The sequence below is a fragment of the Stenella coeruleoalba genome (assembly GCF_951394435.1).
Source record: "Stenella coeruleoalba genome assembly, chromosome: 6".
Classification (NCBI taxonomy): domain Eukaryota; kingdom Metazoa; phylum Chordata; class Mammalia; order Artiodactyla; family Delphinidae; genus Stenella; species Stenella coeruleoalba.
In genome coordinates, this window is record NC_137151.1 from 69,845,399 (window position 1) to 69,958,027 (window position 112,629).

The window sequence follows — 112,629 nt, forward strand, 5'->3', positions numbered from 1 at the left end:
GTGGCTTCTCTTGTTGTGGAACACGGGCTCTAGGTGTGCGGGCTTCAGTAGTTGTGGCACATGGGCTCAGTAGTTGTGGCTCACGGGCTCTAGAGCGCAGGTTCAGTAGTTGTGGCACATGGGCTTAGTTGCTCCGTGGCATGCGGGATCTTCCTAGACCGGGGCTCAAACCCATGTCCCCTGCATTGGCAGGCGGATTCTTAACCACTGCGCCACCAGCGAAGCCCTATTTTTTTTTTTTAATATTTATTTATTTAGGCTGTGCCGGGTCTCAGTTGCAGCATGCGGGGTCTTAGTTGCAGCATGCGGACTCTTAGTTGCGGCATGCGGGATCTAGTTCCCTGACCAGGGATCAAACCAGGGCCCCCTGCATTGGGAGCATGGAGTCTTACCCACTGGACCACCAGGGAAGTCCCAGAAAGACTTTAATTTTCAACTGCCACAGACAGTGAAAAATAGCTCTCAGATGTTAACTCTCTGCACTCTGTTAGGAAGCTCCCTTTACATGTATATACATATATTATTGCAGACAGTATTTTCCAAAAGGGACTGAAACAGTATCTTATATCCTGAGTGCTCTTTTTACAATGTGATCTTAACACTCCTCCCATGGAGAGGTGGAGTTTATGTCCTTTCCCCTCAAACCTGGGCAAATACTTGTGACTGTCCCAATCAAGAGATCACAAAGATACCATGCTATTTCATCTTGCTCTCTTGGACACTGGTTCTAGGAATTCACATGCATGCTGTGAGGAAGTCCAAACTAGCCCATGCAGAGAGACCATGTGGAGAGACCATGTATAGATGTCCCGACCAGCATCCACTGACAGATGCGTGAATGAAGAAGACTCATCCAGATGAGTCTAGTCCCTGCTCTTTGAGTTTTCCCAGCTGAGGCTTCAAATATGGTGGAGCAGAGACAAGCCATCTATACCCACTGTACTCAATCTGAATTCCGGACTGGCTGTGGGGAGGAGAAACAAGGAGATGTTGGTCAAAAGGTACAAACTTCCAAGTCATAGGATGAATAATTTCTGGGGATCTAATGATGTATAGCATGGTGACTATAGTTAACAGTATTGTATTGTGTACTTGAAAGTTGCTAAAAAAGTAGATCTCAGGGCTTCCCTGATGGTGCAGTGGTTAAGAACCTGCCTGCCAATACAGGGGACACGGGTTCGAGCCCTGGTCTGGGAAGATCCCACATGCCATGGAGCAAATAAGCCCGTGCGCCACAACTGAGTTGCGCTCTAGAGCCCGCAAGCCACAACTACTGAGCCTGCGTGCCACAACTACTGAAGCCCGCTCTCCTAGAGCCCGTGCTCCGCAACAAGAGAAGCCACCGCAATGAGAAGACCATGCACCGCAACGAAGAGTAGCCCCCGCTCACCGCATCTAGAGAAAGCCCACGTACAGCAACAAAGACCCAATGCAGCCAAAAACAAATAATTAATTTATTTTAAAAGAAAGTGGATCTCAAATGTTCTTACCATCACCACTACCAAAAAAAAAAAAAAAAAGGTAATTATGTGAGGTGATGAATGTGTTAACTAACCCTATTGTGGTAATCATTACACAATATACATTTGTATCATATCTACATGTTGTATACCTTACATTTACCCAACGTTATGTGTCAGTTATAGCTCAAAAAAGCTGGGTGGGGGGGCTGGGGGGAAAGAAGCAGTAGATTCCTTTAATGATTCAAGTGGTTAAGAAAAAGCCCTAGCTGATATTTCTGTTTCTGCTTTTTTTTTTTTTTCCCCTATTTTGACCTAGAGAGGAATGTGCATATGTTTGCAAAAAATTTTGTTGCTGTTCAGGGTAAGTTTACTGTACAGAAATTACATTTTCTGCAAATGGAAGCAACATTCTCTCTTTCCTCTCTTTCTTTAGTTCTTACCCTGGCTCAAAATGTAATTCCTCAAGTCAAAATATTTTACATAGGTAGGGCCATCTAAAATAAAAAGGAAGGACTGGAACCTTCATTTTGTCGAGCCATTACATTACAAGGGAGGACTTCCTGGCCCAGGAGACTCATAAGAGGAGGCATCTTACCAACAGGAGCAGAACTGCCCAGCACTTCTTTTGCTACCTTTTGGCTTACTCACACCATAGCCCCAGGTCTTGAAACCAATCTTCCTTCTAGTCAAGAGAAAAGGATTTGGATATTTGTAATTTATAAAGTCAGTTTGTTTGTTTTGTAAAGAAAAAGGAATCTAGAGTTGTGTGCATTAGAAGCATGATTACTAGGGGAATTTTATTCTGAAGCAAATGCATGAATATTCTTACAAATGCTCATAGTCTAGTTGCTCCAAAAAGCCCTAATGTAGAGCTTTTTTCCTTGCTGATTCTTCTCTACTTCACCTCCTTGAAATACTAACACATGTTTTATCAAATCTATAAAACTCAACGCTATGTGCATCACCCCCTCTCTTATTCCATCATCTCACTAACTAGTATCATTGCCCACTTTGGCAACTGCTCACCTACCAAGGTGTTTCCAGAAAGATTCCATAGTAGATTCCATATTGGCATAGCCAATTCCATATTGGCTCTTCTACTCACTTTTTTTTTTTTTTCCCTCTCGCTAAGTCTCAAGGGACTGATCTAATGCCCTCTAACCGTCCTCCCTCTTTTTTTTTAAATAAATGAAGCCTTTAGGTTTGTTTTAGTGTTTCCTCTCACCTAGAAGCTCCACTGGCAGGTTGAGGCCCTTGTATGGTATCCAGTGATAGATGCTGAATCCCATCCTTACTGGTATTTGCTCCTCGGAGGTAAAAAAATAAATGTTTTATAAAGCTCAAATTGGCCTTATCAAACAAAACATCTGCTAGATCAGTGAATGACGGGTGACAGCAGGAGACAGCAGTGCTGGCCTCTCCAATAGAAGTCACTGCAGTTAATGGAGGCTATTACAGGAAAATTCTGGCAATAAGTTTTCTTTTTCTTTTTTTTCTCCTCCAGACAGCTAAAAAATTTTTTAAAGAAAAAAATGTATTCAGTTGCTAGGGTAACTGTGGTTTCAAAACTACCGTAACAAAAGCCAGATATCACATATCAAACTACCAAATTGTTAATTTGACTGGTATTTTAAAATAACTACTTAAAAGAGATGTTTTTTTCCTTATCTAGCTATGGAGAACAGAGAAAAGGGGAATATAGGAGGAAAATAAGGAGGAAAGAAAGAAAAAGGAAACTGGTAGATTCGTTTAAGAAATGTTTTTGCTTTGCTAAATATTTGTTGGAAATAAAAATCCTTTCACCATGTTACAGATACATATGAATGCAGGAATTATTTAGTCAGATTCAAAACAGAAGGAGGATACTGGGTTATCCTGTTTTCAATTTCTCTTCCCACATTCAAACCCTGCCTGGGTTTGAAATGAACAGATTTCTGTGGACGCTTAGTAAAGGAACTAGTCACTTAGGGGAGTTAGACATGTTCCGAAATCTTTTATGGGTGATTGTGTTTTTCCTGTGTCTTGCTTTTCATCATTTGATTTAAAGGGACTATAATAAAGCCATTAAGCACTTGGACTCTGGAGTCAGACATGGCTGGGTCTGAATACCTTTTCTATCTCTTACTAAATTCCTTTAACCTCTATGAGCCTGTGTCTTCATTTACAAAAAGGATAAATGACTAGGTTACTTCAATAAACAAATTGCAAGGAAAGAAAAAGAGGGAGAGGGACCTATGATTAAAAGAGACATGAGAGACTAAATGTGTGGATATTGCTTAGATCTGGTTTTGAAAAAAAAAAAAGCAATTGTAAAAATCATTTATGAGATAATTGGGGGGACTTGAACACTGATCAGATGTCTGATAATATTAAGGAATTATTTCAAATATGTTTATGTATGATTATAACATGGTATTGTGATTTGGGTTTTCTTTTTTAGTTGTCTTTTGATATTTTGATAGTAATGGAATATTTACGAGTAAAATGATACGATGTCTGAGATTTGCTTTAAAATAAGGGAGGAGGAAATGGATGGTGTAGGGGTTAAAGAAGTCTGGCTATGAGCTGACAATTATTGATGCTGGGTGATCAACATAGAGGGGTTCATTATAATATACTCTCTAGTTTTAAATACATATTTGAGATTTTCCATAATAAAAGTTTAAAAAGAGAGATATCAATAATCCTCATAATACTTACCTGATAAGATTATTGTGTTCATTAAATCACATGCTGTGTGTAAAGCACTTGGCAGAATGCTTGGCATATAATAGGTGCTCAATAAATGTCAGCTATTATTGTTAGAGACAACATCTCCTGTTTCCCATGTGCAGACCTGTGAAAACCAGACCATAAAATGTGTTGCTGACTGGAGCAGCTAACCTCACTCCTTCCCGAACAGGCAGCTGCTAGCTGTTGTTGCATTCGTCCTCCTCCAGCCTGATTTTGTACTAGGCCCCGTACTTTCCACACGCACTAAAATTCTGTATTATAGTTGCTGTTGATTTTGCTTTTAGTTCCACAGTAAGTTTTAGTTGGGAATTTCAATGGAAAATGGGAGGCAACTATTAATAAGTATTGAGCAGTTGCTAGGAATTTCCCTACACAGTTTTATTTAACCTTTCTAAAAAATCCTTCGAAGTCGAAATTGTTAGCTTCATTTTCGAGAGGAAGAAACTGAGAAGCTTCCTGGCCCACCCAAGGTCACAGCATTAAGTGGTGGACCTTAACTCACACTCAGCTCCTGAGAGCCCCAAAGGGCTTGTGCTTATCCAGGAGCCCTGGCCATCAGCCTCCTTGCCTTTCTTTCCTTGTCCTCGCTTAAAAACAACCACAATCCAGAAAAAGTTAAGTTGTCCCCAGTCAAAGGAGTCCGATACCGTATTTATCTGTCCTGTGGACTTCCTGGCAGGCTGGTTTGCCGCAGGGTGGTAAAAGAACTGCACATCTGATAAGGAGAGTCACAGGCTTGGGTGGGAGCTTGAGGCTGGCAGAGGGGGTTCTCAGGAAGAAGTATTAGAAAGAAAAAGGACTTCAGGATTGCCCTGACATTTGTGTTTAATTTTCCTCTTGTTCTAAATGCTATTCAACTTTTATGGGAAGGAGAAAGCAGAGAGAGATACCTTATACGAGAGCATGCAATTCCAAAAATTAAAACCAGGCAGCTACCATCCAAAACCGTGGGCCCCAATTCAAGCCCCAGCTGTCATTTAGTTCCGTGGTTACGCCGACACCCTAAACTTGCAAATCATCAGTTGACTTTAGAATCCAGCTTATTGAAAGCGGGTCAATTCCGTGCTAGGAGAGTATCTGATTACAACCGGAGTTATTGGTTGTTTATATCGAACATTCCCGGGAATGGAGCGGAGAAAGAGACACCAGAAGAAACAAACTCCAGCGACCAAGTGCCCAAGGAGATAGTGCCTCAAACTAGAGGCTCAGCCTCTTGGGCCCCGCTCCAGGGCGTCAGGAGGGGTTGGGTTCTTCCAAACGCCGCCGGGAAGTGGCCTAGCTAATTAACCCTTTCCCTGCAAAGCCCAGAGGCCCTCACTCTCAAGGCCACTCCCGCAGCCGGGCTGCAGGAAGGAGTCGACACCACCCCTCGCCAGAGAGGACCGCCCACCTCCCCAGGCCTGCCTATTCCCTGCTGCGAATCCGGGTCTCTCCGCCTAGCGCTGGGCTAAGGTCCTCTTAATTAGGAAACAATAGCTGTTTAGGAAGAAGCGCAAATACCCCGAGCTCTGCGCGCCCAAGCCTGGCATTCTCGAGAGCTCCCGCGGGGCGAGGAACCCGGCAACTCAGAGCAGAGGGAGATGAAGAGACGGAGCCCGCTTGCGGAGGCCTGGGCGTCAGGAATAGCCCGACCCGTCTCCCGGGGCCCTGCCCTCAGCCTTTCCGTGTGGCGGGGACCTGCCGGGTGGGGAACCACCCTCTTCACTGCTGCAGATTTGGAGGGGAGGGGCCAGAAGCCCTGGGGGAGAAGGCGCGGAACGCGGGATTTAGCCCCTCGGATGTAAGGGCGGTCCCCAGTCCAGCCTCAGGCCCCCGCGCCCGGCGCGCGGGGTCACAGCCACGAAGTCCTTTTCCTCCCCGAAGGGAGCCGGCCCTCGATCCCTCGGAGGGTGGAGATTCCTCACGTTCCCTCCGCTCGCTCCCCGGGGTGGGAGAAGAGATGTGGGATTAGGCTGGAGTGAATATTCCGTGTGCTCTGTAATCACACACACAGTGAAATCTTCACCGTTGACTTAAGTTACTTGGCGCTGCGAGGGCTGGGGCCCCGCGTATTGATTAAACGCAGCCTCTATTTACCTAAACAACAAATGTAGAGATTAGCAACGTTCACTTGATCACAATAATGGGGTTGACAATTAAGGGGCAATGCATCCCAGATGTAACCGAGCCTTGGAGGAGGGCGGGCGGGCGGGCGGCAGGCTTCTTGGAGACGGGCGCTCGGGGGCTGCGGCGGTGAAGGTGCGGAGCCGGACGCAGAGCAGGGAGCGGCGCGGGGAGCGCGGCAAGAGGCGGAGGGGAGGACCAGCAGCAGCGAGGCCTCCGGCCACGCGGCAGGGGAGCCCCGCAGCTGGCTTTGGGGGACCCGAACATCCCCACTCCCAGGGTGGCATCTGGAGCGCGGAGTCTGCCTCCCCGCGGCGATGTCACCTGCCTCAAGGCCGTCTCGCCTGCTGCCGCCTGGCAGGGAAGGAGGATCGACGCCGCTGACGCGTGCCCGAGTGAGTGTGTCAGTGTCATCAATGTGCATTCTGCCTGCGGCAGCGGGGGAAGTGGGAGGGGCAGGAGGAGGCGCACGTGTCTAATGTGTGCGGAGCCTCCCTCTGCCCCTCCGTGTACCCGGCTCTTGATACTTCAAGAGGCGAGTCAGGGTGGAGGTGTCAGTCTGGCCTCTCGATGGGGGTGGGTGTGACAAGAGAGGACGCTAGAGTGGCTGAAATTCAGAAAGCATGAAAGTGTCGGCCCAGGACAGGCCTGTTCTCGGAGATGTCACAGGAGTACCTGGGTGCTTGGTGGGACTCTTAACCGATCTTCTTTCTCAATCTCTCACTAAGCTGTAGAGCCCTGAGAAGTCCTGGGAAGGGAGGCAGGGTGGGGAATGAAAGGAAGCAACTCAAGGAAGAACTCAGGAGAGTAAGATATGGGGTAATAAAGGACAGATGAGAGCGGTTGTGGGGAGAGGGGTGTGTGTGTGAGGTCACCATCCGCCTAGAAGAGTTTCCGTATCCTGGGGTCCCATCGCAGGTTGGCTGCAAAAGACACAGGTGGCAACTCTCCCAATGCATGTAGTTTCTCTGTTTTTCCCCTCTTCCCTCTGTGCCCCATTATCAACCCGGAATGCTTCCCATTCCACATATAGACACAAATAAAATGATTTGTCCCAGACACCCATGGACAAGCCAGGACGAAGCCCTTTCCCGCCAAACCACTAAGGCCGGGAAATAAACTGCGCCTGCCCAGGCTCTAGGCGCTGGAGCCCGCGAGAAGACTTGAGTGGTAAGAGGATATAGAGAATTGGAAAAAGGGAGGGAGAAAGGAAAAGAGAAGGTTAGGAAAGAGAAGAAGAGAGAGGAGAAAAGGGGGAGGGGATCTACAGGGACAGAGTTGGACGTGGGGTTCGGTTACTATCGCCCCCTCCGCGCCCAGGGTCTTTAGGCCCGCTGCCTGTCCCCCATTTCAGAGCTGAGGGCGGACTGGGGGAGGGGGAGATAAGACAAAGGGAATTCTCCCCTGGGAAGTGTGAAGTGCGTCTGTCCTCTCCTTTCAGGCTCTGGAAAAACTGGCTGGAATTTCCTTGTCGTGAGAAGACCGACGAGTCTGCAGTTCAGGAGACAACTACAAACAGACTTTGGGGCGGGAAGGAGGGCGGGAGGAGGGGGCTGGCAGGGGCCTGCTTTGATCGCTTTGGCTCTGTTGTAATTTTGTCTTCGCCAGTTAGATTAGCTGAAATAGTCAGCCCGAGCGAGGAGGTCGGTTCCGAGGAGTTCTCTCCCTCCCCACCGCCCCCTCCCCCGCGTCGTGTGCAAGCGGGGAGCTGGGTCGCGGCTCCTCCCCGAGTCGCGCCTGAAACTTCAAGGGCTAATGGTTGTGTGTTCCTGCCGTAATTAGGAGGCCACACCGCACTCGAACACTCCGTTAAAACAAATCTGTAAGTCATCCTCCCCCTCTCCGGGGACAGACCCGGGGAAAGGAGGCAGCTGGGACTGCTCGCGGCAGTGTCCTCCGCTGGGGGAGTGGCGTCGCTGTGAACCCCGGCCTCGGTCCTTCTAAGCTCTTCCTTAAAAAGAAGAGAAAAGGGGCAAAGAATGGGCACCTCGCCATCCATCGAACGAGCCAGGGGAGCCTGTGTCTTTGCTTGAAAAGTTTTCAGAATAAATCGCTCTGGTGGGTCTAAGCAGTGATGAAGAGAGGCTGGACCCGTGTTTTCTCCAGAACATTGCGATAATGTGAAGGATATGGAGTCGTCCTCCCCCCCGCACCCCTTTTCTTTTTCCTCTCCATATAAATCAGCCATATAAATCATTTGCATTGTTTAAGGTACATTGATCAATCTAATGGCTTGTAATAGGCTCCTAATTGCCACTTGCAGAGTTCTGAAGGCTCCGGTTTGAACGGGGAAGGTTCTCGATTCCAGACCAAGGAAGAGCACCACGGTGACCAGGTCATCTGCAGTCTCAGAGCCTCAGGGGAGGGAGGAAAGGGGGCTTACTAGGGATATTTGCTATACCTTTTTTTCTTTCTTTCTTTCAAATTGCACTAATGAGCAAAGCCCAGGCTGTGATTTATTGATTAGTGTAGACAGGATGATTTTGCTTTTATCAGACAAGAAATCTTCCTTATTGGCATTCCTTGTGTCTGTATATAATACCGTAAAAAAATTCCTTGGCCACGAACCGCTCTTAGTCATACCTTTTCTTTTTATTTACTTATTTCTCACAGCGTAAGATTAGGAATTGTGATAGAAAATAATATGGGGGAGGCGGAAACTGTTAAAGGAAGGAAGAAAAAGCCAAACTTTCTCCAGTGTGGATGGAGTCCTGGACATATGCCTAAAGTCCTGTTTCACAACTTGCAGTTGTGCCTCCTTCAAACCCTGAAAGGAGGAGGGAGAGTTGGAAGTCTCTTCAAAGCCTGCCTATGAAAGAGTAAAACTGAGGAAACTGGTACCCTGGCTGGGAGAAGCTGATGAATGACCAGAATTCCCTGGCCTTTGGCTTTTTAAAAAATATTAGCTTAAGGTCTGAGTGAAAAGATTGCTTTAATATCTCCAAAGATGGTTCGATTAGAGTTGGCTGAGACACAAATGTGCTCCATTTTGGTAGAAATGCCCTAAAAGAGAAGGAGGAAGCCAACAGTGAATGGCACATTTGCTTAGGTCTAATACCCTTCTGTGGTAGTTGGTGAGGGAGGGAGGAAGGTAAAACCCCAAGCCGAATAGGCCCCCCGTAGTTTCCAAGCAAGGCAGTAAACAAATCTATGATGCTTGTCGAATAATCTTCCAATAATTGCAGTCATTAAAATCATCACACAGTCTACAGTCACCTTCCTTCCTTTGACACACCAGAGTCTTTCCTTTAATTGTTCATGCATTTTTGGCTCAGATAAACAGATCAAGGCAGGCTTAAAATATATGGCCCAGATACATCTAGCAGCAGAAAATTAGTTGTGTAGCAAATGTTTGGAGTGTACTTAATAGACTAAGCGTTTTCAGTTTCTCCAGTAGACCTTATAGACAAAACGGATTTGCATCTCCTGCCATCTCTAAATAGCAGTAACACTTCTGAGATGGAGAAAAGATGAAAGTTCCAATGGCCTGGTGATCCTTCCTGGCTCTTTTATTTGCAAGGGCTGGGATGGAATGAGGGTGTTATAGAACAAATACTAAATGAAAGCTCAATGGAAATTGTGGGAGAGTTCCTCAGTTTTCAATTTATTTTCTCCACCCAGATGATCTCAAGGCTAGTGCTTTTAAAAATATAGATATGTTAACTATAAAAGATTCCCTTGTAATCAAAAGCTGCATTTCATTTTCACCCATAACTGACAAACTCCAACTGCGGAAAAGACTCATTGGACTCAACAGGCGCTATAGTCTGTATTGGCTTCCTCAGCCCCTGTTCATGGCAGGTGACTGTGGTACACAAGGGCAGCTTTTCGTGTGTGTGGTTTTTTTGTTTTGTTTTTTAACTCATTATTAATGTATCTCCCCAAATCCCACACTGTGCTGACCTGATAATCACTGCTGTAGTGTAGATCATGCAAATGAAAAGCATAATTAATCGCGCAAATTATCCAGAAAGGGAGAGCGGTGGCTAAGCAAATAAATAAAGGCATGCGGGAGGAGGACAGGTCAGATAAATGCTTTTTACGGGCTCCTCTCCCTGCCTTCTCCTTTCCCTGCTCCCGGGCACCCAGGTCCTGGTGGCCGAGGCTTTGACAGCAGCTAGCAGAGCCCAGGTGAGAACCTTCGGTTCCTCCTCCCCTCTCGCCCACATCCTCTAGTCTCCCCAACTCTACCTCACCTCACCCCTGTGCAGTATATCCGCTGCTCAACTCTGCGACTGGCCAAAGCCCCTGGGAGACTGGGCAGCCACCTAATATTTCGAGTTATTCCGAAGATAACTGTTCCTCCCCCGTCTCCCTGTGCATCAGGGAGAAGCTTTTTTTTTTTTTTTTCCTGTGGCGTAGGAGCTCCAATCCTTCGGATCCGCGCTAATGACGGAATTGTTTCCCCGGTTTTGCCCACTAAATGCAGCAACTTGAGCAGTTGCTCAGATCAAAGCTCTCGGGAGAGGCAGGATGGGGGAAACAATATTTGTTCAAAGGAAGTGAACTCTTTCCTTTAATTACCCCATTCTTCTTTATTAGGATTCCTATTGAAATTTTTTGTAAAAAAATTATGTTGATTTAACCATAGTGTATTTACGATGTAAATATATTCCAAGATGAAAACGTCATGGATCAATTGTAAAGGACCCGGATACATAATTTTAAAAAATCAGTTTCAGTGTATATGAGGTTCTCACCCCACTTTCGCTGCTCAGTCAGATTTGTTTATGCAGAATCGACATTTAATAGTGCTAATTGCACTCCAGTTAAATTGCCCTGATTGCAGAAAGGGAAGCAATTTTCGTGCTCTCTGTCTGGGTTTGGAAGAAATTGTTTTATATTCACCTCTTTATAAAGAAGTGGAGATAAGGCACCGGGGCCTTTGCACAAATTGCACTTAGAGGCTGACTGGCAGCATTCAGGCGCTATAATAGAGCATTATTTGGCCGTTTTGAATAATGTAAAGCGTTTGCTGAAAGCTATTCTCCTGAAAATTGCTTTAACTTTTAAAAGGGTGATGATTCACTCCAAACCAGGCCTTTGTTACATTGTCATTATTTCCCCAAATGTTTTAACAGTCAGCTCAACACTTCAGCATAACACATTGATCTTTGTTTAAAAACTAGATTTTTTAGAGAATGAAAAAAACTGTCACACACACATACACACACACACACACACACACACACACACACACACAAACTGGACTTCTTCTGAAAGATTTCCATGGGGGCCCACTTTAGAGTTGAAGTGCCCGGAGCGTCTGCCTGCGATCGTTTGGAAGATTTCCTAACTTTTATTGTGATCCGGTGATGTGTATCTAAAGGAATATCCGAGTGCCCACGTAGAGAGTCTGACAGCTGGAACTACACTGAAAACGGAGGGAGGGGGAGGGGCAGGGGAAAGGAGGAAGAAGAGGAGGAGAAGAGACAGGCAACCAAGGCGCCGGGAGCCCGAGGTGCCAGCGTGAATTGTTTTAAATGGTTGACTTGAAAATGTCACGAGTGCTAAATGGCTTTTCGGATTGTCTTATTTATTACTTTGTCAGGTTTCCTTAAGGAGAGCGTGTGTTGGGGGTGAGGGAGGATGTGGATGGGGAAAACCTCCGCGCTTCTCCTCGGGGCTGCACTGGGTGAGTCGGCAACGCCTGGCTGCCACTTCACAATCCCTCTATTAGTAAATCGACGCGAAGACTCTACGCGAAGCCGAGCACCAGTCTGACCTTCCAGGGCAGAAGTCACCTGTTGGGAAGGGCTCCCGGGTCCCACTGCCGGGCTTTCTGGCTCTTCCGGGCTGCTTGGACTCCCCCTCACCCCTCCACCCCGAGTGTCCCGGGGGCTTTTCACACCTTTCCCCCCCGCTTCCCCCGCCGATTGCTACCACAACCCCCCAGGGCACAGAGTTTCATTATAGCCGCGCCGGTCTTCTCACTCTCTCCCCTTTCTCTGTCATACGTGCCTCGGTGCTTTCGCCACCTTAGATCAAAGTGCGGGGGGAGGCATTTTGAGCAAAGATATTCTAACGACTAGCAAAGAAAGCAACCCAGATAGCCTTCTCCACCTACGGAGTGCTCCGGGATACACGCAGGCTCCATCTCAGTGCCGAGAGAAGAGCCACGGTGGTCGCACTCTTGCGCCAAGAGATATTGCAAAAGAAGGAAGAAAACGCTGGGGGCATAGTTCCATGTCCTCCTCACATGCTCCCCCTCCTCAACAACTCGCCTTTTGCACCCAAGCATCTGAGGTTCGTGGTTTAAAATGTCTTTGAAAGCAGGTTGTGGGCTTTCAGGAGAATGTGGTACATTAAAACCAGTACCCAGGTCTGTCGAGGGCACTGGTATTTCTGGTTCAAAAGCTGCCCCTGGCTGCCCTGAAGAAGAAAGAGAAAGGGAGACCCAGAAAGAAGAAAAACAGCTCAGCGGGTGCCGAGGGGCTCCAGGACGCTCAGTTGTCCGTACGAGGACGTGTCTCCTCACACCGACAGGATCCGGAGAGGACTTCAGGATGCTTCCAGACTGCAAAATGTGGAGGCGCCCACGTGTGGCCTCGTCCCAGGCACTCGTGGACAGAGGTCCGGGAGAGAATCTCCCTGAGCACGTCCACGAAAGCAGGGCTAGGGGCAAGCCCACTTCTCAACCCGGCGCCCTTGCCCTGCAAAGCAGCCTCTAGGCCTAGGCGGTCTGGAGTGGGAGTGGGCTGGAGCTGGGGCAAGAAAACTCGCTTCCAGGCTGAAACGTGACATGCAAATTTTCACCGGGTTAAACAAACAGCCTAGCAAGCTTCAGCGGGGGTGGCTATGGGGGCGGACGCGGCTCGCGCGGGTCTGTGTTTCCAAAGTCGTTACATTGTGAAAATAAGCAGCTTCGTGCAGCGTGTTGTATGGGCTGATGCTTCCCACCCCCACGCCAGCCCCCAGCGAAACCCGGCAGACAGCACGTCCCACTGTTTAGTCATATTTGACAACTGGGTTAGCCTGGTATCTAGCCGCTGGCGAAACGGTACAAAGGGTGCCCGTAATTACCACTAGAAGCTTCTGGTGTGAGTGGCACTTGTATTACCCCCCGGGTCAGAGGCCAGAGCGACAATTAGGAAGTCACTTAGGCCGCTAAGGGAAATGGCGGGATGCGGGAGGCTCCGGGCCCTCCCAGCAAGTCTGTGGGTGTAGACCTGGACGGAGAGGCCTATTTCTCTCCTCTCGGAGGAGCTGTCCCTTCGCCCCCTTCTCTTCAATGTGACTCTGAGAGTAAAACTGAATCCAGTGGGAATAAGGAACTAGGTAGATAAATGACAATGATAAAATCGCAAGCGAGAATGATGGATTCCAGCTGAAGTTGTGCTCCGCGGGCGAGAGCCTGGACACACAAAGTGAGCGTTGACATTTCCGTCTCCACTTGGGTCTTGCTGGTGCGGCCTCAGCCTCGGGCCCCCTCCCCTCCTGCCTCCTTTCCCACAAGTGGAGAGTCGAGGACTGTCAGTCTTAACTTGCATCATCTCGGGGAGGTTCGGGGGGCTTGTGGCTCGGTCTCAACGATAGTTAAACCTGGCTTGGTGCGTGTGTGTAAATTTTTAATTGCGCTGTAATTTCTTCAATCTCTAGCCCGCGACCCCCCCTCCCCCCCCCCCGCCCGCCGCGGTGACTGGCACGCGCCAGGAGCCCGGGCTCGGGCCCCTCGGCGCGTCTGATTGGCTGCGGGGCAGCTCCAGTCTGCTCTGCCTGCGCCCTCATTGGGTGAGAGGCGCCGCCAGCGGCACTTCAAAGCGGGTGCTCCTAGCACTTAGGCTGAGTTTAGCCGGCGGGAGCCCGGAGTCCGCTCGGCGCGAGCGCGGGGACACGGGAGCCGTGCGGTACCCGAACAGTTCTCCCGAGCAGCCGCCAGGTTCAGCCCCGCTCCCGGCCCCGCCGCGCCGCCCAGGGACCTGCTATGGCCACGTCTATACTTGGGGTAAGTCGGAAGTGCGGCATTTGCTTGTTTTAACTGGAGTAATTTTTCGTTATGGCTTCTCCGGGTCCGCGGCTCAGGAGAAACTGTTGCTGCCCGACTGCAGCCTCAGCTTCTTTTAGCACTTTCCACATTTCCAGGACTGATTCTTCCCAAGTTATTGGAACCCAGGAGGTGTCTTTGTAAGAAAAGGATTTGTTAAGCAAGTCCTTTTAATATTCGGTTTTAGAGGTTTCTTTTCTGCCCCTCGTGATTTATACCCCATCCCCCCTTGCTTCGGGGATTGTTGCAATTACGCGACATTGGTGTTTCCAGAAAACAGCGTTAATTGTTTTGCAGTCCATGTAGTCACGTTAACAAACATTTACACTTTTGCGGATCCCCAGTTTGTCTGTGACTCTGAAATCCATCGCGGGGGTCGCTTCTACTCGGACTTCTTCTTTTCGTAATTGTGTGTATATGTGTGTGTGTGTGTGTGTGTGTGTAAACATTTAAAATGTTTTCTGTTAAAAAGTCAAGTCCTAGCCACCCTTGGGAAGAGTGCCCCAAGTTTCCCCCACCCCCGGGTCGCTATTTCGGCCGCCTCTGCCCTCACCTGGCGTTTGTTGTCGATGTGTTTACCTCCGTGCTTCACCCCGAAGGGCGATTTGGGGGCTCCTGTGAGACGAGCAGGCTTATGGCGAACGGAAGGCGAGCGACTCGAGTCCGGTTTGGGGCAGGGTTTGCAGCGACTGAGGCGGGGAGAACCGAGACAGCTTTGATTTGTAGTCCCACTGAAGAACAAATTTCCAGCGCCGGGACCCTCGCCCTTGTGATCGCCTCTGCCCCGCGCGGGGTGCGGCGCATCCTCGGCGAGCGTGCGGGGAGGAGGCGCGAGCCGGGGAGCCACGACCCCCCGGGACCAGCCGCGGGAGGACGAGGCTGCTCACGGGTGCACTCTGTGTCTTCCTCCCACTTGTTCCTGCCCTCCTCCTCCTTGCTCCCTCCCCCACCCCACCCACTCTAGGAAGAGCCGCGCTTCGGAACGACCCCGTTGGCCATGCTGGCGGCGACCTGCAACAAGATCGGCAACACGAGCCCGCTGACGACGCTGCCGGAGTCGAGCGCTTTCGCCAAGGGCGGCTTCCATCCCTGGAAGCGCTCCTCGTCCAGCTGCAACCTCGGCTCCAGCCTCTCGGGCTTCGCCGTGGCCACCGGCGGCCGCGGCTCAGGCGGCCTGGCGGGCGGCTCTGGCGCAGCCAACAGCGCCTTCTGCTTGGCCTCCACGTCCCCCACGTCGTCCGCTTTCAGCAGCGACTACGGCGGCCTCTTCTCCAACTCGGCGGCGGCCGCGGCGGCGGCGGCCGGGGTGTCCCCGCAAGAGGCGGGCGGCCAGTCGGCCTTCATCTCCAAGGTGCACACGACGGCGGCCGACGGCCTGTACCCGCGCGTGGGCATGGCGCACCCGTACGAGTCGTGGTACAAGTCAGGCTTCCACTCAACGCTGGCGGCGGGCGAGGTGACCAACGGCGCGGCGTCGTCGTGGTGGGACGTGCACAGCAGCCCAGGCTCGTGGCTGGAGGTGCAGAACCCCGCTGGGGGGCTCCAGAGCTCGCTGCACTCGGGCGCCCCCCAGGCCTCGCTGCACTCGCAGCTCGGCACCTACAATCCCGACTTCAGCTCGCTCACGCACTCGGCCTTCAGCTCCACGGGCCTCGGCTCCTCGGCCGCCGCCGCCTCGCACTTGCTCTCCACCAGCCAGCACCTGCTGGCCCAGGACGGCTTCAAGCCGGTGCTGCCCTCCTACTCGGACTCCAGCGCCGCCGTGGCGGCCGCCGCAGCCAGCGCCATGATCTCGGGCGCCGCGGCCGCCGCCGCCGGGGGGAGCTCGGCGCGCTCGGCCCGCCGCTACTCCGGCCGCGCCACCTGCGACTGCCCCAATTGCCAGGAGGCGGAGCGGCTGGGCCCGGCCGGGGCGAGTCTGCGGCGCAAGGGCCTGCACAGCTGCCACATCCCGGGCTGCGGCAAGGTGTACGGCAAGACGTCGCACCTGAAGGCGCACCTGCGCTGGCACACGGGCGAGCGGCCCTTCGTGTGCAACTGGCTTTTCTGCGGCAAGCGCTTCACGCGCTCGGACGAGCTGCAGCGGCACCTGCGGACTCACACGGGCGAGAAGCGCTTCGCCTGTCCGGTGTGCAATAAGCGCTTCATGCGCAGCGACCACCTGAGCAAACACATTAAGACGCACAACGGGGGCGGCGGGGGCAAAAAGGGCAGCGACAGTGACACGGACGCCAGCAACCTGGAGACGCCCCGCTCCGAGTCCCCCGACCTCATCCTGCACGACTCCGGCGTCAGTGCCGCCCGGGCGGCGGCGGCGGCGGCTGCAGCGGCGGCGGCGGCGGCCTCGGCAGGAGGCAAGGAAGCCGCGTCTGGCCCCAACGACTCTTAGAGGCCGGGCGAGAGGCGCGAGCGAGCGAGTAGAGACAGCGCGAGCGAGCGAGAGGTTCGGAGGGCGAGCGGGGTATGGACGGGCGGGAGCTCCACGGCCGCCCCCGGGCCGGCGCGAGGTAGAGCGGCATCCGGCTCGCGGGCCGCCGCTTGCCTGCCACGCTAGGAGCTCCCCTCTGCTGCCCGAGCCCAGACGAGAATCAAACGCGTGGTCCAGGAACAAAAGCGAAGCATCTTTCGACACAACACTTTAAAAAGCTGCACGCACAGACACACACACACACCGGAGACCTACAACCACAAGCACGCACACTCGAGCGCGCGCACACACACTTACCACTCGCACAAACTTCTCGAGCGAAGAGCAATACACAGAAACGCTCCCTCCTCCCCCACCGCCCACCCCCTTCCACCACCCTTCTCTGTCCTTTTTTCCAAAAGCAAGTCACCACCCTGCAAAGGACTGTCAGAACATTTGAAAACAAACGGGACCTATAAAAACAGACCCTTTGCGTGGATTATATTATATATAAAATGCTCCAAGTCCTGCTTGATATCTACTTACAATAAGACTTTTTTTTCTTATAAAAGGAAGCATCAAAAAAGGCCGAAGGTGAGAAATTAAACTGGAAGTCTAGTGACAGTTTCTCTGTATTTCATAACATCTGTATAAATAGGGTTCAGAAGGTTGTGTTCTCTTTTATTTTCTTGTAAATGTTCATTCGAATAGAGTTTTTTTGGTGAATTCCTGAAATTCAGGGAGTTTTTTTTTTAATTTTCTGATGCACTTTGTGAAAGTCAGTATATATGTAAAAGATATTTAAAATGTTGAGTTATCATTTCACTCACAAACACGTAAGTTAAGGTCATCTAAAGAAATTAAATGCGTTTATCTGTATGAAGAAAATCTTGACATCATATTTTCACTTTGGTATTATTAAAGGACTCTGAACAATACACTTTCTTTTTTTTTTTTGATCCTGTTACCCCCTCAATAACCTTTAAGTGGGCCGACTTTTTTTTGTTGGGAAAAAAATCCCTTAAGTTAGTTTTAGGTGATGTGAGGTTTATGTGAGTTATAAAAGCGATACGTTTTTGAGAAGTGAGAATTATTTATTTGTATATACACAAATTATTTATTTGTATATTAACAGCGTAAATTAAATTAGGTTATAAGAAGGTGTAGTTGTATTACTAAACGAGAGAGCTCTCAAAAGGTGACATTTTAAAACTCTGGAGCCCCTTCAAAAAAGCAAAGGTCCTTGGCAGCTTTAACTGGGGAGGTGCCTACCCCTCCCGGAGGGGTCTGACGAAACTCCAGTGGGTTTGTTTGTAAAGCGGTTTTAAAACAATCTTTGAAAGGAAAAAGCTTTTTAAAAGAAGTCGTAGCTCCCAAGACCCTCTACGTTGGGAGGTGACTCAGGGGAATAAATCGCTAGAGTCAATACCCCGGAAAAGACATTTCATGCCTAAATGAAAATCTTGTTAAATGTTATTAATTTTGACTTAGAGCACACAGCAGCCCCCTGTGCCTTGTATTCCCTTATTAGGGATTCATGTCTTATCAAATATCTAATTAATCTCCTAGACATCATTTGTTCTGGCCAACTTTATCTCAGCTGGTCCACGGGGAAAACTCCAAATATTCTCCGTGACAAAGCTCCCTTGAAGATCTTTTTAATTGTCTAAATTAACTGCACCAAATTTGCATGTCAAACGGTAAAGGGCAACCTGAGATAAAATGTAAACGTTTTAAAAGCCCCCAAACTAAGCACTTGATTTGATAACTAGGCTTTTTAATGTTATGGAAGACAACTGCTCCTTTCCTTTTCAAAGACGGCTGATCTATGCAAATAGTGAATTGGAAATGCCTAGGTCCCCGCGCCGTCAAATGGCCCTCGCAGGTTATTTGAATATCAGTGGCGCTGCTTCTGAAAAGGTTCAAGGATGCTCTCTGACTTCTTTGTGATTACTCAGTGCGGCGTCTTATTCTGAAGAAAAAAAACTCAGGAATAATTAAAGGCTGGGATCAGGCCTGGGAACACATTTGGGACAGGAATCTCATTTAGACAGTCTCTTTCAAAATAAGGCACAGTTAAATTGACCAGAAGGCAATTATTGAAATGAAAATTATTTTCACTCTCTTTGTCTTCTGACCACCAACTTAACAGCCCCAGTTTAAAAAAGAGGGAGAAGAGAGGGAGAGACGAAAAGAAAATTGGTAAATGAGATAATTTCCCAATTCGAAAAAATGTTAGTTTAGAAAATAAAGTACATATTTACAGAATAAAAATATTTCTAAAAAGCTCCCCACACAATAGGAAATGCAAGTAAAGTCAGCCGCAGTGGGGGGGAATTTTTTTATTATTATGACTGCCTTGGGAACTTGAATGAATGTTTTTATTTTTATGGGGGAAAAATAAATTGTTGTTATTAATAGTCAACAAAATTTTTCTCGCAAACTGCAGTGAAAAGCCAATTAGCAAAGTAGCGGTAAAACGTACAGCGAAGGTCCCCAGAGGGGCGTTTGCAGCGTGGCGCTGGGTGGCTTCTTCCCGCTCCTCCTTCTTGCTGTCCCCGCAGCCTCGGCTGCCCCTCTCTTCCTCGAGTGTTTCTTTTCTTTGGCCATTTTCGCTCCCCGCTCAAACAGTTTATCACCGGGCGCCCCAGCCCACACTCCTCGCGCCTCTGGTCCAGGTCTGGCCTGGAGCAGCTGGCCAGGGGGACGTTCACCCTGGGGGCTCGAGGCCGAGGTGCTGGAGGCCGGGAGGGTGCCCGGTGTGTTTGGGGGCTGAGGGCGGGCGGCGCGGAGGTGAGGGTGTGGTGGGGTCTCCCGAGGAATGAGGGCGCCCGGGCGTCTGTCCCAGGCAGCTTTGTTTCTCGTGGATAATAAAAGCAGATCAAAGGGCCTGGCCGTGCAGGTCCCGCTCGCCGCGCGGCTCCCTCCGCAGCCCAGTGATCAAGGCCTCTGCGCGCTGCCTCTGCCCCGCGGGTCAGCCGACGTCCATCACCGCGGCTCCCGGGAACGGCGGGCGGCGGCCGGGCCCGAGCGTCCAGTCGGGGGGTGGGCAGAGCTCGCGGAACCTGCACGCGGAGGGAGCGGGCCCCTGCCCCCAGCCGAAACCAGCAGGCAAGGCAGACCCCCGCGCTCCTACCCAACCCCCAGGCCCAGGGGCCTCTGGGGGGCGCGGGTATACCTTGTCTTGAGCGGGCAGCCACCCGCTGCGGCCGAGCAAATTGGAGAGAGCGTGCGTGGGAGGAGAGTCCACGAACCCGGGAAGAGTTCGGTCTCCACCCGAGGTGGAGCCGCGTCTCCCCTGGGCCACCTGGGGGCTACGGGGCCCGGGCCAATCTGGCTCCTGGGCCCGGGAGAAACGGGAGGCCGCGGCCAGGGGTCGGGGCGCAGACAGGGGCTGCTGCTCGGAGGCCGGTGTGGGGCGAGGGGCGCAGACAGGGGTCCTGAGTCCGCTCAGGCCCGGGTGAGGGGAAATGCGATTTCGTTTCAGCCGGTTTCTCCCAGCGTTTCCTGTGCTGTAGTTTCCTGCGTAGTAGAGGAACGAAGACCAAGTTTTCCTCGGCTCTTCGCCTAGCCAGCGCCGATCCACACCCTCCCCCGGCGATTTCCTTTTCTGGCTTTACATTTTCCCCTGCGGAGTGAATTGGATCCTACCTGATGAAGGGGGGAAAAAAGAAAGAAAAAAGAAAGAAAAAAGAAAGAAAGATTTTTCTTTCCTCAAGGAGGGAAAACAACATTAGTTTGACACGATTAGATGGTGCACCTGAGCGGCTTGTCTGGACATTCCGTCAAATCATTATAAGTCGTGTAAAATTGAATTTCTTTTTATTCAGATGGAAACTTTATTTGTTTTAACTCTAATCTTATTTGCATCTATTATCTGTATTCACCAAGGCTCTCTCCCACTACAAAAATGCAGATGAAGTAAATCTTACATAAATCCCGCCCATTTGTGTAATTGGTATACTAAGTGTTTATTTTAAGTGAGAATAATTTAGCTACAAATTTTCTTAAGGAATAACATTCTTAACACATTAAAAAAACTGAAAACTCTGATTTGCTTTTATGTTTGACAGTCGCTCTTGATTCCCTTAAGAGGAGCTTGGCGAGTGCGGCTCGCTGGCGCCATCTAGAGCTCCGGGCCGGGAAGGCCGCGCTGTCCGCCCTTGCTCGCCGCTTCGAGCGCGGGGAGTCGGCGTCTGCCGCGAGCTGCAGCAACCCAGCGACTCGAGCAAAGAAAAGCGAGTTTTTGTGCTTCGTGGGGGACAAGCCCCGCTACTGGGCGGCACTGCTTAGTAATGGCCGGTATTAAATGCTCCCAGACAAAGGAAGTCTTTTCTGGAACTTGCTAACTGAAAATCCAAACGAAACAATATAACGCCCTGCTTGGCCCTAGTCTTAGAATTGGCGCATTTAGCATTTCCTTCAAGGCAACTTTAGGGTCTTCCAACTTGGAGGTGAGCACGCTGGGCGCTGTTGGCGGCGACGTGAACCCCGGCATGGGGACCCGGCCGTGGCTGCAGCGCCCCTGCGCTCTTCCCCCAACTACCCGGATCTGAAGGCTCCCGGTCGGCGGGACCCACGTGGGTTATCTGGGACCGACCGAACCAAGCTGATTAAACCAGGCAAGCAGACCGTCCCAGGTCCCCAGGCGCCCCCTGTGAAGGGGAGGAAGCGAGGAACCTGCAGTTTTCTCCGGCCTGGACCCGGGGATGGCCGAAGCAGCCTCCTGCCTCGCCTCTGTCCTCCAGGCGCCGTCCCGCCCGAGTCGGGTGCTGGGGGCTGCTGGGCAGGCCGGGGCCCTGCGGGGAGCGCAGGGCCCCCTAGGGCTGTCAGAAGTCCCGAAACCCCTGACCCCAGACGCTTGCGAAGGGTCCGCACTCCCTGCTGGCGCAAACTGACCCCTTTGGCCCCCACCTTTTCCCTTTGAAACCCAAATCTAAAATCGGGTAACACTTGGGGGCGTTGATCAATTTTCTCTCCACTCTGCCTCGCCCTCCTCCCGCCGCCCCTTTCCCTCCTCTTCCTAGTCCACTACCCAACCCCGCGTCTTCAGACGTCGTGCAGTGGCTTCTTCCCCTCCTTTCTTGTCCCCCACCCTCCCCGCACGTTTATTGTATTTTAATCTTGAAAGCTACATCTCCAAATCCTGCGCCAGAGGCCGCAGAGGCGCCGGAGCCCGCAGCAGCTAGAGCCGGCCCAGGCGCTGGGGCTCCGGGCTCCCCGATCTCGCGCCAGGGAAACGCCGTGCATTTCCGGGAACTCGCAGCCACCTTTGCAGCCGGCAACTCGGTTGGGTTTGTATTTGCTGTTTTAATACAAACCCCGCCGCACTGCCTGTTTCAAAAAGATGTGCTAATTACTACTTGGATAGCAGGGCGCAAAGTCCTTGTCCATTTCCCAGTACAAAGTAGGTTGCTAGAAAATTTGAAATTGCCTTTCAGCCTAAAGCTGCCTTACCTGAATGTCATAATTACAGTAATTATGTACATCCAAATTACATGCTAATTAAATTAGAATCAAATCGTTCTAAATCGAAATCAAATGAGGTAGTGAAGAATTAATCAATGACAACATAAATAGAGAGCTTCCTTCAGAGATATTTATTGTAACGATCCAAGGAGGGATTTGATCTGAAAAAGTCACCTGTTTATTTACTTTCAAATTAGTAATCAGTTATTATCCCTTCTCCATAATTTTAACCGTTCGGGGTTATTTACCCCCACCCTTTCCAGATGCTGGAGTTTATAGAAATATGTATGAGGTAAATACATACAGACATGCCTACCCTATATGTTATTGATATAAATATATACAGTGTGTTTGCAACTCCAGTTAAGGGGAAGGTTTCAGTAGGTCCGTGGAAACATGTTCCGTCAGGGCCTGTTCTCAGGGACCCGGGAAAGAAAAACAAGGTTTAAGATTTTCCAAGACCCTTGCACTCATACCAGGGATTTTGCATTGTTTTGCAAACATCTAACCGTTTCAGGGTGATTCATTTATAAAAGAAATGCAAAGTGATGTGTTGTCCCCCCCGACCCCCTCCTCGGCAACCCCGATTTGTTTTCTGCTTGCAGATTGCTGGCGAGAGTCAACATTTTCACTTTTGCCCCAGGAGCGAGAGATTAGCAGCGGCGCCCTAAAGCGCCCTCTTCACCTGTGGAGCCCGAGAGACGAGAGAAATTCGCTCGCTTTCCTAACTAGTGAAGGCAAGTCCGCCCTCTGACCTGCGTAGGCGAAAGGCGCTGGAGGCCGGGAGAGCTTAGGCTGGAACTGGCAGGCGAGGGCGCGTGGCGGCCCGGGAGTGCTGGTCCCCAGGGCGCAGCTCCCGTGGTCCGCAGCCTGGAATTTCTTCTGAGTGGGCCACTGGCAGGGTCGGGGGTGGGGGGACGGAGACCCTTGCCGTGAGCTAGCCCGCATCCTTTCCCGTTACACTTTGTCGGTGGGGAGTCCAGCGGCCTCCTCGTACGGGAGGCGCCTATTCTAGGAGGGAGACGCTCCCCCTAATTCTCAGGCTTTCATATGGGTTTGAGGTATGTTCAGAAGGTTGCCAGGCACGCGTCTAGAAGGAAAGCACCACCGTACGCAGGGGTGGAGGCGCCTGTGGGGATGGGAAGGGGCACGCCAGCCCGGGACTCACTCCAGCCCCCTTCCGGCCTCCGGTCTAAGGCGAGGTCCTTGGAAGCCTCGGTCCGGTCAGCACCCAAACCGCTGGACCTCCACTTCTGACCGCCCCGTCGGGAGGACCTTCGAACCGAAAGGACTGGGTTTTTTCCGTGCCTACGAGTCGCGGAAAGGCGACTCACGGGCAATTTGGGCCAGAGTGTGCGTTTTCCATGACAAGCCGTTCCTATGTTTCACCCCACACCTCGCTTCATTATTACTGTTACATTCTGAGGGTGATGTTAAGTGTGGCGTGAAGGGAGGAGAAAGGGGGAAGGGCATGAGGATCTGCTTCCTTTTCTGTCAGCAGGAACGGGGTTTGAGGAGCTTCATCAGCTCTCAGTTGCCATGGCATTTCCCAAAACTTAAGAGTTCCCTCGGTCTTATTTGTTCCTCACAACTTTAAAAAAGCATTTCTCCTTTTGGATCCGAAAAACCCGCTCCCAAGGTCTGCAGCTATTGCATACTTTTAGCTCTTTTCAAGAAGTGGTAACTATCAAGGTTTTCTTTTCAGAAAACCGAAATAAGATTTCTTAATACCCCTCAGCTACTGAAGCTAAAATGCAGCCTTCTCCCTGATCTTAAACACAGGGTGTGGAGGACGCGGCCTTGTTGAGCGGCCTCCACCTGCGTCTTGGCCGAGTGGTCGTTAGGTAAGGAGAGTGGCATGGCTCAGGTGGATTTGGAATCTTTGCGATTCAATGCTAAAACATAGTAAATATTTGATGGAAACTGGGAAACGCCGAGCTCCCAACAGCGTGGACGGATGTGATTCACTATCAGCAAGCCATCTCTTGGAAGAACAAGGAAGGTCTCTCCAAGCCTTTCAGATAAAAAGCTTTCTTCAGATTAAAACCGTATGATACAAAGTAAGATCTCCATTTCCTACTGCAAGGTAAGCAGACCTGCCGCTGTGCTGCAGCAACCTCTGCCTATTTTGGCACATTTATTAGATGAAATTATGACTAACTTACCACATAGACGTTCAGATAAACAAGTCCTAACCTAGTAACCTGATCGTGCCTGACCATTTGTAAATCGACAGCACCTCCTACAGGAATTAATTTGCTAGTGTTAAATTATGTTAAATGTTAGGCCAGGGAAAAGGGGAGGAGGGGACCCCAATAATGTCTCCCAAGTTGGCCAGTGCAGTGCCAGGCCACTGAACAAATGTCACCAGGCACACCCAGATTTCTTTAAAAGAATTTCTCTATTAAGGGTAAGAAGAAGGACATATCACCAGACTTTTCCTGTGGTTTTTCTAAAAAAAAGTCACTCACTGTTGGGGACTCTTGTTCTTGAATCATATTCATTAAACTTGGAGGATTCTCTTTTGGCGTTAGTACTTAGGGGAACCTCTACACTTACAACTAGATATCTTTTTTATTATGAGGTTTATCTCTTTGGTTTTTACCTTGTATTTCAAAAGCAAAAGTATAATTAGATGCTTAATGTTTTATTTTAAAAATCACTTTCAATTCCTTTTACCCTTATCATTAGAGTGTGCAGAACAAGTCAGGTGAGCCTCTTTAAAGCTATTTATTACCATGTTATGATTGTATGTGAAAATGCCTCCCTTCAGTCTTTAAGTTTGCCAAGTTGGAATGCTAGCCCCTTGGGGCTGTGTAGCATCCTTTAGTGACCAAGTCTGAAAGCCAAACAGCAAACCAACATTTCCTATAATTACATGGGAATTTTTCTCACCATTGGATAGATAAGAATGTTGGGGCTATTGGTACTTTATAGTTTCTCAATCTTAACGGTGAAGGATAAGTAAACCAGAGATTTGAAAAATTCTTGCAGCCACTTATAAAGTTAAAAGGGGACCACACTTTTGTGGAAGTCAAAGTGTTAAGAAATGATAATGTATACAATTCACTTTAATTACAGGATGCTTTTCAACATTTCTCTTCATGAACACTGGTTCAGAAATCCTTTAAGGCAGTAAATATTGCATAGGTTTTGACATTATAAAAATTATAAAGTCTAAAAAGGCATAAGATAGAAAATAATCAGTGCAACACTGATGAACTCAAGGTGTAAATTAGCGGTCTTTATCAATCTCAAATGCATGCTTTTTTTAAATGAAGCGGGAAAGGGATCTTTGAGGTGCACTGTAAGTTATTGAAGAGTACCGTAGAATGAATTCAAGTTCTCCCCTCCCAACTCTCTTAAAAATATAAATAATCAAACGGTTGCTTATGCCTTTAGTTAGCTGCTTGCAAATCAGAGGACATCTCTGTGTGTGCATATACAAGACAAAGATACATATACCAGACTACACAGAGAGGTTTTACTTAATTCTTCTTTCAAACTTCTTTCCTATAAAATTTATGAAATTAGGACTTCCATTCTCAAAACAATCCAAACTAATCAATATTTGTATTGTATTAAGTAAGAGGTGTTTTTAAAATGTGGAACGCTGATAACAATACTTGTGTCCATGATGGTTAGTATATATTTTTTGGAATTCCATGTTACTTGTAATTTGAACTAAATGATTTTTTTCTATAGTTTTCCTTCACCATATGCTTTGAAACACAAGGGGAACCTTGCAGCTAAATTTAAACATACCTTATATACCTATACTTATGAAATATATCTAAACAGTTTACACTGGTTCATTTGTGACGTTATGTAAATGCTTCCCCTTTAGAAGTAAAATCTGTAATAGCTGAATGTCAGTAGTAGAAGGGCCATCTGTCCTAGGTAGAATAATGGTCCCTTAATGACATAGCAATCCCAATACCTGGAACCTGTGAAGATGTTAGGTTACATGGCACAGGGCAATTAAGGTTGCAGATAGAATTAAGGTTGCTAATCAGTTGACTTTGAAATAGGGAGATTCTCCTGGTGGGCCCAATGTAATCACAAGGGTCCCAAAGAGTGGAAAACAATGCAGAATGTGAAAGTGTCAGAGTGATTAGATGTGAGAACTTGACTTTGTTAGCTTTGAAGATGGAAGAAGGGGCCAGGAGCCACGGAGTGCAGGTGGCCTCTAGAAGCTGCAACGAGCAAACAGATTTTCCATAGAGCCTCCAGAATCAAACCTGCTGACACCGATTTTAGCCCAGCGAGACCCATTTCAGATTTCTGATCTCCAGAACTGTATTCGCGTTAAGACTGAGGTTATTTGTTATGGCAGCATAGAAAATACATCATCCAAATGTAAATAGCTTCTGACCCTAGAGCAAAACTGAAGGGAATTTAAAGTCTTAAAGAAATACTGACCAATCCATTACTTAATTCATAGCAGTGAATTTCTACAGTGATTACACTTGGCTTCAAGTAAATTCAAATCTTAAGAGTAATAAATTTGAATTGAAAAAAAATAAACTATACCCATTCAATGTACTGTCATTCTTTTAATGATGTTTCAGAACAAAGAAAATGTCACGCAGTTACATGGGGTTTTTGTTTTAGTATAGGGCACAAGAAACATTAATGAACAGAATTTTTTTTTTTTTTTTTTGCGGTACGCGGGCCTCTCACTGCTGCGGCCTCTCCCGTTGCGGAGCACAGGCTCCGGACGCGCAGGCCCAGCGGCCACGGCTCACGGGCCCAGCCGCTCCACGGCATGTGGGATCCTCCCGGACCGGGGCACGAACCCGCGTCCCCTGCATCGGCAGGCAGACTCCCAACCACTGCGCCACCAGGGAAGCCCAACAGAAAATATTTTTACAGCCCCAAAATAGATCACTTACAAATATTTGCCAAGTTCATTCTTATGGGATTCATGTAGTTTTGTACCTGATATAACAGTTTACAGAGATGAAAAATTAAAATAGAGTTTTATTAGAAAGACAATAGTACATAATTTAGCCCTTGCTAAAGGTATTCAAGAAGAAAGTGGAGATATTTTTATTTCCAGGTAACCGTCACATACAAGTCTCTGCTCTCTACGTCTCCGTTCTCTTTGTTTGCATCACTCTAGTGCGCCTGTCTCCTGATAATGCTCTGTGCATTTTCCCTCCTCTGTGTCTATCTGTGCCATGGCTTCTGGTGTCATTTCTTCTGTCCCACTCTTCACTGGGACTTGGCCGTGGCCGTCTTCTTATTTCTCCTGGCTTGTAACCACCATGACTTCTGCTTCGGCTTCTCCTACTCCTCTCATCCCTGCTCTGGCTCCTGCTGCCTCTCTCATTTCTTCCAGATCCTCTCTCCTCTGGACTCTGGTTATGGCTTCTGGGCTTTCTGTCAGAATCAGAATGCCTCCATTTGCTCTTCTCCCCAGAACTCTCTTGTTTTAAAAACCTAGGCTTTTCCTTGTTACTGTGACTGCTAGAACGTTCTTCATCAAGTTTTCTCTTCTTAGACTTGTCCGTCTCTTCAGAACCACTGTTGTAATTCCCTGAACGCTTGTTTTTCTTTCTTTTCTTCTTCTGTATTTTTTTTTCTTTGTTGTCACTCTCACTGCTGCTTTCTGAAGTGCCACCAGAGGAGGAAGAGGAAGAGGAGGAGGATTTGTTTTTATGTTTTTTGTGTTTACTTCTGCTCTTCTGAAGCTTTTTCTTTTTTCTATCTTTTCTCTTTTTCTTTTTTTTCTTCTCAAGTCGATCCAATTTCCTGTTATTGGGAAAAAACAGTGACAGGCTATGTAAAAACAGTCCTTTCGCCGACAAATATAAAATTTTGAATAGACAATATAGTTTCTTAGAAGCTATTAAAAGTGGTATTCAAATACAAATACATTCTTTACTTTTATTAAATGACAAATCATTTTCTTCCCTGTAAATTATTCAAGTCACATATACTATAAGTTTAAATTAAAAAATGCATTAACTGTCTCAGTATACTTTCCTCAATAGTAATAACTATTAAAAAAATTCTTACTGAATCAGAATTTGTAATTATATAGCACCCTAAATAAATGGTCATCCTGGCATAAAGAAAAGTTTGTAACATTAGCTGGACCAACTGCAAACTGAAATATAAAGCTCTAATCAGATGAAACATTAATTTTATGTACTATTTTAAATATGGAAATACCCAATAACATTACACTATCAAATTTCAAGGGCATTTTCTCCAGAAAGTCTGAATAAGTATAATACATTTTACATTTTTTTAATATTCTATTTTAGTTACATAAAATAAAATAATCACATATTAGTTTTCAACAATTGTTTAGACTTATAAATAAATAATTAGGACAATTCTATTATGGCATTCTGAATTTCTAAAGAGTATTTCACATTCTCAGAAGAGTAACTTGTTTATATGATACGTTTGAGTTACTCTGAAATAAAAATGTCTTCACTGGATTCTGTCCAGCCATTCTCAAAACTCCACATATTGAAACATCATGAGCTCCCTCTGTTGGACTCAGCAGACATTTCTTGGATTCTTTAATCCAGAGGTAGTCTGTTTAACACGATTCACACTGACTTTAAATTTACGCATTTTTTGGCATTCCTCATAAAATTGTACAAAATGTAAGAAGAGTAATACATGGCCCACAATTTTCTCAGAACAAACCGTCTGCAAAGATATATACAAATCTATGAAAACTAAAACCTACAAATAAATCTATTTCCAAATTAAATGTTCTGAAAAGTGCAGTGACTTTGCGGTATAAACTGAGTATATAATCTTACATTCATTTTCATATTACTGAAAGAAAGATAAAATTGTACTACTATAGCTGAAGAATAAATCAATAAATGAATGTGATACATGGTTTAAGTACCTTAAACTTAGGATCAGAGTTGAATATGACACTAAGATGAAACATAAGAAAAAATGTAGTTGAATTCATTAAACAGACACTTTTTAATCACCTGAGAAGTTTCTGTTTTTGTTTGGTTGTTAGTGACTTTAAAAATTCAACTTCTGGATCTTCTTCACCCTCACTTGCAACATATTCCTAAGTCAACAAAGACATCATTAATTTGCTAGATTATAAGACAAGTTAGTTATCAGACAGGAAAGGAAACATTTACAAATAAGAAATTTTATATTAGGGACATACTGTAAATGAGTATGACATTTTGGATTGGAAAGTGGAATTAAAAAATTTTTGTAGTCTACCTGCCAAGGAGGATCATAATGCCCTAAGAGGTTAAGATGACTGCTTTGCCACCATTAACAACCTTTATCAGGAGAGGACGATAGAGAAGCAAAGACAAAATGTTTATAGCATGGCTTCTACTCTCTCAATTTTCTTTTTAATTTAATGGAACATAAAAACCAGGAAGATCATGAACTTTAGGAGAAGGTCAAAACATCCACAATTTTCGCCTTTACAAGTTCAACAGTACATTATCAAGTATAGTAAACAGTACAAATACATGATATATACGTTATACGTACAATCCCTAGCAATGTTTGAGAAGGAATGTGACTCTTTCAGAGCAGTACAAGTTTATGCCAGTGGGAGTCTGGGTTTTAGTCTCAGCTCTGTCTCTAAAAAGCCACATGATCTCAGGGAAATCACTTAACTTCTGAGGGCTCCAGTTTCCTCATTAAATGAAATAAATGGTTTGTATTAGAACATCTGCATTTAACCCTTTAAACGCAACCATTTTCTGGATCTATGTACACTTTAATCAAGTAACTGTTTAAAATATTTTCCCTATTTTTTAGGGGTTTGCTTTTATACACTTCTTCCCATTGGTTCTGTTTAATGTCACTTCATGGGTAAGTTAGCAGGAAGGAAAAAGTAACAACCGTATCACCAGATCAGTTAGATATTTTATCCATATAAACCCAGAGGAGCAGGTTCGTTTATTAAAATATAGGTTTAAAAACATTGCTAATTTAGGTTAAAATAATAAGCAAAATCAAAATACGTTTTAGGCATTTTCTTTGCTCTACCTTGCCTTCCTATGGATATATACATATTGGAAAACATTAAGTAGCAATTCACAAGCAATCACATTTAGATTTATAGACATTTTCAGCTTACTGATAAAAAGATCATTACCTGTGATGGATCATTTGCGGTCAAGTTTCTCCCCAGTACGTTTCGTTTCAATGCAAACCCACTATTTCTCATCTCCGCTATTAGCTCTGAGGGGTGCATCGATGGTCCTGTTCACAAAAATCACAGTTTGAATGTATCATTTATAACTCTCTACCTTTTTCGGACTCCACAGTAGGAATGCAGCTGAAGCTTTGTTAAGTAAAATCACAGCTAAATCAACTCAATAATCTTCTGCTGAGCAAATAATCAGATATGATTTTCTAAAACAGCAGTCTGGAGATTCAGAATAGAAAATAATTGCATTTTTCTTACGTGCTAGGGGATTCTCTTATGTAACTTTGTCATATTGAAAAAGATACACTTAAGTGTTATCTGCTTGGCAGTTTTTAGTATAAAATCAAAGCAAAATGATAAAAGACTGCAATTAAACTTTTAATAGTTATTCTCTCAGTAAGAATTCAATTTGAAAAGAGATACTTACACATATGCTATCAGTAACAATCAAGTACTTTAGTTAATCTTGCATATATACATTTTCAGAGTTTGAAACTTCTAGTCATTAGTTTGGGGTTGGTGACAAGCAATTTTAGGCTAGCTATAGGTGTGTATGTGTTATATTTTCTACAAGCTGTTGTTTCCACTTTTACAAAATCCCCAAACTTTTTGAAAAGTGAGCTTGTTTTTGGTCACATAATATGCTCTAAAGACAAATAATATGGACTAAACATAGATATAATTAAAACTAAAAAATTTTAAACATCTGCACCCTTCCCTCAAACATTATTATGTTTACATAAGATAGGAAAGATTCTTTCCTCCTTCTTTTGTATATTCCAGTTTCATTTTGTTTTCCCTGCAAGTAGCAAATAATGACAACATTTCATGGAAGCTTTTTAGTTTCTGGCCTAAATCATTACACTGGCTTAAAAGAACTGTACTGGGCAATGTATCTGGAATACAGGTAAGAATACGACAGTTCCTGCCAACAAGGAACTCATAAGGGAGGGTGGGGGATAGAGAAATATTCAGAAACTGATACTCTAGTTTGTTGATTAAATACGTCATCTAATTTCTTTACCTTTTCCCTGATTTATTGGTCTTTTACTACTTATTTTGCATGCTCACTTACATGTTACCATAAAAAAACAAAAGGCAATAGGCAATATAATTCAAATCTGTTCTCTTGCCAATAGCATCTTTGGTAAAAAGTTTGGTCAGACAAGTTCAGGTGTAGGTTAATAACTTTTATTGGACTCTGGGCTTTACCATTCTACTCATATTACCAAAAACAATTGAAAGTTGGCTATAGGTATTAGGGAGATAATTAGAAAAAACTGCCTATTACTGGTGTATGGGAAGTATTAATAATATGATGCTTTAATTTCCTGCAGGAAAAAGCCTTATTTAATTGAAAACAAAACAAAAACATCATAAAGCACCATCTTTATTTCACTGATATTAATATTTCATTTTAAAACAACACTGGATTTTTGGTTTGTTTTTTCTTTTATACAATTAATTTAATTTCCTGTGGATTACTTTAATGACTTCTAGAAAAATTCAATTTGGTTGATAATACTGATAATAATATGTTAAGTAAAAAACTGCATTTTATAAATTCATTTATTTTATTTATTTTTGGCTGCAAAAATATTTTTGCTGCACGCGGGCTTTCTGTAGTTGTGGCAAGCGGAGGCTACTCTTCGTTGTGGTGCACGGGCTTCTCATTGCGGTGGCTTCTCATTGCGGTGGGCTCTAGGCGTGCGGGCTTCAGTAGTTGTGGCATGCGGACTCACTAGTTGTGGCTCGCAGGCTCTAGAGAGCAGGCTCAGTAGTTGTGGCACACGGGCTTAGTCACTCCACGGCATATGGGATCTTCCTGGACCAGGGATCAAACCTGTGTCCCCTGAACTGGCAAGCGGATTCTTAACCACTGCGCCACCAGGGAAGTCCCAAAAATTGAACTTTAAATATTAGTATGGAGTGCCTCTAAATGGCATTGAAGTGCTAATATAATTAATAGCTTTAAATTAATTATAGAGTGTTTCACTTTGGTGGCTTCTCAAACTTCACATGTAGTAACCTAATTTTATAAAGTAGAAAATGTCTTTCCTGAAGTGTCAAAACTACATTTCCTTGTCAACAACTTTTTTAGATGTTCAATGAATTCAGAAAGCAAACATGCTAAGAATTAGGATAAAAACCACTCCAGTAAAGGGCTAAAGAGCTTGGCCATTATGATGAAAGGGTACTGATTTCATCAGTTTTCATCAAAAGATGGGTAATTTTAATAAAATGCTTTAGAAAACATACTTTAAAATTTTTCATTACAGTACTTCCAACTACTTCAAGAAAATGATCTCTCTTTCCCCAGGCTGACAGAGATTATTCAGACTATAAAACAAACATTACTCTTCCATCATTTATATTTCTCCAAAATCTCAACTGAAATTTTGTAGTACATATGCTTAGCATATACTTCCACACTGTAAGACTCTAAACAATGTTTAGTGAAGTACCTAACAAATAGTAACTCTTATTTTTGTCAGTAGCTATAAAACTTTTGTGATTATTATATATTTTTCACAAAAAATGCTCTTAATAGTAACATTTTTCAAAATCCAGTCTTATTCACTTCTTTTTGTACTTAAACTTTCTCCTTCTATCATCAAAACTTCTAGAAAGATATGACAAGTCAGGTTTAATTAAGATATATTCAGCAAGGTATCTTTATACTTTCATGTTACTGTGGTAGTGGCTATGCAGAGTTAACCTGACAGAAATGACTCCAGCTCTCTGAGAACTCAAAATTTAATTGACATAATATCAATAGATTATATAGGTATGTTGAAGACAGATTTTACAATATGTTCAAATGCAAAATGACTACTTTTTTTGGATGCCTTTATAATTTAAATTACAGATGGAGCTGGGGTTCAGGAAGGTTTGGTTTGCTCTTAAATTTGCTATGGCAGAATGATTCTAGAGAACTCAGAAAAAGGGCATTTGTTTTAAAATGTAGATTTGTGAAGGCTCCTTTCTAGATCACTTCAGTCAGGCTGGGTTAAGCCTCCACAGCTTGAAAACCAGTGTTCCAACTTAGAAAAGTTGGTCCACTGAAGAAACTGTTTTTCAACATTCATTAATTTTGCAAACTTTCTTTGCTGTGATGTGGGTAAGCACCAAAATACTAACTGTGACTATGGTATTCAGTTCTATGCCCTGATTAGACCCAGACTATTTTCTACTAGAAAAACAACATGAAGTCAATGTCACAGAAAAAATAAATTCTCAGAAGGCAAATTATGTCGTACAAAATTATGTTTGTAAAGGGTTTAATCTATTCATTAAGAGCATTCATTTTTATAGAACGAAGCAACAGAAGGTAAAAAATGTTCTTTAGTAAGATAGGTATTTTATCAGAGAATAATATAGGAGTCAAAAGTGCTGGCCGTGAGAAAGGCCCTGTCGCCGACTTCCCAATTAGAGGACAGCAGTCCCACGTGAATCCCACAAATGGCACAGGAGGGAGACTAATGCTGAAGGAAGAGATATTCCTGTGTCTCACTGTTAGCCTGGGCCCATCTGCTCTTCTCAAGGACAGAGCTATCTTCCTTCCAAAGTTCACTGTTCCTTTCAAATGAAGCATTACCTTCTACAGTTTTATGGTATTCAGTGGGAAAAAGGACACTGAGTTACAGGTTAAGTATGGCTGTATTAGAAATACTTTCCCCTCCTTCCCCCAAATTTAATACACTAATTTAATTTATAGGATGCTACTGCTTCCTGAGACTAAAATTCTATTCCTAGAGTGAATATCATTTTGTTTGTGATGACAGTGGTGATTAATTATTTTCCTTCTCATTCTGTGTGTGTATGTTAACTTGATACAATGAAAAAATCTCAAACCTAGGGAGAATAAAGAGTTCTACAAAGAGTTCTACACAGAGTTCTACACAGCTTCAACAATTATCAATGTTTTGCCATCCTTGTTTTATTTATTACCTCCAGGGTTTTTTGTTTCTTTTTTGATAGAGTATTTTAAATAAAATTTCAGACATCACTTTGGTATATAAATCACTAATATGGGCTATTTCTTAAAAATAAAGCCCTAACACCTTTGTTACACTTATTAATACTGACAGTTATAAAATCCAGTCAACATTCAGATTTCCCCAATTATCTCAAAAAAAATTTTTTTTACAGTTAGCTTGTTCACATTAGGATCCAAACAAGTTCCACACATTGCATTTGGTTTATGTATCTCTTAAGTCTCTCTCTCCCTCTCTACTTTTGAGGTACAAATGACACATATCTTAAATCTCTTTTAATCTAAAAAAAGGTAGCCACTTTTCCTCCACTGCCCCCTTATTGCTATTCATTTGTTGAAGAAACTGGGTCATTTGTACTGTAGAATCTCCCCCATTCTGGGCAGTGATGTCATTTAATATGTTCTTCTGGCCCTTGTATTTACTGTAAATGAGCAGTTAGATCTAGAGGCTTATTATTACATTATTTTGGTATTTTATAACACATACTTTAGGGGAATAATGGAAAGTTTTCTAAAGTTTGGATTCAGGAAAATGAGACCTGAAAAGAAACACATTTTTGCTAATGAACTAGACTAAGGAAAAAAGGCTGAGACTTCAACCTGGTATGTTCTTGCTTTCATCATGTATTTATTGTAGTCACAGTAACAGTGATACAACCTTAAAAATGCGTGGGTTTGAAAATAAACCCCCAAACACATCACAAATGAATTATGATTCTTATTTCCATGAAAAGTATGACATTTATTTCTTCCTTCTTTCTTACAGTTAAACTGACTATATATTGTGAAAAAGCCACTCCCTGTCACTAAATGTAAAACGGACACTTAGAAACACTAGTAATAGTACACGATCAAGAGGGAGAATTATCACAGTTATCTTACATTTGTATTTGAATCCTAACATTACCTAACCTTTTTGCTTTAAAGAAAGCTTATAGAAAGTTACCTTAAAAAAAGACCGAAAAGGGGGGCACAGCATGCAGCACAAGTCCCAGGGAAAAAGTGAACAAAGCTATTAATAAAGTGTGTGGGTGATTTTTATTTATATAGATGAGAATGTTTTATGTATGATTTTCTAAAGGTTATGCAAGAACCAATTGTACTGAATTGTAATAAAACTGCTCCATACTGAGAATTTTCCTGACACGTTGCCAGTTCATCTTAGTGGAGGCTGGAAACAATAAGGTTTCTTATTGCCCTTATCCTGAGTTCATACTGAAGAAAGCTAATTTGATCTCTATTAAGACATACAATGTAAAAGAAAAATTAAACATTTCATTTTTGTCTGTGTGTCTGGAAAATACACAAAGGCAGGGAAAGATGAAACTGCCCTTATTGTATGCTAGTGAAAAACACTTTATAAAAAACAACCTTGCCTTACAGAATCAATAAAGTTAAAGATATTTGAGGTATATCTGATTATGTCTTCACACTTATATTTTCAACTTAATTTACATGCAGGTATTTTACTGATGATACAACTATCACTAAATACTAAAGTGAATAAAGATAATAAAGTGAATTCATAGTCCTAGAGGACTAAGAAAAATCATTTGTGTTGTGATGAACATGAAGTATTAGAAGTCAGCACTATGTTCTAAAGAAGTTATGAGAATATGAACGCTCTTGAAAAGTTGTGCATCCATGAACCTCAAAAACAGTATGTTGAGTCAAAGAAGTCAGACACAGAAGAACACATACTGTATGATTCCATTTATATGAACTTCACGAACAGGTAAAAGTAATATATGGGATTAGAAATGAGAGTAGTAGTTGTAGGTGGAGGATGCCAACTGGAAGGGGATAGAAGGGTATTTACCAGGGTGACAGCAATGCTCTATGCTCTGTATTTGTCAGAAACATTGGTTACATGGGTGCATACATTTGTCAAACTCAATCTACACTTAAGACCAGTGCATTTTACTTAAAAATAAATTAAATCAGTCAACAGTAATTACTGAATGACTGAGTTACTATAGACTCTCACTACATTTCTATACTAGATCTCTCTCAAACTATGAAGAGAGCCCTGCATAGGGAATTTCAACTTATTCTTCCCTAGTATATAACATAGAAAGTGATTTTACAAATCAATATGTATTATTGAGGGCTTATTATTTTATCTCACTAGGTACTTGAAAATAAAGAATGGAGAACTTGGTTTTTGCCTTCAAGCTTATAATCTTTTTTGGGAAAATTAGTTAATATAAAAGAATAGGAAAAATATAAATTGTAAATTTGTGTTATAAGATATATTCAGAGAATAAGATGATAAACAGTGATGTTTAGTATAGTTAGCAAAGCCTAACTCTTCAGCCACTCACTAAACTATTATTTAGTAAGCATGTGCATTGTGGAAAGCATTGGGAATACAAAGATAAATAAGATACATTACATATTTCAGAAAAGCAATACTTTCTAGGAAAGAACTAGAAACTGAGTTTGACTTTCAAACTCATAGGATTTAGAGAAAGGTAAAAAATATGGCATTATAAATGAGTGGAACATGACGAAGGTTCATGTTAACTTAAGTTTGATTTGGGTAGAATTAATATTTACTAGGTAGACTACATTTCATTCATTCTCCTTTACCCAGGTAATCAGTAGTTAATTTCCTTTACTTGAAGTTGGCAGACCTTGAGTAGATAGAATGATATTAACAGGAAGAGTCATGTAAAAGAGAGTTATGATTGGGATCTGAGAATCATAATACCCCTTTGAGATTAGGGGAGGTGTAGCCTCCACTAGCCCCACATATGCCTTTAACACAGAGCAGAGCCATTTACTGACAGAACAGGATTGCAATTAATTTGTTAATGTCAATGGAATTTCAAGGCATAGCCACTCTAACAACACATTTAATCACTGAATTGTAATAGTGTTTATAAATAGTTCAAAATAAGTAACCATCTGTAGTCACTTAAAATAGCCAAAATTTAAAGTACTAATCAAGAACATCAATTTGACCTTTGAAACACTATGAATTGACAAGTTTTACTGAATAATCTCTTTAATAGGTCAATATTTCTTTTTAGATAATTAGTTTTCTCATGCATTTAAAAACATGTATGTTCCCGACTTATCAAATTTTTTTTAAACTTCTTATTTTATGTTATATTTTTTTTAATTTAATTTTTATTTTTGGCTACATTGGGTCTTCGTTGCTGTGTGCGGGCTTTCTCTGGTTGCAGCGAGTGGGCCTCTCACTGCGGTGGCGTCTCTTGTTGCAGAGCACAGGCTCTGGGCGCGCGGGCTTCAGTAGTTGCAGCACGCGGGCTCTAGAGCGCAGGCTCAGTAGTTGTGGCGCATGGGCTTAGTTGCTCTGCGGCATGTGGGATCTTCCTGGACCAGGGCTCAAACCCACGTCCCCTGCACTGGCAAGCGGATTTTTATCCACTGCACCACCGGGGAAGTCCCTAAAACTTTTTATTTTATATTGGAGTATAGCCGATTAACAATGCTGTGATAGTTTCAGGTACACCACAGAGCGACTCAGCCATACACATACATGTATCCCTTCCCCCCCAAACTCCCCTCCCATCCAGGTTGCCACATAACAGTAAGCAGAGTTCCCTGTGCTATAACAGTAGGTCCTGGTTGGTTATGCGTTTTAAATACAGCAGTGTGTACGTGTCAATCCCAAACTCCCTAACTATCCCTTCCCTCCACCCTTCCTCCCTGGTAACCATATGTTTGTTCTCTAAGTCTGTAAGTCTGTTTCTGTTTTGTAAATAAGTTCATTTGTATCATTTCTTTTTAGTTTCTGTGTATAAGCGATATCATATGACATTTCTCTTTCTCTGACTTACTTCACTCAGTATGACAATCTCTAGGTCCATCTATGTTGCTGCAAATGGCATTATTTCATTATTTTTTATGGCTGAGTAACTACTGACAAGGGCTTAATTTTCAAAATATACAAAGAGTTCATACATCTCAATAACAAAAAACCACACAACTACATATTAAAGGAGAGGAGAAGTGGTGCCTGCCTAACTTTCCTTTTTATTTTGAGGTCGATCCTTTATTAGTTTTAATATCCACCTATTTGAAGAGTTTAGCTTTAAAGGGATTCTGGTAACACAAATACTTTTTCTGCAGTAGAATTACGTTGAAGGATTTAAAAAAAATTCTGCCATCAGATGTAGGGCTATCTCAGTAGCTATCCTGGGAGGATTCAACTTCTTCAAGGAGTTACATAAAAGAACTCCGTAACAGATAAGGGCGGGATGTGCCAGAAGGGCAACTGAGTTTATCATCTTTCTTTCTAAACAAAGTCCCTCCAGCATGCTCCTAGGTGTCCTTCTAGTACAAGCTTATGATCAGACAATTATTTTGTTAAATTTCCCAAACATATTCTCAAGCAACAAAAATTCCTCCAACATGATAGGTTGATGGAAAGATGGAGGAGCAGCATGTGGGAGTACTACTGCAGGAAACTGCTATTAGTACTACAGCTTAGTGTAATATTCTTCGACAAAAATTAAATCAAGACTTAGGGGAAATAAGGCAAGGAAAAGAGCACTGATATGTAAACAAATGTTTGCAACAAGTATAAAATAATACTTTCCTCAATTTAAGCTATTATTAATTTTCATATTGTTTAAATGCACTAAAACCTTTGGCATACACAAGACTGGTTAGAGAAACCTGAAACATTAAGTACCAATCATCATTTTAGCTGTCAGTGGTATGGCTGGATCTCATACTTAAGCGTTATAAAGAAAAAGAAATTTTGTATGTCAAGAATATGCAGTGATACCATTTTGCATTTAAAATTTACTTTGATTAAAAACGTGAAATTTACCATATTATCATATAGAGTCAGTTCCAAATATTCTTAAAATTAAGTTTAAAAAAATGGCAGGGGGCTTCCCTGGTGGCGCAGTGGTTGAGAGTCCGCCTGCCGATGCAGGGGACATGGGTTTGTGCCCCGGTCCAGGAAGATCCCACATGCCGCGGAGCGGCTGGGCCCATGAGCCATGGCCACTGAGCCTGCGTGGCCGGAGCCTGTGCTCTGAAACGGGAGAGGCCACAACAGTGAGAGGCCTGTGTACTGCCCAAAAAAAAAAAAATGGCAGGGACTTCCCTGGTGGCACAGTGGTTAAGAATCCTCCTGCCAATGCAGGGGACACAAGTTTGTGCCCTGGTCTGGGAAGATCCCACATGCCACAGAGCAACTAAGCCCATGCACCACAACTACTGAGCCCGTGCTCTAGAGCCCGTGAGCCACAACTACTGAGCCCATGTGCCACAACTACTGAAGCCTGTGCGCCTAGAGCCCGTGATCTGCAACGAGAAGCCACCACAATGAGAAGCTCGCATACTGCAACAAAGAGTAGCCCCTGCTCGCCACAACTAGAGAAAGTCCACGCACAGCAACAAAGACCCAACGCAACCAAAAATAAATAAATAAATAAATAAATTTAAAAGATCATTTTAAAAAATGGCAAAGTAACTTTAAATATATAGCAACTTAAACCTAAAAAAACAAAAGTCAAATAATTAGTACAATATGAATCTTATGTTAACAAATTTCGAATCAATGTTTCTTCACTTTTGCTTTTACAACTTTTAGGCTTCAGTCCAATACATGAAGAGCCTGAAATTCCTCCCATTCTCACAACAAGAAAAAAGCTGAAAAAAGTGAACATCAATAAATCTTATAGATCTATCGGAGAATTGAGATCACAGAGCAAATCACTGCCCCCAAATGGGAGAGACAGGTGATACAGAGACTCAGTTTACCGAGACCAGAAACCAACAGAGCCAGCAATTGGTAGAAATACTTAAAGGATAACTGACTATTCTTGGAGACTGAGCAAGGACTAGCTTGAGAGGTGAAAACTCCTGGGGGCTCAACCTTAAAGGGGCCCCAACACTTCTGTGAGTTTTACTTCCAGAAGCCCCACTAGGTTCTCACTGTGAACATCAAATAACAATCCCCTTGTACTTCCAACAGTGGGAAGGGAAAAGTAATCATCTTGAAATACGCCCAGAGCATTTTGTTGTCCTGAACAAATGCTTACCCTCAAAGGAAGCTATTTCACCAGAGCCTAACCTATGTGGGTGAAGAAAAAAAGCTGAGAAGTGGGGGAAAAAAAGCTGAGAAACACATGTGAAGGTTACAGCCCAGGGGCAGAAGCTCACTAAAAAACTGAAACCTAGTCATAGGATTATAGAATGCTTCCCCTCCCCTCATATCTTACCACTACAACAGTAGGGCTCCTGTAAAATAACATAAGATTACAACTGAAGCCAGGCTCAGCCTCTATTAACAGAGTCTGTAGGGAAACCCAAAGATAACAGAGGAGACCAAAACAATGACACCAGAGGATATTTATCCTCTAAAATCTACAGCTATAGCAAAGAGTAAATACAACCTAACTCCTAGCCAGATAAACATAAAACCTCACACTAAAGGCCTATTTATCTCAGTTCTGTCTACCTGATACACCATGTCTGGCTTTCAACAAAAAATTACAAGTATGATAAGAGGCAAAAACCACAGTCGGGAAAGCAAAGCAAGTATCAGAATCAAGCTCAGCTATAATGAAGATTCTGGAATTATCAGATTGGGAATCTAAAATAACTAAGATTCATATGCTAAGGGCTCTAATGGAAAAAGTGGACAACATGCAAAACAGATAGGTACTGTAAGCAGAGAAATGGAAACTCTGAGAAAGAATCTAATGGAAATGACAGAAATAAAAAACACTAATAGAAATGAAGAATGCTTTTGATGAGGTCATCAGTAGACTAGGCATAACTGAGGAAAGAATCAGTAAGCTTTAAGATAGGTCAACAGAAACTTCTCAAACTGAACAGAAAATTAAAAAAAAAAAAGGGAACCCAGAATATCCAAAAACTGTAGGACAATTACAAAAGGTGTAACATATGTACAACAGGAATACCAGAAGGGAAAGAGAGAAGACAGAAAAGAACAGAAAAAAATATTTGAAATAATAATGGCTGAGATTTCTCAAGACTAATGATAGACACCAAACCACAAATCCAGGAAGCTCAGAGAACATGGAGCAGGATAAATACCAAAAATCTGTACCTGGGTATATGATAGTCAAACTGCAGAAAATCAAAGATGAAGAGAAAATCTTGAAAGATGTCAGAGGGGGAAAAAAACCTTACCAAGAGAGGAACAAGGATAAGAATCATGAGACTTCTCTTAAGAAACCATGCAAGCAAGAGGAGAGTGGAGTGAAATATTTAAAGGTTGAAAGGAAAAACCTACCAACATAGAAATTATCCAGTATCCAGTAAAATTATCCTTCAAAAGTGAAGAAGAAATACTTTCTCAGGCAAACAAAAATTGAGGAACATGTTACTAGTAGACCTGCCTTTCAAGAAATATTAAAAAGAAGTTATTCAGAAAGAAGGAAATGACATAGATCAGAAATTTAGATCTACATAAAGAAAGAGCATTTGAGAAGAAATAAAAGATACTATTCAAAATAATAACAGCAAGAATAAACTGGATGCATTATAACTTATGGATAAATGAAATGTATGACAGTAATGTTATAAGAGACAGGAGAAAGGAACTGTGTTATATAACAGATATTGGTTTACTCTGTTATAAGGTACTGGCACTACTCATGAAGTGGTACAGTGTTATTTGTAAGTGGACTTAGATTAGCTGTAAATGTATACTGCAAATTCTAGGGCAACAACTAACATTTTTTAAAAATTAAGCATAATTGATATGCTAAGAGAGGAGAGAAAATGGAATCACATAAAATACTCAATTAAAACCAGAGAAAGCAGAGAGTGGAAGACAAAAACAAAGAACAAGGGGGCTTCCCTGGTGGCGCAGTGGTTGAGAGTCCGCCTGCCGATGCGGGGGACACGGGTTCGTGCCCCGGTCCGGGAAGATCCCACATGCCATGGAGCAGCCGGGCTTGTGAGCCGTGGCTGCTGGGCCTGCGTGTCCGGAGCCTGTGCTCTGTGGCGGGAGAGGCTGCGGCAGTGAGAGGCCCGCATACCGCAAAAAAAAAACAAAGAACAAAGACAACAAATAGAAAACAATTATAAATATGGCAGATTTTAATCCAATTATGTCAATAATAGATAGAAAAAGATCTGACTCTGTGTTGTCTACACAAACCCAAGTTAAATATAAAGACACAGAGAGAGAGATTAAAGGAAAGATATGGAGAAAGATATACCATGCTAACACTAATAAAATAAAGCTGGAGTATTACATTATTTTCAGATAAAGCAGATTTCAGACCAAGGAAATTTATCAAGGATAAAGAAAGACAATTACATAATGAAAAAGGGGCTTATTCTCCAAGACATAACAATGCCAAATGTATATGCACCTAACAACAGAGCATTAAAATATGTGAGGCCAAAACTAACATAAGTGTTTTTAGAAATAGACAAATCCCCAACTACAGTTGGAGACTTCAGTGCTCCTCTCTCAGAAATGGACAGATCCAGCAGGCAGAAAATCAGCAGGATATAGTTGAACAGCACCATCTATCAACCTGATCTAGTTGTTATTTATTGAGTACTTCAGCTAACAACAGCAGAATACACATACTTAAGCTCATATGGCAGCAGTCCCCAACCTTTCTGGCACCAGGGACCAGTTTCATGGAAGACAATTTTAACACGGACGGGGGGGTGGGGGGTGGGATGGTATGGTTCAGGCGGTAATGCGAGTGATGGGGAGCAATGGGGAGCGGCAGATGAAGCTTCGCTTGCTCACCTACCACTCACCTCCTGCCGTGTGGCCCAGTTCCTAACAGGCTGCGGACCGGTACTGGTCCACGGCCCAGGGGTTGGGGACCCCTGTCATATGGAACAGTCACCAAGACCACATGCTGAGCCATAACCTTAGCATATACCTTAATACTAAAAGAATAGAAATCATACAAAGAATGCTCTCAGACCAAAATGGAATTAAACTAGAAACGAATAACAGAATGATAGCCAGAAAATCCCCAAATATTTGGAGATTAAATAAACACACTCCTAAATAACACTCAGATAGAAGAAGTCTCAAGAGAAACTTAATATTTTGAACTAAATGAAAATGAAAATACAACTGTTGTATAATAAAGAACTCTGTCCCCAATTCGTGGAAGGGAGCCTCTAAATATCAGTTTTCTTGAGTGATAGGAGTGTCTTTGTTATTCATGGTGAGCCCCTAGATAGGTTTTGCCAAGGAGATGACTCAGGATGGGGCTGGCCACACCAGAAAGGCTAACCATGTGATTAAAGAGTTGGAGCTTTGAGCCACATATCAGCCTGACCTCTGGGGGAAGGGAGAGGGACGAGAGATTGAGTTCAACCACATGGCCAATTATTCAATGAATCATGCCCATGTAATTAAACCCTAATAAAAACTCTGGACAGCCTGGATGAGTTTCCCTCATTAACAATACTCTGTGCATATTGGTGTACGTCAATAGGTAAGGAAGATAACATGTCCAGACCCGTGGAGAGAGGACACTGAAGCTATGTGTTTGGGGTAGGGAGAGGCAAGGAAATTTTGTGTTAAAGTGTGAAATTTTTCATTGCCTAGGACTGGGGGAGACTGGGGACGGGATAACTGAGAGGCGTGGCGTTTCATTTTGAGGAAATGAAAATGTTCTAAAATTGACTGTGGTAATGGATGTACAACTCTGTGAATATACAAATTCAAAGCCATTGAATTGCATACTTCAAATGGATGAACTGTATTGTATGTAAATTATAACTCAATAAAGCTATTAAAAACACTTGCTCAAGGAAATGAAAAGACAAGCCACAGACTTGGAGAAAATATCTGCAGAAGACATATCTGATAAAGGACTGATACCACAAATATATAAAGAATTCTTAAAACTCAACAATAAGAAAGCAAATAGCCCAGTTTAAAAAAATGGGCCAAAGGCCTAACAGATACCTCTCCAAGAAGATATACAGATGGCAAATAAGCATATGAATAGATGTGCTGCATAACATGTCATCAGGGAAATGAAAAATAGAACAATGAGATACCACTACATACCTACCAGAATGACCAAAATTCCTAACACGGACAATGCCAAATGCAGGTGAGGCTGTGGAGCTACAGGAACTCTCATTCATTGTTGATGGGAACGTAAAATGGTGCAACTACCTTGGATCAGTTTGGCAGTTTCTTATAAAACTAAATATACTCTTACCACATGATCCAGCAATCACATTCCAAAAACCTGCACATAGATGTTTATAGCAGCTTTATTCGTAACTGCCAAAACATGGAAGCAACCAAGATGTCCTTCAGCAGGTGAATGGATCAATAAACTGGTACGTCCAGACAATGTGCTATTATTCAGCACTAAAAACAAATACACTATCAAGCCATGAAGAGACATGGAGGAACCTTAAATGCATATTACTAAGTGAAAGAAGCCAATCTGAAAAGGCCACATACTATAGATTCCAACCTTCAGGAAAAGGTGAAACTATGGAGACAGTAAAAAAGATCAGTGGTTGTTAGGGGTTAGAGGGGAGCGGGGGATGGATACTCCAAGCACAGATGATTTTTTAGGGCAGTGAAACTACTCTGTATGATACTATAATGGTGGATACATGCCATTATACATTTGTCCAAACCCATGGAATGTACAACACCAAGGGTGAGCCCTAAGGTAAACTGTGGACTTTGGGTGATAATGATGTGTCAATGTAGGTTCATCAACTATAACAAATGTACCACTCTGATGGGGGATGCTGATAATGGGGGAGGCTATGTATTTGTGGAGGCAGGCGGTATATGGGAACTCTCTGTGCTTTTCTCTCAATTTTGCTATGAACCTAAAACTGCTCTTAAAAAAAAGTCTTTTAAGAAAAAACACAAATAAGACTGAAACAAAACAAACAAAAAGATTAAGTAGTAGACATACAGATATCTGTGACCATTAAATCTACTAAAGCCAAACAAAACAAAACAAAACAAAAACACCCACTTGCCTTGTTGAAAACCCCCACTGTGGATTTAAAAAATGATGTTTAATTTCAATATACATTAAAAACATGAGTAAGTAACAGAAGGTAAGAGGCAATGCTAAGAGTAAGGGCTGGGCTTCCCTGGTGGTGCAGTGGTTGAGAATCTGCCTGCCAATGCAGGGGACACGGGTTCGAGCCCTGGTCTGGGAGGATCCCACATGCCACGGAGCAGCTAAGCCTGTGCGCCACAACTGCTGAGCCTGCGCCCTGGAACCTGCGAGCCACAACTAGAGCCCGTGTGCTGCAACTACTGAAGCCCACGCGCCTAGAGCCTGTGTTTCGCAGTGGAAGAGGCCACCACAATGAGAAGCCTGCACACCACAACAAAGAGTAGCCCCCACTCACCGCAACTGGAGAAGGCCCATGCACAGCGGTGAGGACCCAACGCAGCCAAGGATAAATGAATAAATTTATTTCAAAAAAACAAAAACAAAAAACAATAACCTAATCTTAACCTTAAGAAGCAAACTAAAACCAAAGCAAAAAGAAAGAAAGGAATAATAGATATTGGGGTGAAAATTTATGAAATAGAGAATAAAATACAATAGAGAACATCAACAACAACAACAACAACGAAGAGTAAGGGCTACAGAGTATAAACAAAAGGCTGGTGGGTCAGGCATTTAGTTATGTTGTAATATAAAAATATTTTATAAAAATTCAGTCACCACTGAAGCTTATAAGTTTTATATATAATTTTGATATATCTAGAGTGGACAAAAACTTACAAAGTTAAGATGATCTTATCAGTAGAAAAGATATTCTAAACCAGCTTAGCCAAAAGAAGCATTTTGATTGCCTAATTTAACTTTGTAAAGGAGAAGTAAATCTTATAGCTGGTCTCTGTAAACCTCACAGCTGGAATGTTCTAACAGCACCTTGCAGTTTCCAGTGATCAAAGTAAGTTACTTTATGTACTAAACTAAGAATTTCATAATAGAAATAATGTAACAGCAGGGGGTGCAGTTATCATGAAATAATTACACTCCTGGGAGATTACAGGCACAAGGCCGTACCCCAGGGGTGTGATTATCCCATGATAACCGTATCCACTGAAATTGCCTTATTGCAAAAATAATCTCTATTCACTGGCGAGACATTATTCAATAGGTGATTTTTTTAAATGAAAAGTTTTTAGCTTGAATCAGCAAGTGGATTAGGAAATTGGCCAGTTTATTATTCATTGCATTCAAATTTTGAATATAACATCATTATTTGCTTTCCTATTTGATACAGTAGAGTATTTTTGATTTGGTTTTGAGAAACCTTTAGGAGTTTCTAATAATGTTAGTTAAGTGGTATCGCTAAATTCAGGTCAAACTTTAGAAGGTATTAAGTGAGCAAAACCATTTAAAATAATTTATTTCTATGTATAAGTTTTAATTCCTCTAATATTCCTTTAAAAACTATAAATGTATAACCACTGTTAATATTTTAGTGTATCTCCTTCCAGGCATTTTTATTTTTCTAAAAGTATCTCTCTATATGTCTACCTAAACATATAAAAAGAAACATGAATGGAATCCATGTAATTACCTTGTTTTATAATGTTTATTTGACCAAATGTTGTAAACAACATCCATTCATTAAGAAATCTTCCTGTCATTTTTAATGGCTGCATAATATAGTATTCCCCTGTGGCAATATCCCATAATTATTCACTTACATCCTTTTATTAGATATTTAGGTTCTCTACCTGTCTTACTATTATACACAATGCTTTATGACAAAAATCTTGGGACGTATCGATGATTATTTCTGTAGGATAAATTTATGACTGTGTAATATTAGTAAAACATAATTTAAACAAAAAAACAAGGTCCTGTTTCCCAAATCTTCTGTTGTTCTTACATACAGCTGAAGCTGATGGTTCTCAACGCTGACAGTGCATCAGAAATAGATCAGTAACTTTCATCATCTTATGTGGTATCACAGATGGTGAAAGTTACTGATCTATTTTTACCATAATCTTATCATAGAGTTCAGTGCTTTGAGGTATTCTTAGAAAAGTAAGACACAGGATTTAAGAAATTTAAAATACTGCTTCTTAATTTTTTTTTCTTTACTTGATATATCCTGGTATACCCTCATGTGTCAATAGCTTGTCAATATAGATCAATAGCTTGATTCATATATCTATATCTAATGGCTATATGGTATTCCATTTTGGCTATATTGGTATTCCAATTAATTCCGTAATTAATTTATTTTAAAAATTAGAAAAAATTTTTTGGCCACGCTGCGCATCATGCAGGATCTTAGTTCCCTAACCAGGGATTAAACCTGTGCCCCCTGCAGTGGAAGCACGGAGTCTTAACCACTGGACCGCCAAGGAAGTCCCCATAATTAATTTTTTAAAAATACACCAATAGGGCTTCCCTGGTGGCACAGTGGCTAAGAATCCGCCTGCCAATGCAGGGGACACAGGTTCAGTCCCTGGTCCAGGAAGATCCCACATGCCATAGAGCAACTAAGCCCATGAGCCACAACTACCGAGCCTGTGCTCTAGAGCCCGCGAGCCACAACTACTGAAGCCCACGCACCTAGAGCCCATGCTCTGCACCAAGAGAAGCCACTGCAATGAGAAGCCTGCACACTGCAACAAAGAGTAGCCCCCGCTTGCCACAACTAGAGAAAGCCCGTGCGCAGCAACGAAGACCCAATGCAGCCAAAAATAAATAAATAAAATAAACTTATATATGTAAAAAAATACATCAATAAAGTGTATGTGCCCGGTGCTATTCTAAGCACTACACGTGTATTAACTCATTTAGTTCTCTTAACAACCTTATGAGGTAGGTACTAGTATAATACCTATTTTACAGACACTGCAAACTGAGGCACAGAGCAGTTAGGCAGCTTGCTTAAACTCACATGGCTACTAAGTAGAGAGCAGGGGTTCCAAATCAGGCATCTACGTACCTCCACACCTCCAGAGTCTGAACTTACGGTTCCTTCTGTGTGGGAGCTTGTTCCTTTTGCCTGAGATACCAAATGCTCTTCTCCCAGATCCTGCATGGTTGCATTTTTCTGTCTTCTAGGTCTCAGCCTAACATCACTTCCTCAGAGGGGCCCTTCCTGACCACCTCATCTAGTTATTCCCCATTTAGTTCTTATCACAGTGTCCAATGTAATTTTAATCACAGAATTTATAAATACCTAGTACTTTCTTATTTATTAGTTTAGTTTATGTCATTCCCAATAGAATGAAAGTAAGAACCTCTTCTGTCTTGCTACTGTGTTCCGAGAGCCTAGAAAAATGGCTGGCACAGAGTAAGCACTCCATACGTATTGTTGAATAAATGAGTGAGTTTATTTTACCAACACCTTATTGACAGACATTTAGGGTTATTTCTAATAATTACTACTATTAACCTTTGAGCATCTACCTTATCACTTTCTTACTATAAATTCCTGAACGTTGAATTTCCAGTAAAACGATATGCATGTTCTTAAGGCTTTTGATACATATCATCAAATAACTCTTCAGAAAGGCTGCTCCAATTTATCAATAGTGGATTAAAATGTTCATTTTATCATACTTGCTCCAACACTGTATGTGTTTTTCTTTTAAACCTTTAGCGCTCGTTCTTTTTGTTGCTGTTAGTAGACTTTCTAATACAGATTCAAGAGAAAGCAGGTCTGTTAGTTACTAAATAAAGGGCTATCCTAGTCTATGTATAGTCTACATCCTAGTCTCCTAGCATCCTGGAGTCTATCCTACTCATTCTCTCCAAGCAGAATCAAAGTAAGACAAGGCTGAGGAACAAAGACGGCAACTGCCACTGCCTGCCCCTAGCCAACACAGGGGTCATGTAGCTGGAAGAACACCACAAGGATGGAGAAAGAATGAAGAAAGATGCAACCCCTTCCAGCAAACAGAATATACCTTTCAAACATAACAACAGATCCCTGTGACTACCAAAATAACTGGTCAGAGATATTTGCGCCAGTGGGTTCTTCATCCTACTTTGCCCTCATTTTCTTTGGGGCTTTATTTCTTTGGGAGCTTCTCTCCCATCTTTCATCAGCTGAGTGAGGGCACGGGAGAGGGAGCATAGTATGTGGGTTTTAAGAGTACCTGCACTTAGGCATCAACAGGATGTTCTTTTGTCAGAGCTTGCCAGACCAAGGTCTGTATGGCTATTTTCTCACTACTGAGCAGTTTTCCCTTTACCTAAGATGTTGGTTTTTAAACTTTTTTAAAGAGCAATAAGGATTTTAAAAAAATCAGTTGCAATATTGTGTCTGTACTTCCTCTAGCCATCCTGACACTCGTAACACCATTAATGAGACAGTGTCAAACCTGATAATGGATCAAATTCCTAAACTCCTAATATGAGAACTGGCATCTTGAATCCTACAGCCTGCATCTGGCTTGCTGGAAGAAGCCCAATGTCTAGCTATAGAAGAGGGCTGAAGGTCATATGCTGATTGAGGGTGAACCCTGGGCTCAGAAGTGGCAGTGGAAGCCTCAGGGAGCCTAAAGAGGTGCATCACAGGCCTAGATTAGCTGAGAGGTTGGGGCTTCACGCCCAGAACGTTTGCTTCAATGCAGCAGCTCTGCCTTCATATGTTCTATACACTGGGATTACGTGTAGGATTTATTTTAAAAAATTAAAAAAAGGTTCTATAGCTGCTTAAAAAATTCTGAAAATCTCAAGTTATATTATCATCCTTATTTTAAAATGAAGAACTGAAACTCATAAAGGTGAAATGACTTAAGGTTACAGGGTTAAGCAGGTTATTGCTATTATGATTCACTATGAGTTACTGTTGGATTAGTGTGGCTGTCTCAACAACATACTAACAAGGCACTGATAAATGTAACTTAAAAGTTCTCAGTTTTAGTATCTTTTTATAAAAAGAACCCAAATGATCCAAACCAAATTAGACCAATTTTTCTTAAGTAGACAATAACATGCAGGAAGGTAAATAACTTTCAAGTAGAAATTAATTTTAATATATCTAACATCTTTTAAAACTCAATTTTGATTTTATCTCGGAAACAAAAAATACAATTGTTGAAGCTTTTGTCCAGCCCAGTTCTACAACTCGGAAGGACATGAATATGAGAAATAGCCATTTCATCCTTCTATTTTTAGGTTACCAACCTGATAAACTATGTTTAACACATCTGTTACTTTTCAAATCAATTTCACAGGGCCCTTGGCTAAAAAAATTAAATTCTAATATACAGCATTTCAAATTCAAAACATATGATCAGAGTTTCCTGTTGACCACCACATTTTGGGAATATAACCTAACCCCCAAAAACCAAACCAAACCAAAATCAAACCAATACCCAGAGAGACAAAAAAAAAAAAGTTATTTTAGCTTCCCTTGTTTGCCCTCTTATAAATTCTAAAACAAACAAATAAATTATGTCTAGTGCCTACCTGAGCCATCAGTGGGAACTGAACTTGCATTAATTCCAGAAAGACCAAACAAAGGACATTCTCGATCTGTATTGACATGACCCCATTTGTGACATTTAATGCACCTCACATTTCGAACCTGAGAAATAGTAAACGTTAATTATTTTGGTTACTAAAATACTAATAATCTAACCCATGTTCAACTCCCCGCTCCTTAGCAGAGTTTAAGTTAAATTAGTCTTGTTTTTAAAAGATCTCCAGGGAAAGAGACTCTACAACTATATTTGGTAATGTAATTCAAACACTAAAATCTTTTATCATAAATTATGCCTAAAAGCTAAGCTGAATCCTATTTCTTTTTTCTAAAAATATTTATTTATTTACTTATTTGGCTGCATCATGTTTTAGTTGCAGCACATAGGATCTCCCTTGCAGCATGCAGGATCTTTCATTGCGGTGTGCAGGCCCTTCTTTGCAGCACGCTGGCTTCTCTCCAGTTGTGGCGTACGGGCTCAGCAGTTGCGGCGTGTGGGCTCTCTAGTTGTGGCACGCGGGCTCTAGAGTGCACGGGCTTACTTGCCCAGCAGCATGTGGGATCTTAGTTCCCCAACCAGGGATCAAACCCCTGTCCCCTGCATTGGAAGGTGGATTCTTTTTTTTTTAACATCTTTACTGGAGTATAATTGCTTTACAGTGTTGTGTTAGTTTCTGCTGTATAACAAAGTGAATCAGCAATATGTATACATATATCCCCATATGCCCTCCCTCTTGCATCTCCCTCCCACCCTCCCTATCCCACCCCTCTAGGTGATCACAAAGCACTGAGCTGACATCCCGGTGCTATGTAGCTGCTTCCCACTAGCTATCTATTTTACATTTGGTAGTGTATATATGTCCATGCCACTCTCTCACTTCGTCCCAGTTTACCCTTCCTCCTCCCCATGTCCTCAAGTCAATTCTCTACGTCTGCGTCTTTACTCCAGTCCTGCCCCAGATTCACCAGCACCATTTTTTTTTTTAGATTCCATATATACGTGTTAGCATACGGTATCTGTTTTTCTCTTTCCGCCTTACTTCACTCTGTATGACATACTCTAGGTCCATCCGCCTCACTACAAATAACTCAATTTCGTTTCTTTTTATGGCTGAGTAATATTCCATTGTATATATGTGCCGCATCTTCTTTATCCATTCATCTGTCGATGGACACTTAGGTTGTTTCCATGTCCTGGCTATTGTAAATAGTGCCACCATGAACACTGTGGCACATGGCTCTTTTTAAATTATGGTTTTCTCAGGGTATATGCCCAGTAATGGGATTGCTGGGTCATATGGTAGTTCTAATTTTAGCTTTTTAAGGAACCTCCACACTGTTCTTCACAGTGACTGTTATTAATTTACATTCCCACCAACAGTGCAAGAGGGTTCCCTTTTCTCCACACCCTCTCCAGCATTTACTGTTTGTAGGTTTTCTGATGATGCCCATTCTAACTGGTGTTGAGGTGATACCTCATTGTAGTTTTGATTTGCATTTCTCTAATAATTACTGATGTTGAGCAGCTTTTCATGGGCTTCTTGGCCATCTATATGTCTTCTTTGGAGAAATGTCTATTTAGGTCTTCTGCCCATTTTTGGATTGGGTTGTTGGTTTTTTTTGATATTGAGCTGCATGAGCTGCTTGTATATTTTGGAGATTAATCCTTTGTCAGTTGCTTCATTTGCAAATATTTTCTCCCACTCTGAGGGTTGTCTTTTCATCTTGTTTACAGTTTCCTTTGCTGTGCAAAAGTTTGTTTCATTAGGTCCCATTTGTTTATTTTTGTTTTTATTTCCATTTCTCTAGAAGGTGGGTCAAAAAGGATCTTGCTGTGATTTATGTCATAGAGTGTTCTATGTTTTCCTCTACGAGCTTTATAGTGTCTAGCCTTACATTTAGGTCTTTAATCCATTTTGAGCTTATTTTTGTGTATGGTGTTAGGAAGTGGTTTTTTTTTTCTTTTTTAAACATCTTTATTGCAGTATAATTGCTTTACAATGGTGTGTTACTTTCTGCTTTATAACAAAGTGAATCAGTTATACATATACATATGTCCCCATATCTCTTCCCTCTGGCGTCTCCCTCCCTCCCACCCTCCCTATCTCAGCCCTCTAGGTGATCACAAACCACCGAGCTGATCTCCCTGTGCTATGTGGCTGCTTCCTACGAGCCATCTATTTTACGTTTGGTAGTGTATATATGTCCACACCACTCTCTCACTTTGTCCCAGCTTACCCTTCCCCCTCCCAGTATCCTCAAGTCCATTCTCTAGTAGGTCTGTGTCTTTATTCCCGTCTTACCCCTAGGTTCTTCGTGACATTTTTTTTTTTTTTTAGATTCCATATACATGTGTTAGCATACGGTATTTGTCTTTCTCTTTCTGACTTACTTCACTCTGTATGACAGACTCTAGGTCTATCCACCTCATTAAAAATAGTTCAATTTCGTTTCTTTTTATGGCTGAGTAATATCCATTGTATATATGTGCCACATCTTCTTTATCCATTTATCTGATGATGGACACTTAGGTTGTTTCCATCTCCGGGCTACTGTACATAGAGCTGCAATAAACATTTTGGTACATGACTCTTTTTGAATTATGGTTTTCTCAGGGTATATGCCCAGTAGTGGGATTGCTGGGTCATATGGTAGTTCTATTTGTAGTTTTTTAAGGAACCTCCATACTTTTCTCCATAGTGGCTGTACCAATTCACATTCCCACCAGCAGTGCAAGAGTGTTTCCTTTTCTCCACACCCTCTCCAGCATTTATTGTTTGTAGATTTTTTGATGATGGCCATTCTGACTGGTGTGAGATGATATCTCATTGTAGTTTTGATTTGCATTTCTCTAATGATTAATGATGTTGAGCATTCTTTCATGTGTTTGTTGGCAATCTAAATATCTTCTTTGGAGAAATGTCTGTTTAGGTCTTCTGCCCATTTTTGGATTGGGTTGTTTGTTTTTCTGATACTGAGCTGCATGACCTGCTTGTAAAGTTTGGAGATTAATCCTTTGTCAGTTGCTTCATTTGCAAATATTTTCTCCCATTCTGAGGGTTATCTTCTCGTCTTGTTTATGGTTTCCTTTGCTGTGCAAAAGCTTTTAAGTTTCATTAGGTCCCATTTGTTTATTTTTGTTTTTATTTCCATTTCTCTTGGAGGTGGGTCAAAAAGGATCTTGCTGTGATTTATGTCATAGAGTGTCCTGCCTATGTTTTCTTCTAAGAGTTTTATAGTGTCTGGCCTTACATTTAGGTCTTTAATCCATTTCGAGCTTATTTTTGTGTATGGTGTTAGGAAGTGTTCTAATTTCATTCTTTTACATGGAGCAGTCCAGTTTTCCCAGCACCACTTATTGAAGAGGCTGTCTTTTCTCCACTGTATGTTCTTGCCTCCTTTACCAAAGATAAGGTGACCATAGGTGCATGGGTTTATCTCTGGGCTTTCTATCCTGTTCCATTGATCGATATTTCTGTTTTTGTGCCAGTAGCATACTGTCTTGATTACTGTAGCTTTGTCACATAGTCTGAAGTCAGGAAGCCTGATTCCTCCAGCTCCATTTTTCTTTCTCAAGATTGCTTTGGCTATTTGGGGTCTTTTTGTTTCCATACAAATTGTGAAATTTTTTGTTCTATTTCTGTGAAAAACGCCATTGGTAGTTTGATAGGGATTGTACTGAATCTGTAGATTGCTTTGGGTAGTAGATTCATTTTCACAATGTTGATTCTTCCAATCCAAGAACATAGTATATCTCTCCATCTGTTTGTATCATCTTTAATTTCTTTCATCAGTGTCTTATAGTTTTATGCATCCAGGTCTTTTGTCTCCTTAGGTAGGTTTATTCCTAGGTATTTTATTCTTTTTATTGCAATGGTAAATGGGAGTGTTTCCTTAATTACTCTTTAAGATTTTTCATCATTAGTGTATAGGAATGCAAGAGATTTCTGTGCATTAATTTTGTATCCTGCTACTTTACCAAATTCATTGATTAGCTCTAGTAGTTTTCTGGTAGCATCTTTAGGATTCTCTATGTATAGTATCATGTCATCTGCAAACAGTGACAGTTTTATTTCTTCTTTTCCGATTTGGATTCCTTTTATTTCTTTTTCTTCTCTGATTTCTTGGCTAAAACTTCCAAAGCTATGTTGAATAACAGTGGTGAGAGTGGGCAACCTTGTCTTGTTCCTGATCTTAGTGGAAATGGTTTCAGTTTTTCACCATTGAGAACAATGTTGGCTGTGGGTTTGTCATATATGGCCTTTATTATGTTGAGGTAGATTCCCTCTATGCCTACTTTGTAGAGAGTTTTTATCATAAATTGGTGTTGAATTTTGTCTAAAGCTTTTTCTGCATCTATTGAGATTATCATATAGGTTTTATCCTTCAATTTGTTAATATGGTGTATCACACTGATTGATTTGCGTATATTGAAGAATCCTTGCGTGGAAGGCGGATTCTTAACCACTGGACCACCAGGGAAGTCCCTCCTATTTCTTTTTGTGTGTTACTTTGTGGAAATAAAACACTGTCATCCAAAAAGAAATGGTAAAATACCAAAAAAGAATGATTTCATGGCTTAATGTTAAATCCTCTCATTTAAAAAAATTAATCTTTGAGGTTTCAATTTCCTAAACCAGGGGCTGGCATACTTTTTCTGTAAAGGGCCAGATAGCAAATATTATAGGGTTTATGGGCCAAAGGTCTCTGTTGCAACTACTCAGCTCTGCCAATAGAGCAGTAATATATAAATGAATAAGTAAGGCAGTGATCAAAAAAAATGTTATTTATAACAAGGACCTGGCCCTCTGATGATAGTTTGTTCTGGTTCCAGACAGTTTTATATATTTTTTTGACCTTGAGCTAATTCTCCAAATTCCTTGAAAACCACAGAGACCATTATCATTATAACCCTTACTACAAAACTTTGAATCCTATCTTTTATCAGTTTAGTATATTTAGTATTTTCTCTCCTAGTCCTTCTATTATCTGATACAAATAGAAACCACAGAGCCCCTTTTCAGCTTAAATACCTTTTGGACAACAGTATAAAGAACTGTTTATTAAAAAAACTTATTCTTACAGTATAAATATGTGTCACTTGCCTGAATACCAAAGGGCTGATCTCTGATGTTCATGTCATCTTTGGCATATCTATTAAGGAGAGAAAATGTACAAACTCAATATTAAGAACAATTTAATAATTAAACTAAAAATAGTTTTATAGTTCTGAGTAAATTATGAAATGTACGACTTCAATAAATAAATAGAACAATAAAATCTATTTAGTATTTGCAAACACCACTTCATTATTAAGTATCCAGTCTGATGATCTGTGATTTAAAAAAATGAAAAAAATAAAAATAGAACTAAAGACTATAATCAACCAAATGAGTTGCATAAGACAAATCATTAAAAATAACTTTTCACATTAGTTGCTTTCTCTAATGAATAAAAAGGCAACATAAGATGGGATATTATCTAAATTTAATGATACACATTTTATCTTAAAAGAAAACCAGCTCTTACTTTTCTCGTGGGGCCCCTTTTTGCCATTCAAATTTGTATTCAGTCTCTCCTTCGGTTTCTTCTTTCTAAAAACATTCATTAAAGTCTTTCAATTTTTCCATAAAATTACAATCTATTGCAAATAAATCCAAACATAGAAAACAGTACTTTACCTCTTTGTTTTCTTGATTGCATATCAAAAACATGGGAGGAAAAAAAGGTAGGTCAAGTTAAAAACTTCAACATAAAAGTCTGCTATCATATACAACACTATGATATCACGGTATTTAATTGTAACTTGTAAGAATGTATTAGTTTGACTTTTTTTCTTTCATAAGATAAAATTCAAATCACTGAAGGATAAAAAACAGTGAATAAGAAATAGTGTTTAATAAGCACATTTATTTCTAGTCTTTAAACTTTTATATTTTTCATTGACAGTGAATATTATGCTTTGTATTTACAAGTATACTCAGTAAGAAGGACTAAATACACAAATTATAAAAGAATAAATGTAATTCTGGTGATGTTGAGATTATTTTCCTCCCCAAAGGACAAGTCATGAAATTATTACTAGATTAGACAAATATTTTTAGTATTTATTCTACTGTATTTTTTTTTTTTTTTGGCACTACACGGGCCTCTGACTGTTGTGGCCTCTCCCGTTACGGAGCACAGGCTCTGGATGCACAGGCTCAGTGGCCACGGCTCAGGGGCCTAGCCGTTCCGTGGCATGTGGGATCTTCCCGGACCGGGGCATGAACCCATGTCCCCTGCATCGGCAGGCGGACTCTCAACCACTATGCCACCAGGGAAGCCCTATTCTACTGTATTGATTGCAGTATTTTAAAAAATTATTTTACAAAAATAATAGCAATTTTAAAAGATGAAGAGCAACTTCTAAACAATGTCTGTCATAACAGTTCTCAATCTTTACTTGCAAACACATCAAAGACTTAAAAAAAGGAAACGACCACGTACCTTTTTTAGCCCCTGGTGGAGCCTCATACATGAAATTAAGGCCATTCTTTACACGTTCATCTCCCATAAGCAATCTAAATAAAACAAGACATAAAGTTAGCAGTTTTTTTTAGGAGGAAAATATTACAGAAAAACTGTCCCTCCATACCCCTAAATCCTAAGGGAATTAGGATAAACTATTTTTATTAGAGATAAAGTTCCAGAAGTTTACTCCACTGATTAGATGACATCTGAAATACCTGACTGGAAATTCCAACAGTGCTGCCTCTTTAGTAACTAGTTGTAAATTCTGAGACTTCCTCATTACCTGAGAGATCCCGGCACTCCCAACTGAAATGAGGGAAAAAATGCCATGCTTCCCCTCACATGCTTTTCTTAAACTTTGAAATGCTGTGGAAATAGGGACAACTTTGAAATCCTATACACCAACACAAATTTGGAATTAAGTTAAATAGTGCCAACATTTTTCATTAATTGTGAGGAATCAAACAGTTCTAGAAAAATAAGTCTCTCTGGAATTTCTTTAGGAAGGCAAATCCAATTAATTCTTAAAAGAGTCAAAGGCAATAAGAGAATCAAATTCTTTAGCGAGGCCAATGAAGAGAGAATAAAGATAATCTACAACAGGTTAATTACTATGATGGACTGCTGCATCTTAAAAATCATTTTCTTTCTTTTTTTTTAATAAATTTATTTTGTTTATTTATTTTGGCTGCATTGGGTCTTCGCTGCTGCGTGCGGGCTTTCTCCAGTTGCAGTAAGTGGGGGCTACTCTTCGTTGCGGTGCGCAGGCTTCTCGCTGCTGTGGCTTCTCTTGTTGAGGAGCACGGGCTCTAGGCACGTGGGCTTCAGCAGTTGTGGCTCACGGGCTCTAGAGTGCAGGCTCAGTAGTTGTGGTGCACGGGCTTAGTTGCTCTGTGGCATGTGGGACCTTCCCAGACCAGGGCTCGAAACCATGTCCCCTGCATTGGCAGGTGGATTCTTAACCACTGCGCCACCAGGGAAGCCCCTCATTTTCTTTTTTATCATTTCTGTTTTAACACCAAAAGTTCCCTGTTTGGGTTCTGTTTAGAGAGATATGCTGTGCTTTTTAGAAAAAAAGCTCTGCTACAAATTGAATCAACGGTCAAGTTAAAGCTTTAATTCATAAGATCCAAGTAAAGTACTGATTATAAAGAAGAAGGCTAAAGAGTGAACAGAATTTCCTCTTATTTGGAAAAGGCTATCACAAAGGATAGCCTACATGATTATAGTTCCTCACTTCTTATTCCCACTGGTGTTTACAAAGAATTGTAAAAGAAGAAGAGGGCAAAAGGATGACAGGATCTACCTCTATACAGTTGGATATTATTCAGCGATAAAAGGGAATGAACTACTGACACATGCTACAACATGGATGAACTTCAAAAACAGTGAAAAAAATGTTTTTAAAAATACATTTAAAATTTTTTAATTTTAAAATTTTAAATAATTATATTAAATGAAAGAAGCCAATCGCAAAAGACCACATATTGTATGATCCCATTTATATGACATTTCCAGAATAGGTGCATATATAGAGACAAATAAATTAGTGGTTACTTAGAGCTGAGAGGTATTAGGGGGCACAGGGTCTGGAAATGGGGAGTGACTGCTAATGGGTACAAGATTTCTTTTTCGGATGATGAAAATGTTCTGAAATGAATTATGGTGATGGCTCCAAATTCTATAAATACACTTAAAACCAACATATACTTTAAAGTATATAAATTATATTTTATATTAAATTAACACCATTTAAAAAAATGGACCACGTGAAAAGCTCAACATCACTAGTTATTAGGGAAATGTAAATTAAAACCATGAGATATCATGTTGTAGTCATTAGGATGCCTATTATCAAAAGAAAAGAAAAGAAGGAAAATAACAAATGTTGGCAAGGATGTAGAAAAACTGCATTGCTGGTGGGAATGTAAAATGGTACAGTCCCTATGGAAAACTGTTGCGTGGTTCTTCAACAGCCAAACACAGAATTACCAGATGATCCAGCAATTCTACTCCTAGGTAATACCCAAAGGAACTGAAAATAGGGAGCTGAACAATATGTGTATGCCAATGTTTATAGCAACATTATTCAAAACAGCCAAATGGTAGAAGCAATTCAAGTGTCCACTGATGGATGAATGGGTAGACCAACTGTGGTATACACATACAATGGAATGTTATTTGGCCATAAAAAGGAATGAGCTGTGATACATGCTACAATATGGATGAATCTTGAACATGTTATACTAAGTGAAGTACGCCAGACACAAAAGGACAAATACTGTGTAATTCCACTTATATGGTATACCTAGAATAGGCAAATTCATAGAGACAGAAAGAAGAATAGTGTTTACCAGGGGCTGGAGGGAGGGGGAATGGAGTTATTGTTTAATGGGTATAGAGTTTCTATTTGGGGTAATGGAAAAAATTTTGGAAATAGACAGTGGTAATGGTACCAACACTGTGAATGTAATTAACGCCACTGAACTGCACACTTAAAAATGGCAAATTTTGTTTTATATATTCCCACCCCTGAAAAAGCATTTCATTTATATTGAAACAAAAATAACAAAATCAAAACTGGAATATCAATTTCATTTTGTGCAAAACTCAACAGGTATACAAAATAAAAGGAAAAGCTATGATATTGGCATTTCTGTTTTAACTTCAACTAAAAACCTGTACAGATTCTTTTTTTTTTTTTTTGCTGTTGACTCTAAGCTGAGTGAAATGTACAGATTTTTGGGCATCCTTTTATTTGTCCAGTCAGAATAATAAATGTGATTGTCATCTTTAAAAAAATGTACATAGGGATCAATATCCACAAACATTAAGAAACATCTAGGACAGTTAAAAACTTAAAAGGGAAAAAAACAGAGTACTAAGGAACAGAACTGGCTATCAAGGACAATACTATTGAATGAGAAAAAAAAGAAAAATGTAGCAAATCACTCCAAATACTCATAAATTTGCTTTTATATACTCATAAATTCAAACAAACAAACCTAAAAGCAATGAACACACCTAGTGTCCAGATCCTGGTATGTAAATATCTTTCTTCAATAAAAAGAACCAATAAAACTGCTCCAATGCTGGAGCAGGGAAAAATAAAAGACAAATTTTTGATGATCCTGTAGTGCCAGGAAGAACTTTTTTTTTTTTTTTTAAAAAGGATGGGGCATGTTAAATGGACATAGGAGTCAAGCTGACAGAGCAGGCAAAGGCCAACTGGAACAATTTGAGCAAAAAAATAAATAAGAGTATTAGATTATAACCGATTAAATAAACATCTGAGTCCAGGCTGATAGGAATAAATGATTAAATAAATAAGTGAGGGAAAAGGAAAAATCCTCTTTCCAGAAGAATTCAAATTAAACAATGTATAGGGACTGAAATAGAAAATCACTATTAGAATACCACAGTAATAACTGATGCAGGCAAGATCTATCAATGAATACTGACATCAGTGGGCAAAGTTAAGGATATGTGCATAGCTTCAAATATTTCCACCTCCACTATCTCTTCATTGGTGTAACTCAACTGTATTGGCTGTTTCCTGAACATCCTCTCCATCTTCCCACCGTGATCATCTTTAATAAGCTTTTACTATATGTTAATCACAGTCTCTCAACGGTAGTGCTACTGACATTTTGGACTTGATCATTCTTTGAGTGCACTGTAGGCTGTTTTACAGCATCCCTAGAATCTACCCACTAGGTGCTGTTATCACCCAACCCCTGAGTTGTGACAATCAAAAAATGTGTCCAGGGACTTCCCTGGAGGTCCAGTAATTAAGAATACGCCTTCCAAAGCAGGGGACACAGGTTCTATCCCTGGTCGGGGAACTAAGATCCCACATGCCAGGTTTAGGGCAACTAAACCTGTGTGCTCTAAACCCCGCGCGCCACAACTAGAGAGCTGGCGAGCTGCAACTACCGAGTCTGCATGCTCTAGAGCCCACACGCCGGAACGAAAGATTCCACATGCTACAGTGAAGATCCTGCATGCCGCAACTAAGACCTGATGTGGCCAAAATAAATATTTTTTTTAAATTAAAAAAAAATGTGTCCAAACATTGCCACATGTCTCCTAGGGGCAATAATGGCCCTCAGTTGAGAACCAAAGATCTAAATCCTTACCATTCTTCACAGTTCAGCTTAAATGTCACCTCTTTTATGAAGTCTTGTTATGCCAAATGGAATTATTTTCTTATGCTAGCATGCCACAGTTTTTATAAAGTGTGTTTTCAATCAGTTATTACCTTCAGCCTTGAACTGTATGTATGTACATATCCCTTATTAAATTTTCTTGGGGGTAGAGAGAAACTATGCATCTCAATTTTATAGGCCACTACAATACCATTTGTTGTCATACATGAAGTAGGCACTCAATAAAAGTTAATAAGATTAAATAAATTAGTGAGAAAAGTACTTAATTAAACTAAACATTTTATTTCTTTAATTTTGCTCTTGATATACTATATTTTAAAGAGAGTATTTAGTAATAGTTTAGTATTACTTCACTTAAGTTCCATGTTTTGATGAAATATACGACTGAGTGGAAGAGAAAATATGACCTATCTAACTAAAGCACCACTATTCATTTGCTTGATTAACCAAGAGAAATCAGCTTCAGTGTTAGACCTGCAAATACAAACATAAATGACAATAGCTAAAGGGCAGGTACTGTACCGTAGTAAACCAATGAAGAACTCTAGCTCTGATCCTGCCATTAACAGAACAATGACATGCAGGTCAAGTAGAGACACTTCAATTTACTTCTTGAAGCTGTCCTGTGCACCTTTTCATTTCAGTGTATGTTGAGGAAATATCTTTGTAAGAGGCCTCAGTAGTTCAAGTATAGACATTTATTTTTCTTCTAAGTTTTGTATAAGTTGGGACTTCTCTATAAACTGTATGTGGAGTCACATCAATCAATATTTTATGTGAATTATGGGTAAGGTTGGAAAAAGTGCCCATCTATCAATATAAGAGTAAAGACAGTTCACAGGGAATACAATCCTATCATTGGGGCATTCAATTCAATAAAGCTAATTTAATATATGATTCAGGAAAGGATATTCTCATGCAATTGACTATTCTAAAAACACCAGCATAGTGGAATTTCTTACCTATTATCATATGATTCTTGTTCTTTAAGATATTGTTGCATTAATTCTTCTTGTTTCTTCTTATCATATGATATTTTCTGTTCTGCCATCCATACCTAAATTAGTAAAGTACAAAACTTAAGTAGGAAGTTTGCTCTCTTTTATAATAAAATATAAAATGCTATTGTATATAGTTTACAACATCATCTATTTTGGTCATAATGTCATTATCACAAAACAACAGTTGAAAATCTGGTTTGTGCTTTTATATAAGTCCTTAAATATAATCATTCAAAACAGCTAAACTTTCAGGCAAAAATGTCAAACTTGATAACCACGCTGAGCACTTGGGGTACAAATGCTTCTTGCATTCAATCCCTCTGTTGTTGTTTCAGAGATGAGAACAACCATCTCTCTACATGGAATATGTCTAGTCCAAAAAACATACAGGGCACAACCAGTAAGGTTAAATGGTGCCCATGGATGCCAGTGGGTGTCACTGACACCCCAAGAGAGGAGAAATGGAAGACAAATAGGAGAAAAAAAGGAAAGGAGATGAAAGGTAGTTGTAGAAAAAAGGGAAGAGACAAGAGAGGAATCAAAGAGATGCATCTGACGTCCTGCAGTTGCTCAAGGGCACCACCACCACAGGCTGAATGCGTCCCTGTGTGAAATTCTCAGAATCGTAGAAGTGGTGACGGTAAAAAGCCCACACAACTTATGCACTATATTTAATCATGTTACTTCCAGGTTTAAAAGGTATCAGTGACTTCCCACCTCCTATAAAGTAAAGGACAAAATGTTTGATAACCATTCAACATAAACAGCAAGGCAAAACTTTCTCTCCCAACAAGCTAAGTTTTAGAAGGTAAATTCAAGGAAAAATATTTACACTGATAAAATTATAATTATTAAATGTAGGTGGGGGCAGGTAAGTGCGGGGAGAAGGATGGGGGACAAGACTGCCATTATTCAATTTTAGATGCAAAACAGTAGTTATCAGTATTTAATAGTGCTCAGATAGGAAGCTTCTATGGGCACCACAATCTGAGATTAATATGGAGATAAAAGCAAAAATAGCAATGAAAAGAGAACCCTTCAGGGACAGATATACCTGAAATTTCTTTTGGTATAAGTTTCTGAAAGTTTCTTCCACTGCCTTCATAACATAATATACATGCCATAACCAACATAACATTACCAATGTAATGTTATAGTAGAAGAAAAGTCTACACTTGGGATGGGCAGTAAAAGGCACATGTTTGGAATTTTCACTGTAGCTCAAAATGCAAACAGTTGCAATAGAAAAATGCAAGGTGTCATTGCCTGGTCAAATAATACATTAATAATAACATTCTAATGATTAACATATTCTAACAATAACTACCATTTATTTAAAGCTTTAGATTTTACAAAGTTATTTTACTAGTCTCAATTGCTCAAGAGCTTAAATACATGAATATTTATGATGAACTAGAATAAAAAGTAGTAAAACATATTCTTGCTTACAAAATGCTCAGAATCTGCTAATAGAAAATCATACTAACTTTTCTGTATGTTTAAGATATTTCATAATAAAAAAGACAGGAATTGTGTAAATAAACAGTAACAATATTTGGGCCTGGGCTGAGGGCAGGGGAGGGGGGTATATGGTGACTGTGTTTTTCATAACTTATGTTTTTATATGGTTGCATTTACGCCAATAAATCCTCAGCTGGGAAAAAAAATAGTAACAATAAAAATTGATATTTGGAACAGAGTATGTTCAACATGAAGAAATAGAACAAGACAGTGTTCTAGGGGGCAAGGAAGAAGGCTGGTATAATGGAATGCTTTATAGCCAAGTTTTGGTTTTTAGAAGTTCTTTATTTTTTAAATGAAGTAACTATATTCACAGGTAGCCAATATTATTCCTGTTTTGTATATCTTTCCAAAGATGTTCACATGGACATACACATAATATACATAATATAATATACACACATGCATTTTTGGTCACTCTTTTCATAAATGGTAACATATACAGCATATATATACAATATGCTGTACACAGAGAATATGTATAAAATAAAATTCTATACCATGAAGATCATTCCCAGATCAGTAAACAAAATGCTTTCTTGTTTCCTGGGGGATGGGGTGCTGAAGAATATCATTCTTTTGTGGGGCTACACCACCATTCATTTAACCAATCTCCTGCTGTACTGATGGGCATTAAGAAATTTCCAATCTTTTACTATTACAAACTCAGCTGCAATAAATAACCCTGTTACACAAGTAGCTTCATACATGTTAAACAGGATTTTGAAGCGGATCAAAATTTTGCCAAGGGAAAAACAGGGTAAGATATTACCAGCAGAGGGAACAACTCAGACAAAGATCCAGAAGTGTAAAACAGGAATTAAGTAGCTTGATTTTACCGGAGTATAAAATCTATGGTGGGAGAATAGCAGTAAGGCATGAAGAAGGAAAAATAAACTGGAGCCTGGTTACCTGGACTTAATCCTGTAGTATTTTAATAAGGAGCTAGAAGAAATCAGAGTTGTGCTCTAAAATGACTACTCTATGGAAACACCCAAATATTCATCAAATGATGGATAAATAAAATGTGCTATATCCATATAATGGAATTATTCAGCAATAAAAAGGAATGTAATACTGATACATTCTACAACATGAACTCTGAAACATTATGCTAAGTGAAAGAAGGCAGTCACAAAAAAATAACATATTGCATGATTCCATTTATATGAAATGTCGAGAATAGGCAAATCCACAGAAACAGAAAGCAGATTAGTGGTTGGCTAGGGCTGGGGAGGGGGAAGGATTAAGGACAAATGGGGAGTGACTGTTAATAGATATGGGTTTGGGGGGGCGTGATGAAAATCTTTTAGAACTTTTGTGGTGATGATAAAATTCATAAATATACTGAAAACTACTGAATTGTACACTTTAAATGGGTGATTGTATGGTATGTGAATTACACCTCAATAAAACTGCTAAATAAAAAAATAATTATTCTGATGGCTAGATGGGTAGAGAATGGATTTGAGAGGGGTCAAGACTGGCAGCAGAAAAACCAGTTAGGAAATATAACTGTCTAGGTGAAAGATGATGAGGGTCTAAGCTAAGATACAGGCAGTAGTGACAAGGAGGAGAGATGGATTCAACAGATATCTGAGAGGTAAGACCAATAGAATTTATTAGCTGACAAGATAAAGGAGTGATGGGAAAGGACGAATCCTGAGTCTCTGGCCTGGGTGACTGGATGAAGGGTTGTGTTACTACCTGTATTTCCTACTGATATGAAAACAGGAAGTATAAAAAGAAGAGCAGATTTAGGATAAAAGGTAAGTTCCATTTCAAATATGCTGAGTTTGAGATGCCTGTAGGATATCAAGATGAAACTGTCTAGTATGTAGCTGTCTTCAGGTGCCTCCAGCTAAGGGGAAAGATCTCGCACTGTAGATTTGAGAGTCAGGAGTAAATAAGGGGCGGTTAAAACTATAAAATTGGCTGTGATTGTTTGGGAAAGCATACAGAGTAAGCAAGACATGGGCCAGGGATGAAACTCTTGTTACCACCTGTATTTTAGGAGCAGGCTAAGGATAAGGGTGTGTGTAGGGGCAATTAACATTTTATTGAGCACTCGCTCTATGTGTTGGGCAATGTGCTAGGTGGTGGTACTTATTTCAAAGTCTTTATCTACACCATCTTATTTAGTCCTCATAAAAATTTTCACAAGTCAAGGCAACTGATACTAATTATTCTTAACTTATAGATTAGGACACTGAGGATCAGGGACATTAAATATTTTGTGTAAGGTCTCAGGGCTAAAAGTGACTGTGCTGGAAAAACAGAATCTAGGTCTGGTTTCAATGCTCATACTCCTCCTACCTCACCATTCTGCTTTCCACTACTATAATACTCAACTCAGTTTTTCTGTACTGGACATAGTAGACCTGTAAGTGGTTATTTAAAAAGCCAAAGTTCAATGAGGTCACCAGACAGACGGTACATGATCAAGTGGGATAAAAAGAGTAAGCAAGGTGTGGCTTTATTTCCCTTTTAAGATCTATCTTAAATAGACAGGGAGTCTTCTTTGTACAGGACAGCAGAGCTCAGAAGCCATGATCTCTGGGATTCGAAAAGTCAACATCAGAATCTGCTGCGGGAAGTTATGAGGAAGCCGGTTATCGGTCTTCATATCTTAAAAGATTTACATTCTAGCTGACAAAACCGAAAGAGCACACAGAGCCGCCCGTCTCCTGGCTGATGTACAACAGAATAAACGAGGGCCAGCGGAGAAGGGACGAGAACGCCAGGGCTTTAGGCATGGAGAAGAGGCGACTGTCCCAGGGATCCCAGAGACTCCACCACTCTCACCTCCAGGAACCCCTGGGAACCCAGGCGCCAAGGGCCTGCTCCCCGTACTCACTTTCTTGATGTTGGATTTGGAGGCAGGATGAAAGTCCTTCTTGCACATGAAATTGGCGAAGGATTTTCCCATTTTGGCGCCTGAGCTGGGGAAGGCGGCCGCTAGAGCTGAGAGCAGCGTAAACAAACTCGGCTGCCTAACCGGAACTGCGCCTCCCGTGGCAGAGGGAACTTCCGGGGTCAAAAGGGACAGCTTCCGGCAATTAGCGCCTGCGGTGCTCCCTCTTCGCCCCTTCCTCCTTTCACTTTGGGCCCCTCGGAGGCCAGGTGAGGGGCGTGCACGGGGGTGGGGCGAGCATAGTAGTTCTTGGAAGCGGGAAGTCGGGAACTGCGGCGCGACGGCGCCGAGGGGCTCCTGGGAGCGGCTGCTGGGAGGGGCTCCTGGGGGGGGGCTGCAGGGAGGGGCTCCTGGGAGGGGTCCGGGCCGCGGCGCGGGCTGCAGTTTGGGTGCAGCCAGTTTGGGTGAGGAGTGCGGGCTGGGTGGCGGCTTTTCTGCAAGGAGGTGCTTGAAGTCCGAGCCCTTTACTCTGTGAACTCCATTTCGAGTTGCATAAACTTTTCTAAACCAACTTTTTCCATCTGTGTTACTAAAGTAGTAATTCTTGCCCTAACTGTAGCACGTTTGTGAGGATCAAACGATGTGATGTTTCTGAAACCGCTTGGTGAACTAAAACACATAAAGTAGAATGTCAACTCCAAAGGAGCGAGGACTCTATTTTGTTACCAGTACGGTGCCTGGTGCAGAAAGATATTTATGAACATTTGTTAAATGACGAATACATTTTAGGAGTTAGTAAAGGCTCTCAAGGCTTCCCCTCCTAAATGGGCTAGGTGTCTAACTAGGTGGCATGTTTCCTTAGCTTTCCTTATTACCGCAGTTAGCTTAGATCACCTAGTGAAGCTTGATGGCTCTTCACGGTTTTGAGTGGACGTGGCTGTAGGGGATCCACCAACCAAATCCTCTCGCGGGAGGGGGTGAGCGTGATGTCAAGAATAAGCCTTTTGTAAGAAATTGACTCTTCTGATGAATAATAATAAGAGCTTTAAGTGGTATGTTCTAAGAACTGAAAAACGGTTTACACACTGTCTTATTAAATTCTCCTAACAGCCCCCAAGATATTTACCGATGAGGCAGGAGACTTAGAGATTAAATAGCCTGCCAAAGTTAGGTAGTGGTGGAATTAGTTTTGGAACATAAATAGAAGGGGATCTAGGATATAAAGGTTGAAATTCACACGGAAAAGAACAGAAGCAATGGTGACCGCTCTGTTTCCATCATTGAGGAAAATAGAAAAACCCTTAGGTGTTTCAGGCTGAAGTTGTTTCTTTCTTACTTGAGTCATTTTGTTTTCTTTTGAATGAATCATTTATTACATTTAAATCTGAAACTAAAACAATGTGCCATTCTGGAAGCAAACAAATTCGACTAAATTGAGGATTTAAGATTTTCCAAATTACAAATGAAGACATGATCTTGATATTAAATTATACAATCAGGATTCACAAGTTGAATGTGAACGTCTTCCTGGAAATAACAACAATTTGGAATTTTATTGACATGTTTTTGTATTTGTCTGATTCAGTGAGTCTGTTTCAAAATTTCAGTCTTATTAGTATTGTAACCAGTTCAAAAGAGACCCCGTCTTCCCATCTTTGAGGAAACACTGGGTATATAATACTGTGACTTTTCCATAAGTGCCAGTGATGAGAATACAAAGATTAATAAGACATACTCTCAGCTCTCAAGGATCTCACTGTCCACTAAGAAGACATATATATACAAATATAGTCTTTATAACAGTAGAGCTAGGTACAGGTGTTCCCAAATATGGAAATAGTGAAAGGAGATTCAAGGAAGACTTCAGGAGAGAAAGAGCTTAGAGACTAAATTTGACCTATAGACTAGAAGAAGGTACTTGTCATTCCTATTTTCTTGCTAAATCTTGTAGTACTAGATTCATTCCCAAGTCATTTTCTTACTGATACGAAATTTGAAACTTTAATGAATATCCTATGTTAGATATGGCGGTAATATCCCCTGGTCATCAAGTAAAACTCTTTGTTTTGTATATACTAAAAATGCTTTTCTCTTTTTATTTTGAATCTTCCATATGATTTTTAGTTTTAAAAAAATGGAACCTTGTTCCTGTGACACTTTTGTGGCACTACCTCCAGCAACAGTTAATAACAGGATTATTTTTGGAAAAAATTCAGATAGACCCTGTGATGAAGTACAGGAGGTAGTTTATTTTCCTGCTGCAGTTCATGACAATCTGAAGGAACATCTTAAGGTAGGTGAAATGCATGTTTTGTTAGCAATATTTTTCTTTAAAAATATCATAAACAGGGCTTCCCTGGTGGCGCAGTGGTTGAGAGTCGGCCTGCCGATGCAGGGGACACGGGTTCGTGCCCCGGTCCGGGAAGATCCCACATGCCGCGGAGCGGCTAGGCCCATAAGCCATGGCCGCTGAGCCAGCACGTCCGGAGCCTGTGCTCTGCAACGAGAGAGGCCACGACAGTGAGAGGCCCACATAACGCAAAAAAAAAAAAAAAAAAAATATCATAAACAGGTTTTTAAAAATCATTAGCCATTTGGCAGAGGCTATAGAAGTTAAAAATTTAAATTTGAAAAATAATTTGAATTAGAACTAGACTTCTGGTCTTTAATTTCAATGATTTTGAGGAAGCTGAAATAACAATAATAAGAATTGTTAATTCTTTGATCAGATATTTGAATGCTTACCATATGCAAGCACGTCGAATAGGGCAAAGCCTGCTGTCAAGACTAGTTCTGTCTTCCAGGAGCTTAGAGTCTAGTAGAGGAATAGGATGTGTATGTAACTAACTGCATTGTAAAAAAGGATGGTTTAAATGCTAAATTTAAGTAAGGGCAACAAGTTGTGACATCAGTGGAGAATCAAGTAATTCAGACTAGGAATTAAGGAAGGCTTCACCAGGAGTTGGGGTTTCAGCTGGAGTTTGATGGGCAAAAAGGATTCTGATTGGTGTAGAATAGGAAAAATCATTCCAGACTCTGGAAGTAACAGTTTTATCTTCGAAAAAGGTTTTTGGATCCAGTGGTAACACTATCAACACTATACACTTTATGCAGTCACTTGATAGTATACAGGTCAATTAAAGGACCCTTTAAATTTTTTATTTAAAAAATCCATTTAGCATGGAACTTAAAGTAAAAATTTCATACTATGCTTTTACTCCTAAGTTATATAGTTTTTAGATTCCGTTTTATTGATATTCTAATACAAAAATATATTAAATATTAGACATTTTATGTATACAGTTGTTTCTCCACATCCGTGGGGGATTGGTTCCAGGAGCCCCTAGGATATCAAAATCCTTTGATGCTTAAGTCCCTTATATAAAATAGCATATAAATGCATATAACCTATGCACATCCTCCCATAAACTTTAAATTATCTCTAGATTATTTATAGTACAATGTGAATGGTATGTAAATAGTTGTAAATACAATGTAAATGCTGTCTAAATAGTTGCCAGCAAATGTCAAATTCAAGTTTTGCTTTTTGGAACTTTCTGGAATGTTTTTTCTTTTCCTGAATAGTTTCAATCTGTGTTTGGTTGAATCTGTGGATGTGGAACCTGTGTGTGTGGAGGGCTGACTTTACTAGGCCAGTTTTTTTCTTTTGCTGAGATTATTTATTCATCTTGGGTCCATTTCTTTTTTTTATTATTTTTTATTTATTTGGTTGCACCAGGTCTTAGTTGCGGTAGGCAGGCTCCTTAGTTGCAGCTCATCAGCTCCTTAGTTGAGGCACGTGGGCGCCTTAGTTGTGGCGTGTGAACTCTTAGTTGCGGCATGCATGTGGGATCTAGTTCCCTGACCAGGGATCAAACCCAGGCCCCCTGCACTGGGAGCATGGAGTCTTATACACTGTGCCACCAGGAAAGTCCCTTGGATCCATTTGTATTTTATCTCTTCATATTTAAGTCTCACCTATCCTCTAAGCCAGTGGTTCTTATTCTTTTCACTGCTGTGGATATACTCGGTGATTCCCACATGTGACATGGGCATCTATATATTTAAGGGCTACCATATGGAACTTACATCACCAATCAAGAAACACTGGACATTGAGTTTGAGATCTGTTTCCTTACACTTCAACTCAGATACATCTTTCTCTACAAAATGTTTCAAGATTCCACAGCTAGAAACTATCCCTTTCCTGAGCTTCCATTAGCACCCCATCTTCACTTTTCTTTATAGTCTTTATACTTTATATTTCATTGTATCTTAGGTAATGTAGAAGTCTTAGTTTCTTGACAGCAAGATCTGCATCTGATTCATCTTTGAAACCAATATATCTCTTAGCAGTGTTTTATCGTAGGAGATGCTTAGCAAATATCTGAATGAATAAATGCTCTAGGGACAATGTTTTAAGTGTAATGCCTCTATTATTGAAATTTTCAATTTAGTTATAATCTCTTTCATAATCGTCATGTCTTCTGATGGATTTTAAGATTCTAGACTTTGATAACTTTTGTTTTTTGGTTTTATTGTTATTGTTATGACTTTCTCTACAGTGTACTTACATAGAAATTGATCAAGTTCCTGAAACATATGCTATTGTCCTTAGTCGCCCAGCTTGGTTATGGGGGGCAGAAATGGGAGCCAATGAGCATGGAGTTTGCATTGGGAATGAAGCTGTATGGGGAAGAGAAGAAGTTTGTGATGAAGAGGCACTACTGGGCATGGACCTTGTCAGGTTATTTTTTTGTTATATTTTTGCAGTGTAGAACTTGTCTAAATTTAAAATTTGTTGTTAACTCTTAACATGTTTTTATCTTCCCTTTTTTTTCATTTTTTGGACTTTGATACTTTAGTTTGTGTTAAAAATGCTTCAGAATACAGGCATTCAATTTCAAGACTCAAATATCATTAATTAGGAGAAGGGAAGGAGTTGAAAATTATGATTCATTGGAAGTACCTAACTTACTTTGTCAGACTGTAACTAATTCTCACAGTCACCTTGTGGGGTATTATTATTATTATCCTAATTTTACAGATGAGATACTTAAGGTTCAGAGATAAAGTGATTTGCCATTAAACTACCAAGTTGGAATTTAAACGATGATCTTTTTGACTCCAGATCTTTGTTTTCATGATTCCAAACTGACTTCACTACTTCACAAGGAATAGCTTAGAAGTTGGATTTCAGTGTATCTGTTAACTTGAAAGGATTTTTACTTGGAATATAAACACAAAATCTCATGTGCATGAAATTATTTAAGAAACATAATGGAAATTTATTTTAATCTGAGAACTTTAATATTTTTATTTTAGACTTGGTCTGGAAAGAGCTGATACAGCTGAAAAAGCCCTCAATGTCATTGTTGATTTATTAGAAAAGTATGGCCAGGGTGGAAATTGTTCAGAGGGCAAGATGGTATTTAGCTATCACAACAGTTTCCTGATAGCTGATAGGAATGAGGCCTGGGTTCTGGAGACTGCAGGGAAGTACTGGGCAGCAGAAAAAGTACAAGGTATGGACAACTTTTCATGATTTAATTTGTTTTACAATTAATAAAAAACCTCTTAGTTGCATTTAATTGTTTTTCAAGATTTATACTCCAGTGCAATGAAGTCGAAAACTGAAGGGGAAATGAAAAAATTTGAAAGAACATACATTGAAAGAGCACTATAAAGGGCTTTCTTGAAAAAGAGGAAAAGGTGGTGTTATCTCTTTTTAATATATATGATATTAATTTCATATAACCTGTATACATTTTCTGTGCAGTAGCTCTTGGCTGTTTTATTGTACTTTTTCACTTTTTTTAAACCCCTCCCCTTTTTCACTTTTTTATGAAGTGAAACCATTTCTTTACCATTTTTTCCTGTTTTAACTTTGGGCTGAACTCCAAAATTTTATCATGTGTGGATATGGAGGTGAGGACAGGGTAGTGTTATTGGGGATTGGTGACTGTGGGTTTAGTCGTTAGAAAGAATATATTGATACAATAGTAAAGTATAAAAATTTGATGTCATTGAGTAAATAACACAGTTGATTGTTTTAGAATGCTTTGCTTTTTTTCCCCTTGATTTCTTTGTAACCATATATTCCTCTCATTTTTCAAGTGAGGAGATCCAGAGATATGAAGTGATTTACTCAAGGCAGTGAATGAGAGACTTAGAATTTAAATCTTTCTATCCTGACTCTCAGTTCAGTATTCTTTCACTAGAGTACAACCTTGTGCTTAAGCATGATCATGTACTTCTTGTGTAATTACCTCCTGCATGTCATAGTTTTACAGGGGGGATAAGATACACATGTGAAAATATTAAATGGCAAGTGAATAACACACACACACATATGCAATGAACCTTTAGAGAAAGGAAAAGTCATCGTGAGCTGGAGAAATTTGGGAAGTCTTCATGAAGATAGCCTTGAGCTTTGGAGGATTTGGATGTTATTTTTCAAAACAGGTCATTGACAGTTGTTTTGATGGACATTTTATTTTATATTTTGCATGTATGTTTATTAATACACAAAACTGAATTTAGACTCTTTTTATTATTGTGATAATTGGCCTGATTATACCATTAATTACTTTTTATTTTGTCAAGTGTGCTACATCCAAGAGAAAAACAAATTCTGTTGAAAAAGATAGCCCCACCGAGCCATCCAAAACAAACACCTTCACTGAGTCTGATTATCCAATTGTAGATTAACTTTGCCAACTTGTTTCTCTTCCTATTACTAAATTAGCCCAAGAACTAAGTAGTTTAACTATAGGGAATTATCTACTCATGGAAAATTCCTCTTCTCTTTGATTCTATCATGACTTAAGTCTATTTTTGTAGTGAGAATATCCCAAGTATGATTTCATTAGAGTAATTAAATTGATTTCTACTTGGCAGACTATCACTCTAAATCTGTTTTAAAATGTTATTAATTTTCATTTATCATGATCTACTTCATTTATTCTGATCTGTTTAGAACAGACTTTTATTGTTTCTTCTGTTTTGTATTTTAGTTGAAAATTTTGTTATAACTTAGTGCCATGATATTTTTAGAAGCCTTATATTTCTGTTCTAAACTTACTTATGACTATTTTTTAAACAGTAATTCATATAAAAGACTAATATCTAGAATATATAAAGAACTGTCAAAACTCAACAGTAAAAAGACAAATGACACGAAGAGACATTTACCCTAAAAGGATATACAGATGTCACAAAAGCACATGAAATGATGTTCACCATCATTAGCCATTAGGGAAATGCAAACTAAAACCACAATGAGATACCACTCTACCTCTATCAGAATGGCTAAAAATTTTTTAATGACATTCCCAAATGCTAGTGAGAATCTGTAGGATGGTACATTGCTAATAAGAATGTACAGTCACTCTGGAAAACAGTTTGGCAGTTAAAAAAAACCTTAATATGCAACTATTATACAGTGTAGCAATTGCAATCTTATGCATTTATCCCAGAGAAATAAAACTTAAATGCACACAAAAACCTGTACATGAATTTTTAGAGCAGCTTTTCCCATGATACCAAAAACTGGAAACAACCTAGCTGTCCTTTAACTTGTGAATGTTTAAACAAACCATAGAATGTCTATAACATGGAATACTAGTCAGCAATAAAAAGGAATGAATTGTTGATACATACAATAACCTGGAATAATCTTTAGGGAATTAAACTGAGTAAAAAAAGCCTAAAGATTGTATATTGTATGATTCCATTTATATGATTTTCTTGAAATGACAGTTATAGAAATGGATAACAGATGGTTGCCGGGGTTAATGAAGGGGTGGGCGTGGGAGATAAGTGGGTGTGGCTATAAAAGGGCAACACGAGTGATCCTTGTGATATTCTGTACCTTGACAGTATAAATACCAGTATTTTGCTTGTGATATTATGCAAGATGTTACCATTTGGGAAGATGGTGTAAAGGTGCATAGCTCTCTCTTTAATTCTTACAACTACATGTGAATCCATAGTTACCTCAAAATAAAAAGTTTAATTTTAAAAAGTAATTTATTTATTTGAGTATGTAATAAATAGATGCACATGGTACAACATTTAGAAGCCTATATTTACATTGAAATAATGATTAAAGATCATAATGTACAGAGATAGATATATTACATTAAATATGACTTTTCTTCTCCCTTCCTCTCTTCTTTGAAAATAGAGGGAGTTCGTAATATTTCTAATCAGCTTTCTATAACAACCAAGATTGATCGGGAACACCCAGACATGAGAAGCTATGCTAAGCAGAAAGGTTGGTGGGATGGTAAAAAGGAGTTTGATTTTGCTGCAACATACTCTTATCTTGACACAACCAAGATGATGACTTCTCCAGGCAGATACTGTGAAGGCTACAAACTTCTGAATAAACATAAAGGTAATTTTAAATAATATTAGAATGAAAATGGTATTTTGTGTAAATATAATGTGGGTATAATAAAGTTTGTTTTTTGAAAAAATATTCTAAGTAAGATATAGTTTTATTAAAACTGAAAACGGGGAATTCCCTGGTGGTCCAGTGGTTGGGACTCCGTGCTTCCACTACAGGGGGCACAGGTTCGATTCTTGGTCGGCGAACTAGGATCCCACAGGCCGTGTGGCACAGCCAAAGGGGAAAAAAAAGAAAAAAAAACTGAAAACATTGTGATACTGTAAGCTGTTTTTTTTTGTGGTACGCGGGCCTCTCACTGTTGTGGCCTCTCCCGTTGCGGAACACAGGCTCCGGACGCGCAGGCTCAGCGGCCATGGCTCACAGGCCTAACCGCTCCATGGCATGTGGGATCTTCCCAGACCGCGGCACGAACCTGCGTCCCCTGCATCGGCAGGCGGACTCTCAACCACTGCGCCACCAGGGAAGCCCCTGTAAGCTGTTTTTTGAGATGAGTGAAGTGCTATATAATTGTGAGATGGTAATAATTCTTTCTGAAAGACAAGTTCAGATTTGCTATCCTCAAACCCTTTTTTCAGTTCTTAGTAATATTCTTAAAGCCAAATTTGGATTACTTTTCTTCTCAGAGTTCATTGGAACATGGAGATGGTTTTCTTTGACTATTGCTGCTGCTTCTTTCATTTATCTTTTGATAGTACCCTTATTGGTTATTTTCTAATTTCAAAAGTTATATCTATAACTTGTCAAGAAGACAAACTGAGCAGATATAAGAATTCTCCCTTTCCACTCTTAAACTCTAGAAATGTTGAATAACATATTTAAACATTAAGGACATATATAGATAGGTTTAAAGACAAGAAGAGGAAATCACTAGGTACCAAAAATGAAGAGAGAACCCATAGTGTCAGCAAGATTTGAGGTGTCTCTTCTCCATACAGTCCTCCTTCTCTCTGTGTCAAAGGGGAGATTGTGGACCACATATCATTCTTAGAGGCTAGTTTTAACATCCATGAGAATGTAGGTGCCTAGCTGAAAGACCTATTTGGGGAGCAGGAAATGGACTAGTTACTAAGATTAGTACTCTGCTCCATGCCCAGAGTCCCAGCCTGGAATTGAGCTGTCTGCTGTCCCAGGCTCTGGGTCAGTACATTCTCTTGTGAGTGACTGAACTCTGAGCAACATGTATTTTGTAGACTCAGCTAAGGCTACCTGTGCTGTGTTGAGAAACAAAGTGGTTTGTAACCTGCGAACCACAGGTATGCAGAATTCCAGCATACCTGTGTCTCTATGAATATATGACAAATATTCAGATTTTACTCAAATTTCCCATCCAGATGAGAAATCTGCTATAATGAATCTTCATGTAACTGCTATTAAAAACATGGACATTCAGATAAAAGGATGTAGTTTCTACATTTATTATGGATAGTTTCTATTATTATGTCCTCAAGTTCATTGATCTTTTCTTCTGCATTATCTAATATGCTGTTAATCTCAGTAATATTTTCATTTCAGTTATTATATTTTTCATCTCTACATGTTCTAGTTGGTTCTTTTTGTATATCTCTCATTTCTCTATTCATTACCTTCATGTTTTTCTTTAAATCCTTGAGCATATTTAGCAGACAGCTGTTTTATAATAGTTGTTTTAACATCCTTGTCTTCTAACTCCATTATCTCTGTAATTTCTGAGTCTGTTTCTGTTGATTTGATTTTCTTCTGGTTTTGGGTCACATTTTCCTGCTTATTTGTATGTTTAATAATTTTTGATTAGATGATGGACATTGCAGATTTTAATCATTGAGTTCTGGATTTTGTTTTATTCCTTTAATGAGTGTTGGACTTTGTTTTATCAGTTAATTTCATTATTTAGGGAACAGTTTCATCTCTTTTAGGCCTATTTGCTTTTCTAGGGTAGCTCTAGAGTTGCTATTATACCAGGGCTAGTTTAGTCCCACTAAAGGCATATGATCCTTCTGGGATCTCTGCTGAATGCCTTGTGTATTAAATGAGATCTTGTTACTCCAGCTAGTGGGAACTCAAAAGATTCCCAGCCCTGTGTTAGCTTTATGGATTTTTTAAAAAACTCATAGTTTCCAATAATTGCTCTTTCCTTATAATTTGTTCTTTGTTTGGTCTTGTGGAGTTTCACCCTATGTGTGTGTGCAAATTGGTATTCAGCCAGAGGCTCAATGGACCCTCTGTACAGGTTGCTAGAAAGTTTTTGAGAGGTAGCTCATTCCTCTTTGGTGCTCTGCTTTGCAAATTCTACCACCCTGACCTCCCTGAACTTCCACCTCTGTTTCTTCAACTTAGAGTGATCTTTGGGCTATGTCTGGGTCCCCCTCCCTGCACTGTTGTCTGAAAATTGCCTCCAACAACACTGAGCTCCTGGAGTCAACACAATGGTAGGGCTTACCTTATTTGTTTCCTTTCTCTCAGCGATCATAATCCTACATTACCTGTTGTCCAATATCCAAAAACAGTTTTATATATTTTGTCCAGTTTTCTGTTTGTCTACAGTAGGAGGGTAATTCTAGACCCTACTGTTCCTTCATGGTTGGAAGCAGAAGTTCTATTTACATTATACTGAGTGTTTTTTGCAGTATAGAAGAGAAATGCAATTCATATCCAGTAAGATATGTTATTATTTTGAACTGCACACAAGCACAATTATTGGGCATTCATTGAGAGTTAAATAAATAGATGATTAGTGTTTACACACTTCCCATTATGCAGAAGTTCTTGGTTGATTGTTACATAGGTTTTACAAGTATTTAGTAATATTTGGGGAAATTGATTGAGTTTTTAAATATGGGCTAGGAATACATTATTATTTCTTCCATTTAAAATAATGGGTTGTAGGCTCTTGCTATTCAGTGTTTATAACAGTTTAGATTCAGGTAAGGAGGCTGTATGTATTTTATTAACCACCCATATGGAAGCCTTCATTATCCATGGTCTGCCAGGACTCTCCCAGAAATTCCCTTTGAAGATGATTTCACAGGAAAAAAATTATAAACACATGAGCAAATACAGTACTAAAAGCGAAACAATCCATAGACCCAACAAATACGGGAAATTCACACCCAAGAACAAATTAGCTGATTTAAAGTTAGCTAATGATTAAAACTATCAAAGGTATTTGTTAATATTAAGGAATTATTATTTTAAAATTCAGATGTGGTCATTGTATTTTAGCTATATTTATAAAAAAATTCCTTTTGTATAGATAAGTACTGAAATATCATGGATGAGATGATGTGACTGGTATTTTCTTCAAAATAATTTGATGGGAGGGATTTGATAACTGTTGAAACAGTAATGAATATTTGAGGATTCATTATATAATTTTTCTGAACTTTTATATATTTGAAATTTTTTGTAATAAAAAGTTAAAAAAATAAAGTTAAAATGTTCGAAGATATAAAGGAAGGAATGAAATCCATAAAGCAAGAGTAGGAGATTATGAAAAATAAACAGATAAATTTGCAAATTCTAAAATGTGCAGAAATTCTAAAAATGAAAATTATAGTCACTGAAACAAAACCAAAATTGAACGTTGTAACAAATGTTCAAAGTTAAGCATTTGGAAAATGCAGGTAAACAAAGAGGAACAAAAATTACTCATAATAAGTACTCAGCACTCACTTAACATTTAAATATTTTTAATTGCAAAAGTAAAATGTATCATTGCTAGCAGATATTCTTTGTAGCCATATTTCCCTGTATACATATACAGCTTATTTTTAAAAATAAAAATAGGTCAATACTGAATATATTCTACTTTAATCCACTTTTTAGTTGATGTTATATTTGGAATATCATTCCACATCTTTAGTTATCATTCATTTGAAATGTTTTAAAATTTCCCTCGTGATTTCTGACTTGTGGATTATTTAGAAGTGTGTTAACGAATTTCCAAATATTTGGGCATTTCCTAGATATCTTATTGTTGTTGATTTCTAATTTAATTCCACTGAACTCAGAGAACATACTCTATATGACTTCAGTCCTTTAAAATTTACTGAGACTTATTTTATGGCCTGGCATATGATCTATTTTGGTGTACAAAATATGCACCTTGCACTTGTTAGGTATAGAGTTTTATAAATATCAATTAGGTCAGTTAGGTCAAGATGGTTACTGTGATCATGTACATCTTTAATGATTTTTTTTCTTGTTGTATATATTACTAAGAGAGGAGTGTGAAAATCTCCAATTATGTTTATGGAATTGTCTGTTTCTCCCTTTAATTCTGTCAGTTTTTGCTTAATATATATTAAACGTCTGTTATTAGGTACATACACATTTATAATTGTTTTGTCTTTCTGGTGAATTGGCCCTTTTTTTTTTTTTTTTTTGTGGTACGCGGACCTCTCACTGTTGTGGCCTCTCCCGTTGCGGAGCACAGGCTCTGGACGTGCAGGCTCAGCGGCCATGGCTCACGGGCCTAGCCGCTCTGTGGCATGTGGGATCTTCCCGGACCAGGGCACGAACCCGCGTCCCCTGCATCGGCAGGCAGACTCTCAACCACTGCGCCACCAGGGAAGCCCAGGCCCTTTTCTTCATGAAATATTATTTCTCACTGTTAATACTGTTTGTCTTGAAGTCAACTTTAGCCCAGTTTTCTGTTTACTGTTTTTTTTGTTTTGTTTTGTTTGGCGGTACGCGGGCCTCTCACTGTTGTGGCCTCTCCCGTTGCGGAGCACAGGCTCCGGATGCGCAGGCTCAGCAGCCATGGCTCACGGGCCCAGCCGCTCCGTGGCATGTGGGACCTTCCCGGACCAGGGCACAAACCCGTGTCCCGTGCATCGGCAGGCGGACTCTCAACCACTGCGCCAACAGGGAAGCCCCTGTTTACTGCTTATATGACATATACTCACCTATCCATTTGCTTTCAAACTATCTGTATCTTTATATTTAAAGCACATTTCTTGTTAAAAAAAATGCGGTTTAATCTTTTTTTTTAAACCATTCTGATAAGTTTTGCCTTTTAATTAGAAACTATAGTTCATTAACATTTAATGTAGGCTGGTTCAGGTTCCAGATAAGATGCTGTAAGTAAACTCTATTCTATCTCTTTTTCTGAATATAAACAAAAACCTGGAAATATTGTATGGAACAGTTATCTGAGGGCCTTTAAATGTAAAAAGGAACAGGCAATAGGAGAAAGAAACCAGAACCCAAAGTATGAATTCATCCAGCAGTGAGTTTCATGGTTTTTTTCCTTCCATATCACCTGGCCTGGTTTCAAACAGTATGATTGCTGGAACTATGCACTGGGTGTGGACAGAAAGTGGGCCCAAAATGTCATAACATAATGTTATAATCTAAATGATACAATCCAAAATTACCCAATATATGAAAACCAGGAAAATCTCAACAACTTGGAAGGGAAAAGACAATAGATACCAACCACAAGATGATCTAGATGTTGGGATTATCAAATGAAGACTTTATTCAGTTATTTTTTTGATTGAAGTATAGTTGATTTACAATGTTGTGTTAATTTCTGCTGTACAGCAAAGTGATTCAGTTAAACGTATATATATCTCAATATATAGATATTCTTTTTAATATTCTTTTCCATTATGGGTTATCATAGGATATTGAATATAGTTCTCTGTGCTATATAGTAGGACCTAGTTGTTTATCCATTCTATGTTTAATAGCTTACATCTGCTAACCCCAACCTGCTATTCCATCTCTCCCCCAACCTTCTCCCCCTTGACAACCACAAGTCTGTTCTCTATGTCCATGAGTCTGTTTCTGTTTTGTAGATAGGTTCATTTGTGCCATTCAAATGAAGACTTTAAAGCAGCTATTTTAAGTGTGAACACTCCCAATATGAATGGGAAAGTAGAGCATCTCAGCAGAGAAGTAGAAGCTATAAAAATGAACTGAATGGAAATTTTATAATTGAAAAACACAGTAACCAAAGTAAAAAATTCCTCTGATGGGCTCAATAGCAGAATGGATATGACAGAGGAAAGTGTCAGTGAATTTGAAGATAGATCAGTAGAAATTATCTAATATGAACACAGAGAGAAAAAAATTGAAACAAAGAAACAGAACAGAGCCTTAGGGACTGTGGGATAATATCTAAACATCTAGAGTCAGTAGAGTCTCAGAAGGAGAGAAGAGTGTGATGCAGAAAAGTTTTTAAATAAATAATGGTTGAAAACTTCTCAAAATGGCAAAAGACTTAAATTTACAGATTCAGGAAAGCTAGCAAACCTCAAACAAGATAAATGAAAAGAAATCCATGCCTAAATGCACAAACTGCTGAAAACCAAAGACAAAAAGCCTTAAAAGCAGCTAAAGAAAAGTAACACTTTATGTATAGGTAAAAAATGATTCCTGTGTGTTTTTCATTATAAGCCATAGATGCCTAAAGGCAGTGAAACAACATTTTTAAAGCTCTGAAAGAAAAGAATTCTGTATCTAGACAAAATATTCTTCAGGAATGAAGGTGAAATAAAAACATCCTGACATGTGGGAAAAGTAAGAAACTTTGTTGCCAGTATTCCTGCTATAAAAGAAATGCTAAAGGAATTTTTTTAGATAGAAGGGAAGTGATAGCACAGTGAAACATGGAACTTCAGAGATGAAGGAAGAGCCACAGAAATGGTAAATATTGGGGTAAATATAATACCATGTTTCTCCTCCTAAGACCTTAATAATATGTCTAACAGTTATAAGCCAAAATTACATTTCCTATAATACACATGATAATCACAGTATAAAGAGGGGAGTACATATGGTGTTAAGGTTTGTACATTGTACTTAAAGCTGTAAAATATTGATTCTAGTAAACAGATAATTGAATTTTGTATATTATAGCCTTAGAGCAACTATTTAAAAAGCTATGTAATAAGATACAGTAAAAAAAAAACCCAACACATGAATTAAAATGGAATACTAAGAAAATATTCAAAAAGAAGGCAGGAAAGGGGAAATGGAAGAATAAAAATAGAAGCATCGAACATAAAACAATATAATGTAGATCTAAAGTTCAACATATCTATAATTACATTAATTGTTAAGTGGTCTAAACATACCAATTAAAAGATGAAGTGTGTCAGACTGAAGTAAAAAAAACAAACCATGACTCAGCTATATGCTGTGTATGAGTGACTCACTTTAAGTAGACGAAGAGTAGAAGAATGGGAGAAGTTATAGCATGTAAACACTGATCAAAAGACAGCTGGGTTGGCTATATAAATATTAGATGAAGTAGACTTTCGAGCAAGGTACATTACCAGGGAGAGACATATCACATAATCAAAAAGGGTCATTTCAGGGTTATTATTTTCTCCATGGTAAATGTATATGAACCTAACAACAAATCTTCAAAGTATATGAAGTAAGAACTAACAGAACTGAAAGGAGAAGTAGACAGTTCCACAATTATAGGTGGAGACTGCAATGCTTCTCTCTCAGTAATGGGAAGAACCAGTGGACAGAAAATCAGCAAGGATATGAAAGAATTGAACAGTATATCAACCACTGGATCTAACTGATGTTTATAGAATTCTCCACCCAACAACAGTGGAATGCACATTCTTTTCAAGTGCACATGGAACATACACTAAGTTGACCATATCCTGGATCATAAAACAAATCTTAAAAAGAGACATAACAAAGTCCAGTCTTTGACAATAATAAAATTATGTTTGAAATCAGTTACATAAGGATATCTGGAAAATCCCTAATACTTGGAAATCACACAACACACTTTATTATTTTTTTATTTTTATTTTTTGCGGTACGCGGGCCTCTCACTGCCGTGGCCTCTCCCACCGCCAAGCACAGGCTCTGGACGCGCAGGCCTAGCGGCCATGGCCCACGGGCCCAGCCGCTCCGCGGCACGTGGGATCCTCCCGGACCCGCGTCCACTGCATCGGCAGGTGGACCCTCAACCACTGCGCCACCAGGGAAGCCCACACTTTATTTTTTTTTAATTAATTTTTTTTTTTTGGATGCATTGGGTCTTCATTGCTGCGCACGGGCTTTCTCTAGTTGCGGCGAGCGGGGTCTACTCTTGGTTGCGGTGCACGGGCTTCTCATTGAGGTGGCTTCTCTTGTTGTGGAGCACGGGCTCTAGGCGCGCGGGCTTCAGTAGTTGTGGCTCGCAGGCTCTAGAGCACAGGCTCAGTAGTTGTGGCGCACAGGCTTAGTTGCTCCGCGGCATGTGGGATCTTCCCAGACCAGGGCTCGAACCCGTGTCCCCTGCATTGGCAGGCAGATTCTTAACCACTGCACCACCAGGGAAGTCCACACAACACACTTTAAATGTATGGGTCAAAAAAGAAGTCTCCAGGGAAATTAGAAAATATTTTGAGTGGAATGAAATGAAAATCAATATACCAAAATTTATAGCATGCAGCAAAAGTAGTGTTTACAGGAAAATTTAAAGCATTAAGTGCTTATATTAGAGAATAAGAAAGGTCTCAAATCAACAATGTAAACTTTCACCTTAATAAACTAAAGAAAAAAAAAATCCCAAGGAAAGAAAAGAAAGAAATAATAAAGTGCAGAAATCAATAAAATTGAAAACAACAAAACAGTGGAGAAAATGGATCAAACTAAAAGCTGGTTCTTTGAAAAGATTAATAAATTGAAACACTCAGCTCCACAAAGAAAAAAAAAAAAAGGAAGAAAACACAAGTTACATGTCCGGAAAACAGATATTATTATAGACCCCATAGACATTAGGAGGATAATAGGGAAACGCTATAAACAGCTCTAAGTGTGTTCAGTAACTTAGAGGAAATGAACCAATTCCTTGAAAGCCACCAATCACCAAAACTCACCTAGAAAGAAATATCAATAACTTTTGATTTAGCAATTGAATTGGTTGTGTTCTGTCTGCAAAGTCTGTCTCCTGGTCAGCAGCTCAAATTCCAGTTTTGTTCTTTTATCTTTAGCTGAGCTGCTATCATTCTCCCCCACATATGCTGATTCATGAAACAGATGGAGATTTGGGCACAGTTTTTTTTTTTTTACAAAGAATTTGGGGGTTCCTCTCTATAACTCTCTCCTTTCTGCGATTCTCCCTTCACCTTCTAGTACCGGTAGTTGGCCTCTGGTTCTTCAGGCCAGAAAGACCAAGGTTTTCTATAACTACCTGTGCCACATTGCACAGCATTGACCGTGGCCTTCCCTCAGGCTAAAGCCGTAACAAAAATGGGAAATTTATTCTGTGCTTCATCCCATCTTCCAAGTGTCATCTCTCCTCCAGAATTTTCCTGCTTTTGCTCACAGTAAAGAGCCTTAGTGTATTTTGTCCCAAGTTTATAGTTATCTGAGGGAGGGTTAGTATGATGGAAGCTTACTCAGCCTAAATGAAAGCAGAACTCCTTCCCATGTCATTTAATATTCTATGACATTCTTTTACTTATAAAAATAAATATATTCACATGATTCAAAATTCAGAGGTATACAAGAGTATACAGTGAAGCCTCTCCCTTCTAACATGCCCCTGTTCAGTCCTTTTTCCTACAGGCATTTCCTTGTATATGCCTTCAGAGATGATGTATGCTTAATGAAACAAATATGTATAGATATTCTTCTCCTTTTTATAGAAATGGTAGCATGCCATACACACTCTTCTGCACATAAGTTTTCTCTAGTTACCAATGTATAATGTAGATCATTCTATTTTAATATATATAGAACTTTCTCATTTTTAACAGATGCATGGTATTCTATTATTTTGGTATATTATTTATTTCCATGTGGTTGTATTTTATCATTATATAGTAAAGATTGATTGTATGAATCATACTTTAATTAACAAATTCTCTGTTATTTAGTTTGTTTTTAGTTTTCTACCACTTAAAATTATACAATATGCTTATAGCTTCTTTATTTTCACATCCATGTTTATTTTCCTAGAATAATTTCCTACAAGTAGAATGTGGGGTCAAAGCATGTGCATGTTTTAAGGCTTTTGAAACTCATTGCCAAAATGACCACCAGAAAAGTTGCATCAATTTAAATTTCCACCAGTAATATTTGAGTGCCCATTTTCTAATATATTTACCAATATAGGATATTGTTTTTATGCCATCTTGTTAAATTTTTAGGCAAAATTGGCATGTTATTACTTTAAAATATATTTCTCCTATTAGTGAGGTTAACCATATTCTTATGTTAATTTATAATTTTTAAATAACTTTCCTGTTCTTAATATATGTTTTCCCCATTTTTATATTTGGTTACTACTAACTCTTAAAAAATTACTAGTAATGTACCTTTGTCTATTCACCTCCAAATAATTCCAGAAAAATAACTTTTATTTAGAAGATTATTGGGTGGCAGATAAATGCTAAAAGGGTCTTTCCACTAATAAAAATCTGTGACTGATTTATCTTCCTTCACTTGAAGGATAAAATGGTTCTATAAATCAATCAGAAAGCAACTACTCAGAGATAGATAAGTCAGTGATTGATACTTGCTTCTCAGGTATTCATTAAACAAATTAATTATATGTATAGCAGAAAAAAGTTTGTGACAGAATGTTTTTAGAATGCCTTAACATCATTGTTTTCAAAGTATTTAATATCTTATATTTTAATTTCCAGAAGAATGTCATCATTTGAAAAGTTTCCTATAAAGTTTCTTAATATTAGTTTGCCATTTTATAAGTAGGTTGTTTAAATTATCTTTTTTCATATAGATACATATGTAGAAAATGCTAAAATATGTTATTCTAAGGATTTTGATTTTAGGCTTACCGTTGTTGTAAAAGTAGAGACAGAGTACTGGTTGCAGCAACACCTACTCCTATTTATTAAAAAAGTGTATCAGGGCTTCCCTGGTGGCGCAGTGGTTGAGAGTCCGCCTGCCGATGCAGGGGACGTGGGTTCGTGCCCTGGTCCGGGAGGATCCCACATGCCGCAGAGCGGCTGGGCCCGTGGGCCATGGCCGCTGAGCCTGCGCGTCGGGAGCCTGTGCTCCGCAGCGGGAGAGGCCACAGCAGTGAGAGGCCCGCGTACCGCAAAAAAAAAAAAAAAAAAAAAAAAAAAAGTGTATCAAAGGCTAGACACTGTGCTAAGTGATTACATTATTTTCTTTAAGCAACCATGTGAAGCAGGTATTATCTTCATTTTACAAAAGAGGAAGTTGTGTTTGTGCTCTTCATTTGTCTCCTGTATGAAACTGAAAAAAAATGGACTCTCATTTGTCCTTATATTCCTCTCAGCACCTAGTTCAGTGTCTTGCACTAGTGTGTGTGTGCTTAATAAGTTTCTTTTTTTTGTTAAATTAACAAAGGATTATTAGTTGAATTGAATTAAATTGTAATTTGCAGGTAGTTTAACAAAGATCATTGTTGTATCCTTTTTTTCTGGCAATAAACCTAAAGGCTTAAGACATAAAATTAGCAGGTATTCTTAAAAAATGAAGAATAACAACACATAATTAAGGCGGAGAGGAAAATGTCAAGAATCATAAGGTTTAGGGTGATTGAACGAAAGGAAGAAAAAATAGGTAGAAATAATTATAAATTAATTAGCCACTGTATCATAATAATTGATTCTGTTATATTTAACTACAAAATAACTGAATTATAGATTTGAAATGCATAAAATATTATAGTAATAGATGCATCTGACATGAAACTTATTTTCCCCTAAGTATGAAGTATAGTTCATCCCACTTTCTGTGCTTTGCCAAAAGAATAAATGTCTTTCCAGTACTTTTATAGAAAATTGTCTACTAGTACATTACGGCTAATTCTTCCTATGAGTCTTCTAGATGGAAGAGCCTACCTCTGTACTTTACAACTATTCCTACCTGATAGCTATTAACTGTGCTGCATGTATATCCAAATTGTATCTATATTCACTCTTGTATTTTAAATAACTAGTTTAAATTGCAGTGAAATTGTACCCTGTGTTTTGCATTCATTGTAGTGAACCCTGCCATTGCAGTCTGAGTACTTATTCAGTGCTTACAAGTGGATTACATATAGTTATCCTACTCAAGTGATCATGTAAATCCTTCTTTCATTTTGAGAATTGTAGGTTTTGACTACAGAAAACATTTTCATAATACCTGTGTTACTGCAGTGTTATGGTTCTGACACTGTTTTTGTTAAAACTTGCCATTTACAGGAATTTATATTTGAATCATTCTAAAATCTCACTAGGTGCAGCAGCTATGTGTGTGATAGATAGATGTGGATGGCTTTTGCTTTATTGTTTAGTTTTAATATTAAGGGTTGTTTTCAGGTGTATCCTTTTTTTTTCTTCCTGCGTTTTTTCAAAACTAACAGAAAGATATTGCCCCTGTAACAAGTTATCTATACATTATTTTTCTTGAATTTGAAGTCATAGCTATATTATGTAGAAAGTGAAAATTTGCTATTAACATAAAACGGAAGTTTGCGTGATTAACTGAGGGTGGAACATTAGACTGTTTTATATGGAAATCAATTTTATTTTAATTTGAAATGTCACAAAAATCACAATTTGGGTGCAGACTTGATGTAAGCTTTTGTTCTTTTAATTATTCCCATATATCATGGGGATGGGGGGAAATTCTTGCTCTTCATGCTTTCTTTGTCTTTGTGAGTAATTTCATTTTTTATTCCTTTGCTGTCATTCCTTCCTCCTTTGCTGTCATTTTATTCCTTTGTAGGGTTTGGGGAGAGAGGAAAAACATACCTGTGGTCAACCAACTATGTTAAATGAGAGTTATTTGTTTCTTTAGAACTAATTTTAATGAAGTAATTAAACATTTCCATACAAAGTATCTGAAAATATCTTATCCGCTGACAGGAACTATATGTTTTGTGTTATTTTTTTAAACTGTACTTGTTACAGTATGGGTCTACCACATTCATTACTGGTATTCAGAAATTGATACTACTTGAGGGTAAAAAGAGACTGATGTATTTAATAAATGGGAGGCATAAAATTGGAGTGGTTAAAAGCACAAAGCTGGACATTTGCTTCTGGTTAACAGGGAGTAGCTAGTACGAGACTAACCTCTCCCCAAGAATAACTAAAAGCTGGGAAAATAAAACCCACTGCTTGAAGGCATGGTGAACACCCAAAACAGTTAGGATATGAGGGGCCTAGATCCAGGAGCTTGGGAAAAGACTATGTGCACTCTGAGAAGAGTCTGACCTTCTATGTCACAATTTCTCCTTAAAGCAGTTGCTGACTTCTAAGCCGTGCATATGTAGGATGAGACTCTGTAGGATGAGTAGTTACCAAGAGCTTAAAACGTTAAGTAGAGATTTTGGCAGTCTCACAAGGCCTTAGGGACAAAAATTGGATTGATGAACAACCAAGAAGAAGGGGCCTGGGAAATACCCCAGGCTTTCAGTTAAAACCCCAGAAAGGCTACACTTTAGGAATAAGAACAAACAGAATAGACCAGTCTCATCTGGATCAATAGGTAATCTACCTATATTACATCTGTTTGCCAGAAGAAAATTAAATACTCTGTGGAGGAAAATATCATGCAGTGCCTCTACAGATTTTAATCTATAGTGTCCAACATTCAATAAAAAATTATCAGACATGCCAAGAAATAGGACCAAGTGATTGAAAATCAAGAGAAAGCAGACAGTAGAAACTGACCCACTGGTTATCCCCAAATTAGTTTTATCAGATATAGACTTTAAAAGTAATATGTTTTATATGTTCAAGAAAATTAGACAAAAAAATGGAGAATTTCATCAGAGAACTGAAATCTATAAAAGAGAACCAAATGGAAATAATAGAACTGTAAATTTCTAATAACAGAAATTAAGAATTCAATAGATTAGGGGCTTCCCTGGTGGCGCAGTGGTTGAGAGTCTGCCTGCTGATGCAGGGGACGTGGGTTCGTGCCCCGGTCCGGGAAGATCCCACATGCCACAGAGCGGTTAGGCCTGTGAGCCATGGCTGCTGAGCCTGCGCGTCCGGAGCCTGTGCTCCGCAACAGGAGAGGCCACAACAGTGAGAGGCCCGCGTACTGCAAAAAAAAAAAAAAAGAATTCAATAGATTAGTTTAACAACAGATTAGACATAGCAGAAGAAAAAAATTAGTGAACTGGAAGATCAGTAGAAAGTTCCCTGATTGAAACAGAGGTGAGAGTTTGGAAAATATCGACAAGAGTGTGAGAGCCATATAGGACTCACTGAAAAGGTCTCATATATATGTAGTTGGAGTCCCAGCAGGAAAGGAGAGAGAGAATATGGAGGGGCAAAAGCAAGATTTGAAGAGATACTGGCCAAGAATTTTTCCAAACTAATAAAAGTCATCAAGCCACAGCTTCAAGAAGCTCTGCAAATCCCAAGAATAAATAAAAGGAAACCACACCTGGGCACATCGTAGTGAGATTGCTAAAGGGGGAAAATAAACAGAAAATCTTAAATGCAGTCAGAGAGAAAATATATATTATCTTCGAAGGAACAACTATAAGACTGACAGGTAACTTTTCAAAAGAGAAAGAATCTGGAAGACTATAAAATGACATCTGTAAAGTGATGGAGAAAGATAATAACTACCAATTTAGAATTCTATACCCACTGAAAATATCCTCCAAAAGTAAAGTTGAAATAAAATTGAGAAAATTTGTCACTAGCCAACTGGCATTAAAAGGAATACTAAGGGCCATTCTTCAGGCAGGAAAAATGATCTTTGATAGAGGCAAGGTAAGCAGGAGTGAATGAAGAGCAACAGAAACAGTAAATACGTGCGTGAAACTAAATGAATATTGTGTGTTTAAAATAATAATAATTTTATGACCAATGGCCATAGCTGCAGTGCTCAAATTCTGTTGTGCATTGAATTCATGTAGTACCAAGGCTGCCTTCCCACAGGGTGCTCCTGGCCAATGACTGAAAGCAGCAGGGAGACTAAGGTAGGCCCATTCCTGGGGTCATTGGACTCCTCTGATGGCCGACTCTGGGTCAAAGACTCCCTAAGGGCCTTGCAAAGCTTTCCTTAGGTGGCGTTGCAGTCTAGGTCACTTTCACCCAATCTTTCTTCCCTCTCTAGTAAAGCCAGGCTCGGACTTCTGTCGCAGTCCAACTTCCTCCCCATTTTCTCTCATAGGCATTTTCCCTCATAAAATCCTTGTACATTTAATCTCATGTTGTGGCATCTGCTTCTCAGAGGACCCAGATGAACACAGCAGAATTAATGTATGAGAATAGCACTAAAAACAGGAGGCAATAATTGGAGTTAAAGTGTTACAAGGTCCTTGCGTTAACTAAGTGGTGAAGAACTAATTTAAGGCAGACTGTAATAAGTCAAGAGAAACTAATAAAATAATAAAAGAATATATAAGTAATAAGCTAACGGGGAGAAATAGAATAATAAATACTTGTTAAATTCAAAAGAGGGCAAGAAAGGATAAAAAGGGAAAAACAATAGCTGGCATAAATAGAAAAGTAATAATAAAATGGTTGATTCTGTCCCATGTGTAATTGCTCTTATATGGTTTCTAGCATTGATGTCATGCTTTTAGAATGGCCATTTCACTGTACCAGAAATGGTTATCTACATCTTATATTTATAGTTTTATTTTTAAAATTTATAATTCTTCTGAAATTATACTAAAATAAAATATGAATTAGGATTACTGTTTTTTCCCTCACTTCTCAAATGATTACCCAGTGATCTCAACACCACATTTTAAATGAATTATCTTTTCTGTTGATTTGAAATGCCAACCAACTTTATCAAATATTAAATTCCTAAGTAAACCCAAGTGTAAATTAGATTACTGTATTTGTTCAGTTTCATTTAGAACCGTGTAAGTATACATAATAAGTGCTCAATACTTGCTTTATGAGCCAAAGGACGATATGAATGAATTTACAGGGTTTTTTTTTTTTAATGTGGTAAGACAAATACTTCCTCATTATTCTGCTTTTTCAGAATTTTCCTGACAATCCTTGACTGTTCATTTTTCAAGGTTAATTTTACAATCATTTTTCCAGCTTCTCCCCAAAGAATCTTTTTGAGGTTTGATTGGATTTGAATTAAAACTATAGATTATTTTAGGGGAGAATTCACATCTAATAATATTGCCTTCCTAGTCAAGAACAAGATATAGTTGTCCATTTATTGAATTTTTCTTTTCTGTTCTAAGTAGACTTTTGTAATTTTATTTGTCTAGGTTTTCCATATTGACATTTTTTGTTGTTGTTAAAGAAATCTTTTATAAACACTTGCTCTGTGCTAGGCATGGGGCCACATAGTGGCAGACATGATACAGTCTATGACCTTCTGGAACATAGTAACTGGTGGAGGGGAGGACACAAATGGTATTGTTCACTATTTGGTTGTTTCCCTTTTACCACTGTAAATCATGTGAACATCTTATTTATTAAGTTTGTCTGCATTTCAAAATTACTTCTTTAGAATAGATTCTATAAGTGAAGTTGGACCTACAAAATTTGCAGTTTCAACCTAAATGAGAAAACAGTGTCTCTAGTTCTCTTCTATAGAGCCTAAACAAATTGTTTCTTAATAAGAACTTCTTTTCAAAATTTCAGATTGTTTTAATTACTTTTTTGTATGTTGATCTTGTATTCTGTGACTTTGCTAAATGAATTTACTGGTTCTAGGAGGTTTATTTTGGGGTTTTTTTTTTTGGTTAGACTCCTTGGGATTTTTATGTATAGACTATCATGCCACCTGCAAATAGGGACAGTTTAGTTCTTCCTTTCCAATCTGTATGCTTTTTATTTCCTTTCCTTGCCTTATTGTGCTGGCTAGGACTTCAAGTGTTATACTGAATAAGAATGGTGAGCGCAGACATCCTTGCCTTGTTCCCAGTCTTAGGGGGAAAGCATTTAGTCATTTACCATTAAGTATAGTATTAGCTGTAGCTTTTTGTAGCTGTACTTTGTCAACTTAATCAAGTTAAGGTAGTTTTCCACTATTCCTTGTTTGCTGAGAGTTTTTATCATGAATAGATACTGAGGTTTGTCATATGCGTTTTCTGTGTCAGTTGATATGATTCTCTTTTTTCTTTAGCCTGTTGATATGATAGATTACATTGATTTTCTAATATTGAACAAGCCTTGTATCCTGGGAATAAACCCAGCTTGGTCATGGTATATAATTCTTTTTATATATTGTTGGGTTCTCTTTGCTAATATTTTGTTGAGGGTTTTTGCATCTGTATTCATGAGAGATATTGGTCTGTGTTGGTTTGTTTGTACTGTCTTTGTTTGGTTTTGGTATAAGGGTAATATTTGCCCCATTAAATGAGTCAGGACGTGTTCCCTCCTTTTTTATTTTCTGGAAGAGGTTGTGTAGATTTGGAGTTAATTCTTCCTCAAATGTTTGGTAGAATTCTCCAGTGAAACATCTGGGCCTGGAGATTTCTGGAAGTTTTAAAGTCAATTTCTTTAAGAGATATAGGGCTAGTCAAATTATTTCATATTGAGTGAGTTTTAGTAATATGTGCTTTTCAAATAATTGGTCCATTTCTTCTAAGTTGTTAATTTATGGGTATAGAGTTGTTCATAGTATTCCTTTATCATGCTTTTAATGTCTGCAGGGTCTGTCATGATACCCCTGTTTCATTTCTGATATTGGTAATTTTGTAATTTGTGTTTTCTCTTTTTCTGTCAGTCTAGCTAGAGGTTTGTCAATTTTATTGATCTTTTCAGAGAACCACTTTTTGTTTCATTGACTTTTCTGCTTTCAATTTCATTGATTTCTGCTTTTATCTGTATTATTTCTTCCTTCTGCTTGCCTTGAGCTTATTTTGCTCTTCTTTTTCTAGTTTATTAAGGTGGTAGCTTAGATTACTGATTTCCACTTGACTTTTAAGTTTTTTTCTGGATATTTAATATTTTTTTACTGGTAATATGAATGGAATATTTTTCTATTATGTTTGTTAATTGGTTGGTTTTTTTTTTAACATCTTTATTGGAGTATAATTGCTTTACAATGGTATGTTAGTTTCAGCTTCACAACAAAATGAATCAGTTATTTATATACATATGTTCCCATATCCCTTCCCGCTTGCGTCTCCCTCCCTCCCACCCTCCCTATCCCAATTGGTTGGTTTTGATCTATAAGAAAGCTGTTGAGTGTTTTTACTTATTTAATGGGACACCTCATTGATAGTCTATTTTTTTCATAGTTTTAAAATCTATTCTCTTTGGTTTTTCAGGTAAGTAATTATATGTTAGTGATCCTATTTTAATTTTCTTGTCGAATTATACTTTGGGGAATATAAACTTTGTACAAGCATGAAAAATTAGGAGGTCGTATAAGAAAATTGGGGAGATGTAGATACTTTAAAAAAATGACCTCATTTTAGTCATATAGCAGCTGGCTAATGAAGCAAAGATTGCAGCAAGTTGTGATGGATGGTAGGAGGGATGTCCATTTTATCTGAATTTTCAGTCTGATGCCCCAAAGTTACAGGGGTTGCATAAGGAAGCAAAGGTAGTCTTAAACATAAAGATTATCACTGATGAACCATCTATTTATAAAATTAGTCCTCATTCAAATATCTTTCCCAATTTAACACTATCCTTCCTCTTCTTTGCATCAATATTTTTGTTAATGTCTCTTAATGATTATTAACACAATACAAATAAAATACAAACTGAAAGTCTTACAAAAGATGCAAGATTTCCAGAAGCCCATGAAATTAACATTAGATACCGATTAGGTCACATACAAAGCCATTGGCAAATAAAAAATGAACAGAGAGTTAGACCTATTGACAACTGAAGAAAAACTGAGAGCAGTAACACAACAAAGTGCTTCAAAAGAAAATGATTTGAATGTTAAATAATTAAGAATAGATAACTAATAACAACCTGCTGTATACACAGGGATCTCGACTCAATACTCTGTAATGGCTTACATGGGAAAAGAATCTAAAAAAAAAAAAAAGTAGGTATATGTATAACTGATTCACTTTGCTGTACACCTGAAACTAACACAACATTGTAAATCAACTATACTCCAAAAAAATTTTTAAAAAGGAAAAAAATAAAATTATTATACAATAAAAAAAAGAATTAAGAGAGGGACTTGAGAAACTTGATGAAGTCCTCATATATTTTTGCAATCATTATCTGTGTGATCATTCTGCAATAGTCAAAGTCGAATTCTCTTACCATTTTGTTGTAAAAATTACACTTGTTTCATTCTTTGTTCTAAGAATTAGCATATTAAAATTTTAACCTAAATTTTGTTAACTATAAGCTTATGTAAACTTATTTTTGTATTTTAATTTCATTTTAAAGATCCAATCAATCCTTTTCCTCCACTACATAGCATGAAGTTTTGATTCTTATTTTAAATATGTTGCTTTAAGTGGCTATTTTCTGGTACCAATTTTCTTCTGATAATGAGAATTTCTTGCATTTATTCAAAGAAAAATTTTCAGACCTGTTCTGAAACTCTTCAGGAGAAATCTTTTTTTAAAAAAAAATTATTTATTTATTATTTATTTATTTATTTAGGCTGCAGCGGGTCCTAGTTGTGGCATGTGGGATCTTTTGTTTTTAGTTGCAGCATGTGGACTCTTAGTTGTGGCATGCATGTGGGATCTAGTTGCCCGACCAGGGATCGAACCTGGGCCCCCTGCATTGGGAGCGTGGAGTCTTAGCAGGGAAGTCCCAGGAGAAATCCTTTTTGAATTGTTAACTGTGGTTACCTTAATTGAAATTGGATCAGGGGACTTTCATTTCTTTATATTCACAGAGCTGTATATCCATGTCTAAATCTATCAATATCTGTCTTTCTGTCTGTCTGTGTCTATCTATCTATCCATTGCCTAGGACAGTGCCTGGCATTTAATAGGTGTTCAATAAATATTTGTTGAGTGAATGAGAACTAAACAGAGAAAATCCCATTCTTGTTTTGAGAGAATTTGTAATCTAATGGCAGAGATATGACCAATACAGACAAAAGATCAGGAATTTATAATCTGATGGCAGAGATAGGATCAAGATAAAAAAAGATAGGACCAATAACAGACAAAAGACAGATGGAGAGAAAAAGTTTATTTAAGTTAAGCTTAGTAGTAAGTTTTAATTTGAAGGAGTCCTAATGTGATTCATGGAGAATTGAGTCATAAATTTTGGAGAAGAGAATTATTATCATGTGAGAAGAAGATATTTTGGCTACTTTTGGAGGACTGCATTGTGGAAGGGTAAGATTATTCATCTTGTCATAAGATAGATCCTAAATCACATCTTTGACTATGGATATATATAGAAAGAAACAGAGCTGTCTGAGGGCATGATTGGCTTTTAAAATTTTTTGGTGGAAATGCCTTCCAAATATGGGATTCTGAGGTTCTCTGTAACCATGGACATGTTGTGTTTGCTAAAGATATAGATTTTCTTCTATTTTTCTCAAAAAAATCTCCTTAAAATATCAAACTTTACCTATGAAAGCAGAAAACAGAATATAATGCCATTTATTTTCATTACACATGATGGACATTTAAATTTTTAAAGTAGTCCAGTGGAACTATGTACATACAAATTCCATTAGCCAATAATGTCTTTTGCCTCCTTCATTCCCACTCAGGTTACAGTTCACACTTTCATACAAGAGTATTAATGTCAGGCATAGCAATTATATTACAGGAAAAATAATTTGTTATTTTGTAAAGAACATCTGGTATAATATTGGAAACTAAGCACAATATTCTCTTAATATTTGGTTCCCAGAATGGATAGACTCAGATAATAGTTATTATTGTCATTAGTTAATTGTTAACTACATACCTCTTAAAAATTTTTGGAAGGGCAGTGAGATTGAGTGTATTTTGCATTATTGATTTCATCTTCTTAGGAAATAACAGATTTAACCTGTTATAATGTTTTGAGATTTTGTATATTTTATATTAGAAAAAAATCTTCCTTGGGACAGTGCAGTGAGTCTAACAGTTATGGTACAAGATTTGCTTATAGTCAGTCTTACTTAATTTATACCTAGACCAGTGTCTCATATTATGTATTATCAATAGAGAAAGCAGTTCATAATTGCAGGATGCCAACCTGCAAATGCATATGTATTTGATCGTCTTAAAATTCATTTCCCTAGGAAACATAACCTTTGAAACAATGATGGAAATTCTCCGAGATAAACCAAGTGGCATTAATATGGAGGGAGAATTCCTGACCACTGCAAGCATGGTTTCTATTTTACCTCAAGACTCCAACGTTCCTTGCATCCACTTCCTTACAGGGACTCCTGATCCTGAGAGGTAAAGTCACAAAATACTATAAACCAGGCAGGGGGTCAGGGGTAGGGTAGAGTCATTAGTTTGGTGATGATTTTGTCAGGCTAAATTTTTATTGCACAAATACCACAATAATTTTTTAATGCATTTTCTTTTTTTTTTTAATTAATTAATTATTGGCTGCGTTGGGTCTTCATTGCTGCACGTAGGCTTTCTCTGGTTGCAGTGAGCGGGGGTTACTCTTCATTGCGGTGCGCGGGCTTCTCGTTGCGGTGGCTTCTCTTGTTGCGGAGCTTGGGCTCTAGGTTTCAGTAGTTGCAGCACATGGGCTCAGTAGTGCTGGCTCTAGAACGCGGGATTAGTTGCTCCGTGGCATGTGAGATCTTTCCAGACGAGGGCTCGAACCCCTGTATCCTGCATTGGCAGGCGGATTCTTAACCACTGCGCCACCAGAGAAGTCTTTTAAATGCATTTTCTATTCAGGTTTTAGTCTGCCATTTTCCTATGTGTATCATTGCCATAACTATTCTCATTCATATGGGACGAAAATGTTTATAGTTTCTGGTACGCAGTTATCCCTACTCCCTCTTTCCCTAACTATATTTAAAATTGTCAAGAAAAACAAGTAGCTTGGGGCTTCCCTGATGGCGCAGTGGTTGAGAGTCCACCTGCCGATGCAGGGGACGGGGGTTCGTGCCCCAGTCTGGGAAGATTCCACATGCCGCGGAGCGGCTGGGCCCGTGAGCCACGGCTGCTGAGCCTGCGCGTCCGGAGCCTGTGCTCCGCAACGGGGAGAGGCCACAACAGTGAGAGGCCCGCGTACCAAAAAGAAAAAAAAAAAAAAAAAAAGTAGATTGGTTTTCTAATGCAGATTTCAGTATTAAATATTAGATGATGAGTAAGAGTTAAAAGGTTAAATGATCTAGAAAATACATACATGTAAAACAAAATATCAATAGTTAAAGTTATATCTTAAGTAGGATATATACAGACTACCTTGATTTAAATCATTGGTGTCTCATAAAACTTAATGCACATTACATTTAGAAGTGATCTTATATTCACTACCTCTTAGTATTATAATCTTTCATATTATTAAAGATATCTTCCAGAAAAAGGAATAAAACTTGTGAATCCCTTATTAACACTGCTGCTTATTTTCATCCCAAATCCTAATGCTCAATCTGTTACATTGAGGATTGTTCTTACCCTCCAACTGTGGAATTTGCAGTAGAAAATGATGAACTATAATTTTACTTGACACTGTTTATATGCCAGGCCCTTTGTTAGGTTCGTGGGAATATAAGGCTAAATAAAGGATGATCCCTTGCCCCAAAAGGAGATCCCAGTGTACCAGGGAAGACAGGCATGGGTATAAGTAGTATGACAGGAACAATTAGTATGTTATAAATTAGTAGAAATTAAAGGGAATCTTAGAAGATTTAGAATAATGCTGAATATTTTTTTTTCAGCTGAATATTTTTATATCCCCAGATACCAAACTTAATACTTTTTCTTCTAGATCTGTTTTTAAGCCTTTCATATTTATACCAAATATTTCACAACTATTGGACACCAGTTCACCCACATTTGAAGATTCAGTTAAAAAGAAGCCACAGTTTAACATTAAGCCTGACAGAAGACACCTACTCTACCAAAAACATCAACAGGCCTTGGAAATACTAGATAATAAGGAGGTATGATTAGATTATATTCTCTGTTTTATCATTAAGAATAACTTAAAATATGATTCAATCCATATTTTGAACTTTGAAATTTCAGCTTTCTTTCCTTTATATAAAAATAGGTTTAAAAATAGTTTAGATGCTTAGACTATAATAGAGCTATATTATTTTTGAACTTTGGTTAAAAAAATGGTTAAGAATATATTGCGAATTTAGAGAAATTTAGTATATTAAACATAATAACAATAGCTAACATTTATTGAACACTTATTATACACCAAGCACCATGGTACTGTTACATGGGATATTTCATTTAATCTTCACAACCACTTTATCAGGTAGGTACTATTTTTTTTTAATAAATTTATTTATTTTATTTATTTATTTTTGGCTGCGCTGGTTGTTCATTGCTGCGTGCGGGCTTTCTCTAGTTGTGGTGAGCGGGGGCTACTCTTCGTTGCAGTGCGTGGGCTTCTCATTTCAGTGGCTTCTCTTGTTGTGGAGCACGGGCTCTAGGCATGTGGGCTTCAGTAGTCGTGGCACGTGGGCTCAGTAGTTGCAGCTCCCGGGCTCTAGAGGGCAGGCTCAGTAGTTGTGGTGCACGGGCTTAGTTGCTCCGTGGCATGTGGGATCTTTCTGGACCAGGGCTCGAACTCATGTCCCCTGCATTGGCAGGCAGATTCTTAAACACTGTGCCACCAGGGAAGTCCCAGGTAGGTACTATTATCGTTTCCATTTTACTTATAAGAAATCTGAGACTTGGAGAGTTTAAGTAGCTTTTTTAGTGTATCTCACACCAAAAATTACAAAACTTCTAGAGGGGAGTTAACCTGGTCTCTAAAATAACGTTCTTAATCATATACCCTCAGATTAATTTTAATTGAAAGTGACGTGACACCCCATAGACTTAAAATAATAATTATTATAATGAGTTGAAGTTTTAATAAAAGATAAATGCTTATTATTTTTAAATGTAAGCATAATAAAAGATTAAACACATCACCCACAATCTCATCTCCAGAAACAAGTAGATATATAATTTGGGGGGACAGATAGATTGATGGGTAGACAAATAATTTTATAATGTTCATACCTCTTCAGCCTTCCTGCCCTCTTCTGTCTCTGCCCCAGAGATTAAAAAAATAGATTAGAAGGAAATGGAAGGGCTACCTAAAGGCCTTTCTCAGAACTCTCAACTTATTCCTTGCAATGAAGGAAAAGATTGGTCATCTTATACCTTTTCTCACCTGCTTCTACCAGCTTCGCTTCTGATTTTTATTGCCTATAATAACTTTTACTTTGTGAAGGTATATACACTTACATTCTTTCTACATTAAATGAATTAGATGAATTTTCCTCCCCGGCAATTATTTACTTATTTCCTTTTTCTGTAGTATGTTTACATAGTTGCCATGCTTTTCTCTCTCCCACCCCCCCGGCCCACCCCTGTACTTATGCTTAAAGCAGAGAGCTCTGTACAGATCCTCTATTTGCTATAGATTCTTGACACTACTGCTTTTTTCTGAGACCAGTTTGTTTTACTTCTGACCTACAGTGTAAACACCTTTTTGTAGCCTAGTGGCATGGAGTGAGAGGCAAGTGTTTTGTTCTAGGAGCCTATTAAGTGCACCGGGCCAGAAGTGTCATTCCCTCCATGGGCTTGGCCTATCCTCCAGACTCAGCACAGTGCTGTGAAAAATGATGAGCCCCTGGTTCTTCTTGCCTTTGCTCAAGTTCTTCAGTGATATGTTTCATGAATGTCTGCTCTGGAGGGACTTCCCCTCCTTTCCGAGCAGCCTCTGCACTGCTCTCATTGCTCATGATAGTTCTCAAGAGTTGTTAGCTCCCTTTTCCCCTTAAATACTGCTTCTGGGAGGTGGGTTTTGTAGACTTATTACTAAATGCCTGTTAAACTAAATTAAATTGCTGATTGACATTTTTCTAAGTAATAATGAAATAAAATTTAAAAGCAGTTACTATTTTAGGCTGTATTTAATAGGTATTAAATGTTGATTGACAACATGAAGTAGTGGAAAGACAATGGGATTTGAGGGAAGAAGTGTCAAAGACCTGGGTTCTAGTCCTGGCTCTGTAAATAACTACTTTTATGTTTTAGGGAGAGTCAGTCCTACTGGTAGTTTAGTTAACATTTCTTGATTACTAATGAGGTTGAAAATTTCATATGTTTATTGGCCTTTGTGTTTCCTCTTAAATGACTTGCCTATTATTTTCCTTAGTCTGTTTTTCAATTGATTCTTGGTTGTTTTTGTCTTTTGACTTAAAGAGGCAAAAATATGTGAATAACTTTGTTGTGTAGCAAATTTTTAATCTCAGTTTGTTTATTTAACTTCTTTTGTCAGACAAGTTTAAAATTTAATCAGTTGCATTTGTTAGTCTTTTCCTTTAAGGCATCTTGATTTCATGCTTCAAAAGGGCTGCCTCACCTCAAAATAAATATAACTTCTGTATTTTCTTTCAAATACATATATGCATATTTGAAAAAAAATTAGTTCTTTATCTGGAATTTATTTTTATGGGTGTTATGAAGTAGGGTTCTAACTTCGTTTTCCAAAGAGATGACCAATTATTCTAATACCATTTATTGATAAAATACATTTTTTGCACTGATACGAAGTGCAGTGTTTCTTCAGAAAAAATTGCATACAATTTCATACTGAAGTATAGGTCAAAGTTAAGAATCCTTGTTTTGTGGAGTTCTGCCCCATTATGGTTCAAATTTTAAAAATTATGCTCACTTTCTAGTAACTCTCTTCTTATACACTTTTTCTGTCAGTACCTACCCTCTAACTGGTGATGGTAATTCATTAATAACTTAAAAATTGCTCCTTTCTATAAGAATCATGACCTTTCCCCCCCTTGTTGATACAAGGAGGAATCATAGAGAAAATGACTTTTCTTTTAGTTGCTCTTTCCCTTGAACGTCACTGTTCTATTTCCTTTGTTTAATCTGATAATGCTGGTTTTAAATGTAGAAGATCCAAATTCATGGAAATATTTCAGCTTCAGTTTTCAGCAACCTTCCCCATCCACAATTAATATCAAATTTTCAACTGACCTGTTATTTGTCTTTTAAGTTTCTTGCTTATAGACTAATACTACATAATTGTTATTGTATTTTCTACTAAAAATAACTATAGTTTGTGGTTAATAGATTAACTGAATCTAGAACAATGATTTTTCCCAAAGAATTTCATTCTTTCTTTATCTAAAGAATAGGAGAAGGGGAACCGAACCAGAAGTTGAAACCAGAATGAACAAACCTTGTCTGTAGAGGTGGTTTGGAATTTTGTTAGACTCGTGTGTGTGCATGTGTGCTCATGCACACATGTGTATCTGTGTATTTATTTATTTTTATTTTTTAATTGTTCAGGAAAAAGCCAAAACAATGTTGGACAACATGAGCAAACTGGAGAAGGAACTATTCAAAGAGATGGAATCAATCCTTCAAAACAAGCATCTTGATGTGGATAAAATTGTTAATCTTTTTCCTCAGTGTACAAAAGATGAAATTAGAATTTATAAGCCAAATATTAGTTCTTAGTGATCGCATAAATGGTCAGCAATCTTCCTCAAAATTAGAATCTGTTACCTTGGTAAATAATATAAATTAAGTTTGAGCAGATATGATTATTCTTTAATAGCATTCAGGTGATAGCTTGGCTATTAAAACTACATGTAGCCTTGATGAAATATTGAGAAAGAAAATAACATTGGAATTGGACACATATATCATGGATAGCCAGGTATCACTTTAGGTACCGACTTGTATTTTTTTTTCTAGCCACAATACCTTTTTAAAAATCACAGTAACTAAATATCCAATTCTACATAAAGCATGAAACATTAAAATAATGTATACATTTATTATAATTATATATTGTCCTCAATTTTCTGTTACAACAGAAAGCAGATTTTTCTTTAGTAATGGAAAATATTGTCTCAACTAATAAGTTTTTTGTGCTTTAGGCAAGTATTAGCCAGCTCTAGCAAAATTTTCTAGATTTACACATTGTCTTATTCCAGTCTTTTAATTATGCAAATGTTTTATTAAACTCAGACTTGCTCTTTGTCAAGACTTAGATGACCAGTGAGCTTTTAGCTCTAATTGTCTAGCATTTTGTCGCCCATACCCCTTAACAGACTTTTATGTTAATATTTTTAGAAGAGCTTTCCTGGGAGATTAGGAAATGGAATAAGCCAAGACCTTAGGAGATATTATTTTGGTGTCTCAAATCTCTCTCATCTTTTACTTCTGTTCATTCAGTGAAAACAGGAACAGGAATGAGACAGTGGTGATGAAATAGAAATATTAGCATATTATGAACATTAAGAACGTTATAATATATATTATGAACATTATATATGAATAATAATACCTGTCCAAAGATTATAAAACTCTGTTAAAGGGCTTCCCTGGTGGCGCAGTAGTTGAGAGTCCGCCTGCCGATGCAAGGGACACGGGTTCATGCCCCGGTCCGGGAAGATCCCACATGCTGCGGAGCGGCTAGGCCCGTGAGTCATGGTCCCTGAGCCTGCGCGTCCGGAGCCTGGGCTCCGCAACGGGAGAGGCCACAGCAGTGAGGGGCCCCCGTACCGCAAAAAACAAACAAAAAAAACTCTGTTAAAGTTACACAGGGATTACCAAGTAAGACTCAAAGTTGGAAATATAAACAAAAGAAAAATCCAACTCAAAATAACACTATGTTTTTATTGGTTTCTAGAAATTTCCATTTTAGGTGTTTGATTGCATTATGATATTTATTGGTCACTATCACTGCAATTAGGATTATTACTAAAATAATGGATCATTATATTTAAAGAGTACTCAGAAATTATTTTTTAAATTCTCTCATAAAAATCATAATCTGCCTGATGGCTCTTGTCTAATGCAGGGCTGCCATTACAAAAGAAAACTGTATCAAATGCTCAGTTAATTCTGGTTTGCCTTACATATAATTCAGTCATAGTTTCTTCCTAAATCATGAAGCCCCTTGGGCAACCCCCAAATGCCCCCCCCCCTTTTTTAATATGTGAGGAAACTAAGGGTAAGCAGTTCATTGATTTATTCAGGCACAGAAACGTGCCTCTCTCTAGGGCCCGCATGTTTTCACTTTCTCCTTTGACACCATGCTAGACCAAACTAGTACCAGGCTCTCACCTGGACCACTGCAGTTAAGTTCTTCTGCACTGATTTTTGCTCTTTATCTTCATCCACATGGGTCACTGCAGCTAGAGTGATCTATTAAAATTTTAAATATGTTCATGAATTTCCCTCCTAAAACTTTTTTAAAAAAATAGACTTTATTTTTAGAGCAGTTTTATGCTTAAAGCAAAATTGAGAAGAAAGTACAGAGTTCCCACGTACCCCTGTTCCTCTATCCTCCCCTCCACCATCAACATCCCCCACCAGAGTGGTACATTTGTTATAACTGGTGAACCTACACTGACACATCATTATCACCCAAAATCCAGAGTCTACATTAGGTTTCACTCATTGTACATTCTATGGGTTTGGATAAATGTATAATGACGTGTATCTACAATTATAGTATCATACAGAACAGTTTTACTGCTCTGAATATCCTTTGTGCTCCACCTATTCATCTCTCCCTTCCCCTAACCCCTGGCAATCATCTTTTTACTGTCTCCACAGTTTTGGCTTTTCCAGAATATTGTATAGGTGGAATCATACAGTATGTAGCCTCCTTTTCAGATTGGCTCCTTAACTTAGTAATATGCATTTAAGTTTCCTCTATGTCTTTTCATGGCTTGATAACTCATTTCTTTTTAGTGATGAATAATATTCCACTGTCTGGATACCCTGGCTCCTGATATCCACTACTGAAGGACATCTGGTTGCTTCTGTGTTTTGGCAATTATGAATAAAGCTGCTATAAATATCCATGTGCAGGTTTTTGTGTAGACATGGTTTGAACTCATTTGGGTAAATACCCAGGAACATGAGTGTTGGATGGTGTGGGAAGAGTATGTTTTGTTTTATAAGAAACTGCCAAACTGTCTTCTAAAGTGACTACCATACCATTTTGCTTTCCTACCAGCAGTCAATGAGAGTTCCTATTGTTCCACATCCTCGCCAACATTTGTTGTTGTCAGTGTTCTGGATTTGGGCCATTCTAATAGGTATGTAGTAGTATCTCATTGTTTTAATTTGCATTTCCCTAATGACATGATGCAAAGCACCTCTTAATATGCTTATTTGCCATCTATATTATCTTCTTTGGTGAGGAATCTGTTCAGATCGTCTCCTCATTTTAAAAAATCAAGTTGTTAATTTTCCTATTGTGTCTAAAACTGTAAAGAGTCAATGAGATAAGTCCCAATCCTTAACAACTATCAACAAGATCCTGCCAATCTCCCCCATCTATATCTTATTATGCTTTTTTTTTTTTTTTTTGCGGTATGCGGGCCTCTCACTGTTGTGGCCTCTCCCGTTGCGGAGCACAGGCTCCGGACGCGCAGGCTCAGCGGCCATGGCTCACGGACCCAGCCACTCCACAGCATGTGGGATCTTCCTGGACCGGGCACGAACCCGCGTTTCCTGCATCGGCAGGCGGACTCTCAACCACTGCTCCACCAGGGGAGCCCTATACTTTGTTTTTTTAAAGTTTCTATTCTGCTCTTTCAGTTCCTTGAATGTGCCCAGTTCCTTCATCATGACTGTACCCTCTGCTTGCACCATTCATTTCATGTGCTTTTAATATAAGTAGTTCTTTCCATCCTTTAGAGTTTTGCTGAAACATGACTTCCTCAGGGAAATTTTCCCCACTCAAGATCAAGCCTCTTGATACATACTCTGAGAGCCACATGTGATCCTGATCACAAGTGTAATTAAATGTTTAACATCTGTCTCTCACAGCAGAAGAAGCTTTATGAGGATAAGAACCATATTTTTTCCCACTGTTGTGTGCTTAATGTTCAACATTATGTCTGGCACAAGCTAGATGCTCAATAAACATTTAAATTAACATTCAAGGACTGATGGAGAGAATTTACACAGTCCTCTTCTCGGCTTGTAAAGTTGAGAAAATTAGCTAGACAATCTATCCGTACAACTTGATAGCCTTTTATAAGGCTGAGGTCAACCTATTCCCTTTTTCCATATTCAAAATAGGAATAATAACTCCCCAGATAAAGATAAGGATTATTATATTTATAAACAGCCAATTAATTTATAAAACATTTTGGGAGACTTTCACTCTATAAATCCAATATGGTATTGGGCTTTGGTACTTCAGTGAGTAATTAATACCTTGTGGTATATTTTAGAAAATTTAAGGTTTTCTTAAATTTCATGTGTTTCTTAAGAGTAAAAAACATAGTAGCTGGGGGGACCTTCAAGATGGTGGAGGAGTAAGATGTGGAGATCACCTTCCTCCCCACAAATAACAGCAGAAATACATCTACATGTGGAACAACTGCTACAGAACACCTACTGAACGCTGGCAGAAGACCTCAGACTTCCCAAAAGGCAAGAAACTACCCACGTACCTGGGTAGGGCAAAAGAAAAAAGAAAAGACAGAGACAAAAGAATGGGGACGGGACCTGCACCTCTGGGAGGGAGCTGTGAAGGAGGAAAAGTTTCCATACACTAGGAAGCCCCTTCACTGGTGGAGACTGGGGGTGGGGGTGGGGGTGGAAGCTTCGGAGCCATGGAGGAGAGTGCAGCAACAGGGGTGCAGAGGGCAAAGCGGAGAGATTCCCGCACAGAGGATCGGTGCTGACCAGCACTCATGAGCCTGAGAGGCTTGTCTGCTCACCCGCCGGGGCGGGTGGGGGCTGGGAGCTGATGTTCCAGCTTCGGAGGTCGGATCCCAGAGAGAGGACTGGAGTTGGCTGCGTGAACACAGCCTTAAGAGGGCTAGTGCGCCACAGCTAGCTGGGAGGGAGTCGGGGGAAAAGTCTGGAACTGCCTAAGAGGCAAGAGACCATTGTTTCGTGGTGCGCGAGGAAAGGGGATTCAGAGCACCACCTAAACGAGCTCCAGAGACTGGCGCGAGCTGCGGCTATCAGCGTGGACATCAGAGACGGACATGAAATGCTAAGGCTGCTGCTGCAGCTACCAAGAAGCCTGTGTGCAAGCACAGGTCACTATCCACACCTACCCTCCCGGGAGCCTGTGAAGCCCGCCACTGCCAGGGTCCCGTGATCCAGGGACAACTTCCCCAGGAGAACAGTGTGCCTCAGGCTGTTGCAACGTCATGCCGGCCTCTGCCGCTGCAGGCTCGCCCCGCATTCCGTACCCCTCCCTCCCCCTGGCCTTAGTGAGCCAGAGCCCCCTAATCAGCTACTACTTTAACCCTGTCCTGTCTGAGTGGGAACAGATGCCCTCAGGCGACCTACATGCAGCGGCAGGGCCAAATCCAAAGCTGAACCCCGGGAGCTGTGCAAACAAAGAAGAGAAAGGGAAATCTCTCCCCACAGCCTCAGGAGCAGTGGATTAAATCTCCCCAATCAACTTGATGTACCCTGCATCTGTGGAATACCTGAATAGACAACGAATCATCCCAAAATTGAGGAGGTGGACTTTGGGAGCAACTGAAGACTTGAGGTTTGGTTTCTGCATCTAATTTATTTCTGGTTTTATGTTTATCTTAGTTTAGTATTTACCTTATTATCATTGGTAGATTTATTGATTTGGATACTCTCTTCCTTTTTTAAAAAAATATATATTTTTCCTTTTTCTCTTTTTGTGAGTGTGTATGTGTATGCTTTTTTGTGTGATTTTGTTTGTATACCTTTGCTTTTACCATTTGTGCTAGAGTTCTGTCCTTTTTTTTTTTGATATAGTTTTTAGCACTTTTTATCATTAGTGGATTTGTTTTTAGGTTTGCTTGCTCTCTTTATTACTTTTTAATTTTAATACTTTTTTATTTTAATAACTTGATTTTTATTTTACTTTTTTCCTTCTTTCTCTCTCTCTCTCTCTCTTTCTTTTTTCTCCCTTTTCTTCTGAGCTGTGTGGCTGACAGGGTTTTGGTGCTCCAGCCAGGTGTCAGGCCTGAGCCTCTGAGTTGGGAGAGAGACCTCCTGGCTCCAAGTAATATCAAACGGCGAAAGCTCTCCCAGAGATCTCCATCTCAACACTAAGACCCAGCTCCACTCAATGACCAGCCAAACAACTAGCAAGACAGGAACACAACCCCACTCATTAGCAGAGAGGCTGCCTAAAACCATAATAAGGTCACAGATATCCCCAAACACACCACCGGATGTGGTCCTGCCCACGAGAAAGACAAGTCCAGCCTCATCCACCACAACACAGGCACCAGTCCCCTCCACCAGAGAGCCTACACAACCCACTGAACCAACCTTACCCACTGGGGGCAGACACCAAAAACAATGGGAACTATGAACCTGCAGCCTGCGAAAAGGAGACCCCAAACACAGTAAGTTAAGCAAAATGAGAAGACAGAAGTACACAGCAGATGAAGGAGCAAGGTAAAAACCCACCAGACCAAACAAATGAAGAGGAAATAGGCAGTCTACCTGAAAAAGAATTCAGAGTAATGACAGTAAAGATGATCCAAAATCTTGGAAATAGAATGGAGAAAATATGAGAAACGTTTAACAAGGACCTAGAAGAATTAAGAGCAAACAAACAATGAACAACACAATAAATGAAATTAAAAATTCTCTAGAACGGGCTTCCCTGGTGGCACAGTGGTTGGCAGTCCACCTGCCGATGCAGGGGACGCGGGTTCGTGCCCTGGTCCGGGAGGATCCCGCGTGCAGTGGAGCAGCTGGGCCTGTGAGCTGTGGCCGCTGAGGCTGCGTGTCCAGAGCCTGTGCTCTGCAACGGGAAAGGCCACAGCGGTGAGAGGCCCGCGTACCGCAAAAAAAAAAAAAAAATTGTCTAGAAGGAATCAGTAGCAGAATCACTGAGGCAGAATAACAGATAAGTGACCTAGAAGATAAAATAGTGGAAATAGCTCCCACAGAGCACAATAAAGAAAAAAGAATGAAAAGAATTGAGGACAGTCTCAGAGACCTCTGGGACAACATTAAATGCACCAACATTCAAATTGTAGGGGTCCCAGAAGAAGAAGCGAAAAAGAAAGGGACTGAGAAAATATTTGAGATTATAATTGAAAACTTCCCTAATATAGGGAAGGAAATAGTCAATCAACTCCAGGAAGTGCAGAGTCCCACATAGGATAAATCCAAGGAGAAACACACCAAGACACATATTAAACTATCAAAAATTAAATACAAGAAAAAATATTAAAAGCAATAAGGGAAAAGCAACAAATAACATACAAGGGAATCCCCATAAGGTTAACAGCTGATCTTTCAGCAGAAACTCTGCAAGCCAGAAGAGAGTGGCAGGACATATTGAAAGTGATGAAAGGGAAAAACCTACAACCAAGATTACTCTGCCTAGCAAGAATGTCATTCAGATTTGACGGAGAAATTAAAACCTTTACAGACAAACAAAAGCTAAGGGAATTCAGCACCACCAACCAGCTTTACAACAAATGCTAAAGGAACTTCTTTAGGCAGGAAACACAAGAGAAGGAAAAGACCTACGATAACAAAACCAAAACAATTAAGAAAATGGTAATAGGAACATATATGTCAATAATTACCTTAAATGTAAATGGATTAAATGCTCCAACCAAAAGCATAGACTGGCTGAATGGATACAAAAACAAGACGTGTATATATGCTGTCTACAAGTGACCCACTTCAGACTTAGGGACACATACCCAATGAAAGTGAGGGGATGGAAAAAGATATTCCATGAAAATGGAAATCAAAAGAAAGCTGGAGTAGCAATACTCATATCAAATAAAACAGACTTTAAAATAACGAATGTTACAAGAGACAAGGAAGGACATTATATAATAATCAAGGAATCAATCCAAGAAGAAGATATAACAATTATAAATATATATGCACCCAACATAGGAGCACCTCAGTACCTAAGGCAAATGCTAACAGCCATAAAAGGGAAAACTGACAGTAACACAATCATAGTAGGGGACTTTAACAACCCACTTTCACCAATGGACAGATCATCCAAAATGAAAATAAATAAGGAAACAGAAGCTTTAAATGATACATTAAACAAAATGGACATAACATATTTACAGGACATTCCATCCAAAAACAACAGAATACACTTCCTTTTCAAGTGCTCATGGAACATTCTCCAGGACAGATAATATCTTGGGTCACAAATCAAGCCTTTGTAAATTTAAGAAAATTGAAATTGTATCAAGCATCTTTTCCAACCACAGTGCTATGAGACTGGATGTCAATTACAGGAAAAAAATCTGTAAAAAATACAAACACATGCAGGCTAAACAATACAGTACGAAATAACCAAGAGATCAATGAAGAAATCAAAGAGGAAATCAAAAAATACCTAGAAACAAATCACAATGAAAACATGAAAACCCAAAACCTGTGGGGTGCAGCAAAAGCAGTTCTAAGAAGGAAGTTTATAGCAATACAGTCCTACCTCAAGAAACAAGAAACACCTCAAGTAAACAACCTAACCTTACACCTAGAGCAATTAGAGAAAGAAGAACAAAAAAACCGCAAAGTTAGCAGAAGGAAAGAAATCATAAAGATTAGATCAGAAATAAAAAGAAATGAAGGAAACGATAGCAAAGATCAATAAAACTAAAAGCTGGTTCTTTCAGAAGATAAACAAAATTGATAAACCATTAGCCAGACTCATCAAGAAAAAAAGGGAGAAGACTCAATAGAATTAGAAATGAAAAAGGAGTAACAACTGACAGTGCAGAAATACAAAGGATCATGAGAGATTACTACAAGCAACCATATGACAATAAAATGGATAACCTGGAAGAAATGGAGAAATTCTTAGAAAAGCACAACCTTCCAAGACTGAACCAGGAAGATACAGAAAATATAAACAGACAGATCACAAGCACTATTGAAACTGTGATTAAACATCTTCCAACAAACAAAAGCCCAGGACCAGATGGCTTCACAGGTGAATTCTATCAAACATTTAGAGAAGAGATAACACCTATCCTCCTCAAACTCTTCCAAAATATAGCAGAGGGAGGAACACTCCCAAACTCATTCTATGAGGCCACAATCACCCTGATACCAACACCAGACAAAGATGTCACAAAAAAAGAAAACTACAGGCCAATATCACTGATGAACATAGATGCAAAAATACTCAACAACTAGCAAAGAGAATCCAACAGCACATTAAACGGATCATACACCATGATCAAGTGGGGTTTATCCCAGGGATGCAAGGATTCTTCAGTATAATGCAAATCGATTAATATGTGTGATATACCATATTAGCAAATTGAAGGAGAAAAACCATATGATAATCTCAACAGATGCAGAAAAAGCTTTTGACAAAATTCAACACTGATTTATGATAAAAACCCTCCAGAAAGTAGGCATAGAGGGAACTTAACTCAACATAATAAAGGCCATATATGACAAAACCACAGCCAACATTGTTCTCAATGGTGAAAAACTGAAACCATTTCCTCTAAGATCAGGAACAAGACAAGGTTGCCCACTCTCACCACTATTGTTCAACATAGTTTTGGAAGTTTTAGCCACAGCAATCAGAGAATAAAAAGAAATAAAAGGAATCCAAATCGGAAAAGAAGAAGTGAAACTGTCACTGTTTGCAGATGACATGATCTATACACAGAGAATCCTAAAGACGCTACCAGAAAACTACTAGAGCTAATCAGTGAATTTGGTAAAGTAGCAAGATACAAAATTAATGTACAGAAATCTCTTGCATTCCTATACATTAATGATGAAAAATCTTAAAGAGAAATTAAGGAAACACTCCCATTTACCATTGCAACAAAAAGAATAAAATACCTAGGAATAAACCTACCTAAGGAGACAAAAGACCTGTATGCAGAAGACTATAAGACACTGATGAAAGAAATTAAAGATGATACAAAAAGATGGAGAGATATACCATGTTCTTGGATTGTTAGAATCAACACTGTGAAAATGACTATAATACCCAATGTAATCTGCAGATTCAATGCAATCCCTATCAAATTACCAATGGCATTTTTCACAGAACTAGAACAAAAAATTGCACAATTTGTATGGAAACACAAAAGACCCCGAATAGCCAAAGCAATCTTGAGAAAGAAAAATGGAACTGGAGGAATCAGGCTCCCACACTTCAGACTATACTACAAAGCTACAGTAATCAAGACAGTATGGTACTGGCACAAAAACAGAAATATAGATCAATGGAGCAGGATAGAAAGCCCAGAGATAAACCCATGCACATATGGTCACCTTATATTTGATAAAGTTGGCAAGAATATACAATGAAGAAAAGACAGCCTCTTCAATAAGTTGTGCTGGGAAAACTGGACAGCTACATGTAAAAGAATGAAATTAGAACACTTCCTAACACCATACACAAAAAGAAACTCAAAATGGATTCAAGACCTAAATGTAAGGCCAGACAATACGGAACTCTTAGAGGAAAACATAGGCAGGACACTCTATGACATAAATCACAGCAAGATCCTTTTTGACCCACCTCCTAGAGAAATGGAAATAGAAACAAAAATAAACAAATGGGACCTGATGAAACTTAAAAGCTTTTGCACAGCAAAGGAAACCATAAACAAGACGGAAAGACAACCCTCAGAATGGGAGAAAATATTTGCAAATGAAGCAACTGACAATGGATTAATCTCCAAAATTTACAAGCAGCTAATGCAGCTCAATATCAAAAAAACAAACAACCCAATCCAAAAATGGGCAGGACACCTAAATAGACATTTCTCTAAAGAAGATATACAGATTGCCAACCAACACATGAAAGGATGTTCAACAACACTAATCATTAGAGAAATGCAAATCAAAACTACAATGAGTTATCACCTCACACTAGTCAGAATGGCCATCATCGAAAAATCTACAAACAATAAATGCTGGAGAGGGTGTGGAGAAAAGGGAACCCTCCTGCACTGTTGGTGGGAATGTAAATTGATACAGCCACTATGGAGAAGAGTATGGAGGTTCCTTAAAAAACTACAAATAGAACTACCATACGATCCAGCAACCCCACTACTGGGCATATACCCTGAGAAAACCATAATTCTAAAAGAGTCATGTACCACAATGTTCATTGCAGCTCTATTTACAATAGCCAGGACATGGAAGCAACCTAAGTGCCCATTGACAGATGAATGGATAAAGAAGATGTGGCACATATATACAATGGAATATTACTCAGCCATAAAAAGAAACAAAATTGAGTTATTTGTAGTGAAGTGGATGGACCTAGAGACTGTCATACAGAGTGAAATAAGTAAGAAAGAGAAAAAATATATATATATATATAAATACTGTATGCTAACACATATATATGGAATCTAAAAAAAAAAAAAGTTCTGAAGAACCTAGGAGGAGGAGAGGAATAAAGACGCAGATGTAGAGAATGGACTTGACACGGGGAGAGGGAAGGGTAAGCTGGGATGAAGTGAGAGAGTGGCATGGACATATATACATTA

At 39.6% G+C, this 112,629-nt stretch overlaps 3 protein-coding genes across 8 annotated transcripts; 2 read left to right on the plus strand and 1 right to left on the minus strand.

Annotated features, from left to right (window-relative positions):
• Positions 1–14,106: 14,106 nt before the first annotated feature.
• SP9 (Sp9 transcription factor) lies at positions 14,107–16,794 on the plus strand. The gene is made up of 2 exons (XM_079924443.1): positions 14,107–14,244; positions 15,248–16,794. Exons 1-2 carry the CDS (start codon positions 14,224–14,226, stop codon positions 16,670–16,672), a joined length of 1,446 nt encoding a protein of 481 aa, XP_079780569.1. The 5' UTR covers positions 14,107–14,223; the 3' UTR covers positions 16,673–16,794.
• A 9,908-nt stretch (positions 16,795–26,702) lies between these two features.
• On the minus strand, positions 26,703–66,929 carry CIRSR (corepressor of RBPJ and splicing regulator). Its single transcript, XM_079923656.1, has 10 exons — positions 66,801–66,929; positions 62,384–62,478; positions 57,229–57,302; positions 56,421–56,431; positions 56,269–56,333; positions 55,845–55,893; positions 50,727–50,844; positions 30,276–30,382; positions 29,131–29,216; positions 26,703–27,916 (listed from the first exon to the last, which is right to left on the minus strand). The coding sequence occupies exons 1-10, from the start codon at positions 66,870–66,872 to the stop codon at positions 27,250–27,252; spliced, it is 1,344 nt and encodes a 447-aa protein (XP_079779782.1). The 5' UTR covers positions 66,873–66,929; the 3' UTR covers positions 26,703–27,249.
• A 69-nt stretch (positions 66,930–66,998) lies between these two features.
• Positions 66,999–104,950, plus strand: SCRN3 (secernin 3). Of its 6 annotated transcripts, XM_079924302.1 has the most exons (8): positions 66,999–67,066; positions 68,922–69,090; positions 71,363–71,544; positions 72,123–72,322; positions 74,986–75,198; positions 96,259–96,421; positions 97,920–98,094; positions 101,474–104,005. In XM_079924302.1, exons 2-8 carry the CDS (start codon positions 68,932–68,934, stop codon positions 101,642–101,644), a joined length of 1,263 nt encoding a protein of 420 aa, XP_079780428.1. In that variant the 5' UTR covers positions 66,999–67,066; positions 68,922–68,931; the 3' UTR covers positions 101,645–104,005. The 6 variants fall into 6 exon arrangements, with proteins under 6 accessions (XP_079780428.1, XP_079780430.1, XP_079780429.1 ...); XM_079924304.1 differs by lacking the exon at positions 68,922–69,090 and having other exon boundaries at positions 67,020–67,066; XM_079924303.1 differs by lacking the exons at positions 66,999–67,066; positions 101,474–104,005 and adding an exon at positions 104,163–104,950 and having other exon boundaries at positions 68,417–69,090.
• The last annotated feature ends 7,679 nt before the right edge of the window (positions 104,951–112,629 follow it).

What these genes read in the sequence shown, in the direction of transcription:
- SP9 (XM_079924443.1), top strand. Translation starts at nt 14,224, where the DNA reads ATGGCCACGTCTATACTTGGG. An exon ending in TGGCCACGTCTATACTTGGG is followed by an intron (nt 14,245 to 15,247) that starts GTAAGTCGGAAG and finishes CACCCACTCTAG; the next exon opens with GAAGAGCCGCGCTTCGGAAC.
- CIRSR (XM_079923656.1), bottom strand. Translation starts at nt 66,872, where the DNA reads ATGGGAAAATCCTTCGCCAATTTCATGTGCAAGAAGGACTTTCATCCT. An exon ending in AAAGGGGCCCCACGAGAAAA is followed by an intron (nt 55,894 to 56,268) that starts GTAAGAGCTGGT and finishes TCTCCTTAATAG; the next exon opens with ATATGCCAAAGATGACATGA. An exon ending in CAAAAACAGAAACTTCTCAG is followed by an intron (nt 27,917 to 29,130) that starts GTGATTAAAAAG and finishes TCCCAATAACAG; the next exon opens with GAAATTGGATCGACTTGAGA.
- SCRN3 (XM_079924301.1), top strand. Translation starts at nt 68,911, where the DNA reads ATGATTTTTAGTTTTAAAAAAATGGAACCTTGTTCCTGTGACACTTTT. An exon ending in ATCTGAAGGAACATCTTAAG is followed by an intron (nt 69,091 to 71,362) that starts GTAGGTGAAATG and finishes CTTTCTCTACAG; the next exon opens with TGTACTTACATAGAAATTGA. An exon ending in GGCAGCAGAAAAAGTACAAG is followed by an intron (nt 72,323 to 74,985) that starts GTATGGACAACT and finishes CTTTGAAAATAG; the next exon opens with AGGGAGTTCGTAATATTTCT.